This window comes from Tetrao urogallus, assembly GCF_951394365.1.
Source record: "Tetrao urogallus genome assembly, chromosome: 1".
NCBI lineage: Eukaryota > Metazoa > Chordata > Aves > Galliformes > Phasianidae > Tetrao > Tetrao urogallus.
In genome coordinates, this window is record NC_136813.1 from 6083661 (window position 1) to 6227839 (window position 144179).

General features: G+C 40.8%; 4 protein-coding genes across 4 annotated transcripts; 3 read left to right on the forward strand and 1 right to left on the reverse strand.

Annotated features, from left to right (window-relative positions):
- Positions 1-909: 909 nt before the first annotated feature.
- On the forward strand, positions 910-40433 carry SYTL2 (synaptotagmin like 2; the record flags this gene model as incomplete). The annotated part of the gene is made up of 20 exons (XM_079546722.1): positions 910-1010; positions 11207-11355; positions 14881-15019; positions 16177-16290; positions 20524-20596; positions 21176-21275; positions 22217-23104; positions 23884-23955; positions 28269-28370; positions 29321-29374; positions 30584-30631; positions 31924-32018; positions 34612-34731; positions 35664-35833; positions 36203-36305; positions 36647-36817; positions 37347-37425; positions 38423-38522; positions 39234-39439; positions 40288-40433. The coding sequence occupies 20 exons, from the start codon at positions 910-912 to the stop codon at positions 40431-40433; spliced, it is 3030 nt and encodes a 1009-aa protein (XP_079402848.1).
- A 4258-nt stretch (positions 40434-44691) lies between these two features.
- On the forward strand, positions 44692-46605 carry CCDC89 (coiled-coil domain containing 89; the record flags this gene model as incomplete). Its single annotated transcript, XM_079549108.1, has 2 exons — positions 44692-44735; positions 45549-46605. 2 exons carry the CDS (start codon positions 44692-44694, stop codon positions 46603-46605), a joined length of 1101 nt encoding a protein of 366 aa, XP_079405234.1.
- Positions 46606-48718: 2113 nt separating this feature from the next.
- On the forward strand, positions 48719-49582 carry CREBZF (CREB/ATF bZIP transcription factor; the record flags this gene model as incomplete). Its single annotated transcript, XM_079549268.1, has 1 exon — positions 48719-49582. One exon carries the CDS (start codon positions 48719-48721, stop codon positions 49580-49582), a length of 864 nt encoding a protein of 287 aa, XP_079405394.1.
- Positions 49583-55981: 6399 nt separating this feature from the next.
- LOC306957916 (transmembrane protein 126A-like) lies at positions 55982-58276 on the reverse strand. The gene is made up of 3 exons (XM_079549267.1): positions 58089-58276; positions 56759-56873; positions 55982-56190 (listed from the first exon to the last, which is right to left on the reverse strand). The coding sequence occupies exons 1-3, from the start codon at positions 58156-58158 to the stop codon at positions 55986-55988; spliced, it is 390 nt and encodes a 129-aa protein (XP_079405393.1). The 5' UTR covers positions 58159-58276; the 3' UTR covers positions 55982-55985.
- Between the last annotated feature and the right edge of the window lie 85903 nt (positions 58277-144179).

Consider the following 144179-nt stretch of genomic DNA (forward strand, 5'->3'; position numbering starts at 1 on the left):
GGGTTGTTATTTTATTTTTGTTTTTCTTTGTTACTTTTTCCCACTCAGCCTCTACACTCTGAATCAGGACTGCAAGCAGCAGTGAATTTTTCCTTAGAGATATCTGGCTCTTTCTGATCTGTGTATGATAACAATAGGCACAGGTTTTATGTGCCCTTGTACACAATGTCTGTGCTTGTGACTACATGCTTCTTTTACTTTAAATGGATATATGCTAGTGTTCTTGACTGTATTTTCTTCTCCTTCCTTCTCTTGCCCAAATTATTCTGCTGACTTTAAGAGCAACTTAAAATGCATTTATTTTTAAATTGTCATTTAAATGACGCTTGGTTCTGTGTTGCAGGGTGTGAGTCACTATATTCAAAAGCAGTATATTTTCCTGACCACCTTGTTCAAGAGGCCTGTAAAACAGGTTTGACTTGAAGTGACCACTTCGTAAAGTGGTTTAATCACACTGAAAAACTTGTTTATTTTAATTAAAAAAAAAAAAAAAAAAGCCTATGTGATCTACTTTTCTGATACCTAATGTTACAGCTTGTTCTTCCTTGTCTCTTTTTTAGGGAATGTTTTGGTTGCTCTTAAACACCGGATGTACTGGGTCAATGAACTGTTACTCCAAGAAGCAGAGCTGAGAGGACAAGCTGAGAAAACATCATTGCAATGGCAAGCAGCAATGCAGCACCTTCCCTAAAATCTCTAATCTAAGGAAACATGCACTTACTCAACTGCAACAAAGCAATCTTGGTGGTTTTTTAAATCAGTGATAGTGACGTGGTCCAGCTTTCTCAGTGCCTGCTAAAAAAGACTTCTGTTCTTTTATACCTTTAAGAGAGACCATAAGTCTGTCTTCCTCAGCAGGATTTAAGATCTTTCTGGACACTTCAGCCCTGCCCATACACACACGACAAGATGATTGACCTAAGCTTCCTAACAGAGGAGGAACAAGAGGCAATAATGAAGGTGCTGCAACGGGACGCAGAGCTTAAAAAAGCTGAAGAAGAGAGAGTCAGGTAAAAGAACATGGCACCCTGGGTTGGCCTGGGAAGACCTACACAACTGGCATACTGGCTTATATGGAGCATAGGAGTAGGAAAAAATAGTTGTGGTAGAGTGTGTGTGATTCAGAGACTTCTACTCTAGACTAGATTTAGTGTAGTTCCTGGATGAAATGCCCCTAACACACAAATGGTTCATTACTCTCCAGAAAGCTAATTGTTGATTGGGATGTTTATAACTCTGTATGGGCCAAGAACACTTGGTGTGCATCTGAACAGAATTTCTAAGTTGGTTTCCTTGGAAAGGAAAGGACTGCATGGGACCCTGGGCAGCCTGGTCTGGTATTAAATGTGGAGGTTGGTGGCCCTGCCTGTGGCATGGGGGTTGGAGATTCATGATCCTTGAGGTCCCTTCCAACCCTGGCCACTCTGTGAAAGAACTTAATTTGCCTACGTATCAACACTGAAACTGAACCGATGTATAATAAGCAGGAGTATTTGCTTCAAAAAATGCACAAGTGCCTCAAATAAACTAAAAAATCAATGTAGATGCAGTCAGCAACACGTCTGAGTGAGGAATTTACACCTCAAATACATGGAGCATTGGTGCTATAGTCCACAGGAGGTGCCAACATTATGCTCCATTGCAAAAAGAAGTCCTTGCAAGCCTACGGCTAAGGTAAAAAACTGCTCCATGTTTTCTTTGTGGTGTCACAGATGGAGCAATGGGTTGTTTGGAATGTTGTACTGTGGAATGTTTTGTGTGCTGGGAGGTTTCCCTATGGCCACCATTAGGGTAATCGCCGTGAATAAGGGATGTAAGTACTGAAAACAGCATTGCCTACATTACTTGACTTTGAGAAAGTCATTTACACCAGTACAAATAGCAGTGCAGTAGTGGTTTCAGCTAATGCAGACAGCTAACTGCTCAACAGTGGGAATATTTTTTTTTCAGTCAGACTCAGTAACCAAAATGAGAAGAGGCCCAATAGCAAAAGAAGCGTTAGATGCTGAAATGTCCAAGTGCTGTAATGCAAACTGATGTTCATAGCACTTTGCTGAGGCTGGAGTTTTTCCTCGTTGATTGAGGGATAAGAACAAAAACAAACAAAACCCAAACATCTGGGGAAAGGAATCTTCCTGGAAAAAACAAATCCAAAAAGCCACTCTTAGTAGTGGTCTGAAAAAATGCTGTCAACAAGTATTTTTGTCTGTATAAATTTGCTTTTGCCATTTGTAATTGTAGCTCAAGAGGGTGTGGTGGAAAATGCAAAGGACTGCAGGTTGAAGCAGCCTGTAATCAGCTTGTTCCTACAATAGAGTATCTCTTCTGGTTTCTGAATATTATAACTTCTGGAAGCTCACATCTGAAACTGATTTTTGGGCATAGATGTGGCATATGGAGCTTACTTTTTAATCCAGAGGGTGTTCTAGTATATAAAATATATAGATCTCCAGCCAAGGAGATGTAGTATTTTGAATTCTGCAGCATTCTTACACGCCTGGAAGATTCCAGGAGCTGGGATGGAATGTCATTATGCAAATATCATACCATGACAAAGAGTAGTTTGTAGGTATGCATAATGGAAGTCTTTTAATATGGTCTTTTTCCCTCTAGAAAGAAATTCTGAGGTTTGAAGGGTGTTACAATTTGTTCCCTCTGTGGTGTCTGTTTGCTGCCTTTCTGGAGTGCTAACAAGCTGGTAACATGACAGAATCCTCTTTAAGCACCTTGTTAGTGGAATTTTACAGATCACCTGATGGAATCCCTTCTCTGCTCACAGCCCCTGCTACTGTGTGTAGTAAAGCTGTGTCAATTAGACTTGTCCAACTAAGCATCCTCTTTAGGCTGTCTGCTTTAAATCCTGCTTTGTTGAGCGCGTAATGGATCCATCCTCCATCCTGCAGCTCCTTTTGTGTTGGTCTGAATCAAGCCAAAAGTTTCAGGAACAGCATGATTTTGGGAATAACATGCCTGCTTCCTCTCTGAGATCTCTTCTGAAGAAAAGAGAACACTGATGTTTTCTTCTCATGCGCAAAAGTCACTTTTTATACAGGCAGGTAGTGACAGGACAAGGGGAAATGGCTTTAAACTGGAAGAGGGTGGATTTTGACTAGATATGAGGAAGAAATTCCTGAAGTGAGGGTGGTGAGACACTGGAACAGGTTGTCCAGAGAGGTTGTGAATGCCTCGTCCCTGGAAGCATTCAAGGCCAGGCTGGATGAGCCTGTGAGTAACCTAGTCTAGAGGGAGATGTCCCTGACTATAGCAGGGGGTTGAAATTCAGTGATCTTAAAGGTCCCTTCCAACCCAAACCATTCTGCGATCCTGTGAAAAGGGTCATGAAGAAATCTCAGTTTACAAAAGGGTGTGATCCAGCAAAATCACTGGACAATTTATCCTCTTTCTTTCCCTTAGGACAAGAAGATCTCTCTCTTTGCTCCATTACCCCAAGAGTAGATGCTAGCCCCTGAATGGCACTGTTGCTGAGGAAGGCGGAAATGGCATAAAACAGAAAAGCTGAATGATGGTTGATTTATTTATTGTCAGTGTTCTTATTCCTAACCAGGAATTTCTGCTCCAGCTGAGTTTGGGTATTGAACAAACGAATGTACCAAGCACATAACTGGATTTCCTGGTGGTAGCTTCAGCCCAGCCCCTAATGAATTCTCCTTATAGCTGTGTAGTTTGGAGCTCTGACTGAAGACAGTAACGTGGAACAGAAATACGCCTGCCTGTGAAGTTTTGAACTGTGGTCGAGTGACTCTTCTGCGGCAGGATGGTGGGCCTCTGGCACCAGCGTGTCTGCAGCAGAAAGTTGTTGTGGCTGCCTTTGGGACACAGTCCTGCACAGCAGCTCTCAGCCCTTCCCTTCTCAGCAGAACTTCCTGGGAATGCTGCTGTGGGCTGTGCTTGGATCATTTGCTCCTTGTGTAAACAGAAGGAGACTCGTGATAGGGAAATGTTGGTGTGGAATTGTGTGCTGGATGGTGACAGCTGTGTGCCAAACCCTTTTAATACACACACTGGCGTGGCACTGAGTATCACTGAGGCAGCTTCAGGGGCCTAATTTGTGTGTAACATGCACTAATTTTTCTCATAACCATCAGTGGGTGTGGGTGGCTGTGGAACCCTTGTGCAAATAGGATTTTGATTCTGTTCTGCTTTAACAGACATTCATTCAGTCACTTTGCAAGAAGTGTTCCTTATATTGTGGACAGTCTGAAGGAAGAGTTCTTTTTCATTTACTTATGCCTATTAGAAGATGGATTTTCTGTTAGATATAAGAATTCTGAAAGCATGCTTAACAGAGGCAAAGATGTTTTGAATGTGGGTATCATTTCACGTTTAAAGGGCTGACTGAAGACTGAAGAGTCCAGAAATGCTGTCTTACAGCTGCTGTCAAAGCTCATCTTTTGTTTCCTGAAAACATATTCCAAATATTCCAGAAGAATATCTGAGGGCTCTTTTTAATGCTAAGTCTTTGCAAAAATGTCCACCTCACCACTTTTTTTCCCCTCTCTCTCTTTTTTTTTTTTCCTTATAACTTTCTTTACATGTATTTTATAGAAGTTTGCATATCTGTAAATTACTGGAAAAACAATATGTGGAAGAGGTGTGAGGTGTGTGGCTTACGGCTTACTCTACAGCACAGTGTATCTACATCCTCTCCATTTTGTTCTGATCAGTAAACAGACTGACACTTGGTATACTTGATTGAGGTTTCTTAGCCCATCATCCTTTTGATGCATAATGAAATTCTTGGAAAGCTTGCTTGGGTTCTGGATGAACACTGTCACCTATAAGTACCTCCAATTTCTCTAAGTTTGGACCCAAGGAACGGCTAGCAAAGAAGGGTAGATGGAATTTAATTGGTGTGGTAGAAGAACCTGCTTAGGGAAAGTAGTGGGCACTAATAGGGATCTTTAACCTCTGAACAAAGCGTTCCCTCCACAAGAATGAGTTTCCAACAGTACAAAAATTCTTAATCCCACTGCTCTTTGTGCTTATGCCTGGACCTGTGTAGGTTTACTGTGTGCCAAACTAAAGTCTTTGTCTTCAGAGTGGATAGTCTTGTTACTGTGTCTGGTCTGAAGTCTTAAAATGCAACCTATTCTTTAACACAGCATCAATTTCAATGATGTAGGTTCCTCTGCTCATTTACAGTAGCTGTGTATACCCTGTGGTCTGTCATTTGATCGGGGCTGCTTTTATGCTTTATAGATCTGTTTTTAGAGCCTGTAATGTGGGTTTTGGGCAGATCCTCTGAGAGAATGTGCGTGCTTTCTACCAGCCTCTCCTCTTGAGTTTGAATCATCTTGTACTGTTGTCTCAGGCTGACTATTACCAACAATGCACTGTCACAGGGTAGCTGCTCCTTTGTTGTGAAGAATGAGGTTTTTCCTCTATGGCCTTATTTGGGCTGTGTATGAAAAGGGAGGAGAGGCTATTTGGAGCTTCTGTGCAAACCCTTGAAACAAACAAGCAAGCCAAAGAGTGGAATGTTATAACAAATGAAAGAAGTGGAAGCTAACAGGATCTGTGAAGGCTGGCAGACCAATCTTGCTACGGCTGAATAAAGTTACATGAACTAAGAAATGCCCAAGCAAATTGACATTCTGTACATCTGCCTGGGGAGTATCTAATTACATGATTTATAACATGTAATGTGTTACATGTAACATGAAGCTTATTTTTAGCTTGACAGTGTGTGACCCTTCCAACCCAAGCCATTCTATGATTCTGTGATTCTATGCTCTTCCCTATGCAGAACATCCATATCCAGAGAGACCCCACAGGCAAGAATTAGAGGTGTTGCTGATGAGATATCATGATGACAGGGATGGGGAAAGGTTGTATAAACAAACAGGTTTGCTTTATTCTTTTTACTACAGCCCTCGACCAGCATAAAATTACATTGCACCTGTTACTTAAACCAATCACACAGTAATGGATTTTCGAAACTTGTGTATAGCCAATATGCACAAAGTAAAAAAAAACAAACGTATGCCTACTCAGGTCTGTCCATTTTAAATGTTTTGGGTGTAGTTCTCAAACAAATGCCAGGGCAGACTTTTTTTCTGCACCTTATTGAGGCATGAGCAGACTGAAGTGGCACACTCATGCAGAATGCAGTGTTTGCACAGTTTTCCTTTTGACTTGTAAATGTTTTATGGCTGTTTTGCAATCCTACAGAAGAAGAAAAAAGACTCACGGGTCTGACAAGTAAAGTGCCTTAATGCCTTATCTAATATCCTTTCATTCCTGTTCTTGCCTAAATGGATTTACAAAAAGCATAAAAACATATTCTTTGACTGATCCAGAGCTTAAATCCTTTTTTTTTTTTTTTTTAATTTTAATTTTTATTTTTTTAGCTGTGATCAGAGCAAATAGAAATGAGGACAAATTCCTGAGAAATCTCTCTTTCTCCTCCCCTCATGTGATATTTGCCTTGCAGGAGGAAGGCTTTTGAAGCGAGCTTATCGATAAGTTGGTGGTATCAGGCTCTAAAAAGTGTTTGTTTTGCCACAGTCAGTGGGTGCTTTTTTCACATCTTCAGAGCAGAGTGCACGAGACACTAACAATAATCAATAACATAGCTAAATAATAATTAAAACTAATAAAATCTTTCCTTGAGCCAAACACAAACTCTGATTTAAATGCTACCTACTTGGTCACAAGAAGTCTCCAACTCTCCTTCCAAAAAGCTCAGTTTAAGCTGTTGATTGAGGAATAAGGCAATAAAAAGTTATTAAGATGTCAGTTGTCCCTTCTTGCAAATTCTAGAATGCTTTGTAATTTGGGCTATGAGTCAGAGGGTAAGGGGAAGGAATAAAGAATGCTGAGAAGGTCTAGCTGTACAGTATTAGATACAGGTATACATTACTAGATATATATATATATACACAAAATAAAAAAAGAGACTGAAGTCATCATCACTTTGCTTTAGGATGCAGTGAGCTCTCACACCAGCCTACAAAGTGGAAAGATAAACTATTGTGATTTGCTGATAGAAAGGTTGACGTGGACTGATTATATCAGAGCAGATTTCCTGCCTTGAAGGGGAGGTTTAGCCCACTGACAGATGTTTCAGAGATAGAGACAAAAAACACATTTTTTAGGTGGTGTCTACACATCACCTTTGTACTTTGCAACTTTGACTGCCTGCAGAGTGCCCGAGAGTTGCTTTGCATGCAAGTTCAAGGTAATTCTGCATGTACTTAATACTCAGATTGGGGGGAAAATCTGTCTTTCCATCAAGGATATTTCATCTAGACCTAGCAGAAAAAGCCTATTAAGTGATGGGAGAAATCCAACCTCACTACTTCACCTCCAACCTCACAGGAGTTTAGGATGAATTCTTTTTGACTTATGTACCTTCACTTTCTCCATTTTAAAGTTACTATAGAAGAGAGGCACTAGCTTTAGTATAACTTCAGGATTTCTCACTGAAAACTGCAACACAGGGTAATTGGCATTTTAAGAGACCACTGAGGGACTTCAGAACAAACACGTATGTAGTAGAAAGTCATTACTGCATTTTTTCCTCGTTGCAAATTTGGCAAACTGAGTCTGCAATCGTAATCTGGATGCCAACTTGTTTTTTGATCACCAAGAGAAAAATAAGGTAATGACAACTCGGTTAGCCTTTCTGTTGAGTGGGAAGCTGGCTTAAAATCAGCTGTTTTAGTTCTGCTTTTAGTTCAGCTGTGGTGCTGGAAGTAAATGTAGCAGTGAAAACCACAGCTGCAGTCTGACATCTGCACAATTCCTTTCTAGGTAAAACACAACCTAAATCTAATAAATGGCAATGAAATGGACCCCCACAGTACAATCAGTTTGATTTTTATTTTTTAAAACGCAGAAGTTTGCTCATAGCAGAGCTTGAGAACTCGAGCAACATCGTGAAAAGAGTAATTTGTAATCTCAGTAGCGCGTTTTTGCAACAGGTCTATGATGTGTCGGTGAACACAACTTCTCAGAAACTTCTTCCTGCCAAGAGCTAAAGCTGCATGTTCTGATAATGCAAATCTGCCTCCTTATTTGTGGTAGATGAATAGATCTGATGTTTGTTGCTCTTAGTTTCTCAAGAGACTGGACTGATGATGATAGGAGGATTAAGTCAATCGAATAAAAGTCAAGTCCTTAAGCTATCAACTTGAGAAGACAAAACAAAGGAAGTAAATTCATAAGCTAGTTGTGATGAACTCCCATCAGCTTTTTCAGAATACAAGCTCCGTACACTGGACACACAATTTATGAAGAAGGTACTGAGACCATGCTTATATTTGGAAGGCCTCTTGAGTTTGTGGAATTGAAGTATGCTGACCCCCATCAACCAAACTAACATGGCATTGGCCACAGGTGACAAGTAATTAGAAGCTAACAAGCACATTCGTTGTGCAAACCAGCTACTTCTGTAGCTCTGTTGAGCTAACTTGTGAAGGTATCCTACTGCACCCTGGTTTCTGTGGCTGAATGCAAAGGAGAAAAGAGTAAGCAATGCCTGGGATAGAAAGGCTTAATCAGAGGGAAAGTACACTGAATGCTTCTCCTGTGACTCAGTACCTTCCCACTTGAGAACCTCCCTTGGCATGTGTTGTCAGACTGCCCTGAAGCACCAACTGGGGTCAGAGCTCTGCTGGCTTGCAGGCTAAGCAAACAGCTGAAAAGCCAGTCTCTAACCTGAAGGAGCATATGACTTGAGAAAGCAAATAATACATGGGAAAGAAGGTGAAAGGGAAAAGCGTTCATCTGTATGATAGCTCTTGCATGCCCTATTTCTGCTGCTCCTGCTGTCTTTGTTCATTAATGGGCTGAGCAATGAGGAGCTGGCTCATAACTGGGAGTGTGTTTGCTTGACGACAGAGGGAAGCTACAGCTGTGTTCCTGCTCCAGCATGGAAGATCTGCAGCTGATGGGAAGTAGGTATTTTGGCTCTGAGAAGCACAGAGTTGTAAGCAAGAGGGAGGGCCAAATTTTAAATTGTCTAGTAATGCTATGGACAGCTGAATCTTGGCATTCAAAAGGCCAGTGATGACCTTGGCTCCTGGCAACCTCAGCTGTATGTAGCTGATTCAAGATGAGAAGCAGTCTTACAGCTGTTCAGGAGGAACGATATAAACCTTATAATTTCCTGCCATACTAATATGAAGGAGGAGTAGAGCGATAGGTGAGGATGGTCTGTTTTAACATGAGGGTTGGAATTGGCTCATAGTATCCTTTTTCTATTGTGAATGATTATTCTTTGCAGTCAAATCTGCAACCTCTAATAAAAGGGCTGTGATTGTAGCTGCATGACTGGGCAAGAAGATTCTCCCAACTCACGAGCAGTATAAAATTGGCATTGACCTTGGCTGTTGGGCCAAGATGGAAGATGTCACCGTCCTATAGCAGTGTGTAACATCTTTAGCCTTAATGTCTCTGAGTAACGTATAGACTGCTTTGCTTTCTCTGGAGAAAAGGAGACTGAGGAAGACCTTATTGCTGTCTTTCAATATCTGAAAGGTGTTTACAGTGAGAGCAGGGTTGGTCTTTTCTCACTGGTGACAGGTGACAGGACGAGGGGAAATGGCCTCAAGTTGCACAGTGGTAAGTTTAGATTGGATATCAGGAAAAGCTTCTTTACAGAAAGGGTTGTTAAGCCCTGGTGTAGGCTCCCCAGGGAGGTGGTAGAGTCACCATCCCTGGATCTGTTTTAAAACCGCTTGGATGTTGTGCTCAGGGACATAATTTAGCAGAGGGCTGTTAGAGTTAGGGTAGTATGGTTAGGTCATGATACTAAGACTCATACTAGACGTGATGATCTTTAAGGTCTTTTTGAACCTGAGTGATTCTATGATTCTTTGATTCTCCCTTTGGCTGTGTTTTCAGGTTGTTTACAGAATCATGAATGGAGAAGGTAGATTAATTCTGATTTTTTTTTCTTTTCTTTTAAGTACTTTCTAAATCTGTGTGGTAACTTTCCTGGTCTGCAGTTAGTCTCCATGCCATGTGAAAGGCATGTGCTTAGTGTGTTATATGCCTAAGAAGGAAAGAAAACAATCTCAAATTGTTCACAACTCCTTATTCTGCTAAGGCATGACTCATGTAAGCAGGGTAACACTGCTGCCTTTCTCTGTAAGGAAGGCATTCCTAGCATTTGCATAAGGATTTATTGAAAAATGGTAGCGTGTGTCCAGTATAGTTTTGGAGAGTGTATAGAGGTAGTACCACATGAACAGCTTTCAAAGGCATCTTCTGAGCCTCAGAACAGCCCTGGACTTGATTTTGGCACAGATTTCCTGTGCTGCCCTGATAGCTTATCTCAGCCTTAACTTTGGGAAAACCAGCCTTTGGAGGCATGAAGTCAAGGTCTGCCATTACTGGGCATACTTGGCTTGCAAGATGATCAGAGCAAGACATCTTTTTGAAGCTACTTCTACTGATCCTCTGAGGGTAATAAGGATAAAGGTCATCTGCCTTAATAAAATAAGGGAAGTAACAGGTTAGAAGATGGAAATAGCACGCTGAGACAGCTTCTTCTGACACACTACAGCTCTAAGCACTTCCAGAGTAAAACACTCTGGAAAAACAAAAAAAAAAAAACCATCCAGGCTGTAAGAAATGTCAGCATTCAGAGGACAATAAAGCAAATTACAGAGTAGAAAAGAAGAAGGTACACACTTAGTGTAGCCATAAGAGCATTTGGTTTCATGTCTGCAAAGAAGCTGTATCTTGCTTGTCTTTATAGTTCAGATAAGTGTTCAAGTAGTTTCTGAAGTTAAATTTGTGTAAGAATAACACTCCGTGTTGCATTTATATATTATATATATTGCAGTGAAGTCTGCCTTTGTGGCAGATCACTGAGCATCCGTTACCAATACATTCAGGCTTTCCGTTTTCTTTGTGCTTTGGGGCATAATACATAATAAATGCTGTGGTTATATCTAAAGAATTTGATTATTATGCAGTTTGATTTCTGTAAGAGGTGTTTTGCTGTGTCTGTTAAACAACAGAAAGATAAAGCAGCAGAAAAAAATAGTAGCTTTTATTTCTTAGTACTTTCTGCCACATTCTTTGCTATACCTCTTGCCTTGCATTCAGTATTTGTGGGAACCTGTATGTTTACACCATATTTAGCATTTTACTTCACTTACTTTTATTCTGCCCATTGCAAGTAAGTAAAGTGTGACTTTCTCTCATTTATTTATTTATTTATTTCCCTCAGGCACTTACCAGAAAAAGTCAAAGATGATGTTCAGCTGAAGAATATGAGTGGGCAATGGTTTTATGAAGCAAAGTCAAAAAGGCATAGAGATAAGATCCACGGAGCAGATATTATTAGAGCTTCCATGAGAAGGAAGCCTGCTACTCTTGGTAAGCATTTAGCTCATGTTTTGTTTCGGAAAGGCTGGTATGGAGGCAATACTCTTACAGCAATGTCAGAAGTTAAGTAGGTGAAATGCAAGAAGAGTATGTTAGTCTTATGAACAGGAAATTATTCATAAGAAGGTTTTTATATGTAATTTAGAGTGTTGGTTTCCCTCTCTCCAAGAAGAGCCTGGCTTTGTTGTCTTTACACCCTCCCTTCAGGCATTTATAGATGTTGATAAGGTTCCCCCAAGCCATCTCTTCTCTAGGCTTAAAATGTCCCAGCTTTCTCAGTCTTTCCCAAGAGGAGGGATGTTCCAGTCCCTTAGTCATCTTCCTGGCTCCTATTGGAGTAGGACACAGTATGGACACTGTCTGTGTTAAGTGCTATCAGGAGGGACTGCCCTCTGCATTCCTGGACTGCATTCTTATTTCTTTTTTTGAGGCCCTGTAAGTAAATCCACAACATATGAAGTATCAAACTGAGGGTATTTCCTCTTCAGTACAACTTTTCTAGATTTCATGTGCTCTGTTTGAGATTTCTGAGACTTAATATTGTATTTTTAAAACTCTATTGGAGAGGAAAAAAAAAAGTGGGCATATAATATATTTAATATCGAAAGTAAATTTAGTGTATTGTTTGGAGAGAAGCAAAACAAAAAAGGAGAACATGAGAGCTGCTGTACTGGACCACATCAAAAGCTCATCTCCCCAGCATCTGGGTGCCAGGTAACATGCACAGGTCCTATGAACAGGACCAGACCGCAAACCATTTGCACCTAACCATTTTTGAATTAAAGGACAAATTCCTGGTTTTTGGCTGTGTCAATTTGTGTTTGTTTTCCTATTGATTTGTTCATTAAATTCCATAAGACTTTAAGGCTGTTGCTTTTAACTTTTACTATGCTTTGTCTCAAGGTTTTCCATACAGCAGGTGAGCACTTCCTTTTCTGGTTTTGAGCTGATTGCCTTTAACATTATCTCCAGGAAAGAAAGAGAGAGATCCATATTAATAGAAGCATATGTGAAATAGTATGCAAGATTTTATAGACCTGTTATAAATCTCTCCAGCATCTGGTTCTCTTATCTAAAGAGTACTGGTATATTTTTGTTATTCTTTGTACAGGAAGTGATTTATTTCTCAGAGGCCCATGTCCCCTCTTAACCTCCCATAGTTCTAAATCCTTTCGTCTTAAAAGGCAAGAGTTATATCACCCGCACTAAACTGCACTGAAATTTGTAATCTTCATTCCTTTTTTAAGCTCTGTTAAGGGATTTGTGTGTGTGTGTGCTAGTGAAGCAAGTGAGATGCTTATCATTGTTGATAGTAGATTACTGCTGCTGCATTCTATAATTTTTTAAACAACAATTTAGCATAATTTTCTTGTGATGAATTCCACTACATTACATCTTCTCAAATCTTATGCTCCCATAGATAAGTTTGGATAATGGCAGTTTAGTCATCTTTTGATTACTGTGGGGCAGGTTCTGGATTTTTGACTTAAGAAAAGGCCTGAAACAGAATGAAAAACAGGTGGTTAGTGAGGAGTGTTCTTTGGTTTTGGACTTCTGAAGGTTATGAAAATCAGCTGTAAAGCTCTAGCTGCAGTATATAGTAACTTACTTACAGGTTAAAGTACTTCAAGACATATCTTGAAAGAAACTTCAATTCAAAAATTATTTCCAATCCAATTACTTGAACAAAGGGGCATGCTGCTGCATTAAAAATTATGTGCAATTCCTTAGCTTCAGTGACTCATTTCTTATCAAGATAATTCTTGCTTGTGTGTGTGGATAACAAGAATGAAAATCTTGCTTTTTTTTGCATACAAATTTCTGAACTGTTGCAGAAGCACAAAAGATGTTAGAGGAAATAATGTAATATTTGATTCTAAAAGGAGTTATTGGAATTGTATTCTGTCTTGCTCCAAAAAGGAAGGTAGATGTATGAACCTTGCTAAATGAGGTGGAGATTTTGGTTTTTATATTTACCTTCTTCCCATGTTGTGATAGTTCTATCCACAAGGGACACCTACCTCTTTAAATGAAAATCATGGCCAATTTTCAATTTACTGCTGCAGAAACAGAGTATTTAACTTGATTTACTGAACTTCATTTTAAATTTTCTATGCCTTACTTTTGTTTGGTTCCTAGGGACGCAGGTTTTTTTTGGTTTTGTTTCTTTCCCAATGTACATCTAACAGTAAGAACGACAGGATCAGTCTTTACCAGAATTACTGTGGAAAGCTTAAAATCACAGAACTGTTTGAGTTGGAAGATGCCTTACAGATCATCTAGTTCCAGCCCCCTGCCACAAGCAGGGACACCTCCCAAAAGATCAAGTGGCTCAAGGTCTCATCCAACCTTCACGGATGGAGCGTGCACAGCTTCTTTGAGTAACATATTCCAATGCCTCACCACCCTTTGAGTAAAGAATTCCTCATCTCATCTCAGCCTTCTCTCTTGTAGTTTAAAGCCTGTTACCCCTTCTCCTATTGCTACACTCCCCAACTTTCCTGTAGGTTCCCTTTAGGTACTGTGGAAGGCCACTATAAGATCTCCCTGGCATCTTCTCTTCTCTGAGCTGAACAAGCCCAGCTCCTTCTACCTGTCTCTGTAGGAGAGGTGCTGCAGCCCTTTGATCATTCTTGCGGCCTCCTCTGGTCCTGCTCCACATCCTTCTTGTGCTGGGAGCCCAAGAGCTTAACACAGCACCACAGATGGAGGAGTCTCATGAGAGTGGAGTAGAAGGGAAGAATCACCTCCCTGATCTGCTGACTGTGCTGTTTTGACATAGCTCGGGATGAGGCTGGCTTTCTGGGCTGCAAGTGCACATTGCCAGATCATGTTGAGCTTTTTATCCAAGTCCTTTTCCTCAAGATTGCTCTCAACCCATCCTTCACTCAGCCTGTGTTTGTGCTTAGCATTGCCCTGATGTAGACGGAGGACCTTGCACTTGTCCTTGTTGAACTTCATGAGGCTTGCATGGCTCCATCTGTCAAGGTCCCTCTGGACAGCATCCCTTTCCTCTATAGTGTCAGCTGTACAACTCAGCCCAGTGCTGCCCTCAAACTTTCTGAGGATGCTCTGAATAATACTGTCCACACTGCCAGTAAAAATAATAAATACAGAACTGAAGGACACCACTTACTGCTGGTTTCCACCTGACCATTGAGGTACTTGCATCTTTTCATATGCCCATTCAACCAGTTCCTTATCCAGTGATGTCTCTTGCTATTCCTCTGTCTGCCAATGCCGTCGCTTTGTCATAGAAAACTCTGTGTAGGATTTCTTTAATTTGTAAAGCAGGTACTTTTAGAGTAGTAATGTTAATTCATTAGAAAAATATGTGAAGCAGTATCAAAATATAGTTATATTCTTTAGAAGGCACCAGATCTAATTCTGTACCTCATTCAAGTGCAGTGGGCTTTTGAAATAGCTGTAGGACTGAATGTAAATACTTCTGTTTACTTCTTGTGAAATTTTGTATGAACACATGGGAGTTAATAGTATCCCTCTTTCATGCCTTAGCTGAAGTGAGTCAGAGCAAATCAAACAAAGCAAAGGACAGCTGGGTGAGCAATGTTAACAAAGAAGTCTTTGCACCGCCAGAACTACATGGCATTGTGGAACATCAAGAAGAAGAAGAAGAACTGAAATCTAGTTCAAGGTAAGCTGTCTGCTCAGTCACAGTGAACAGAAGTATGTCAAAGTATGTCAGAACTGGTTAAACATGTGAGTTGTAAGTGCCTTTCGAGTATTCTCTTGTTTCAGAGATCATCAAACATTTCCCTGGAATGGCCCAAGGAATCATGTCATAAGAGGGGCTGACAATTCATAGTTATGCACTGTTAGTTGCTCTGTATTTGAATGCAGCTATGTTTGGTTTACATCTACAAGGAGAAAAATGCCAGCTGTGTGTGGGATGGTCCCACAGTCATATTCATGCCACCATTCTGTTTGGCTCCCAGAAGTGAGACCAGGACTTTGTGGTTTGAATAGCAGGCCATGATCTGTAAAGTCCCCTTGTAATATGGGGTCAATAACTGCCTCTCTTCATTCGATTGCTCAATGAGACAAGGCTATTGTTTCAGTCGGAGTTTTAAACTCGGATCATATAAAAATTGGAGATTGGGAAATTGTTTTAGGATACATTTTCCATGTTTTCAGTGCATTTGAGACCTCTCAGGCTTTTTTTTAAGAAGACCAAGTATACTTCACGTGGGAAAGAATCAGAAAGTCTGGATATCTGAGGAAAAAAAGATGTGATTCTATCAAGAAAAAGAAATCACTACGGAAGGTAAAGGCTTTGATTAAGAGCTGACGTTAACAGTCAGCTTGGGCATGACTGAATGGCTACACTTGTTGCAGGATGAAAAGTGTTTTTGTTTTTTTTTTAACTAAGGAGGATTTTTTTTTGTATTCTCTCTAGTTCAAGTTTGTAAATTTCAAACAAAGCATCTTGGTTTGAAACGTCCTGAATTGACTTCTGACAGAACTATCTTTTTCTCTAAAATACCTACGTTAGCAACTCATTTGCTGTGTTGAAAAGCTTTCAGAAAGGCTGCAGTTGAAAAGAATTGCTGAGGTGACAGCAAGTGGCAATTAATGTATGTCAACAGCCAGATTCTCAAAATCACTGAGGAAACAAGATCTAGGTTATAACAAACATATCTATTGTTTATGCTTTCAGTCAACAGAGTGAAGTAAAAACTGGAACTGCTTATAGGGTGACTTTTATTTCTGGTTGCACCACTGCTTCTGTGAACTTTCATCTTGTCTGTCTTCTATGTCCCTCTCTGTACGTCATCTATTTTTCCTTTGCAGCAAGGCTTTCTCCTACTATGCACTTGTACAATATCCAGTAGCAGTTCCCTCTTTCACTTTCCTGGTCTGCAAAATGGGTACAAACATTCACGATGAACAATACGAAAGATTGATGTAAGTCTTAACAACTCTGGCTTGCTTTATTGTTCTTTCTTAGCCTTTACCTTTTGCTGTCAGTGAACTCGGAGATGTGTCTGTCCTATCCACACCTGATACTGTACTGAAACTCAAACAAAGTTTATCTAAAAACTTCCCTAAAAATGAAGTTGTACAATAATAATGATTAAGTTTCCTTTGCATAAGAAAGAGCTTAGCTCCCCTCCCATGTTGGCTGATAACATTGAAAGTGTTCATTTTTACTGAATGTGGGTATTTTTTTGGTTGGCTTTTATCTTCTAGAGATTTTAGGATTATTTCTTAATGGACTGCAGAAGACATGCTGCTGTTTAATGCATCTGTTACAGTATTTTGATTGCTGCCTTTCACATAAGGGAAAGGAGATGATCCTTTAAAGTACAGCTTTATGCTGTTCTCACCATTACAGCTCCACAGATCTTTTGACTGATCTAAGAGTAATAAACTTGATAAACTTCTAGGGCAGTGTCTTTAAAAAATATCTAGCATAGTGAGGTTTAAGAGCATGTAGGCTATGTGCTTGGAATGTGAATAGCGTGATTGTAATCTTTAACTTGAAGTGATTTGATGATTTATTTCGGGTTGCACCCATGTGAAAAATGATAATTATTATCCAGGATCCTCTCCTGCCCTTTGCTCCAAATTGTTCCAGCCATTTGCCTGTACACTTTCGTTATGAGCGCTTGTACTCACCAGTAGCTGAAGATATTCCCTATAAAGCAAGCTCTCACAGTCCAGGATTCATGATACCGTTGGAAGCAGACCTTAGGAAGGAATCTGTAACACATGGGCTGGCCACTTAGTAGTTTGCTTTGCATAAATATTTGATTAGATATCTCAGATTATTGGTTACTAAAATGTGAAATGCTGAAGCAAGCAATTGCAGCAAGATCAAGTGCAATTCATTGCTTCTGATTTTGGTCAGGCTTATTTCACTGTAACTGAAGTTAATCTACACAATATCACAGGTGGGAAAGTGCAGAAGGTGCCACAAGTTTCTAAAATACTCCTTTCTGTTGTCTTGATGCTGGACTGATATGATATGGCTGCATGCCTTCCTGTAATGGCAGCAGCTAATAATTGAAACTCAGGGAGAGGAACAATCTTGGGAAATCAGTGGTCCTACCTGCTGGTGTGGCAAGAAGGGACATTTGATTCAGTCTTTAAGATAGCACAGCCACTGGGAATTAATTTCTGTTGTTTCATCCTCTTCCAATGCAACAGTCTCAAGATGGCTGGAAATAAGAGGAGGAAGTCAAATATCGTTCTGGTTCTTGGTATTCCATAAAGTGAGTTAGTGGTGTCCAAATGCTGCATTGAATTCAGGCACTTGGGCTTTTAATACATTTTTAAGTGCTATTAAGAGTAAGTTTGTGGGACTTCTGTTTTTTAGAGTTTGTTTGTTTGTTTGTTTCCCCTGTCCCCTTTCTTCCCCTAAGAGTGGACTTCAGATCATCACTGACTTGTAGACTTTGCTTAAGCTAAACAACTGCTAACCTCAGATTTGGGACCAGACCTGTGTTATTCTGGATCCTGTTAGTGAACCAAAGCATTTCTAACTGAATGTGGAGGAAGTTAGCTGAGTTCTGGTAGTTCTGTGAGCACAGAGGGTGAAGTAGAGTCCTGGGGCCAACTCAATTGCTCTTCTGTCAGAATGCTGCTACGTTAGCTGCAACAGAAATCAGTCCACAACTATTCTGTTAAAATTAGCATGATAATCTTCATTTCCACCCTAAATATCAAAATTCCATAATAAAGCTATGACATCCCACCTTTTTTGGGGGGAGGGCAGGGGGAGAGGTGCATTGTATCCCATATTGCTGTTCTTTCCTACCAGAGGCCAATTGTGTGAAGTGCCTCTGAAAGGATATCCTTGCACAGAATGAGTTTTGATGGTGTGACTCAGACTGTCAATATTACCTCCATTCAGCGATACCATCTGTCCATATGCTGATTATTGAACAAAGGAAGTGTTAAAGGAACTTAATCTTTCAAATTATGATTTGTAGGTTTACTTCTTCCCTCGGTCAGAAAACATTGAATAGGTGACAAGTTCCTGTCTGGTCCCACCAATGTCTACATGGAGTTTGGATCTGCGGTGTTTTTCAGCACTGGTTTGCTGAATTGCACTGTTTCAAGTCTGTAGACTGGCAGTATTTATTAATGTGGCTTCATGAACAGTCTTAGACTAGCCTTGCAAATGCAGCATAACTGGAAATAGTTTGTTCACCTTTCCCATCTGTATGTGCATAAACTCCTCTGTTCAGACCTTGTGCTGAGACGCGCAGTTACAGAATCTTGATTTTTTTGTTGTTGTTAACTTCCTCCTATTTTCCCCAGCCTTACACTTTATAGCATCATGTTCAGTACATAATGCCAAAATAACACTTCAATTATTCTGTGGTAAGTGTGAAGTAGCATTGCATTAAACTGTTGTGGAATGTGTGTGTGTTCAGTAATTTCAGTAATCATGTTAAAAATTATCTCCCTGCATGTAAGAAAGCAAACAAGCAAACAAACAAACAAAAAAAAAGAAACACCAAAGAGACAAAAAAAGGTCTCCTAAAAAAAAAAAACCCGAAAAAACAAAAACCACCAAAACCCCATAACTTGAAGGATGATGAGCAGGAGGGGGACAGACTTCTTACATGGTCTAATAGCGATTGGACAAGGGGAAATGGCTTTAAACTAAAAGAGGGGAAATTTAGGTTAGCTGTTAGGAAAAAATTCCATACTCAGAGGGTGGTAAGGCCCTGGCACTGCTGCCCAGAGAAGCTGTGCGTACCCCATCCCTGCAGGTGCCCAAGGCCAGGTTGGATGGGCCCTGAGCAGCTTGGGCTGGTGATTGGCAACCAGCCCATGGCAAGGGAGTTGGAACAAGGAGACCTTTAAGGTCCCTTCCAACCCAAGCCATTCTATGAACTTGTAAAACGGAAGGGAGAAGAACATCTTAAGTTTTTTTTACATCCAGAGTACATAAAAACAGTGTCCTTGTTTAAAATAAGGAAAGGGGTGAATCATGTTTGTCCTGTTGAGTAGCAGATGGTCAAGATGAGGCATAAAGTATGGGAGCGCACAGGTGCTCATAAAAACAAGAACCCAAACTCCACCTCAGGAAAACAAAGATTCTTTATATATGTCATCTCAGAACTTTATTTTCTAAGCTAAGGATACAAACTAAAGTGGAATGATATTTTTGAAAAGAAATTAAAATTTTCATCAAGATTGAGCTCTTTGAGAGCCATGCTTTTTTTCTTCTTGCTTAGGAACTGGGATGAATAAAAGTAAAGTAATATTTCCTACATGGAGAGTAGTTGTTTTTCTGCTTTAGATTGTTCTTGTACTCATCCCCCAAATTTCAAGCATGTGAGTTAATGCTGGGATTTTCTTCATAGATATACTTAAAGTGGTTATGAAATGAAGATATTTAAACCCACATCAACGTTCCACCTCAAAAATAAAACAAAACACATTTTTCATATCTGGGCTATTTAGATTAACTCAATATGTAAACAAAATTGGAGTGTTTTGTGGAAAAAAAAAACCTTGCATCCTTTTGCAATCAGTCAATATTTTTTTATATAACATTGGGGAGGTTTCTTAAATTTCTTCTTACTTGAGTTATGCTTAGTCAGGATCACAATAACTTCATGTAGCTATAAAATCTGTGATTTAATAAGATCTTAGTTGAAGGAATAGCTTGTAAGGTGTACCTCTGAGGGGATCTCCTGCTGTCTGTGGCATGTCGCACCTTTACTGTAGTGGTGTGGGAGTTACCCTGATTTTTTTTTTCTTGGACACTACAAAACTCTATTTTGATGAGATTTAACACTTCCCTCTATTTCAGTTTCAGTCCTAAAAGTAAACATATGGGACAAGGATGGATGTGGTAATACTGATGTTGTTTGGAGAGTGGCTACATTTACATAAAGCTTGCTCAGGAAATTCTAGAAGGTACCAAAAATGTAATTTTTGTACCGCCAAGGAGAAGTTGCATTGAATTCTTTAACAGGGAAAGAAATTTTTGCAAGATAACTGTTGCTGCTCTTCTCCTTGCTATGAAAAGAAGTTTTGCTTCTGAGAGTGATGAGAATACTGAATAGCAAAACTGTGTGCTGAGAAGTTTTATTTCAGTATGTACAACTGAATATCAGCTTTTTGAAGAAGTTTAAAGTGATGCCTGTTTGCTGAAGTTATGTTGTTTCTTTGCAGTTCTAACCCAGTGACCTCTTTGTTAGAAAATCCAGATAGAAGATCTGTGAAGGCAGCAACATCAACAATAAAAGTAAGACCGTATTGAACGTAGAAAATGTTATCTTTTTATCTTGTGTGTTTCTCTGCTTGAATGATAATGATAATTTGAGATTTGAGGAAGAAAAATAATGGGCTGGAAAAAAAAAAGAGTGCTTTTTGTTTGGGGGGAGATGATGGAAACTGCTAAAATTTCACTCCTAAAGTGCTGCCACAGCTATAATCAGTGTATGCCTGTGCTTGACATTGTTTCCAACTTTGTCAGGCACTGAAAATAAGTCTTGCTCTCTTCCAATACCTCTAAAGTACAGAAATAGATTTACTTTTTTATTTTTACCTTGCAAGAATTTGGAATTTTCAGCTGTCTTTAAGTGGTGTCTTATCTCTGCTTTGGTAATTTCAGAAAGAACAGGATTAGGCTGTTGCTGGCATTTCTTATAGTTCTGTGGTTCAGATTTATTAGATGTCTTGCTACGTATCCAATTTAAGAAGCGTGCTTTTAGACACTGCTGACAGAGCAGTGAGACAATCACTGAACTTCCATTTATTCTGCCAAGACTGTACTGACACAGTAACTTGACTCCAATTATAATGTTCGTGTCTTTTTTTTTAGCAAAGGAGAAATCCATTTAATTCCACATTATCAAGTGATAACTTGAACAGCGGAGAATCAGAAAGCAGACAAGCTATTCTACCTCAGCTATCAAATAAGGGTAAATATTAATATGACTGTGAATTTCTTAGTGGTGGATATGGAAATTAATTCTACTTCCATTGCTTCTTATTGTAGGATAAAACAGGTTTTCATACCTTAGCTATTCTTCTTAATTTATCAGCTAGTTCATTTCAAACATCATGTAAAACATGAGTATACTCAGGAAATAAATGTTTCACACATTCCTTTTGCAAGTGTTCTTGTCCTGAATCACTGGTAGAGAACACAGCAATCCCATATTCAAGGAAATTTCTATCATTATGACCTTTCAGTTACTGCTGCTATTAGCTCAAAGAAGAGTCAAACCTCTCTTTTTTTCTTGTGTTTCCTCAGTCCAACATATTTTAGAATTTCACATGTCCTGTAGAATTCTCTGCAAGCAAGTGGATAAGTGATGATTTATCACAATTCAGGCATCTGAAATTGTAATTAACAGGCTCATACACATCAATTACTCTTATGTATCTAATATGAAGCTTGCTAATAGAGAAGTGAAACGTGCTCAAACAGAATTCAAAAAATCTTCATATCCCTACTGGGAAGCCATTCTTGCTTTTTAACGTTTCTATGTGAAATTGAAAATACTTTCTTCTGTAGTCTGCTGTTTAACTTCTGCACCTGAAAATATGCTTGCATATTCAAAATCTGCCCCTTCCCTGTAAAGTTTAATCCTTGCATGAACTATGCTGATCAAAAATTTGATGTGCTCCCTATCTTTGAAATTATCATTTTTTCCCATTCTCAGTGTTAATTAGCTAGAAGATTTTCACCTGTTAAGGTTTCCTGTTATATACAAATAAAATCAGCATTTACATTGAATTTTCTTCTGTGTTTTGCTGCAAGTATTTTTAATCAATGTAATCATTCCAGATCTGCACTGCATCATACCCCTCTGTTTAGCTGAATTTTGTGTAAATTCATGATTTCTTCTCTGCACAGATATTGCAGAAATTTTGTTACCTTCAGAGGAGAGCCAACCTAAAGCAAACTTACTAAATGGTGGAATGGAGACATCTAAGAAACCTTCTGAAGAACCTGCTGAGGAATCACAGAAAGGACCGGTTGAGCGTCCCGTCCCCAAAGCTAGAAAATTAGTCCACAAAGTAACCAATCCTGTGCCACAGGGAGAAGACTTTTTTCCCAAACCAGCAAAACGGACCCAGGGGGTTAATGGCATTGGTGCACTGCCCAGGGGCATTCTGAAGCGCAGTTCAAGTTCCAGTTCCACTGACTCAGAAGCTCGGGCTAATCACATGTTCGATGTTCAGAGTAAGAACAGTATTCCTACCATATCTATTTTAGAAGGGGAAGCTGACAGGAATTCTCTTATGGAAGAAGCAGAAGATTCCACGCAAATTTCACTGGAAAAATTAAAACAAGTGAGGTTCTCTTCTAGCATAGGAAAAGAAGAACCTTTGCAAAGCCCACGGCTACATCATGGAAGAGAAACACGAGAGTCTGATTTGTTAAAATCCGGTGAAGTGAAGACTAGTGAAAATGATGCTAATAGATCAGATTCTTGTAAGAATAAACAAACTTACACTGGAAAGCCTCTGGAAACCTATTCATCATCTCTCCAAGTGAGAACAATAGATAGTTTACAAGAAGATACGTCGGCATCCAATCCTAATGGCAGTAATGAGTCAGCCTCCCTTGTTAATCAAACACTGCAGACAAAGACCATTAGTCCTAAGAAACTTGAAACTCCAGAGAAGGCCTCCACCAATATTCTGCCAAAGAACAAAAATGAACAGAATGTTGACCAAACATGTGAAAATAACTCCAAGTCTTTGAGCCATGAATCAAAGTCTCTCCAAAACTTTACTGGTAAGAGACTGATAGGAATAAGGAAGAGAATGCAATAGCACACAACCCATATATGTTGAAGTTCAAATTGCTAGTACCTAAAAATTAACAACTAAGAAACACAATATATAGCAGAAACACTCTGCTATATTTTGTAGAATTTCTAGGTCTAAATCTAATTCTCTAATGTGTTAAAATTTTTTAGAGTATCTTCTGTTGGCATTCTTAATAGATTGCTATCAGATGCCATCCAGAGCCTGGATGGTCAGGCATCTTTATTGTGGATGATGAAGGTGACGTAATGGTGCTTGGGTAAACTTCCTCTGTTAAAATTTGGTAGATGTGTCTGGGTGGGAACTGAAGAATTCCTGCTGTTCTGCTGTTGACTGTTTTTGGTAGTAAACCAATTGTAGCTTGAGGAACACAAATATGCAACTTCTCTTTCTCCACTAAAACCTTCCCCTTCATTAGAGCCATTTCCTTTAGAATATGGATAACCAATCTTGCATGCTACCACTGCCAAAATAATATGACTAATCTTCCAACAGGAAAAATCCTTTTCCAGTAGGAATTTTTTATCGCTGCATGTGGTGTGACTCTTTCAAAAACACATGGAGAGAGCTCTTTCATCTGCTAAAAGTTTAAATAAACAAGCAAAAAATCCTAAAACCAAAGAAAATGAAACAAACACCAAAACACCCCTGCCCAATAAGCAAAACAAAAAAATGAGGTTTTGAAGATTTAAAAATTTTTGGAGTCTTGTCTAATTCCTATCCCTGATAAGCTTGTTTATGTTGTAGATGAACATCTGCTTTCTGCTGAGACAAAAACACAAGAACTGTCAGATATAAATTCTGCAGGTCTTCAACAAGGTAAGCCTGAACTTGTTGAGGAACGAGATGCTAAAACCGCTTTCAAGCCTGACAAGCATGGTGCTGAAATTGTGGAAGTGGCTGATGACTCTGTATCAGAAGTCTTAGATTGGTTTGAAAGAAGTTCTGGTACTGAAGATAGGAAAACTGAATCAGCCAGATCCCGAGGTGGGGAACTCAAAGAAGTGAACTTTACAACCAGAACAGTTCTTCCCACAGAGCGCAGTGGAACTAGTGTGGATAGAAAAATGAAGGTTAGAGAAGAGTTACTGTATGGAAAGAATAAACAACTGAATGCTATTTCACCCACCACATTTATTTCAGAAGACATACAACTGATAAAAGAGAGGAGGAAACCTAAGCACAGTAAAGAGAACGAGGATCAAAATGAGAAATCCCTCAGTGAGCTTGACTACACAGGAATTGAAGCGAAAGAATCCGATGAAGAAATCAAGCAACAAAATAAAATAAATGTCTTGAAACGTCATGAACGTGTGTTACCAGCTCAGAAATGTGTATTGGAAAAGGCAATAAGAGCAAAAAGAAGAATTAGGGAGATTAGAGCATTTTGGGAAAGGCAGGAAACTATCCCCAGTCATGGAGAGAAAGAAGTTGGTATCCATATTAATACATCAGGTGGTGGTGCAATAGAAGGTCTCAAAGAAAGTGACAAAATAAAACCAACTGCAGTATACTTACCTTATGGATTAGATGATCAGAGCAAGAGTACATTAAGTGCTGAATTAAGATGTAAGGCTTCAAAAAACGGACATCAAAACTCTTCTGAGTTTGGATCAGGCCATGCTGTTAAAAAAACAGAAAGACCACTTCCATATGAGGATAAAGTTAATGAACATACAAAATTGACAAGAGACAGTGTCTTGCAGTCAGGAGTTGGTGTCACTTCAGCTTCCCCAAAAATCAAAGATAACAATGGGAAAGAAGCATTTAAAGGAAAAGTTGCTGCTTTTTCCCAACAGAAGTCCAGTTTTCAGGCTTTGTCTTTTGAAGAGAAGAGTAATGAGATGTCCAAGAATCAAATTTCAAGTCCTTCACAGTTTCAGAGTCTGAGAAACTTTTGGGATACTAGAGTTAAGTTACAAAATAGCATTGATAGGGAAGATGTTTCTTCTCCAAATAATGCTATTCGTAATAACATTTTTATAACCTATGGCAGAAATGCAGAGAAAGGTAAGGGCAGAGATAATGTGAGCAAACAAGAGTTAAGCCAACATCAAACACAAGCATCTGAGGAAGAAAAAACAGGGAAATCAGATTCTGTGGCATGCAAACCGCCTGTGGGATTTCTTACTTTTAGAAGTTTGAGTGTGACACCCACAGAAGGTAAAGACACTGTCCAGCTGGTCAAAAAGCCAATCATTTCTCAACCCCATGAAAATACAGGTCTTCAAAGGCAAGAAGTTAAAGAACACATAGATAAAAATATTGTTTCGTCAAAAGAACATCCTCCCAGAGGTTCTCAGAGGTACTCTGAGCAAAACCTTCCCAGAGAAATCATTGCATATCAACCTTCTGAATTAGGTGTAGGGATGAAAACGATTGATACTGTGAATAATACAGCACAAACTAATTGTAGTGTAGATTCAACATGCCACCAAGATACTGGTCTGTCTGAAGGTGTCATCGAGACAATGGAAAAGTCTCTTGCCCCCTCCAAGGTCAATGGCTTGAGCCTAGAAAACCTGGTAAGGGAGGTCTCTGAAACTCCATCTCCTAACCCAAGACATGCAGACAGTGCAGGACAGAGGACTGCTGAAATGCAAGCTAAAAACACCAAGTATGAGCAAGATGAAGAGTCACTGCAAGAAATCAGTGAGACTGTTGAGAAGTCTGTTGCTCCCTCTAAGGTCAGCAGCTTGAGTTCTTCTCTAGAGAAGCTGCTGAAGGAGGCTTCTGAAACACCGCCTCCTAAACCAAGACGTGTGGATGTGACAGTACAGAGGACTGCTGAGATGGAAGATAAAAACACTGCCTGTCAGCATGATGGAGAATCACTTCAAGAAATCATTGAGACTATAGAGAAATCTAATGCCCCTACTAAGGTCAGTGGCTTAAGTTCAGCTCTAGAAAAGCTGCTAAAGGAGGCCTCTGAAACACCACCTCCTAAACCAAGGCGTACAGTACTGAGGACTGCTGAAATGCAAGCTAAAAACACAAAGTATCAGCAAGATGAAGAGTCACTGCAAGAAATCAGTGAGACCGTACAGAAGTCTGTTGTTCCTTCCAAGCTCAGTAGCTTGAGTTCTTCTCTAGAGAAGCTGCTGAAGGAGGCTTCTGAAACACCACCTCCTAAACCAAGACGTGTGGACATGACAGTGCAGAGGACTGCTGAGAAGGAAGATAAAAACACTGCCTGTCAGCATGATGGAGAAACACTGCGAGAGATCAGTGAGACCATTGAAAAGTCTATTGCACCCTGTAGGGACAATGGCTTGAGTTCTTCTCTAGAAAAGCTGCTGAAGGAGGCTTCTGAAACACCACCTCCTAAACCAAGGCATATGGATGGCACAGTGCAGAGGACAGCTGATATGCAAGTGGGAAACATGTCCTGTCATCACAGTGGTGAGTTGCTGCAGGAAACATCTGCACTGTCTGAGGCTAAAAGTAAAGCACTGGATGTTAATTTCCAGAAGGTACTGAAAGATGTCTGTGAAACACCAGCTTCTATGCTGGAAAATATGGATAAGAAAATGCAAAGTAAAATACCAACTAGTCAAAGTATGTGTATGGCACGTCAAGAAGAAGGAGATCACCCTCAAGAAATACAAGAAACGATAGAAAAAACTACTGTTTCAAATAGTGAAAAATTCAAAGAATTCAGTAGCTCATTGGAAAAACTTCTTCAAGAAGCATCTGAAGCTTCATCTCCAATATCCAAAGCATTAAGTAAACAAGAGAAGTTTGGGAATAGGGTGTTTCCACCACAAACAAAGACTCTAGTCGTGACAGTGTCACAGCCTTATGATAATGCTGTATGTAGCTGTCATAAACAGAAGACAGCTATCAAGAGTGGAGTTCCAGAACAAAATGTAAAAGCTTCTGTAGATGATCTCGTAACTCCTGAAGTGTCTGAGCTCCTTAAAATAGATGAGGCTACTATTAAAAAAGAACAGAGAAACACACCTGCAATAGATCTTCCTTCCTTGCAAGGAGAGACCAATACAGTGATCAAGCCATTCAAGATAAATGAAGTAGGAAGGAAAGGTGAGAGCACATCCTTGGATGCTTCTGAAGATAATTCACAATTAAAAGAACTGTTGAAATTGAGAAGAACAAGCACACCTCTTAAAGATGAGAGCAGTTCTCCTCAGCTGGAAGGAGCTCAGTTCAGCTTGGCCTTTCAGCATGAAGATAATGATGAAGAAAATGGTGACAGCTTGAATTTTGGATCCCAGCTTTCAGATGAAAACTCTGATTATTATTCTGGAACCGGAAGTTCGACTCGTGAGCCATTTCTTTTCTAAAATTCATGGTGCTGGGTTCTTAAGCATAACTACAGTTTTTCTGGTAGTCCACTTGAAGTATATTATCTAAAAGTCTATGTGATACCTATTTCTTAATTGAATGCTTACGATATTTGCTTTGGAAGGATGAGAAGAACTAATTAAGTCCTTTAATTGGAGATCGTTTGACAAACAAGTAGTATGTTTGGGTAAGCCTTTGTGATCATAGGAATTCAGCAGCATGAGTCAGTCACATCAGTCTTCATGCTCTTACCCTTTCACTCCTCCCCTATGACATTTCTTTCAAATTAATAACACTGTAACACTCAGATTCTGGTATTTCTTCTAAATACCCTGGATTAAAAGAGGAAATAAAATCAGTGCCTGACTGAGATCATTCTTTAGTTTGGCCAGCTTGTCTTTGAAGGTAAAAACTGATGGAGTGGCTGAATATTAAGACAATGCCAGTACTTTATGCTGTTTAGCTTAGCATTGCATTGCTGCCTGTTACACAAGGAAACAAGCATATAAATGAAGCAAGCTATTTAGCAGAACTTGCATAACTTTAAGTTGGCAGCTCTAGTGTGATAGTTTAACCTTTTTATTCTGCTCCTGAGAGACTGGAAATGCTCTGCTTACTTACAGAGTCTGAGAAATTTTGAAGGTTCTAGAACATGCCATGTTTGGATTTATTATTTTCAGTGCATGCTCAATGTCTTTGCTGAAGGTCAAAACAGATTCCCAGAAGAAACTGGTGGTTGGCTTTTTTTTTTATTTTTTTTTTTTTAAGTGACTTGTTTAAAAGGCATGTCTGTGTGTGCAGTGTTCATGTGTTTTGTCTCATAACAGGTTCAGAAGAAGAGTTAAATCCTGTTTTGATGGCTTTGAAAAGGAGTGCAGATAGGAAAATGCCTTCCAAAAGTCTAGAGGACATTCCATCAGCTACCTCAAGTGAGCACAAAGCTTGTGTGTGTCTCCCATGACCTCTAGTTTGGCTTGAGCATGCTTATGCTGTTTTTCCGTACAACTTTGCCAAGCAGTATTTTTATCTTTTTTTGTTTGTCAGTAAGCAGTGTGAAGTTTGTATTGTAAAACCGATTTTTTTTTTCTCATATGGTTTAGTTTTCAGTTCTTAGTTTTTCTTTTGAAACACTGCTCTGTGAAGCAGACATCTTCCAAAAAATGCACCATGTTACACATGTTTTCTTTGATGGTTAGAAAGTTTTCAGTAGTGAAAATATTAACAACCACCCAAACCAGTAATGAGCTGCAACTGCAGTTCTGTCCTGGCTGCTTGCTTGGCTCAAACAAGTAGTCAGTGGAAGCATGAAAAAATTTAGTTTAGTAGGTTCACCTGTTCTAGCAGTTAATAAAACCAGGCTCATTTTAAGAGAATGGAATGAGACAAGACTGAACTTAGGAATCATTCCTGGGCTCTCTCTGTAGCCTCCTAAAACTATTATTATTGTTTACTGTTGTAATTTGTTTCTGCATTCACCCTGCTCCTTGGTATTTTTATGTTTATTTCATGTCTAATGGGGAAGATGTGAACTGAAGGGTGGAGGTGTAGATTTTGAAAGATGTTGGCTGTTGTTGGCAAATTAATCTTCTAACTCTATTTATGCTGTTGCTCACTTCTAACTAGTTCCAGGATGTAGGTATGCACTAACACTGTTGTAACAGCACGCTGATAGAAACTGTGTCAAGATGGTACTGCTTCTTGGATGCAGAATTGAAGTAAGCGTTCCAAGTAGAAAACATCTCTTGAATTAACCATTCCTGTGGCCCTGCTGTTTTTTCTCTTTTATTTTTCTCCGTAAATTTGTGATTTCTACTACAATCCATTTCACTGTAATGAACAGCAAGCTTTCTAACCACATGTTACCTTTTTTCCTGCACAGATAAAGAAAAAATAAATATTCCAAAGGAAGAATTAGCTCTTAGTGCTGAAGATGGTAAATATCTTGTGTGTCTGCATGGAAGTTTGTTTTCCAGTATTCTCTGCTACTGACAGTTTTTTGAAGACAAGAATTGTACTATTCTTTGAAATTAGACTAACTTCAGCATGACTTAAAAGCTTTTGTAGAATTTTCTTATTTTATTCTTGAGTCCTAGACTCAGGTTACATCATGTGATACATGTACAAACTTTGTGTCATCTATCAGTCTTATTTTGGCCTTTGGTCATTCAGCCTTGAAACAGTTTCTGTACTCATTTAGAGCTTTGAACACTAGCTTAGCTGAAAAACTGGGTCTAATTCCATATTGGATTTGTTCATCTGTCACATCATAGCATGTAAAATGACTTAAAAAAAAAAAAAAAAAAAGAAAAAAAGAAAGCCCTCCACAATACATTCATCGAAAATACATTCATCTTTGCTGTCTCAATCCACCAAAGTAGAATTAGTTTAAGCAAAATATGACACTGGATTGGCTACTGCAGATAACATTGATCTTTTAATGCATTACAGATGCCTTACTGTTAATTTTTTGTATGTTCCTTTAGAAATTTCAAATCTAAGCAAAACAAAAGCAAGCCTGCTCCAAGATCACGTCAAAATGAACACGCTGGAGAACCATTAAATAACACTGAATATTCTGGAATGTAACACAATTCTTTCTTACCCACTGCACTGTGGTTTTAAAAATAGCTGTGTAAAGCTGCATTTTTGTTAACTTCAAAGCATTTTCAATGTTAGTGGTCTGTAACAGAATAGAACCCATGCAATATCCAATATGTTAACAAGTCTTAAAAACTCTGTACTTAAGTACAGAATGCTGCCTTCAGATGGAAAGCCTTACTGAAAGCACATTATATATTCAATATGTAGGCACTTATCTGGAAAGGGTGGCTTTTTTTAGTTAAATGTGTTGTTAAATACCATGAGTGAAGTTTTGAGAAAATGATTAACTCAGCCAAACTAATAACTGTACAGATACAGGTAGAGCAAATTCTCTTGAAAATAATATTTTGTTTTGCTAAGCTTACACATTCATGTTCCCTCTATAGTGATTTAGCTCCTATAAAGAATGATGCAGAGCTTAAACATTCATGAGGATCTAGAAAAGTAAAGGCTTGTCACACACAAAATATGTTGATGTTATTTATAAAACTGTAAAGCTGTTTGTGCCACTATTGACTGTTGTCAATACTGCACTGAGCAGGTCTGAAACCTGATCAGCATCAAGTGAGGAATGAAAATGGAGCAGGAAGTGAGTAATAGGATTCTTCAAACTGACAATGGAGAAGTTTCTCCACTGATATTTAAACTAACACATTAAAGATCTTTTTTTTATCATTTAACAACTAACAAGTTGCACATCTGGACTAGAATATGACTGAATAAAGTAACTGCATCTAACTGCATACTGACAATAATTGATATCTTAACCACTGTTTGAGCTTCGTCATCAAATGCTTTGGAAGAAGCTTAACTCTTTAGAAACAATCCCAGCATGTGTGTGGTGTTAAAATGTGTACAACAGGTACATACATGGCTTTGTAGCTGGCTGTCCATTGCCAAAAAATTCTGTCATGGGATATTCAGTATTAGTATATTTCACCATGTGTATCTAGTGTAAAGACCTGTATTGAGCTTTAGTGTATCATTAAATATGTGTTTAGAGCATGAAAAATTCTAAGAGTGGAGAACTTACAGTGAAATTAGATCTTTGAAAGGCTAGTTTGTGCAAAGAAATAAATGAAGAGCACAAAAGTGAATTTCAGTAAAGGTGTAGCAAAGTTTGAGCATGGAACTGGCTCCTCAGGGGAGTGGTAACAGTACCAAGGCTACCAGAGTTCAAGCAGCATTTGTGCAGTGCTTTCAGACACAGGGTTTGAATTTTCGGTGGTCCTGTGTGGAGCCAGGAGTTGGACTTAGTGATCCATGTGGGTCCCTTCCAACTCAGGATATTCTAGGATTCTATGAAAGTTAAATAGATTGGCAGTAAGAAACTGCATCATTGAGATATGCTTTTAGAATTAACTAGGAATACTCCACGCTTGAGACCTTGTTCAAATGTAAACATTTCTTGATTCACCAAACATATTTTGCCATTAATTGGACTGAGAAATAAAAAAAAATACATAGTTTGGTATGTAGACCAACTTCTTAGCAAAAACATTATGATGACTCTGATGTCAACAATGGCAAGCTTGGTGCATGAGAACACTTATCCTTATTCTAAAAAGAAAATCTGGAAGGTAAATAGATCGTATTTTATCAGAATGAACTTTCAGCACTCAGAATTATCCATTGTCAAGCAACGCAAACATTTTGTCTTCTGACAAAGATTTGTGGCCAGAGTTACAGATGTCAATCTAGATCCTTCCTAATGGTAGCAGCTCTGAGTTCTAGAAGAAAGTTTACAACTTAGGTGTAAGGCTTTCTGTGCATGTGCATGTATTTCATCTGAGGTTGGTTGTTTTTAACCACGCCCTGCTATGGAATCACATTCTTTTGATGTCCGAGCTTTTTTTTGAAACTTGAATTGCTGCTCTTTAGTCTCCACAGTGCCTTCACAGCCTGATAAGCCATTTTCCAACCCTGAAAAAGTCAAAGGACTGAGCAAGTCAGTACCATCATTCCTACAGGAAGAGGTATGTTACATCTCTTGAAGAACTGTAATTAAAAATTTTGATTGCTGTGGGATTATGCATTTGCCAAATAGTATTTCCCAGGTTCTGCCAAGCCAGTTTACTACTTGCTACAGCATGTAACTGTTTGCAGTATAACAATCAGGATGATCACAAGCAACCTGTAGCTTATTAACCTTTCAGACACTTCAATAACTTTTATTCCTGCTGTACAGCTCTACATAAAGAGTATGTTCTATCTAGGAGATTGAAGCATAGTGAATATTAGCTGTTATTCCCAAAGGTAATTTCTAATCTTAAAATAACAGGTCTTTTACCTTCAGAACATGCATACATTAACGTATTTGTTTTGTTCAGAGCCTAAAATGTTTGAGTGAGTCTGTAAGACTATACGTAATGGCATCTTCTGGTGACTTTTCTCAGAGGTGTAGTAGTTTGGGATGGAGGTGCAGGTTCTAGGCTCTCTAAATCAATGCTCAGTATTTCCAGCAATGTCTTGGTAAATCATTTAAATTATTATTTAATGTAATTAACTCAGTATGATTTGTAAAAGTATGGCATGGGCCATGGAATAAACTCTGAGGGCATGTTCATAGCTCCTAAAATGACACCAAAGTTTGAAAAAGATAAGCTATTGGAACCTGGCCTGTGCCTTCCCAAACAGTGAGCAGAGAAAGGTATTGAGACTGTATATAAACCAAACACCAGTCTCCAAACATAAATGTCTAAAAGAGGTAGCTCTGTAGATAACAAAATAGAATCATAGAATTTTAGAATTTCCAAGGTTTGAAAAGACCTCCAGGATCATCTAGTTCAACCATCCACTTACCAACCATATTTCCCCACTATCCCATGTCCCTTAGTACAACATAGTTCAACTTAGTTCAACTCTTTGAAAGGGCAGATAACAGCAGGACAAGGGGAAATGGTTTTAAGTTGAAGGAGGAAAGATTTAGGTTGGATGTTGGGGGAAGTTCTTTACAGAAAGCGTGGTGAGGTGCTGGAACACCTCAGCTGCCCAGAGAGGCTGTGGATGCCCCGTTCCTGGAGGTGTTCAAGGCTAGGATGGATGGGGCCCTGGGCAGCCTGGACTGGTATTAAATGTGGAGGTTGGTGGCCCTGCATATGGCAGGGGGTTGGAGATTCATGATCCTTGAGGTCCCTTCCAACCCTGGCCATTCTGTGATTCTTTGGTAGCATCTAAACATTTCTTGAACACCCCCAGAGACGGTGATTCCACCAGCTCCCTGGGCAGCCTGTTCCAGTGCCTGACTACTCTATTGGAGAAGAAATTTTTCCTGCTCTCAAACCTGAACCTCCCCTAGCACAACTTGAAGCCATTCTCTCTCATCCAATTGCTACTTACAGGGGAGAAGAGGCCAATCCCCACCTCACCATAGCCTCCTTTCAGGGAGTTGCAGAGAGTTATAAGGTCTCCCCTGAGCCTCCTCTTCTCCAAATTAAGCAAATTCAGCGGCTCTCCTAAGACTTGTGCTCCAGACCCCTCACAGCTCTGTTGCCCTTCCCTGGTCATGCTCCACGGCCTCAGTTTCTTTCTTGTAGCGATGGGCCCAAAACTGAATGCAGTACTCAAGATGCAGCCTGGCCCCACCAGAGCTGGGCACAGAGGGACGATCCCCAGTCACCTCCCTTTGTCCTGCTGGCTGCATTCTTTCTGATACAAGCCAGGATGCCATTGGCCTTGGCGACCTGGGCACACTGCTGGCTCACGTTCAGCCAAGTGTTGACCAACACCCTCAGGTCCATTTCTTTCACAGAGTCTTCAGCCACTCTGCCTCAAGCCCGTAGTGTTGCCTGGAGTTGTGACCAAACTCAACTTATCTCTGCAGATATTCTTAATGTGTGTAGAAATTGTTGTTAGTTTGCATTTGTTAGTAGAATATCAATGACAGTGATTCATCTGCATAAATGAAGGGGGGCAGCCTTGCGCATTGTTGACAAATGGAACGCATCAGGGAGATAATGCTTTTTATAGCAAATTGCATAGGAAAGCTTATGTGGAAAGAAGCAAGTCTGTCCAGTGATGGCATGGAGATGTCATGAGTGGGTTGTAAGCATAGTGCCTGATGATGACCAAGTAACCCAAAACTGCAGTTTCTTGGTGTAAAAGCAGTTCCTTGCCTGCTGTCTTGCAAAATAAGCATTTTTTCAAAAGCCAATCACTTCATCCAGTGCTGTTTTACTGTGCATGTTACTTTGCAACTAACTTTGCCTTGAAGGAATGGGAGAATTGATGGCATTCTCTGTATAGCAGAAAGGGACTGGTGAAAGGCCTGAGCACTATCGCTTGCATAAGTTTATGCACAGCATAGTGAAGTAGAGCAGTTGAGTTTAATTGGCCCAATAAAATTAACTTTGTACTTTCCATTGCTATTTGAGATTTAAGAACAACCAAAACAAGCAGTTGCATTATTGCTTTAAAAATGTTTTAGCTTTCTGTTAGAAAATTTAAATTCTAGCTTTCTTTGAGTCCCAATTTGTGTTATTAAAATCGGTTTCTTTTTTTTTTTTTTTTAAATGTTCCTTGTAACAACAAAGAACCTACACAGACCTTCTTTCTGTGATGTTTTTGTAGAGTGATGAAAGAGAGACAGATACAGCATCAGAAAGCAGTTATTCCTTTGGCAGAATCAAGAAGAGTCCCAGCTCTCTAACCAATCTTAGCGGTTCTTCTGGCATGGCCTCCTTATCCTCTGTATGTACACAAAAGCCTTGTTTTAATGACACTTAATTTTTGCTAATCTCTTCAGAATTGTTTTGGCTTCCTTCTTTCTCTTCTATTTCTTTCCCTGGCATCTCTCTCCTTCCTTCCCTCTCCCTGCTCTTTCTGTTATGTGAACCTTTGCTTGGAATTGCCTTTAAAAATAGATAAAGATTATTTTTATTTTTTGTTTTCTAGCAGTATGCTGGAACTTGCTTGGTCCCATTCTACAGCATACTCTATGAACTCTACACAAAGAGGCTTTTACATTAACAGATTAAAGTTGTAGCAAAAGTGGGGAATAATTTATATAGGATAAACAGAAATGGATTAAGGGGTAAAGGAGAAAATAAGTGAAAGGACAATATTGCTATGTGGGGTGAACTAGATAATCAATTCTAAGAAAATAAAAAAAACAAACATATATTCTTCTCTTTCTACCTGTCCAGGGTTTAATTTTCAAGTATGTTTTCTTTTGGCACCTAATTCAGGCACATAAAGATTCTGTCAATTTCTCTGTTGGTGTTTTCAGAAGGTAGGTTGCCCTAAAGCTTTAGGCTCTGCCTTCTGCAAAGATAAGCTGAAGGGATACACACATAATATCTCGAGGACATGATCTCACACAATCTGTAATGTAGAGCATCCTATCACATTTTTATTCTTCCTCAATGCAATAAGTAAGTTTTGCTGTTGTTACTGTAGAAAACTTGGCCTGACACCTTTTAAGATTCACAAATAACATTCTTCCTTTTGCTAACCTGCTCACTAAGGAACTTGTATAATATATCTACTATATTTCATAACTACATCTGGAGGGCCATAGTTAATTTCTTTATTGTCTGAATCCTGAAGGTAACTTCTGCTCTCTCGAAGTATTTGGTAAAAATGCAAAGCTAGAAAATTTTTTTTCCTTGTGTGTGATACAGGTGAGTGGAAGCTTAATGAGTGTCTATAGTGGAGACTTCGGCAGTGTCGATGTGAAGGGGAACATTCAGTTCGCTATTGATTACGTAGAACAACTGAACGAACTCCACATTTTCATTTGCCAATGTAAAGACCTGGCAGTTGCAGATGTCAAGAGACAGCGGTCAGACCCGTAAGTAAAACAGAATATCTTCTTCCTAGTGTAATTTTTACTTTTAATGTGCAGATGAGAAGTGTATTTTCTTTCCAACAGATCTGTATGATTGAGTAAACAACCAAATAAGTGGAGGCTATAACATGCTTTACATGTTTTTCTACTCTCAACTGGATCTAGAATTGCTGTATAAATTTACATACATTAATGTGGGAACCTCAAACTTCTAAGAATGTGAAATTCTATTTTAAATTTTAACTTCCAAGATTAAGGGGAACTTAGTTAAGTGGATTTCTTTTACTTTGAAAGTAAATACTTGTGTATTTTGGAATAGGAAGTTGGAAGGGGTGTTTTCTTGCCCCCATTACCAATCTGTTTACATTTTAGGTATGTGAAGACCTACTTGCTTCCAGAGAAATATAAGCTGGGCAAACGGAAGACCTCGGTGAAAAAGAAAACTTTTAATCCAGTCTTCAATGAAATACTGCGGGTATACAACAAACACAGATTAGGCACGAAGTATAAGAAATTCTAACTTTCCAGATTCAGATGCTCTCAAAAGAGATATTTGTGTTAAGATGAATCGCTCCGCAGGTGTACCTATGTTTATCCATCGATAGTTTATAATATTCTCTAGATTGAGAACACTGACTGTTGTGAAATACTTGCAAACAAACTCAAGCTACTTAGGAACTTAAGATTTGAAATATTAAAATATGAGGAGTGTTTTGTCTTGAAATGAAGTGAGCAGTTATGTATGTTATAAACTCAGACACATTTTTCTCTAACTGTGTCATTTTTGTTTTCCCCTTCATTTCTCCCTTCTGGCAGTACAAAATTGAGAAAGATCTCCTAAAGAACCAAAGCCTTAATATCTCTGTCTGGCACAATGATACCTTTGGGAGGAATAGCTTCCTTGGTGAAGTGGAGCTGGATTTAGGAACTTGGGACTGGAATGATAAATCCAACAAGCAGATCAACTGGTTTCCACTCAAGCCTAGGGTATGTTATTAAGGATGGGTTAGCTGTTCTATATTTTCTGCTGTATGTGAAAGACCAAATCATTTTTTATTTAGGCCTGATCTGTGTCTTCTGTGTTTTTTTCAATGTGAAAAAGTGAGGTGAGTATGAAGAAGTAACACATACTTATGCCTTTTTGCAAGATAACTGCTGCTGAGGCTGATTTCCAGATAACTATTCCTACAGAAGTGAGTTTATGAAGTATAATTTCTGTTGCACAAAGAACAAGTTTCTTATGTACCACTTCTAAGTACACAACAATGGAAAAGAAGTGCTCTCAAGGGCTTTTGATCTCTCCTGGGTCTTGTCCATCATTTTAGTGGTAGAACTATGTATCTGAGGCACTGTCAAATAGCTCAGCTTGCCCTAAATCTGTGATGTGCTCTAAACTGAGGGAAGACTGAAGAAGAAAACAGGACAAAAAATTATCATGTACGAGTCAATCTTGTTACTGTGCGAAGTTTTGTGTGTGTGAACAGTAGTGTTTGAGATGTTTTGTCTTAAATTACAGACTTCAGCAATGGCTTTTGAACTAGAAAACAGAGGGGAGATGAAACTAGCCCTCCAGTATGTTCCACAACCTGTTGGAGGTATGCAGTGCTTCTTGGAGTTTGCCAGGGATTTGGAGTTTTAGCTGGGGGCAAGGGGTGGGTTGGGTGGTGTCCTGCTTTCAGCAGTATTCTATATAATAGCATCCTGTGGCAAGCTGTCTGATGCTTAAGCACAGTGCTGGGTGCACTTTCTGTGTGTTGTGCTTCTAGCAGACTCAGCTATTTCATGTGAGTTCTAGCTCTGGGAGACGTGATCTTCCAATTCTAGGTGAGGGGATGAGGGGGAGGAGCTCTCAGCTTTTCCAGGAGGCCAGCTGTGAAGGCCTGCCCATAAAGACTAGCACTGACTCTCTCCCTCTTCCCCTTTATTCCTGTATAGAAAATGGTGTAGTGAGCAGGACCAGGGAAGTCATCCTGCTCCTGGCACTGGTGAGGCCTCACCTCAAGTACTGCGTTCAGTTTTGGGCACCTCAGTACAGTAGGGACATGGAAGTGCTGGAGCAGGTCCAAAGAAGGACAACAAGGCTTGTGAAGGGCTTGGAGAATGTGCCATATGAGGAGAGACTGAAGGAACTGGGGCTGTTTAGCCCGGGGAAAAGGAGGCTGAGGGGAGACCTTATTCTCTTCCAGTATCTGAAAGGTGCTTACAGGGTGGGGTTGGTCTCTTCTCTGTTGTAGAATTAGATGTACAGTCCAGTTAATCTAGTCTGTACTTATGTTTTTTTTACTCTCTAACAGCTTTGGAGATTATGAAATCATCAGACAGTTGCTGTGATTTGTTACACAAACAATTACAATGCATTGTGTTCATGGAAGTAGCTGTATGATCTTTCAGGTTGTTCTTGCCTGTCAATTTATAACTGGCTGGCCTGACATTGAAGCTAGGTCAGGTCTTCAATCCAGCCACCCAATTGATAAGAATGAAATATATTAAGAGCACAGAGGAGTTTATTTGAAAGTATAAGCAATGGTAAAGGCTACACTAGGTATCTACAAAGATTAATCAGAGCCAGGATTTCTTATTGTCATTTTAAAGGAAAGAAGATTCCGTCCACTGGTGAGGTCCACATCTGGGTGAAGGAATGCCGTGATCTTCCTCTTCTGAGGGGCAACAGACTCAACTCTTTTATTAAGTGGTAAGAACTGTGGTTGAAGTCATCAAAAATGGTGGCACAGTAATGCCACTGTTATTTCTAATCTTACCTTCAATTTTCTATGTTTAAATCAAACCCAAAACTACAACTACTTAATTACTTTCTGATTTTTCTTTACTGTAATGCAAATTGTCCTGCAGGGCTTATAACTTCAAGATGCAAGTATTTACTACCAAGTAAGATGTACTGGGAAAACTTTCTTAGTAGCCACCACCCTTTCATTTCAAATGCTTAGCTTGTTGGTGGAAGGGCTACTTAGATTTAAGTGAAGTTTTGTGTCTGGTACAAGTTGTATTTAAATCAAGCAGGTTTGTGCAAGAGTATGCTTCAGTTTACTGAAGGGGAGAAGACAGAGGTGAGAGGCACAGCTGTATTTCTTCCTCTCTACAAACTGATTTAAAATGTAAAGAGGACAGCAAGATGGTTGGGATCTCTGGGAAATCAGTGAGAATCCAGCAAACAAACTCACTTGTGCCTCTTCCCTTCTGTCCTCTGAAGTACGAGAGTCTTCTTGGAAGGGTCTGAGAACACGACCTTTGAATTTTTCTCCAAGATGCTGAGCCATTTATCTTCAGCTGCTTTGCAACATGCAAAGGAGTGTTAATCAGTAGTTTTTGTTTATGTAATACATTTAATGCCAGTTACACCGTTAACTTGCAGTGCAAACTGACAGTGTTTCTTTTCTGTCTGAAGTACAATTCTTCCAGATACCAGCAGAAAAAGTCGCCAGAAAACAAGAACGGTGTCAAAAACTACAAACCCAGTATTCAACCATACCATGGTCTATGATGGCTTTAGACCAGAAGATTTGAAAGAAGCCTGCGTAGAACTCACAGTCTGGGATCACAACAAACTTGTCAACCATTTTCTGGGAGGTCTCAGGATAGGCCTTGGAACAGGTACTAGAAATGAAGAGATTAATCCTTAATTTACAGAATTGTCTTTCCTTTCTATCCTTTCCCTTTCCATCTCTTTTAAAAAAATAAAAAATAACAGCTTTCCAGCCATTTATTTGCTTAAGAGTTTCATTCAGTGAGTTATCTGTTCTTTGTCAGGGATCCTGCCTTGTCACTCGGCCCTAACACAACTTCCATTTACAATTTACAACAAGTGTAGTAGAAATAAACCTTTGTCCTTACATCGTACCTGGTATGAAATACAAGAATATGCTATTTCTGCACCCAGAATCTTGATGACATACCACAAACTTCTGCAAAAACTAGATAGGTGGTGTAGAATCAGTATTGGGTGGAGATAAAAGGATAGATTGGGAATGTTTGATAAGATTAGAACATTTTGGATGTGGAAACTTATAAATGCAAAGATGTTTATTTGCAGAAAGGCAGTGTGAGATACGCAGATAGAACTGCATGTTTTTCCCAGTTGTTATATATATATATATGTACACGTATGTCCCGTTCTATCCGAGGAGGGACGATGCATTTACAGTCTTTCAAAGCAAAAGCAAGAAAAAATGAATTCTCAGATGGTTCAGCAGAATAACTTAAAACACAAGTGAGGTCAGTAAACATCAAACTTAGTCTTAACAAGTGGAGAAAGGTAACGCAGTTTGTGTGCAGAATCGTCACTAATTGCATTTGATGGAATTGTTCAACCATAAAAGTTGAGTCAGATCTCGAAATCACTACCTGAGGAGGTGAAACTGCTTGAGAAGACAGGTAAATCTGATTGTCAGCTCTCAACTTTGCATAATATTAAGTGATTAATGTGTCTGGCATTTTTCTAGGCAAAAGTTATGGAACTACAGTGGACTGGATGGATTCTACTTCAGACGAATCTGCCCTGTGGGAGAAGATGATAAAGTCGCCCAACACATGGGTGGAAGATACACTACCTCTCAGGATGCTTATGGTTGCAAAACTGACAAAATAAGGGCTTTCTGATTGCTAGCAGCAAAAAGAATTCTTGGGAATGGAATCAAAAGGTGTGGTGGTGAAGCTTGGAAGAGGAGCACAGTAGCTCCTTTTATAGTCTGTGTTCTGTGGCTGTTCTGTTTCTCTGCTATCAAGTGTCACTTCATATTTCAAGTTACACTTCTGCCTGCAGATCTATGCAAATTTAAAGGGCTAGTTCTTCTTCACTGAAAATATACTCAAGTAAGAATGCACCTAGCAATTGAGAGGTAGAGGAGTCTTGTTTGTGAAGTGTTTTAATGACTCATTAGCAACAGGTGGCATTTTGTTCATGCTTCTCAGCATCCCTCTACAGCTGAATCCTCATTATGCTACATTGGATCTCTCCAGCAAGGACTGTGCAGGATGTTTTTTTTAAATAAGTCCCTTTACCTGTGGTTGTACTTTTATATGGTATGAAGTTGCTTCTATAACGGAAGAAGCACTACATGAAGTGGAACTGTTGACATCTTATTCTGCAAGGTGCAGAGGACTCTTAATTCCAGTTTACTAGGAAAAACTAAGTTTATAAAGTTTGCTTATACATTTGTTCATCACCTTGCTAATAAATCAACATTACTTTTAAATATTGAAGGCACTGGAGTCAAACTTGTTCATTCAAATGCTACTCTAAAGGATCTATACTTGCCAGTTTTAATGATGATTAAAGTATTGGGTATTTATTTTGTAAAGTGTATTCATTATCTGTACCTGCATCTGTTAGCTTGTTTTGCCAAAATCATTTCTCTGTTCTTCAGCGCCACCGTTAGGAGAACGCTGGGATTATGGCTGGTCCTGGTTTAAAGAGCTCTGTAGCACATGAAATGGGACAGGGATTTGTCACTTGTGGAAACGCATGCCACTAAGGGAAGATAAATGCATAAAACACAAAGGGTATTACTTAAAAAGTAATATCCCCTTAATAAGTAAGATCCCCTGGCGCGCCGCCCTCAAAGACAAAGATGTTGAGGAGAGCTGGCTGCTCTTCAAGGATGCCCTCCTGGAAGCACAAGAGGTCTCCATTCCTCTGAATAAGAAAGTGGGCAGGCGAGGTAGGAAACCGGCATGGCTCAGCAAGGACCTGCTGAGAGAACTGAGGGCGAAGAAAGGGGTGTACAAGCTCTGGAAACAAGGCTGTGTCACCTGGGAAGAGTACAGGGATGCTGTCCGGACTTGCAGACGTGGGATCAGGGAAGCCAAGGCGCAGGCAGAACTGAACTTGGCAAGGGATGTGAAAAACAATAAGAAAACCTTCTACAGGTACATTGGCCAGAAGAGACAGGCCAAAACGGGTGTACCTACTTTGGTAAATTTAAAAGGAGAACTGGCTTCAACAGATGAAGAAAAAGCTGAGGTGCTGAATGAATTCTTCACCTCGGTCTTCACTGGTGGCCAGGATTCTAGTCTTTTTCACGTCCCTGAGCCCTGCATCCCCAAACCTCTATGTGGGGACCAAGGAGGTAAATCCCTCCCCACTGTAAGGGCAGAGCAAGTCCGACAGTGCCTCCTTAGACTGAATGAATATAAGTCTATGGGGCCGGATGGCGTGCATCCCAGGGTCCTGAAGGAGCTGGCTGAGGTGGTTGCCGAGCCGCTCTCCATCATATTTGAGAAGTCGTGGCTGTCAGGTGAGGTCCCGGACGACTGGAGGAAGGGTCACGTCACTCCCATATACAAGAAGGGGAGCAGGGAGGACCCGGGGAACTACAGGCCGGTGAGTCTCACCTCCGTGCCTGGGAAAATCATGGAACAGATCCTCCTGGACAACATGCTCGATCACATAAAGAATGAGCATGTGATCCGAGACAGCCAGCACGGCTTCACCAAAGGAAGGTCATGCCTAACTAATCTTGTGGCCTTCTATGATGGAGTGACGGCATTGGTGGACGAAGGGAAGGCGACCGATGTCATTTTCCTGGACCTGAGCAAGGCCTTTGACATGGTCCCCCACCACATCCTCATCTCCAAATTGGAGGGAAGTGGATTTGATGGGTGGACGACCCGATGGATAAGCAATTGGTTGAAAGGCCGCAGACAGAGGGTGATGGTCAATGGCTCTATGTCCAGGTGGAGGCCGGTAACAAGTGGTGTCCCCCAAGGGTCTGTCTTGGGACCGGTGCTCTTTAACATCTTTATCAATGACATCGATGAGGGAATTGAGTGCACCCTCAGCAAGTTTGCTGACGACACCAAGCTGAGTGGTGCGGTTGATACGGTGGAAGGAAGGGATGCCATTCAGAGGGACCTCGACAGGCTGGAAAGCTGGGCTCGGGTGAACCTAATGAGGTTCAACACGGCAAAGTGCAAGGTTTTGCATTTGGGCCGGAAGAACCCCAGGCACCCGTACAAGCTGGGAGGAGTGGTCCTTGAGAGCAGCTCGGCAGAGAAGGACCTGGGGGTCCTGATGGACGAGAGACTCAACATGAGCCAGCAGTGTGCTCTGGCAGCTCGAAAGGCAAATGGGATCCTGGGCTCCATCAGGAGAGGGGTGGTCAGCAGGGACAGGGAAGTGATTGTCCCTCTCTACTCGGCTCTTGTGAGGCCCCATCTGGAGTACTGTGTCCAGGTGTGGAGCCCTCAGTACAAGAAAGACATGGAGATTTTGGAAAGGGTCCAGAGGAGGGCGACTAAGATGATCAGGGGGCTAGAGCACCTCCCCTATGAGGACAGGCTGAGGGAGTTGGGCTTGTTCAGCCTGGAGAAGAGAAGGCTGCGGGGCGACCTCATTGCAGCCTATCAATACCTGAAGGGAACCTACACCCAGGAGGGGAGTAAACTCTTCATAAGGGCTGACAATAGCAGGACTAGGGGAAATGGATCCAAGTTGAAGGAGGGAAGATTTAGGTTGGATGTTAGGGGGAAGTTCTTTACGAGGAGAGTGGTTAGGCCCTGGAACGGGCTGCCCAGGGAGGTTGTGGATGCCCCGTCCTTGGACGTGTTCAAGGCCAGGTTGGACGGGGTCCTGGGCAACCTGATCTAAATGTGTATGTTTGGTGGCCCTGCTAGGCAGGGGGGTTGGAACTACATGATCCTTGAGGTCCCTTCCAACCCGGGTGATTCTGTGATTCTGTGATAAAAAAATAATAATAAAAGCAGCCTTAAATGGAATTAAATCTAAATAAGAATTTGTTTATTAAAACTCAATGCTTTGTTAGCTAGTCAGTATGAATGTGCAATATAATGAAATAAATATAATAAATGCATGTTTATTTGCAGTAGCTGCAAGGATCCAGAGGCTGGAAAAATCCTGCATATAAGATTAGGGAGGAAAAAAATGGCTCTTCGCAGCTTCAGTTGCTTAATTTAATCATGAAAATGTAAATGCTCAGACTCTTTGGTTATTTGTTGTATGCCATGAATGGGGGGGGGAAAAAAAGGTGCTTTTCAACCTGCTGGGGAACAGCCATTCTTTCATCAGCTGGGCAGCCCGGAGATTGCAAAAAGAGCAATGAGTCTCCATCCCTTACTGCCTCAGCTGCTTTGGACGAGGTAAGTAGCTGGTACAGATTGCACTTTGCTCTTCCAGAATCACCACCCATTCAGGGGAGGCTAACTAAGAACACAAAAGCAAAGCAACTGGTGTACCACTTAAGTACAGATATGTTGTTCTGAGGCGTAGCATGCACACTGGCTCATAAAAGAACAATCATTTATGTCTGGGAGAAACCTCTATTTGTAATCACTAACTACAGGATTTCATTTTCACCTTAAAAAGTTGCTGAAAATATGACCAACAACTTAACAGGTATATAAATTTTTTGTTGTTTTGTTTCCTGTGAAGCCTAGACACATTACTGTGCCAAAATAGCTTGGGGAGCTCAGCTCATGGATGGGGTCTTGAGGCTTTAGATTTGTATGCAAGTGCTGTGTAATCTCCTGTGTTCTATACTGTACAACATCTCAGTAGTTAAAAACTTAATTGCTATCAAAATAAAAGTTCTGTCCATATATATATGGATTCCACAAAAACAGGAGCTTTTTTTTTAATGCCCTTGGAAGCGCCAGCAGCATTTGTTTGCTAAGAACTACTCCCAGCTACTTCCACGGCTTCTGGAAGGCAGGATTCTGGAGTGACCCATTCAGACCTGCATTGCCATGGACACAAGCCCCATGCTAGGAGTGTCAACAAACAGGCGAAGGAAGGAAAACACCTGGCAACAGAAAAGATTTGTGCTCCTACGCCCCTCTCTCTGTTTTTTTTCTGCTGGATAGCCTCAGCATTTTGGTCTTTCCCTGTTATGGCTGAATGTTTTGGCAGGAACCAAAGCAGCAGCAGTGGAAGGTGAGTAACCCAGAAGCAGCATCCCTGCTGTCACAGCTTGGCACCTGTCCAGACTTGGCAGGCTTGGGTTCATTTTTTTGCTGGATGTTGTTCTTCATCCTTCCTTTACTTCTCTCTCTAAGGAGTTTTCCCTATGCATAAACTTTACCTCCAGCCAAGGCACAGAAGTCTCAGAGCCTGATTATCAGCAGGCCATGTCATGCTGTGTCACTGAAGGTCTGCATCTGAAAGTTGTACTTCAGTTTTAAATAAACATTTTGTACATCTGGGTAGCACTCCAGATGATTATGCACTAATAATGCTGCTGCTGAAACACAAACACCTTCAGATGAGAAACCAGACTCAGCAAATCAGCACCAACACTCAAATAAGGAGCCTTCTCTCCAGGCGCTGCCTTTATTACTGTGCATTCACTAGTTATTGCCACTGAGTAGATGTGTTGGTTTTTTTTTTTTTAATTCATGAATCTCTAAGCACAGTGTAAGGCTATCATTATTTTTAATGAATAATATACTATCAAAACCGTAAAAATCAATTTGAGGATTGAACTGATTCTCTATGCTCTACTTAGATTTATAATTTGTAAATACCAAGCCTAGGGTTCTTTGCTTTTGCATCATGGAGTCTGGTATCCTTCTCTTCAGTCTGCTTGTCTTTGAACTGGGGTCTGCAGAGGCAGAGAGGGCTGCAGGGCTGCTCTTGGTTTTAGGATTCTCTGTCCACCAGCTTAGAGCAGTTCTGGGAACGCTTCAAACCTGCTGAATGTCACTAAGAGAAGTGGTGTCTGAAGTGTTTCGTCTTTGTGTGTGACAGTGTCTCCATGGCCCAAGAGGATGGAGAGGCAGTGATGGCCAACCACAGAAGTGATGAGGAGATGGGCAAAGATGCAGAAGATCCGACAAAAGGCATGCAGACACCCTGCGGGAGCCCTGAGGAGAAGAGAGAGAAGGCTCTGCTACGGGCACGCCTGGAAGAGCAGCACCGCCTTATCTGTATCCTGAAGAAAAAAACAGATGATGCACGCAAACGCTACAGGAGCCTGGAGCAGCTTAACGTGGAACTGGAGAAACTGAGGCTAGAGGATGCTGTGAAACTAAAAACCCAAACCCAGCGGATTCAGTACTTGGAGAATTTGGCCAATAACCTCGAAAAAACGATCTACTCCAAGGACGAGCACAAGAAACAGAACGCACAGCTGAAGGAGGAAAACCAGCACATGCAGAAGGAGAACGAAACCGCCCTCAGCCAAGCAGCGAAGGACAAGGAGGCTGAAATGCTCCAGCTTGCTGCCCAGGCCAGAGAGCTCTCGCAGCAGCTGGATGCTCTGCATGACAAATGTGCTTGTGAGAGATCCAGGGCCCAGCAGCTAGAAAAGGAGCTCCTGGAAGCGCAGAGCCAGCAAGCAAATGCCTGCATCTTGCAGGTTGACTCGTTAAGACAACAGCTGCAGCGCCTACAGGAGGAGCACCAACAAATGGTGGAACAGCTAGAGCATGGAGAAAGCCAGCAGAAGGCTCATGATGCTGAGCTGCAGGCCAAGCTGGAGAGGGCAAATGAGGAGAAAGAGCAGCTGCTGAACCTGGCCAGAGAAAGGGGCAAAGCTCTGCAAGAAAAGCAACAGGAAATTCTGCAACTGGGGAGGAAGCTGGAGATGGCAGAAAGAGCCAAATGGAGAGCAGAGAGGAACATTGTTAAAGAAGTGGCAGCAAACTATGATCTGAAGGTCCAAGAGCTCCAGCAAGAGCTGAAAAACAGCCAGCAGGCTTACAGCGAGCTCTCGCTGCAGTTTGATGCTTACAAAAAGCACAGTATGGATTTACTGTCCAAAGAAAAAGCACTGAATGTCAAACTTCGTCACTTTAAGGCATAAAACGTCAGCATTCTGCTCGGTTCTTAGCAGGTACCACTTCACTGATTTCTGTTCTTGTTTGTGCAGCCATCTTCTAGCAGATCTCTGTAATGTACTTACAAGCTTAAATCCTTCTGCAAGAACTGGTCTGGAGCCTTTAATTCTTTTTGTTACAGTTTTTCATAAGAGCTCCATGCCTTTAAATCCGAGCAGGAGTTGTCAGACTAGCCAAACCATGTCAGATCTGTAACGTGAAAGATTAGGGGGGAAAACTTCAAATGTGAATTTGATTTTATTTGGTCCTAGATTTTTTTTTTCCTAGAGACTTTTTTTTTGGTTTTTTTTTGTTTTTTATCAGAAGCACTTGTGGTCTCTTAACATTTGATTGTCCCTTGAAGTTCAAGAGATGGGGAATGCCTTAGAGGCATCTTTGGAGATCCAAGAGTGGAATCCAATCTTGCAATGTCTGTGGCATGAACAGTAACAATTCAGAAACTCACTGGGTCCAAACAGTAAAATCACTGAATCAATACCTGAGGATCAAGCAAGATATTACACGTAGTTGTTCTACAGCTGCCTACAGTTCTCTTATCTAATGCCAGTGTTGTTTATATCCCTGTTCAACTCAAAGTAAGAGATTCTTTGGGTGATTTCAGTTGTTTTCAAAGTAGGTTGAGGGTTTAAGTGGTACAAAACCTGAGGGCACAGGTCTGGCAATTTCTGGCCAAAACCTTTCTGTTTCTTGTCAGCACCGTGGGACAGTGAGGCTCCCCATCCTCTCCTGCCTTTCTCCCAGCTGAGGAGGTAGTTTTTGGCTGCTGAGTTTCAGCTCCTGAAGCCTCCAACACTCACCCCACAATATGCCAAATGGCATCCTGCAGCTGGGCTGCAGGCAGCTGCTAGAATTGCTCTCTAAGTTCTCATAACGTGAACATGTCTTAGAGACTGACTTTTTACACAGTCTGATGCACTGGGGCACATTAATAAGAGTGTGGCTGAGGGAGGTGGTCCTGCACCTGTGCTCTGCCCTGGAGAGGCCACAGCTGTGTCCAGTTCATAGAATCACAGAATCATAGAATGGCCTGGGTTGAAAAGGACCACAATGCTCATCCAGTTGCAACCCCCTGCTATGTGCAGGGTCGCCAACCACCAGACCAGGCTGCCCAGAGCCACATCCAGCCTGGCCTTGAATGCCTCCAGAGATGGGGCATCCACAGCTTCCTTGGGCAACCTGCTCCAGTTCTGGGTTCCCCAGTTCAAACAAGGTGGGGAACTACTGGAGAGAATGCAGTGGGTTGGACACAGAGATGATCAGGGATGATCAGAGATCATCATGCAGATGATCTCTGCATGAGGGAAGGCTGAGAGATGGGAGGCTGTTCAGCCTGGGGAAGACTGAGAGGGGATTTTATTAATGCTTACAAATATCTAATGGAAAGATGGAGCTAGGTTCTTTTCACTGTGCTCATTGACACAACAAGGGGCATAAAGTGGGAAAGTTCCCACGAGGAAAAACTTCTTTACTCTGAGTATGGCAGAGCACTGGAACAGGCTGCCAGAGGTGGGGAGTCTGCTTCTCTGGGGGTGTTCGACATCCACCTGGACGCCTGGACCTGCTGCAGGGAGCAGGCTTTAGCCTGGGGCTGGGCTCCATGTTCCCAGAGCTCCCTTCCAACCCCTACAATTCTGTGACAGTGACAGGACAAGGGGGAACGGTTTAAAATCAAACGAGAGATTTAGATTTAGGTTAGGAAGAAATTCTTTACTCAGAGGGCGGTGAGGCCCCTGGTGCTGCTCATAAAGCTGTGGTGCCCCATCCCTGGAGGTGCTCGAGGCCAGGTCGGATGGGCTCTGCGCAGCCGGAGCTGGTGTGGGGCACCCAGCCCGTTGCAGCGATGAGGAGCGGATGCGCTTTAAGGTCCGTCCCATCGCAGCCATTCAGGCACCGTTAAACTCTCTCACACGCGCTTTTCCCGCGCGCGGCCGCAGCCCTCAGCCATTCCTCCTCTCCCCCCCCCCCCATCCCCTCACGCCCGCTGCTTCCCGACATGCACCGCGGCATCGCCGCTCCGCGCCGCTCTTCCCGGGCCCCGCGGCCGCCGCCTTCTCCCCCCCTCCTCCCTCCGCCGCCGCCATGCGGCACAGCCTCACCCAACTGCTGGCGGCTTCCTCGGGCGGAGCGAGCCCTTCGGGAGCTGCGTGGCCTCTCGCCGGCGCTGGGCAGGCCTCGAGAGGGCGGGATGGCGGCGGGGAAGGGGATCCGGGAGCGGCGAGGCCCAAACAACAGCAACAGGAAAAGGAGGCGGTCGAAGGCCCGCCCGAGGTGTGGGAACAAGAGGACTGGTTCCCCGGGCTGGAGCTGGGAGACCTGCTGGAGGCGGCCAGGCCTGAATGGGACGCGGGAGCGGAGCCGAGCGGCTGTTTCTGCGGAGAAGCGGGGCGGGGCCGCAGGCGGCGGAGCGGCGGGGCCGGCAGCAGGCTGAAGGCGGCGGCGGCGGCGCGGCTGAACCGGCTGAAGAAGAAGCAGTACGTGCTGGGGCTGGAGAGCCGCCTGCAGGGCCTGGCCGCCGAGAACCGGCAGCTGCGGGACCGCAACCGCGGCCTCAACCGCCGCCTGCGGGAGTTGGAGCGGGAGAGCGGCTACCTGCGGGCCGTGCTGGCCAACCAGAGCGCGCTGGGGCAGCTCCTGAGCCGCTTGGCCGGGACGCGGGCCGGCGGGCTGCGCCTGGGCACCAGCCTCTTCAGGGACGGCCGCCGCCAGCACCAACAACAGCAGCAGCACCAACAGCAGCCCAGCCGGGCCGGCGGCGACAGCGGTGACCACGACTACGCGCTGCCCAACGCGCGGCCGCCCGGCCCCGAACAGCCGCCGGGCGCGGAGCCCGAGGAGCGTTGGGCGGCTCCCGGCGGGATCTGCCTGCACGTGGAGCGGGATCAGGTGTCGGTGGAGTTCTGCTCCATCTGCGCTCGGCGAGCGGCCGCCTCCTTCAAAACGTAGAGTCTGCTACCCGCCGCAAGTGCCTCCTCGCGGAGAAGGGGAAGCTGTCGCCTTCGGGTGACGGAATTCCGAACGACGGGTGAGCGCCTCGACCGAAGGCCGCGTCGAGCCGGCGGCGGTGCGAGCCGGGCGCGGTGGTGACGCGGAGCTGCGGGCGGGGAACGGACGGCGCCGACCTGAGGCTGGACGGCGTGCGGCTGTCGGTAGAGATAACGTTGACCTAGCCGGGTTTGTGTCAGCCCGTTTATCCCAGCTGAAAACGCTCGCTTAGAAAACCGAAACCTTCATTAAGACGTCGTCGTCGGACGGCAAGTAGTAACGATTGGAAAAAGAAAGCATGCGTATAAAATTGTGCTGCTTCTTGGTTATACGTTACTATTAAAACCTCTCTGACAGTTTCTCTTTTAGGTGCTTGCCCTGCCAGGCTCCGTTGTGTAGGGGTTAAAGAGCAGTCGTTTCCCACCTCGCAACCTGGTAAGGATCAATATATTCCCATAATGCGGTGTCAGACAGCTTGCTTTGCTTGTGCCGGTCTCGTTCATGCGGTGACTGGTCCAGGAGATGGTATCTCTGGTCCCTGCCTTGCTGTGATGTTTCTGATTCCTAACTCAGTTGTGGAAAACACCATTCTGAGTAGCTGCTTTCTGTTCTAAATCAATATGCGCGCAGTAGCCGGTCAGTGAGCTGCGTTTTGAATTAAAAGTAAATGCTTTCTGCCATTTGAAATAGGAATTTTCTGTTGAACCACGAGCTGGTGAGCTGCAAAAGGGAAAATATGCTAAAGATACAACATTTATAGTCTTTTGTCACAGTGGAAGTCCCAAAAGAACAAGTAAATTGCTTTTAAATGAAAAATGTGATCTATGGCTTAAAATGCAGTCCAGTGTTAAGGATGCATGGTCCCTTTAGGATTGTCCTTTCCTGCCTTTCTTGAATTCATGATGCAGAGTTTTTCTTATTGGAACAGAACCCAAACGCTGCTTACGTCTGTTCAGTGGAACCTTAATGTAGAGAAATCACTTTCTATATAGAACTCCCGTGAGAACTGTGGTTGGCATCATGCGGATTTGCAAATAACTGAGTACCTCTCACAAGTAATCTCTGTGCCTGTGCACACTGAAATTCCTTTGTTGTTTCAGAGTAGCTTTAAATTTTAAAGAAACTGCATGTATATGCATGTGCTTAATTTTACAGTAGAGATCATAGAATCATAAAATTGCTCAGGTTGGAAAAGACCTTAGAGGTCATTGTGTCCAACCACAACCTAACCATACTACCCTTAACTCTGACAACCCGCCACTAAATCACATCCCTGAGCACCACATCCAAAAGGTTTTTAAACACATCCAGGGATGGTGACTACCACCTCACTAGGGAGCCTATTCCAGTGCTTATCAACCATTTCTGTGAAGAAGCTTTTCCTGATATCCAACCTAAACTTACCCCGGAGCAACTTGAGGCCATTTCCCCTCGTCCTGTCACCAGTGAGAAGAGACCAGCCCTGCTCTTGCTGCAATCACCTTTCAGATATTGGAAGAGAGCATTAAGGGCTTCCCTGAGCCTCCTTTTCCCCAGGCTAAACAGCGCCAGTTCCTTTGGTCTCTCCTCATATGGCCCATTCTCCAAGCCCTCCACAAGCCTTTTGGCCCTTCTTTGGACCTGCTCCAGCACCTCAATGCTCTTTCTGTACTGAGGTGCCCAAAACTGAACACAGTACTCGAGGCGAGGCCTCACCAGTGCTGAGTACAGAGGCAGTATGACTTCCCTAGTCCTGCTCACGACACCACTCCTGATCAGGATGCCATAGATGTTAGTTTAGCTTACTCTTATAGTACCCAGAAATCCATAACTTCATTCAGTTCAGCAGAATATGGAGATGAGCATATATGTGATTAATTAATGGAGAAATTCTTCCTGATTAACTGAGATAGGAGGAAAAATGTTGATGAACAGCAGCGTGTGTTCTCTGGTAGTAGCATTTCTCCCCATCGCACAGAATGAGCAGGTAGTTGTGTCATGATGTTGAGGTGGTTTTTCTGTACGTCAGCTGGGGGAAGAAGGATTGTGAGAATGATAATACATGTAAAGTGAGGTTTCACAAAGAATAGATTTAAATCAGTCCCATGTATTAACTTTTAAGAAAATATTCTAATTAGTGTTTTGGAAGTCTTTTGTTTCTTACAGCCTTAAATCTGGTATTTAAGGCTAAGCAGAAGGGTTTTCTCTCAGCAATTGGAACTGTTGGCACTACACCTCATCAAGTGCTCCTCGGTACGAAGATGATTTTTCTTTGTGAAACATCACTGTGTGATGAAGTATACGTGTATTTAGCATCCTTGTTTTTCTTTATGCTAAAGTGGATTCAGCTGTGTTGGGGCAGAAGAGACGGGACCAGCTGCTGGCCACATTTCCTGCTTTATTTTAAAAGGTAGTATAAGAAATGAGAATAAAGAGGTAACAGGGCTTTTGCTGTCTTTGTTTAAACAAACGAAAAAAGGTTGAATGCTGGGATTCATTATCTGTCATCCGAGATGTTTTTTAGAAGACAGTATCCTATCAAGCAGTGTTTTCAGAATTCCATCTGTTCAGGATGCACTGCCAGCACAAGAGAGACTTAAGACATGCATTACTGCGGTGGCATTGGCAGGACTGTTCCGAGGTTCAGTCTTTAGCTGTGTGCTCTGCTCTAGGGTTATGCCAGGACCTTCTCCAGATGTGTGCTGACTGATACACAGAATGGAAATTAGTGAGTTAGATTGAGCCTAGGTTGAATCTGCCTGGCTCAGGCTTCACAACCACGCTTCAGTTTGAATTTTAGTGTGTGCATGAGAAGGGAAACACAAATGCAGCAAGTGTGGGATGTTACAGTGGCACTGCTACAGTCGCTTCAGTGCAGTTTATTTAAGTTAAATAAGCATTGTTTCATTTTGCATCACTGCAAAGCGGTAGGAGTCAGAGATCTCTGTTATGAAGCTGCACATCACTCCAGCCATGAAACCACCTGAGCTGTGTCTGATGTTGTGGTACACACAGTGACATAGACCTGTGCAAGAACAAGGTCATGTCCCAGAAAGTAAGTGGCTGCAGGCATATCTAGTGCCTACTGAATCATATTTAAACCAAATAGAGGGGAGGAGGTTATTTGAAACTAACCAACTGTACCATCTGTATGGTGTATTAATGTAGCTTTTTGAAGTGGAAGCCTTGAAATGACTTTAACTTAATACTTGAAAATATATTGTAAATGTTTCTTTGTAATGACATGCCATCCAGATGAGAATACGGTATCGTAATAAAGTCAGACCTGTTGATCTTGGGCTCAAATGTTTTCTTCATCTTTTTCTTCTCGCTGGTACCTTGCTTTAATTGAGTGCTTCATTACATGAAATGGGAATCAGGGAAATTCTGCTGCGTGGGTGAGCTGATGGAACACAAGATTAAATGGATCAGTGCATCCTGAAGGAAGGTTCTTGCTCACCTGTCTTTCAAGTTAGTTTGGGGTAAAGAAGAAATAAAGAAGAAACAAAGGCATTATTCCTTGAACCGAAGATAGGACTGTTCTTCAGCAATAACTACATTTTGTATTTCACAGCTGTTTCCCTTAATTAGTGTGAATATGTCTAATTAATAAGCCACAGAGGAGTGGAGTTTTTACATTCCATGGGCTGCTGTCTCCCTCTTTGCTATCCTTACTAGGTTCTGAAGTTTGATAAATAGTCAATAACGTGCTCTTAGCCATGATGTTCCATCACATTGTTGTTTCTGTGTTCAGCACTAGGGTGAGTGTATGAAGTGTTACAGGGTTCTGAAGGGGCAACATTTGTAAAGCTCCAGAGTGAGCCACATGCAGCTGTGGACTTTGATTTCTATTACTCTTAAATGCATTATTTGTAAAGAGCACATTAAAGAAATGTGCTGGCTTTCAGCGCTGAACTGCCAAACTATACTAAATTTTCCAGTATTTCTTCACCCCAAGGCCACCTGGAGCTATTTAGAGTGCAGTAAGAAGCAATTTCATTCTCGGCTCTCTTTTACAGACAGCACATTAACTTTTCTTCTGTTTTCTGAAGAGCTTCACAGCATCAGGAGGAACATCTACCTAACAACTGCCCACAGAACCTCTGTTCTCAAAAGCTAGCAAAGAGTTTCCCTGTGAGAATCAACAAGATTGTATTTGTAGCATTCTATTTGTAAATGTTTCAAGGATTTATTAGCTGTTGGGGATACTCAAATGGGTTGTGTTTAAAGAACGCCCTGTGTAAAACTGCACCTTGGCAGTGGTGGAGCCTGTGTTTTTTCATCCAACTGCTGTAGGATATAGAGAGCTGGAGAAATAACACTGCCTCTGCTCAATGGCAGGAAGATGCCTGGAGCAGGACTTGATGCGGGGGGATGTGGAGTAGATGTAACATTGAGATTTGCCATCTGAAATGAAAAACGTACAAGATAAACACTAGAAAAGTACTAATTTTATCTTCATTTTTTTCTATAGCCAGTCCCTTGGTGTCCTTTTGGTAGAGTTCAGACTTAAACTAATCACAAGTCTATCAGTACAGGCTATTTATCAGGCATGTGATGTGAAGTCTGACTGCCTCCTTGCAGCTATGAAGGTAGCAGAAGGCATACAGATCAGACCCCAAGGAGTGTTGTTTTGCTATTGTTGTACAGAATGCTCTCTACCTTCCGTCCTAAAATAAGAGTAGAGAACAGTTTGTCCTCACTGAACCCTTTAAAAACACAGCATGCATTTTGATTAGTTGGAGAATAATTACCACTTGAATTGACAGCAAAATAAAAACAGTGTATGGAATGGAAGGAGGTTTTGAATATCACCCATAGTGTGAGGGTCTGCTTTCCCTGTCAGCCAGATCTATGTAAACACTCAAGTAACCACCTCTGAACCATTCATTTTCTTAAAGACACCACTGCAAAGTAATAGGTAAAATATCATTGTTCTTTTTTTTGTCACAGGTAAGTGGTTCAGTGAGTTAAAGTCTGATGACACAACTCTTGGAAATACCATCGTTCACTGCCTAGTAAAATATTTGTGAGAATCACTAAAGTGGAGGATGATGAAGGTAAGGCTGGCCAAAGTGTCCCCTTAGATGCAGGTCAGTGTGAGAACATAGGAATACTTCAGGTTAAGCAAAACTAAACCAACAACCAACTTTGTCTAACAGCTGTTGCAGCTGCAGTGTCATTTTGCTGTTTTGCCTGTACAAATAAGGCCACTGCTCCTGGTTACAGAGAAATAATAGCATGGTAGTGAGACTTTCTCACTATGATTCCTACTATGATTGTCCTGCTATAACAAGGAAACTAAAATAAACATGAAACTGAAATACAACCTTCGTCAGTGTCCAACTTGGAATTTTTTAAGAAAGCCAGTTAGGGCTGAATTCTTAATATATAAATTACTGTTTGCATCTCTGGGGATAGTATAATTTAAATAAAATGTATGTAGCTGCTGCTCAGTAACGATGTAGGTTTTACAAAGAAGATCATGCAGCACACTGAGATTATTGCTTCTGTAGAAAATCCTATTGTCTTTACTCAAAAAGATGTTAACACTGCTCCCAGTACAGACTCTTTGAAGAGCACTGCTTGCTGCTGGTCTCCAGCTGGAAATCAAGCCTCTAGAACATAGAGCTGTCAGGGTGAATACAGGCCTGACTCACAAAGAAAGCACTCTGAACCACTAACTTCTAACTAGAGGATGCTGAGGTACCACAGCAACAGCCCTTTGAGGCCTCTCAATGTAGTTCATTGCTTCAGGAGAAGACCAATTTCAAGGCAAACTGGTTGGAGGACAGTTTGTTCCAGTTAGGCTTTTTTTGGTCCCAGTGTCAATGCATGTGCTGGGAATGCTCTGACATGAGTATCACTCCTGCCTGCTCTGTGATCGTGGTGCTCCCTGCAGCTTATAGCTGTACCCAGGTAACAGCCCAAACAAAATCTGTGACAGGAATTCTACTTCAGTGAAGTTCAGGGAGGAAAGTACTCAGATTTTCAGCAATCTCAAGAAAAAAAAAAAAATTGCATGATTTGTTTTTAAGTATCAGTGTTATCTGCATTATTGTAATATTATTAATTTTTTTTAATAAACTTACTTGCACATCAGTAAAATGCAGAATCACCACCAGCCAAACCGTAAGCACGCAATAAAAAAAATTACTTATTTTTCCCCATTTCCAAAGAAAAACACTTATTTTTTATGGAGATGTTATCAAGGTATATATTCTGTGCCAGGCACAATGAAGAACTTGACTTACACTCAAGTTGAGGGTTGAAAAGAATGTCAGCACACAGCCTTAACTTGTTTTCTATTAGAAGAAGGACAGCAAGCACCAACTTCTTTTTTATTACAATTTCTTATCCATGGGAACTGGAAAGTTGTTCAACTTCAGGCTTGTAACTCTTCAGGATCCCTGCCGGGCTTCATCTGCTCCAGTACTTTGACATACACTCCGTGATGTTTAGTGGCAAGAAAAGCTCCAGTCAGAACCTGTATAAGCACACCCAATCTCATCTTTCTAAAGACAGGCTGAGAAACTGAGAGCCAGAAGCGCAGTAAGTTCTCTTTCCCTGGCAAGGGAGATGAAGAGTACCTAAAAAAACATAAATAGTGGTAAGAACTTATTTTACTTTCCTCCATCCAATTTAAGCATCGGTATTTACAGTCAGTAAGAATACTTTGGGTAGATATTATTCTCTCCTTCCTCTCCTAAGTTCACCTGGTGGTACTGAAGTGCTGAGTTCTCCCTGTGGTTAAATGCTGTACAATCACGCCTGCCAGGGAGTTTGGGTACTGAGCACTTCAGAAACATTCAGCTACCCAGCCAAACACCACTAAGAATTGTTCACTGCTTTGAGGGATGGGAAGCCTCAATTTAAAATGCCCACATGTATCATGCATAGCGTGCAAGGTTCCAAGCTAAACTCAAATGTTTTACAGTACTCTGGTTCAGTTTTGTAGATCTTTTTTTCCTGTTTGGAGGGTTGTGAGCATACCTCTTAGCAGCTTTTCCCTGTAATTAGATGACTGGTACAAATCACCTTTCACGCAGTAAAAGCCTCCAGGAGGATACTGTGTGCACACACTAAAAATTCACACAGTTTAAACTGAGAGCTGGAAATATAACCAGATGTAACTCACTGCAGATTGATGAGACATACCTGGCTGCAAGGCTTCCGTTCACAGGGATAGCCATGAAAATAGGGTAGAGACCACCCACAACAGCACCTATTAATCCTCCTCTGACCATGGCACAGACTTGGCAGTCCAGCTCACCTGCAGGACAAGCAAAGCATTTCACTGTCAATATCCACATAGCTCTATCATATTGTAAGCTGCATGCAACACAGAAACGGGCACTATGCAGAAATGGCCAAGCTGTAAAGGCATTGATTTTAATTTTTATTTTTTTTCCCTTTTTTAAAAGCCCTCCTGTTGCTCCTCCTCTCGTTCCAGCTGTGATGGATAAACAACAGTGGGCACTAAGCACCAACAGCACTGCTCTGGCACTCCCCCTGCTCAGGACAGAGGGAGAAAATATAATGGAAAGAATGCTCTCAGAGTGATAAGGACAGGGAGTTCATTCATCATGTACCATCACAGGCACAACAGTCTCAGCATAAGGGAGATGAATGTAGCAGTGAGCAGTAAGGTAACAAACTAAGAGCACTGAGAACCAAAAGCAAACAAAACATGTCCCACAGGCAGCAGCTCCTGCCTGGGGCTGCTCCTCTGGGGGCTCTCCATAGGCTGTGCCTCCTTCAAGCTTATGCACTGCTGCACCATGGGCTCTTCCATGGCTGCACGAGGAGATCTGCTCTGCATGGTGCCCATGGGCTGCAGGGAACAGCCTGCTCAACGAGCAGCCTCTCCCAGGCTGCAGGGAACACCTTTTCCATGCCTGAAAAACCTCTACGCTGACTTTTGAGGCTGCAGGGCTGCTTCTCTCCTATTTCTGTCTCCTGTCTCCCAGCTGCTGTTGCACAGATTTCCCCTCCCTTCAATCTACTCTCCCAGAGGTGCACACAGTGTTGCTCATGGCTCAGCTCTGCCCAGCAGGGGGTCCCTGTGGGAGCTGCTCTGACACAGGGGCATTGCTGGGCTCTTGCAGCCCCCATTAACAAAACCTTGCCACATAAGTCCAGCACACTAACCTGCACAGAATTTATCACTCTAAAATTGACCTTTTAATGAAATGGTACAGATAGTGAAAACCAAACTGCTTTGTTGGAGTTCAAATGCCAATTTCACATGAGAGTAAAGTACTAAAAATCAGGGAGGTCTAACAGGAAAGAATTATGTACAAGTGAAAATACACATACCTCTCTCCCCCACTCACAACTTGAACAGCTCACTGCTGCCCAACATACTGCATCATGTTTTTGAAACCCTGCTTTACCAATCAAGGCTTTCAAGATTTGCAGAGAGGAACAGCTCATCCAGTGTTCAGTGTGCACAGGAGGCAAAGGCTTTTTGATAACAACGAATTACCTGAAAATAGAGGGCCACGCAGAAAAGCATCATAAACTGCCACTGTTGAAATAAATGGAATAACAGCCATTGGCAAAGCAGATATTATGGCAGCCTTTCTGACATTTAAGATCTTCCTGAAGTAATTATTTGCTGTTAAGCCACATAAGCTTGCATTTCCTGCAAGGAAGTATGATCCATGATTACAAAGGTTCCTGTAAGAAAATAATAAAAGAAGTCTATTTAGACAATGAGAAACATGAAATTGCTTTGTTTATCCAGTGCTACAGTTCATTTCTGAGTACTCTACAATAAGAAGTCCAACATGCTGCTTTTACAGAACCAGAGCTACTATTTTCCTCATCATGGCAGAGGGACTGGATTCTGCTATCATGTTTTTAACATACAGCTCAGAGCAGTGACTGATGGTGAAATGTATAATGTGGTGAGAGACAGTCTTCATTTAATAGCTTGACAAACACTTCCTGCTGCATTCATCACAGCAGGTAGTGAAAGGAGGAATGGAAACGTGCCAGTTTTACAGTCTGCAATTCATCCCACTTGCAGAGGGAAGTTGTGCATTCCTTATCATTACGCCTGTCACTGTCAGTTGATCAGTGAAAATAATGCTCTGTTTGGGTTTCCACAAACCTAAACATTCCAAGAGTAACAGTTATTGCTAGGCAAAGCAATTCATGGAAAGGCACCTCAGTTCTGAGGCTATGCCAATAATGTTATGTTAAAAGTGTATTTTTAAGTGTGCCATAAATTGCATATAATGCTGAAAGCCACAAAGATGATCAAATGCTTCACCAATCACATTATGTATGCTAGGGCAAATGTCATACCTATCTGCAAAGTTACTAGATGTAACAATCTCTAAAGATTTAGCAGCTAATATGTTATTTGAAAAATGCACCTACTTAAAACTCTTCCACATTAAAATGGTCCAGAGGAGGGCCACTAAGATGATCAGAGGGCTGGAGCACCTCTCCTGTAAAGAAAGGTTGAGGGAAACTGGGCTTATTTAGCTTGGAGAAGGCTCCAGGGAGACCTCATTGTGGCCTTCCAATACTTGAAGGGAGTGTGCATATCTACCTATCTATCTATATAAACAGGAGGGGGAACAGCTGTTTATGAGGGTGGATAGTGATAGGACAGGGGGAATAGTCTTAAACTGAGACAGGGGAGGTTTAGGTTAGATTTTAGGAGGAAGTTCTTCACTCAGAGGGTGGTGAGGCACTGGAACAGTTCGAACAATTAGGCTGTGGATGCCCCATCCCTGCAGGCATTCAAGGCCAGGCTGGATGTGGCTCTGGGCAGCCTGGTCTGGTGGTTGGTGACCCTGCACACAGCAGGGGGTTGCAACTGGATGAGCATTGTGGTCCTTTTCAACCCAGGCCATTCTATGATTCTATGACTAATGCTTAGAGTAACACTGAACACTCATAAACCATATAAAACATTAGCAGATTTAAGTGCTGATTCTGCAAAGCTTTAACAACAAAAGCATCTGACAATCAATGGCTCTGATTATTTCCATTTTGAACAGGACAGTACTTTCATTCCTGGTACATATCAGATTTTCAAACATGGACATATGCTACTCCCAATTCAGTTATGACGTTACACAGCACAGGAACCTACCTGGTCAAATATTGCTCCTGCTCTTATTTAGGAGTCATAGTGCATTTGTTTGTTTGCTTTAAGAGATGGACATATTTGCTATCCAAATCACCATTCTCACAGTTCTGGATATCATTTAAGGACTGTCTGCAGAGCACAGCTTCTGAAAACCAGCCATTTTATTGCTCCATTTACAACCACAGGTAGTGAAATGCACGTGTGCATATGCATACGTGCAGAGCACTGAGATTAAAATTTATCAGTGTATTTGAAAATCCAATTAGAGCATAACAGCATAACAGGAGGAGCAGAATCTCATCAGTCTTACTGATGTACAGAATAGCTGCCCAGCACAAAAGGAAAGAAAGGGAGGACTGAAAAGTTGTTTCTGTATGGTTCAATATCAGCTCTCTGTTGTTAAAAACACAATCTGTGTTGAATATGAACTATCAGTTTGACCGCAGCACACTTCCAGCTGTCAGTGATCCACCCAGTAGGGTATGCAAACTTCAAGGCCTGCTAAAGCAGCTTCAAATGAGGATAGAGGCCCCCACAACAGAACTGTGCCAGGGGAGGGTCAGGCTGGGTGTTAGGATAAGGCCCTACACCAGAGGGCACTGGGCATGGAACAGGCTGCCCAGGGCAGTGGACACAGCTTTGAGCTGTTGGAGCTCAAGGAGCATTTAGACAATGTGCTCAGGCATAGAGTTTGGGTTTTGAGTGGTCCTGTGTAGAACAAGGGCTTGGACTCAATGTGCCCCCTGTAACTCCTGCAATTGTTATGACAGCTATTTCTTTCCAAGGCCCAGCAATCTCTAGGTACTGCACTGTCTATCAAGAGTTACTTGCCTTCCACTTCCCAGTTCAGGGGAAGGAGACGTGTTTTAAGTTGTGTACAAGCACAGCAAATCCTACAGAGAGCTACAACACTGTAATATGAGGGATAAAGCCTTGGTGTTAGCTTCTCTCACCTGGGTGAGGAGACTCTCTGCTACTACCTGTAGTTTGCTTAGCCAGCAATTTAGTCCTATTAGTTTAAAAATAATAACAATTAAAAAAAGCTTTTTGTTACTTTGAATTATTCAGACAAGATCTATGCAAGATACCTATATGTCAACCTGCTCAGGTCCAATCTGACTTTGCAGTGAAATACATTATAAAACACCGGTGTCCGTGAAGCCCAGAGGCTATTCAGCTATTTGTGTGCTGCACAGTGCCCCTGCTGATGAGCCTGGCATATGGCTCTGGTCGATCTGTAAGCACCACCTGGCTTCCTCAGCCTCACCTTCCTGAAACAGGGAGCAGCACAGAAGGAAGTGCAGAAAGCAGCAGTGTGGTGCTCACTCCATTCTGGCCCTAGGCCAGCCCTGTTTAATGCATGACAGCTCCAGCAGAACCACACGGGTATCTGCTTTATGCTCTCCAGCATTTCAGTTTCCTAGAAAATGCATGGCTGCATGAAGGCTCAGAGTCAGTCGGGGCTAATCAGCCATCTCAGCACCTTAAGCACTGGGGAGCTCATGCCAGAAACCAACTGAGCAGGAACACTGAGACATAACCATATTTGAGGAATACAAAACAAGTTTTCTCGATAAGAAGAAGCTTCTCTGCAATTCAGTATTTTTGTAACTGTGAGGAAGGTTTGCAATACAAAAGAAAGAGGAGAGAGAACAGTCTCCAAAAGACTTTAAACGTTTGATACAGTTCATTCATTTCAGCAGCACTTACTGATCTGATTTAGGAAGCTCATTCAACAACTTGTGTATGATTTCCACCCGCTTCACTCTTTCCAAATATAGTCTCCGCTGTGGAGAATCTAGTTCAAGAAATTCTCTTCCTGTCATTTTGAAGTCCTGAATCATAAGGAACAAAGGAATGTAATCAAAGTTACACACCCCCAGTATGCACCAAACGAACATTTGCATTCCTTTGCACTATGCAATCAGAAATGCATTTCCTATTTTTTGTGATAGCTATCAGATATAAAACGTGCAATCCAGCTCCAGAAGTCTATGATATTTTCGACTGCATGAACTCTACTGAGCTGCTTTCTTTAGCAGGGGGTGTTGCAGATGGGGTTTGATGATGGTTTTGAGCCAACTTAAGTGCTCACTCTGATCACTCCCCAGACACCAGCTCCACAGCATCTTGCTGAACTCACACAGATGGAAACCACCTGGAGGCAATGAGGGATGATAGGGAATGGCCTTAAGTTGCACCAGGGGAGGTTGAGCTTGGATATTAGGAGAAGTTTCTTCTCAGAAAGAGTGGTGAGGAATCGGAAAAGACTGCTCAGGGAGGGGGTGGACTCACCACCCCTGGAGGTGTTCAGGAAACATGGAGATGTGGCATTGAGGGATGTAGTTACTGGGCATAGTGGGGATGGGTTGGATATATATATATCCATATATATATATGTTATATATATTATGTATATATATATATATACATAACCATACATACAATAACCATATTGTGTAAAGATTTAAAGTCATCATAATGATATCTACTCACTGCTCTTACATGCCATCACTAATGTTTTTTTTTTTTATTGGTGCTCCTAGTCAGAGACACCACATATCAAGTCAGAAAGCATAAAGTTTTTCATTAGGCATAGTATAGTAATTGAAAATCTTTTTTAAGGTATTTTTCTGCAATGGATGGAGAATTACCCAAACTGAAGTTGTCCAGTTGTAAGTGGCTTAAGTTTATTGTCTAATTTGAAATGTATTTCAACTACAAGACTGTATCTTATCAACGCTTATAAATACCTAAAGCACAGGAGTCAAGGGACGGGGCCAAGCTCTATTCAGCTGTGCCCAGCAAAAGGACAAAGAGCAACGGGTACAAACTGGAACACAGGAAGTTCCATATGAAGGTGAGGAAGAACTCTGTCACTGCGAGGGTGACAGAGTACTGGAACAGGCTGCCCAGAGAGGGTCAGGGCTAGGGTTTGTGTGGTAAACGGCACACGTGAGAGGAAACACTGCGTCACCGGCTAGTCAGGGCCCCCAAGCAGCGCCGCGCCGCACCGCCCGCTTCCCTCCATGGACTCCCAGCAGCCCACCCCCCCACTGCCTTCCTCTCTCCACACCTTGGGCGTCCTGAAATCCCCAGGGCTTGACACTCAGCCGCAGGGTCCCCAAAGTACCATCAAAACCCCACGACCACGCGTTGTCCCAGCCGCCCGCCCGACTCACCGCGCCGCCAGGCCCCGTCCTCACACCGCAGGCCCTCCCACCTCCCCTACCCCCCTATGGCCGCCACCATCTTGCCCGCGATCACGTGAGCGGCGGCTTCAAGACGCCGTCTCTGATTGGGCGTTCCCCGGGCGGCGCAGCACGGCGGCATCCGATTGGCTGCTTCGTGTGGCGGGCGGGGGGTCAGCGGCCGGCCCGGCGCGCGTTGCTAGGGGTGGCGGATGGCGGCGGCGGTTCCTCCATGGAGACGGGGCTGAACGGGACCCGGCAGCCGGCGGCCCGGACGCGGGGACTCCCCCTAGCGGAGCGCGGAGCCTTCCATGGGGGAGGTCCAGTTCTCGGGGTAACCCGCTGACCCCCCTACCCTCACCCGGCCTCTTGGCCTCAGGCCCCTCGCCCTCTTCCCGACCTCTCCTCAGCCCCCGCCCGCTCCCCTTCGCCTTCCTCCTCCGCTTCGTGCTGCGCTGCCCGTCCGACCCCGCCTGCATCCCTCCTCCATCCCTTCAGCCCTGTCCCCCTGCGATCTGAGGGAAATTGTCTTCTCCCCTATCCATCCCAGCCTTCACCGCTCCGAAAAGCACCAGGCAGCCCTTTTCAGAGCTGGAGAAGCGAGGGGTTGGGAAGGCGGGACAGGCGGATCTCTGGTGATGCTCATCCCCCTTCACGCGTTCAGTTTCCATCTCCTAAAGGAGACGATGCGAAGCCAAATCCCTGTGTGTGCATCCCGGCTCCCTGTGTGGGAAAGGAGAGCTCTCAGAGCCTGCTCACCTTTTCCATAGCTTTTTCCTAAGGAGATAGATGAGAAAAATCTATTCCTGTTCTGTGTCTCTCTTTTTGTTTTTCCAGAAAAAGGGGGGAGAGAAAGAGAGAGAGAGGCTCACGTCGATGCCAACCAGCTGCGCTTCTGAGTGGGAAACTCTGGACTGATCTAATGGCTGGCTCTTTCTTTCAGTGATCCTTCATTATCTCTGAAAATGAACCTTTTGTGAAGCTCTTCTCCTCATTCTCATTATCCCTCTTTGACGAGGCGGCTGCTGTGAGAAGGAAGAAATGGCACAAAGTAAATGACTCCGGTACAAAGCGATCGGCTTTGCCAGAGTGCCCAGTGAGCAGCACTGTCACTTTAATAATTCCAGGTCGAGGGATTGCTTTCCTCCTTTTCAATCCTCTCTTTTAATACATGGGAGGATCAGAGGGACGTTAAAGACCGTAAGGCTGGGTGGCTTGCAGATAATAAAAATGAAAGTGACTGGCCGGTGATTTCTATTGGGTAAGAGGGTGATATTGGAAGGCTGTTGTCTGGTGAGGAAAAAGGGACCTTTTCAGTCTGCTGTGTGATCGATGCATAGCTAGCAAAATCCGTTCAAGAAGTGAAAGAAGTTTAAAGAGTCGCTTTGGATTGCTTTTTGTCTTGCTCCTTATTTGGATTATTTGGGAGTTTTTGTCCTGCAAATAACGTGTTCTTGAACATGTACAGGTGGAGCATTTAAGACAGCTGCCTAGAGATGGACTGTGCCTTAATTGTATTACTTAAAATCTTTTAATTTTCAAACTTTGCTGCCGGAAGAGGAGTTGCAATAGGGTTTTTGTATTGTCAAGGAGCATTTTCTCTTGTATTTTTATAGAATCAAATATATTTTAAAGAAATTGAAAGCATCTCTTAAACATCCGAAAAGCTTTTTTTCCCCCTTTTTTTCTTATTTGTGGGAAACATCGGAAATCCAATACAAGAAAAAACAGCAAGTGTTGCTGGAAATGAAGACTGAAGTTGCATTTCCTAACTGAACTGTAAAAGTGTTTTGCACTAGATAGCCAGTTCCTGATCTCGCAGTGCTCCATCGTTAATACCTGTAAATAAGTGCTTGCAACCAGATTCAGAAGTAGGAAGAAGAATGCCAGTCAAGAAGAAAGGTGGGCTATGAAGCTTCCTATCTCATTTTGCATCTCCATTATGTTAGGTTGTTGATTTCTGCTACTTATAGTTTGAAATTAAAAGAGCTTTGCTGGGGGATTGAAATTGTTTCTCTTCAGCGCTGAAAATGGGAGGAAAATCTGTGCGCTGTACAGCAGGAATGTTTAAATGGCAAAGTTTTAAATGTGTGCAGTCAAATTTGGCCTTAAGTTTTTATTTTGTGAATATTGGCCCTCAGAGATCTTGAACAGGCACCAAGGGGAGAGCTTGGTGTTTGTTGTTGTGAGGAGCCTCTCTTACAAACACTGACTACTTTTCAGATCATGGCTTTAATCTGTTCTCTATTCTTTATGTGCTTGGCGAGTTAAAGATCAGCCGTCAGTAGCAGGGTAAGCAAATAACTAAACAAAATTTCAGTGCTATTTTTAAATAAAAGTTCCAATGTTGTGTTTTGAAGAAGATTTGAATGTGTTTTTTTTTTTTTTCTTTAATTAATTTTGGTTTGCATTTCTTAATCCATTATACAAGTGATGTATCTATGATTGTAGTATGTTCCAAAGTCTGTAATCAGAGCAAGTATAAAGCAGCTTTGGAAAATGTGCTTTCCAGTGTTCAGACAAGAACTGGGGCAAATTCATACTCTGAAAGCACTTGTAGACCTTGGGTTGTGTTTGGTTCCCTGCAAACGTGGTACCTGTTTAAAGTTTCAGAAGGTGCCAGTAGGATAAATGACATGTGAGCCTTTCCTATGCAGCCCAGCTCTCCAGCTGTCCTTGGAGTTGATATGTCCCTGGGTTTAACTCAAAACTGGGGGGGGGAGGAACAAAAAGTGAACATTTGACAACAGGAAAGGGGATATAATTAATGTGATTTCTCATTATTTTCCCTCTAGATAATACACCCTCAGTGTCAGTTATGAGTTAACATTTACCGTGTAAATAGTAATAAAAGCACATGATTGCTGGCAGTGTTTTCAAACTTATAACAATGAATGAGATGTTGTGATTCTGTTTTAATAGATGACGGTGCAGAAACAAATTTTCAAACCTGAACAAATTTTTCAAACCTGAATGGATCATCATCAATTCATGGAATTACTTAGAATTGTATGTAGTAATGATGGGAATGTATGTGGAGGAGTATCATTCTTAATTCATACTGCTGTGCTGCAGACACATCACCCTAACGTACTGTGAGGGCTTGCCTGCTATACATGTTCACAGATGGAGAAGTATGACTGCCTTCTTGGTTATTATGTTGACTTTGAAACAGATGATTGACACTGAGGATATCTCTGTGCCTGATGTTCTGCTGCATTTCAGTTTCAGAATAGTTGCTGCAGGATTCTGGGGGGTGAAATCATAGGGGCTCCATTATGCAGGAGATTAGATTGGTAATCTAATCTGGCCTTAAAAATCAGTGCATTTCTCGTTTGTTTCTAGACAAGTCTGTTTCAGTCTGAATGGACATCAAGGCTTTAATTTCCCCTTCTGTCACAGAATCACAGGATGGCTTGTGTTAGAAGGGACCTCAAAGACCATCTGGTTCCAATCCCCTGCCCAGTGAGAATACATGCTTTGACAGCTTCTAAATACAATCTCAAGAGACAGAAACGGCCACTGAAAGACTTTGTATTATTATATAGACTCATAGAATGATAGAATGGCCTGGGTTGAAAAGGACCACAATGCTCATCCAGTTGCAACCCCCTGCTATGTGCAGGGTCACCAACCACCAGACCAGGCTGCCCAGAGCCACATCCAGCCTGGCCTTGAATGCCTGCAGGGATGGGGCATCCACAGCCTCCTTGGGCAACCTGTTCCAGTGTGTCACCACCTTCTGTGTGAAAAACTTCCTCCTAAAATCTAACATAAACCTTCCCAGTCTTAGTTTAAAACCATTCCCCCTTGTCCTATCACTATTGGCATACTGAAGTTGCCAGTGTGAATGTATCTGAGTATTACAAATATATTTAAGCATGCAGGATTACAAATGTTGGTGAACCAGCAGCTTTACTGTTAGATTGTGCAACATAATTTATGGCATTTTTGGCAAAAATTAAGCCTAAGTCCGTGTAATAGACTTCCTAAATGTAATTAAATCTTTCTGACAACTTGAAAGACACTATCATTTGGGGGGGGGGGGAAACAAAAAAAACAACCAAAAACCAAACGAAAAACCCAACTATCTGCTTTTGTTACAAGTAATCCATACTATTCCTATGGCCAAAGGAGATTGAGATTTTCTATTCCCATTTGTTTGCTTTATGCTTTTGCCAGTACTTTATGTCCAACTTGTTTCCACCTTCTGCTGATGATTTATTTTCCCTTTCTGGTCATAAGTATTTGGGAGTTCACGTCTTCTGTCTCCCTCTCCCATGCCATCTGTAGACATCTCAGTGGGACACTGAGTGCTTCTAGGCTGTGCAAAATCATGCACTGCAATAGCAGCAATAGAATAGAGGGACCATCCCTCTGCATTTCAGAACTTCTCTAGGTGATGCTATTTTGAATTTGATCAAAATATTCTCCTAAAATTGGTAGTCCTGGCCTGTTTAGGCCAGAAAAATAGTTTAGTTGTAACAAAATTTATAATTTAGAGAAAGCACTGATTTCTTATGTACGTGGAGAAAAGGGCTTGCTGCTGATTCTGATTGTGTTTATGTCAATTTGTGATTGCCCTTGTCTGACGAGCTGGAGTGACATGATTTTCTCTTCTCAGCTTACTCTGGAGGGAAACAGGGCTTTCACAGATAAAGTAGTGTATGTTTAAGTACAACTGTTCATTAAATACTTAAGGAATTTCGTGAGGAAAGCTTTGCTTCAAAATGAAGTAGTACTGACACCCAGAAGAATCTTGTTAAGCCAGGATAGCTTCTCAGTTTTTACATTTCTCCTCCTCCTCCTTCCCAGAGTTACTTAGCCCTTTTGATTTTTGTTAACCCTAAGGCAATGTATTTAGACTTGCAAGTGCATGAGTGTTGGTTTCATGCACAAAATACGGAATATGGTAAAATGTTACTGCAACTCCATCACATCTTTCACAGTGACAGAAAGAGCAAAGTAGATCCATGCTTCTCTATGAAGGTGAGACCAGATTCCAGTCTTGAACCCTGCTTGCAATTGACGTGGAAGTGGCAGAGACCCCAGCATAGATTCATTAAGGTTGGAAAACACTTTTAAAATCACCGAGTCCAACCATCAACCCATCCCCACCATGGCCACAAACCATGTCCCGCAGTGCTATCAGAGAATTTTTTTCCTAACATCCAAGCTGAACCTCCCCTGGCTCAACTTCAGGCCATTACCTCTCCTCCTATCGCTGTTACCCAGGAGAAGAGGCCAGCCCCCACCTCACCACCACCTCCTGTCAGACATTTTAAGGTCTCCCCCGAGCCTCCTCTTCTCTGAACTAAACCTCTAGATGCTTGGCTGCACATAGAAAGGCATTCTGGTTCTTTTTGGCCTATGATAATTTATATTTCATCATACCTCTTGTATAAGGAAATGCTTTCAAGGACGTATTAAGGCAACCAACAGGAAGAATTAAAAAGCATTGATCTGATCCTCAGTGGACTATAGCTGCCATTTAGGAGAATCTGATAGATGTGCTTTAGGAAATGCTGAATATACAGTGATAATGCTAATTTTACGTGTCTGGTCTGTTGAAAGGAAGAGGTCTAAAAACAACTGAGCAGGAATTCTTAAAGCGAAATATATTATGGGCCAGGAAATTTAGCTTCTGTTAATGTACTGAAGTTCTTTGTGCACTATGTTTCTTTTTAAATAACAACATTTTAATTTAAAATTGTAACTTTGGGTGCTCAGAAGTGTTAATGGACACAGTTGCAGTCTCCTTACAGCCTACTAAGCAGGAAACCCAGTGATATTGAAGTAGGGGATTTTTGTTTCCCTTTTCCTCCTAGTAAGTGTTACAGGCTGTTTGTCATTTCAGCTGCTGAATAAATGTTCTCAAATAAGTACATGGCTAAAAAGCCACCTTTTTCATCTTAGTTATTACAGTGAATTGATGGGAAGCAGTGCAAAGATGAAGGCTAGCTTTACAGGCTGGGGAAAGAACAGTTTTCCAAGAGTGGGACATGAAGCAGAAAATTGCTCTCTAAGGTTTGTAGAGGGAGCACAGGGTAGCCCACTGACCGACGTGGCTCAGTAAGATGATGCTCAGCCTCTCCTTTAAATTTTAGTAGGAGGAAAAAAAATCTCATTTTCTGAAGTCCTCAAGACCTCTGACGTGTGTTCTGTGAGTGCTATAAATTAACAGCATTCATTATTTTTACGGTGAAAAGTGATATAAATTCTTGTACTGTTAGTCACTAGAATTGGAAGCGACCATACTGTTGATAGAAACAAGAGGCAGCTGTGCATCCTCTCCTCAGTTCCTGTTAAATGCATATTGCATTCAGTGGAAGCAATGTTGTCTTGCATGATAAGCACATTTTTTTTTTCCTTCCCAGCCTCCCTTCTTTCCTTCTGAATTTGTTCCAGATGGCAAAGTTAGATGGGAGAGGGTGACCATGGGGGGAAAAAGCTGAATTCGTACCTGGTTGCCAAATAAGGGAATTCATCCCAGAAATAACCAGGGCTGCCTTGGAAGCTATTGGAGAGGGTCCAGAGGAGAGCCACAAAGATGATCAGGGGGCTGGAGCACCTCCCCTACGAAGACAGGCTGAGGGAGCTGGGCTTGTTCAGCCTGGAGAAGTCTGCGGGTCATTGCAGCCTTTCAGTACCTAAAGGGAGCCTACAAACAAGAGGGGAGTCAACTCTTTGAAAGGGTTGATAACAGCAGGACAAGGGGAAATGGTTTGAAGTTGAGGGAGGGAAGATTTAGGTTGGATGTCATAGGGAAGTTCTTTACTCAGAGAGTGGTGAGGTGCTGGAACAGCTGCCCAGAGAGGCTGTGGATGCCCCGTCCCTGGAGGTGTTCAAGGTTGGATGGGGCCCTGGGCAGCCTGGTCTGGTATTAAATGTGGAGGTTGGTGGCCCTGAGTGTGGCAGGGGGGTTGGAGATTCATGATCTTTGAGGTCCCTTCCAACCCTGGCCATTCTATGATTCTATGACCTGAGGGGTGACAACAGTACTAACCAACATCACTGCAGCATCCTGGAGCAATTCCAGTCTCCTTCCAGCTGAGTTCTTGGTGTTGTGCACTACACTTCTGCACTTGCAGAGGGATGCATGCTAAGCTGTGCTTTAAAAAAATAAGTAAAAATCCCACCACAAGTAACCCAAACAGATTTACAGATGTAATTGCCAAACGTTCTGAACATAGTTTGCTGTTGTTGCCCAGAGGGGATGTGTTTTGTTCATCAGCTCAGAGTCTCTACTCTCATACAAAGGTTCTGGGTAAATGTGAGCTCATACTGTGTGTTTTAGTAATAAATAAAAGCACAATGTAATTCCATTCTGTTCCACTTTATGTCAGTGTTACTGGATTAGATCTGAATTTTGTTAATTCCACATTGTTTTCTTTCATGTGAAACAATAATTCTGTTGTATGAGTTTGGAAGTCCTTTATTCAGGAACAGACTCCTTTCTGTTTGCTTTCTGCCTCATTCCAGTTCTCACATTGATGTTAATTTTGATTTTGAATGTTCTTTTAAAGCAAAAACGTACACAGCAGCTGCATGGTGTAACTCCTGTTTTTCACTCTTACAACTATACATCAAGTTCCACTAGTCTTGTGTATGACATACAACTGCATTGTAAGCTCTGCAAGCAGGGCTCTTGAATTTTTTTTTCTGTGGCTGTTAAACTTTGTGAAGGTGCCTTTATTTTACTGCACAAATAAGAGGATTTCATTGGGTGTTACATCATTTTGGGGTGTGTGGCCTCATTTTCATTCTGTCTTCATATTTACATCACTGATTTTTACACTTAGATTCGAACACTGTGACACTTGAAAGGCAGACATGAGAAGCTCAGGTGAAGCTAATTACACTTGTTGGGTTTTTCTAATTCTAGAACAGTTTCAGGGCTCCAGAACCTGTTCATTTTAGAAGCTGAGACATTAACAGTCTGTGTAGCCAGGACAAGAAATGTGAGAAAACATCACCCACAAACAGGCCCCACATTACCTTCAATGTAGCTAGGAAAAAAAGAGCTCACTTGGAAATAGGACTGGCCCAAATGGAATCAGCAGCTGATAACAGCAGCTAAACCCTTCAGCTGCCCTATCAGCTGCTGAACCCTTCTGCAGTCCCTAAAAAGAAGTGACCTAGTAGACACCAGGTCCCAGAACGAGCCAACAGTGAGGAATAAGTGGACTCTTCCTTGTTATAAAGATAAAATGGTGATACAGAAAACAAACAGATTATGCACTAATTATTAAATTTTGGAGAGTTGATTGTAGTTTTACAGGAAGAGGTGAGTAAGGGAAGGGTGTCTGTGGAGTTGCAGGGTAAGCTATTCCCATCAGCTCAGATGGAGCTTGGGGCACTAGGGATGCAGCTCTGGTTGCAAGGTGCTTTTCCTTCAGCAGAAGTGCTGGAGAAAAATCTGGTTTTAAGGTGAGCCAGTCCCTACCTGATCTTTATATAGTTATCCTGTTCCTTATGTACATTTAATCAAGTTTAAAGGACTATATTTAAAACTTAAAAAAAACCAAAACAGAACAGATGTATGGTTATGTGTTGTAAAACCAAGTGTGAAGATACTCAGACAGCAAGCTTTCATTACAGCTAATCAGCACTGAAAACTGAATTTGTTCTTCAAGACCCATAAAGTCTGATTCTTAACGAACATGCTAAAAAAAAAAAAACAACAACAAAAGGATCTCAAGCATTCTTTTATTGCATTTATGTTCGTGCTGTGTTTCATAAAGCTGACAGTCCTGTTCAGCTTCGTCCACCACTCTGTGTTCTGTGGCACTACTCGGTCTTCAGTCAGGGTTTAGAAACTGTGCTTTAAGAGAAATTTAATTCCAGAAGAGAGAATAAAAGGCTTTGGAAATGTAAACCATGTACCAAATTTGCAAGGACTGGAACTGGTTAGCCTGGAAAGGAGAATAAGCAGGGGAAGGATGTGACAAGTCGCACTGCATAGAACAGGCTACAAAGGGAGCGATGGTTTGTTTGCTACATTGGCATCTGGAGGACAAGAAGTAAGTTGGCCTAAATTATAATAAAAAAGATGGAAATTATATAGCAAAAAATAAAAATGAATAAATATATATGTGTCAATTGCATTGTTAAGTGCTGAAATTAGCTGCTGTGGACATTGCAGGGGGTTAGCAGTGAAGTTAGGTCCTGCCCAGCAGGGAGGTAGATAGAAAAGCCCTAATGGGGCTCCTCCAGGCTCTGCGTATCTGCAATTTCCATTTCTCAGAGCATCCGGCTGACAGATCGCAGTGTAACTCCTGCCCTTCTCAGCAATCTCACTTGCAGGGCGTTTAGCCCTGTTCCTTGCATCATTTTCACAAATCAATATTCTGGGAGAAGAGGCTGCTGTGCAGTTTCTGCCATCTGATTGCTGCCTTTTGCTCTGACTGTTTGGTACACGGAGAGCTGCAGGAACACAACTGCATGTTAACACAGCTTGGTGCAGAGCTCCTGACCTCCTTCGAGTCCAATCTCGCTTGGTGTTTGGATGTTTTAGCATAGCTGTGTGTGCAGTGTTGCTCTGTTCTGTGCTGTTGTACTTGCACAGCAATTCTTGCTAAAAATCTGAGCCATATCTTGGCTGCTAAAAGCATCAAGGTCTGAAATGGTACCTCTTCACAACTAACCTGCTCCTAGATTTATGTTTTGCAGGAAGACAGAGAATTCACCAAGGCTAAGGTCAATTTCAGAAGGTTATGCTTCTTTATACATTTAATGGAGAGTGATTGGTTTCTCAGTAGGGTGACTCAGAGCAAAAACTTAACTTTACATCTCATTCCTTGAGAGAGAGTCTCTCTGCTGACTCACATTTAATCTTCATAGCCCTGTGGCAGCCGCCCCTGGCTGCTTCCTAGAAGCTGAAACCACTGCAATAAGCTTGTCTGGTAATGACTTGAGTAATTAACCCCCCTTTTTCTGTCCCCCTGGTTCCCTTAGTAGGACAGTAGATGGGTTTACTTGCCACGCACATTCCCAAGGACTGTCATTTTTAACCCCTTTACTTGTTTGTTGGGAGTGCTCAGCACATTGGTGATAGTATATTTCTCAGATACATCATATCTTATGTTTCCTTGAGGTTGCATAACCCATATGGTGAGGATTTATTAAAGCCCTGTTGCAGCTATGAAGGGACGGAGCTGCTGAGGGATCTCTAGTTTGTACAGAGCCATCTATTCCCCATCCACTGTCCCTCTGTGCAATCTGGTAGATTTTTTTGTGCATCTCGTTTGTGTAGGTATATGTATTAATATAATTATTGCCATTTCTATACTATTTCTCAAGGCTTTTGCAGCATTTTAACCTGCAATTTGAATTTGAAAATGCAGTCTCTTGTAGGAGTTCTGAAGCCCAGGCCTGTGCACAGAGCATGGTGTTCTAATAGGATTCATTCCTTTGTGCTTGCTGTTGTGTGTGGAAATGAAGAAAGGTATATGAGTGGCTGATGGCTGAGGCTTGGATCAGACCCAGGGATATCTGGAACTTAAAAGAAAATATTGCATGCCCTCCCTTTGATCTATGAGAACTCATTTAAAATTTTGAGGTCTCCAGAGCACAGGATCAAATTGAGATCTCAAAATGACAGAGGTAAGGGCTTGGTGTTTGCTCAGACCTCTTGGCTGTTCTGTCAGTGTTCATCTAAAGAAAGGTTTGGATTCCGAAGTAGAAGTAGTTTTGGAGACCCTTTTCATTTAAAGCTATTGAAGTTCACTGTGAATATTTCCTTGCACTCCTCAGTGCTCTGATTACATTTCTCACTTCTATTTTGGCTGCTGCCTTTTTCCTCCCCCATTTTTCATGCCTTTTCCAGCTTTACTGCCCTACATTTTCCCAATTCTGATTCCCCAAAAACTGGGAAGAGTCTCTTGAAATATGCGGGCATGTTTTTTGTTTTTTTAAAGTCACCTATGCTAAGGTGACTTTGCAATTCAGAAGTAATTAAAATACCTTTTTGGAAAGGTAGTGGAAACAATTAAAAATGAAAAATTGAAGTAAAAAACCCCTTTATTTTATCAACTCAACAAGAGTTAGATCTCAACTCGACTTCAACAGCTCTCACTGAGGAAATAATAATGTTTAATTATTTTAAGTCAACACTGTTTACCCCCAAAATCTTGTAGTTCATGGAGTCATAAAGTCACTGAATATTGCCAGGTGGTGGGGACCCAGGAGGAGGCCAACTACTGACTGCATGCAAGGCTGGCCAAAATTCAACTCTTTGAAAGCCTAGTTTCAAAGAGGGACAAAGGGAAATGGTTTTACGTTGAGGGAGGGAAGATTTAGGTTGGATGTCAGGGGGAAATCCTTTACTGTGAGAGTGCTGGAACAGCTGCACAGAGAGGCTGTGGATGCCCCGTCCCTGGAGGTGTTCAAGGCCAGGTCGGATGGGGCCCTGGGCAGCCTGGTCTGGTATTAAATGGGCAGATTGGTGACCCTGCGTGTGGCAGGGGGGTTGGAGATTCATGATCCTTGAAGTCCCTTCCAACCCTGACCATTCTATGTTTCAACCCATGTTTGATGCTAATAAGGGCAAAGAAATGCCCGAAGAAATGTGATACTAAACTTATTGAGAAACTATTTGAGGTTCTGAGCAAATCTGGTGCTCTCTGGGTGTCAGTGGTCACTTGACACTGCCTTGTGATGCAGAGTGTTTTTTCCATCTCACTGCAATCTCTTGCATGTACAAGGCTGAATTTTCCAGTTCCTAATAAGTTTGGCATCGTATTTGCTCTTACTTTCTCTCAATTTTTTTAAACTGTCTTGTTTCATAGCAGGAATTAGAAGCAGCAGCAGCTCCCAGGAGGTTTGTGGGTATTCAAAGCACTGCAGTTTTTCTAAAATAATGATTGGTGTTGGCTAGTATGCTGTTGTTATGGTTTTGTGGTGGCCAGGAGGACATGTAGGAGATTGAAAATAGGAGCATGACAACATTTCTTTGAATTCTGGGTGGATTCTGTCTTCTCTTTTTTAGGTCATCACTGTTCAGCATACGCTGGTTTGCATTTTGAGAGTGGAGCTTCTCAACAGCTGGTTCTGAATCAGTTTTCTCTTTCTCATGTAGCTTCAATTAATCATGTTAATCAAATATTTTCTGATTTAATTAGTGAAATTCATAGTTATTCCTAAATTAGCTTCAAAAAGAACTGGCGCTTTTCAGTCTGGGAGACCTGAGAGCAGCTTTTCTGTATCTGAAGAGGTAAAAGACTGTAAAAAAGAATGGGACAGACTGTATAAGGGTGTGTGGTGGTAGGACAAGAGGAAAAGGTTTGAAACTAAAAGAGAGAAGATTCAGACTCAACATAAGGAAGAGGGTTACTACAGTAAGGGTGGTGGTGAGGAACTGGAACATGTTGCACAGAGGGGTGGTGGATGCCCCATTCCCAGAGTCACTCAAGGTCAGGTTGGATGGAGCTCTGAGCACCTGATGGAGCTGTGGGTTCCCCTGTTCATTGCAAGGGAGCTGCGTCAGGGGAGGGGCAGGTGGGGGTCAGGGAAAGGTTCTGCCCTACAGGGCGATGGGCATGGAACAACTGCCCATGGCAGTGGGCACGGCCCCGAGCTGCCAGAGCTCAGGGAGCATTTGAACACCACTGTCAGACATTGGGTTTGGATTTAGGGTGGTCCTGTGCTGAGCTTGGGGTCCGACTCGATAGCCCTTGTGGGTCCCTTTCAACTGAGGGTGCTCCGTAATTCTGTGCCAGGCATTTCTAAACACACTGTAGAGCTTGTTCCTTTGTGGTGCTGCAGCTGTGGGGTTGGTCATACCAATATAAAGTACTTTTATAATAATGATTCTGATTTCACAGCATTTGTGTGCTTTTTTTGCTGAGCAGCTGTATGAGTGTCCTCACAAACACACTAGCAGTGTACCTGCACCATGCAAGCACATAACTCAGTACTGGTGTACAACATTCCATTAAGATTTCCAGTCCCCTATACACTAATTTATCCAAAAGTGGAGTGCCCACAAAAGTGGAGTGCCCACCTGTTACATTTTCAGTGAACAAACTGAAACTCAATTTTTTCAATATCTCCTTGCCTGTATGGACTTTCAGTGGTTCTAAAATCAAGCTGTAAATAGCAAAAACATGGCAAAGATCCTGAATCAAACCAGAAGATAAAGGAAATGTCTAATTCCAGGTAGTGATTAGCATTGTATGTGGCATGCAGATCTCAGATATGGACCCTGAGGCATAGCTAAGGTAGAATTGATTTTTACATCACTATATCAAAGTAAATGATAAAGAAAATTAATTACGGAATTTCCTTTCTTGCATTTAATTTTTGTAACTGTGACATTCAGTCTTTCATATTAGCTTACAATTTAAGAGCGGTGCTTTAAGAAACAGTTTTCAGTTGGTGAGAAGTTCATCTCCTGATGCATAATACACCTTGCTCTATACCTGTTTCCATGTAAGGCTTCATTTCTTGTTGGCAATATCCTTTGAAAACTTCTCTGTACATTACGCTGAAGCTACACTTCATTCATGTATTAACTTGGGTTGCATTGGGTTGAATGTGCAAGTCCAGAAGACAGGATAGGTCACACTGTTCTGAGTTCAGTGAAAAGTATGATGTCACTGAGGTTTTCGAAGCAAAAGTAGCTTAGCTTGTATTTAGAATTAATTCTGGGACATCCCAACCATACACCACTTGGACTAGAACTTTGTTTTGGGGCCATGCTTTTGATTTGGATAGTGCCTGACCAGTAGGTTGGTCTGGTTTGGCAGATTGTTAAAAAGCAGTTTTGCTTTCTGCTCCTTGCATTGGCTCTGCTTATGAATGGTTTTGTGTGTTACTTCCTCCACCCCAAAAGCTCCAGCCTGGCAAGGACTGTTTGCAGTGCAGCACCCTGGGGAGAAAGCAGTTGTGCACAAAGGCTTTTTCTAGCCTAGGGAGAATTGATCTCCTTTGTGTGTTGTAAACAGTAGGAAAAACAATTTTTGAGGGTGATTCATGGAGGGATCCAAGCCCAGATATTCTGAACTAGCCTTTAAAAGAGCTGATTTTTCTCTGTACATTGTAATTTGAAAATACCAAATTTTAAGCTCAATGGCTGCCTTAGGTCAAAGCCAGGCAGTTGCCAAACCCTTTCTTCCCTCGTGACAGCTCTTTGAAGAAGAAGTGGTCGCTCCAGGTGGATTGCAGCAGAGATCTTGAGCTCCTTGCAGTAGGAGTGTCTACACTGCTATAGAATGTTCCCTTATCAGACATATGGGATGCGTGCATATGTATTTATATACAACCATAATTAAATATATGTATTTAATTCCCATTGCTTTTTCTTCATTTTGTTTTTCTCTGATAAAATGCTTGTGATTAGACAGATTTCTATGAAGTGAAAGAAATTACATATTCCTAGACATTAATCATTCATTAAATATTTCCCCTTTTCCAACTGGAGAATGATATCAGCTCACAGAATAGAAGTTACGTCTCTTCCCATAATGTGAACTCATTCAATTATCACACCGCAAGGCCCACACTACAAGGATTCCATTCAAGATCCTTGGCAAAGAGGATCAATTTTTATGTACAGAAAAAGAAGTTTGCTTTCAGATATTTAGAAAAAAAAATTGATAAAAGCAATCTATTTTATGATAAGAAATTTCTACTGAGGCAGTCATTTCATTTCTTTAACTGCTTGGGAATCTTACTGCACACTTGGTAGCAATAGAATTACAAAAGTGTGTGCAAACATCTCAGTGTCACTTATAGGTATGTGGACATTTCTGCTTAGGATGAGTGAAGGAAAGGTGAAGACTAATTCTAAGTCTAATTTGTAGTACTTTATTGTATATATAAAATAATGATGTTTGGATTTCATACAATTTTGTGACACTCATGCTCTTGGCAAATGGCTATACAAAAACAGTAGCAGCAAGAAGAGAGCTCTGTTTTCCTGGGCTCCTACAGAAGGCAGGATTGCTACACTGGAGCCAACACATGAATGCAAGTCTGCTATCAAAGTCTCATTTTTAACCAAAGAGGTAGACAGCAATTATATGTATTGAGGGAACAAAAATAGCCCTCTTGGACACCTGCCTTTCAGATACGCATTTGCTATTCAGAGAACAAAGAAACTGAATGCTTCAGATGCCAAGCGAAGATTTTCGTGTCTTCTCTGAATATGTTTTAAGGCCAGTTTTCCTGAACAAATATCCATAATGGTTATTGCCTATAATTATGTAGCTTCTGCAACTTGCAATTTGGTTCAAAACCCATAACTTCCAGCTGGTTTTGGATAAATGAAAGTTAAACACTTGTAGACGTTATTCAAAAGATATGCAGTAATCTCCCTGTTTTAGTGTTGGGTTATTCTCTCCATTTTGCTTATGTTATAATGCTCATTGCATGCACCTCATGCAAAACTATTTGATGTTAATATTCCTTACATGTGTGAACAATGCCTTTAGAAATGGTGTCACTATCTGGGTGTTTAGATACTTCCCTGAGTGAATAAAAACTGTCTTTATACTTGTTCACTTTCAGACACTGACCGAGCTCTAGTGCTGCTGGAAGAATACTGTAAAAAACTGAGGAAGCCAGAAGAGCAACAACTGAAAAAAGCCATCAGGAAGGTGATGGGCATCTTTAAGAGCAGCTTGTTTCAGGCACTTCTAGGTAGGTACTGATATTTAGTGCTACATATGCGCTCCTGTAGGACAGACCTAGGTCAGACATAGTAACTTCCTTCTTAGCATACACTATTTAATTTGTCTTTATAAGGCAACGTTGAGATGAGATGATCCCCACCCAGAGAGGTGCTCTGTGAGGAAACTCACTGTCCTGATATTTCAGAAGTATCACCATATTAGTTGTAAAGGAATGTGCAGCAACAAATTGACGCATGATAGGGTGTTGAATGGTTATTCCTAAACCTTGCCACTTCCCTTTGTTTAAAGGAAATTATTGAAAAGGGTATAGCAGAATTGTTCATGCTAACTTGAATGTGTAGATGCATCTCCACACAGGTAAATGGATACAGTTCCATAGATTTTGCTGGTGCAGAATGTCATCTAAAATCTTTGTGTTTTTTGCATTATGTTTTTACAAGAAGTGTCAGCTAGAGAAGCTCAGAAATTAGTGAAGAAAATTGCTCAAGGACACAGTGAAGCTTTGACTGAATGTTCCCATCCATGACATTGTTCAAATAGACAAGTTTGGTGTATCACTCAGTTTTGTTCCATTTACTTGAGAGTCACAGAATCACAGAATGGCCAGGGTTGGAAGGGACCTCAAGGATCATGAATCTCCAGCCCCCTGCCCCATGCAAGGTCACTTACCTCCACGTTTAATACCAGACCAGGCTGCCCAGGGCCCCATCCAACCTTGAACACCTCCAGGGACGGGGCATCCACAACCTCTCTGGGCAGCTGTTCCATCACCTCACCACTCTCATAGTGCAGAACTTAAGAGTCCCTCTTTCACCTTGTAGATGACAACTAATGTTCAAATGGAGCACGTGGTGTGTTGGAGATTTATATAAAATGACTTCCTTGAGTTACAATATATAAAGTAATGCTTTCCTGGTCATGAACTTGCCCGTGTGGCTGTAGCCCCTATTGTCCTATCTCCATGAGTGCATGTGCTGCCAGTCCTGGCATGTGGTGAAAATAGTTGTGTCATCCTTGCTCTGCCTCTCTGTTCCCTGTTACTCACATTGCATTGTCTCCTCAGTTTTTCATTTCTTCACAAAAATGTGTAACTTTTGCGCAGATTTAGTGGAAGGGAGCATTTCTTATCACAAATTACAGCCGTTGAACCACGTATATCTTCAAGTTTTGGTTGTTTGAATCCAGAGTACCACCTGTGCATGTTGCAGAGCTACAAAGTGCAGCAGTTAGGGAAAAAATTGGTTATACACCATGAAAGTAGAAGCACATCAATATCATGCTGCATCTGTGAAGACGAAGGAGATCTGGGAAGAATTACATGAAGGTCGAATATAAAGACCAAACAAAATATTTTTATTGCCATTGTAACTAATTGAGGAATACAGTGGTATGGAAGTGAGACATAATTTTAATTGTAGGCCCTTGGATGTCTTTTCGTTGTCCTCCAATGCTTGTTTGTATAAAAGAGATTTGAGAATTGCAAAACATGTTCAATGTTTCTCATGATTACATTTGGTTTGCTATTTGGTTGGTCTAGATTATGGAATAACATGAAAGAATGACCTCTCAATATTTTAAGTGTGGACGATGACCATTATTGCACAATCAGTAACGATGTTGTTGCATAATTTTTCTTTAAAAAAACCACACAACATTTCCATTACATCTATTTTAACTTCCTGTCAGTTTCTTCCATTCATCTCTGAATGTGACAATATAAAGATATACTGAGAGCAAATCTCTTGGTCTCATTTTAATTTCTCTGTGACTAAAGTACATTTGCTTTTATATTTACAGAATGTCTTGACAGCGTCCATTTTTGAGTTTCTAATCATAATTAGATGTAATTTTCAGAATTTGATTTTTCAACACTTTCCAAAATTTGATCTCGTCTATATAATGGTCAAATATCTGATTTTACTGGGAATTCATTTTGATTATTTAGGCTGTAATAGTTACCAAAAAACCCCATATTATTATTTTACAGAAATTTTATCTTGGATGCATAAGATTAACTTGAATGCCCAATCCTACCAGCCATGAAGTCAGTATTATTTCAAGTTCTAAATTCAATTCTTGTAGCTCTTGCAGCTTCAGTAGAATTTGATTCCTTTACAAACAAATTCAGCTACTGTAACCATCCCTGCCCTTTACACCTGTGTTCAAATCTGGTTTGTGTCTGAAATTCTTTAAAAATCTGTAGGATATCTTCGACTATTACAGGAACCAATAAAGAGGAATAAATAGAGCTAAAGGTACTTTTCAATTCTGAGCACCTATGTTGGTGTATTGTCTGCTTCCTTTTGTTCTGAGATTTATGCCCGTGTGATTTGATTCTACCAGCCATGTTTGAGCTTGGGGTCTTGTTGTGCATCTGATTTTTTTTTTTTTGTTTGAGTAACACGAGAAAAGTAAGGACTCAATATTTTTTTCTGAACACATTCGACACATGGATGAAGTGACAGCAAAGATGGAAATAAAATGTCCGTAAGTGTTTTACAAGAGGATTATTGATGGACTGTCCTTTTGCATTTTAATTTGGGTTCAAAGCATCTCCTTCTCCCTTAAGGCTGTTCTTGTTGCTGGACTTCTTGTTAGCGTCGCTGTGTGGAGTTACAGCTGAATTCGTTGCCAAGAGGCACATTTTCAAAGCAGCATGTGCAGCTGCAGTCTCTGGAGCCCTGTTATACTCAAGTGGCCCCAACACAATTCTTTGAAAATCCGGTCAATCCAAATTGTTTTTACCAAAAAGATTGTACTAATCCTTCTAGGCATGGCAAGAAGAGGAGTTAAAGTACTGTGGCTACTCTGAGCTCATAAGGATTTTGGCTTTCTAGCTACAAAGCGTCGGATTCCCCGGATCCTCTCAAGTTGTAGCATGTTTTGCTGTGATGGGAACATTTATTTTTTCAGAAGTAACCCTCTAAGGAAAAGGAAATGAAACCTGCAGAAATCCAAATGTTTCATTTGTTAGGATTGTCTCTTAATGGGGCATCTTGAAGCCCCCAAGAGATAAGAGAGAGGAAAACCGGGGAAGAGAGTAATAACGAACATCTGGACGTGTCAAAAGTACAAAAGGTTTTTTTTCAGTTCTGTTCTTCATGAAGAAAACCTGGTTTAGTGTAATGCATTTCTAAAATCCTCTGCTATATGTATGCCTAGTCTTCATTTCATTAAGAAAAGTGCATCATTTGATAGCTTAGAGGGCTGTTCTGTGAAATGGGAATGGATGAAAGAGGGTTATGTCAGAGTTGGGTTTTTGGGGGCTTGGTTTGTTTTGTTGTGTTTTGTTATGTGTTTTTTGTTTGTTTGTTTGTTTGTTTGTTGTTTTTTTTTTCTGGATACATCCCTATAAAACATCATTTTGTTTCTAGCAGGAATTAAAGTGCCACAAATAGCTGTAATCATCTTAGGCAGTATTAGGTACAATCTAATCTCGATAGGTTTTTCTAAAATTCGGATAAACCCAATCTGTAGAGGATGACGTACTTCCTGAGGACTTTTAAACCAAGTCTTAGTGTTTGTTTGATTTTTTTTCTCATGCTTGTATAACTTCACCAGAATTTTAAATTGGCAAATTTTCAAATGCAATCTACATCATCCTTTTTTTTTTTTTTTTTTTTAGTAGTATTTTTACATTTCTGCAAATTAATATGAATGTTATAAAACTGCCTGTGTTAGAAGTTGCTGTAGTAAACACTACTGAAAGGATTACGTAATTCACTGATCATCTGTGACACAGCCTGTGTTTAGGGACTTAGGATATAATTTCATAGTTTTAGTAAGCAGGTTTTTTTAGACTCTTTATCCATGCAGCTCACCTTTAAATAAGCCTTGTTATAATGACCTGTATTAAAAAAGACATTTTTTGTGTATATTTAGTGGCAGTATAACTTAGAAATCATTGGTATCCAGACTTCCATGAATCTGCATCTTGTGATCCTCTGCATTACAAACAAGATATATGTAGGGGGACATAAAATATAGATATGTTACTTTTAAGAGATCCTAAGCAAGTGCCAGTTTGTTTTAATTATTTCAGGATGTTTTAAACTAGTAAGATACGTATCAATTAAAAATTACAATAGCCACTGATGAAGACAAATATTAGGACAGAGAAGAAGACAGAACGTGGTTTCCAATGCCTTTGCTTTACTTAGATTGACTTCAGTATTGAAGAAGCTGTGTGTTGGCTGGAACTCACTTAGGACATTTACTGAAGCTGTCTTCTCTGTAGGTTACCCATTAAGTGCCCTCTCTAGGGAAGCATTAAGACAACCCATTCTGTTGACTGGGATAACTCTTTTCATGCTTAATGTAAAAACTCTACCAGTCTTTCTCAATCTGCAGAAAGAACCATTTCTCAGCTGTGTTGGTGTTTAGGGGCATACAAGGTGTTACATGAACTGTTATACCGGGAGAGTATCTGGTCCTACCTGCCAAGCTTGCTCTCAGTAGATATTTTTACCCTGCTTATGTGTTCAGCATGTTTAGATACTTACACTGCTCTTGAATGTAAGGTCACTGATCCCATATGTCATTGTTCTTGAGACTTAATCCCAGCAAGCTGGTTTGGGGTCATGTCAAGCCATATCACCTCGTGTAATGACTCTGAATTCATAAGGAGTTAATCCAGCCCAGCCAAACCTGCATCTGGCTCAGGGACATCAGGCAATTCTCTTTCCAAGGGCCTGAATCCAGCATTCACTAAGGCAGTAGAAAAACTCCCACTGACTTTGCCTGCCTTGGATCACGCTTTGGAGCGTTTCCTCCAGAGATTTATATTCAGACCTTTCCTGATTGAGAAATAAAGATTCTTCTGTAGCTGTATCTAAAAATAATGTAACCCTCTCAGACTATTACAAACATTGAGGAACACAAAATCGTGCACAAACCCTTCACTCTGTCACATTTGAGAAGCACTCAAATGACATCTTTGACAATGGGGAAGCCTGTTATTACTCCTCACAGAGTCCTACTTTTCCCAAACTGGCATCTTTCTTTGTTGCAGCATGAATTAGAACAGAACAGAAATTTAAATTCAAGAGCAGCTTTTGTTTTGCCTGAAGACAGCTGCAGCTGCTTTTATTCTTGAAATCCAGTTCTCTTAGTAAGCAAATTTCTTCTCTCTCTCTGAAGGGCTAAAGGTAGCAGCACTAGATCTTCAGGTTGATTTGAAGCCTTGTGATCTTTTTCTTATGAGCGGGGGATGACCTTAGCCAGCTAATGGGACCAACTGTTGTGGTTCTCCAGCAAAAATCTGGTAACACATGTGAATTATTTATTCCAAAAAATGGCAGATCTAATGTACCCAGTTTCCTATGTGTTCTGTCCCAATGCTATTTCTCATCCCATAGCAGTGAAATTTCCTCTATGGAAGTATCTTCATTTCTTTCCTGGTTCTCCCCACCCTTGCTGAGTATTCTGTGGAGTTGAGGCTTCACTTCCACCAAATGGCAGTGGCACTGAGAAGAGAGTTTGAAGTCAGTACGTGAGAACTGGCAGACAGACATCACGTTGCTTCAGGGAAATCAGACTAAAGATATCCAGAGATCAGAGTTTTACTTGAGGCCTGAAATGTTGTTCATAGAATCATTAAGGTTGGAAAGACCAATAAGATTGTCTAGTCTGGCCATTAGCCCATGCCTGTGGCAGTTCTAGACCATGTCACTCAGTGCGACATCTACCCTTTGCCTGAACAGGGTTGGTGACTCCATCACCTCCCTGGTCAGCCTGTGCCGACAACTTTCCACTCTTTCTGAGAACAAATTTTCCCTAAAATCGAACCTGAAGCTTTACAAGTTGTGAAGAAGGAGCTGATACTCGAGGAGGATGCTGCATGGTTTCTCCTCGGCTTCCTTTGCCACAAAGGTTGGGCCTGTTGATTTTTCAAGGTCCCTTCTGACTGAGTTGTTCTATGATTCTATAAATATTTACATATTTATAGAATGTTTTAATTTTTTTATTTTTTTGTTTTTCCCTGTGGGACTTGCAGGGTGTTACTGATAGAGATGGGGAGAAATCAGAGCCAAGGCACGGTGCTTGCTGTTCTTGCTAGCCAACATAGAGATAGGAATAGCCCAGAGAGAATCTTCCCCAACAACAAGTCCTTAATACTGAAGTAATTGTGTGTGAATATGCATTTGGGAAGATGTGGGAATTCTGTATGGATACCTCAAATCGATTTTTTGCTTGACAGACTCTAAGTATTAAAAGATTGTGAATTACTGTGCAAGACCTGAACTCAAAGGTGAAGTTCTGATACCTCTTGTGGGAATCTTGACTGGAATCTCATCCCTGCTGCTGACTTTTTCTTTAAAGAACTGAACAAAAACTTTGGATTTAAATGCTGATGTACTCCAAAAAATTCAGCATCCCTGCCCAAGTCTGTATTTTGACTCTCAGCCTATCTGTGTCCAGAAAGAAACTGATTACAGCATTGATACAACCTAGGTAATACATAATCACTTGTAATCCTAATGCAGCCCTCTGCTCATGTTTTGCTGCCTTTTAACCAAAGAATGATAGCATTTACGTCTCAGCCAAGGAATTCAGGAGCTTTGTGGACTTTTATCATTTGAAATGCAAAACCATTTGTAAGATGAGTCTTTAATATGAGCAATGTGGTAATTACTGAGCTTGTTAGTTTTCAATATCCGGCAAGAAATAAAAGCTGTTTTTGTTCCTGTAGTGCTTTTTTAAATTTTTTTCTATTTTTAAATGTGTCCTGGCTATATGGATTGCATGTGTACTTAGAATTAATAAAATGCAGCTGCAGCAGCTGTTGCTGCATGGCTGCTGTCCCAGTGTGGAGCTTGTCTTTTTCTTTGCAATAAGTAGGAATTGCCATTTACTATTGGTTTGTGGCACAAACGAGAGAGAAATTATTAAAGATGCATTTAGATAATCTGGTTTTATTATGAATAATTTATTCTTTCTTTCAAGCTGTAGGAATATGAAGGGATAATGAGAGAGACGATTTTTTCTTGCGTTAAATAAAGAGTGGATTTTTATCTTACTAATGTAGTTCGTTCATCTACTAATAAAATGGAAGGCAATAATCTGGAGCAGGCTGTTCCATCTATAATCCTGGTGTTTACTTTTGTCAGTAGAGCTCCTCTCTAATGTTTTGGTCTCTGGAGTAATTTAAGGCTAGACCATGGTGTCGTTTTTATTAGTTTTTATTATATACAACTTTTTAAGAAGCTGCAAGGTAATTTTAGAATCATAGAGACATTTTAGCCTTGAAGAGTGGTGTACCTCACTTAGTCATTAAAGTTGTCTTAAGCGAGCCAAGTTTGTTGGCCAGTGCCAGTGCTGCGACTTACAGAATTCCAAGACTGGTTTTCCTAACCTTGTCTGTGAGGAGCTTCCAGTGTCATGGAAGTCAATGAAAAGCTCTCATTTAAGTGAATTAAGGTATTTAAGTGCAGTTGAGATGAGGCACTGAGTAGTAAGATGCATTAACTTAGTATAAGTTTGCATACATATATTCTTATATATACATACATAAAGGTACATATAAGATATATGTATATACATATATAGAGACACGTACTACACACATATGCAGTAACTGATACCTGTGGATATCGTATCTCTCTGAAACTTCTACTCCAGTTTGCTCAGGTATGATTCCATACTTTGGGGATTTGGGGAATATTAAAATGTGTTTTGACAAGAAGTACTGCGAAGTGTGTTCTTCATTCCCATTGGTGGGAGGTGAATGGTTGGATTAGATGATCTCAGAGGTCTTTTCCAACCTTAATGATTCTATGAAAGATAGCATCTGTTATCCTGGTTCAGTCTCTCTATATACAGTGTGATACTTTTTTTTTTTTCCACTCTTATTTTTTTCCTTCAAAAGTTCAGCTTTGTTTAGTGCACAGACGAGGTAGCGCTCAGCTTTTGAGCCAGCATTTAATTCATTGCTTTCACATCATTATTTGCTGTCCTGTGTAGATGATGGTACTGAAACCCTGAGAAAAAGAAAGAAAACATTTACTTATCTTAGAAGCATGAGTGGAGATGTTCAGTATGTTTATACAATGCTTCATACGTTTGGCCCCAGCTTCACCTGAAAGGAGTATCATTATTCCAGCCGTACCGTTCTGGTGTCTCAGTTTGGGCACTTTAAACAGGGTGGTTGTTATGGAAAAAACATAGAATGTGTGACTTCCCTATCATCACCTAGACACTGCAACAGTCAGAGGTAGAATCTAATTCTCCGGGGTAGCATTTAATGCTCTTAAGCAAAAGAACCTTCAAGAAATCTTCTTATCCTTCTCAGCCTTTCAGCCCCTGTGACAAATGGTGCTAAGGATGATCAGACAGAATCCCCAAGGCAGGGCTATTTGGTATATTGAATGGGTATATTGAATTTATGTCGTGGTTTGAGAACAAACGGAAAAACAGGATGAGATCAGATGCTTAAATTTTGTTTGTAACATTTTCTTACTTTGGAGAGTTACCTCCACAACCATATCAGTGTTTGAAGCTACTTCACGTTCTAATTTCCTAGACTTTAAGATTGTAAATACTTCACAGATTCCATCGTGGCTTTATCAATAACACAAACCTGCTTTATAGAGTTATTTTCACTCTCTGCTGTTGAACTGTTAAAACTGCAACTTCATACTCACTCTTCTTTAACCTCTATCTAAAACACAAGACTGCTCTGTTTTTATTTTTATTCTCCTCATTGATTCATACCCAACCAGCCTTCAGAGGATTTATTTTCTAATGAGTTTTGGTATGGTAGACTGTGATTCTCATGTCTGCTTTGGCTTTTTTTTTTACCTTGTAAGCAAATTGTGTTTTAAATTTTGTGAACACAATTTTGAAAGAAATGAATACACTTGGAAAAAAGCAAATTTTCTCACTTTAGAAAATAGTCAAAACCTTTATCTAAAGTTTAGAGTGACATCTTGTGGTAACACTGATTTCAAATGTACATATCTGTTGGTATTATTTTGTCCACGGAAAGTTTTTTCCTTTCAAAATGTTACTTAACAGACAACTGTAATAACTTTTGAGTATCACCAGGCCTCCTGTGAGATCAGAGAAAACATAGTTGAAAGGTGTAAGGGATCTTACATGTATGCTTTTCAATAATGTTTATCCCATGAATAATCCCATGAGTTCCCACTGGCATGAACTACAATTAAAGATTTTTTATACTGCTCTTCTGACTTTTTGGAATTGCTCAAAAAAGTTTCAACTAAAACACACAGAGGAGAGTAAGATCTTTTAGCAACATCTCTTTGTGTTAGTTCAGTAGCTATCCAAGTAGCAACGTCCTCCTAATACTGATCTTTCTAATTCCAAGGCAATAGGAAATGTGTAGAAGAGCAAATACTGATAAAGATAAGCAAGCCTTTACTGCTGAATTAGAAAATTTGCTTAGTTTTAGGCCAACATAAATATTCCAGGAAATTAGCATGGAGAATTTGCTAATGGAGAAACAAAATAATCCATTTTAAGATCTGTTCTGCAGACCGATGTATCAGGTGCTGTAAAAAACATAATTACAGTATTGTGGGGGTTGGAAGGTATCTCTGGGAATCACTGAGCTCAACCTCATGTTAAAGCAAGTTTCCTACAGCAGGTTACACCAGAAAGTGTCCAGGAGGGTTTTGAATATCTCCAGAGAAGGCCGCTCTCTGGGCAGCCTGTTCCAGTGCTCTGTCACCCTCACAGTAAAGGGTCCTCATGTTTGTATAGAACTTCCTGTGTTCCATTTTGTGCCCATTAGCCCTTGTTCTATCGCTGGGCACCACCAAAATGGCCTGGTCCCATCCTCTTGACATCCAACCTTTAGATATTTGTAAGTGTCTATAAGATCCCCTTCAGTCTTCTACAGGCTGAACAGTCCCCGGTCTCTAAGCTTTTTGGGCACCTCAATATAGAAAGAGCATTGAGGTGCTGGAGCAGGTCCAAAGAGGGGCCAAAAGGCTTGTGAAGGGCTTGGAGAATGGGCCATATGAGGAGAGAATGAAGGAACTGGGGCTGTTTAGCCTGGGGAAAAGGAGGCTGAGGGGAGACCTTATTGCTCTCTTTCAATATCTGAAAGGTGCTTACAGCAGAGCGGGGTTGGTCTCTTCTCACTGGTGACAGGACGAGGGGAAATGGCCTCAAGTTGCGCCAGGGTAAGTTTAGGTTGTATATCAGGAAAAACTTCTTCACAGAAAGGGTTGTTAAGCCCTGGAATAGGCTCCCCAGGAAGGTGGTTGAGTCACCATCCCTGGATGTGTTTAAAACTGTTTGGTAGTGGTGTCCAGGGACATGATTTATCAGGGGGTTGTTAGAGTTAGGATGGTATGGTTAGGTTGTAATTGGACTTGATGATCTTTAAGATCTATTCCAACCTGACCAATTCTATGATTCTATGATCATCTTCGTGGCCCTGAGCTGGACTCTTTCCAGCAGAGTCCTGTCGTTCTTGAACAGAGGAGTCCAGATCTAGACACAATACTCCAGATGTGGCCTCACCAGAACAGAGGCTAAGGATCACCTCCCTCAACTTGTTGGCCACACTGTTTCACACATTCCAGGTACCATTGTCCTTCTTGGCCACAAAGACACACTGCTGGCTCATGGACAATCTGTTGTACACCAGAACATCCAGATCCTTCTCTGAAAAGCTCCTCTCCAGCAGCTTAGCCCCTAACCTGATACTGATGCATGTGGTTATTACTCCCCAGGTTTAGGATTCTGCACTTGCCCTTGTTGAACCTCATCACGCTCCTCCGTTCCCACCTCTCCAGTCTGTCCAGTTCTTGTTGAATGGCAGCACAGCCTTCTGGTGTGTCAGGTACTCCTCCCAGCTTTGTGTCATTAGCAAACTTGCTGTGGGTGGACTCTACCCCCTCATCCAGGTAATTGATGAAGATGTTGAACAAGAGTGGACTTAGTACTGATCACTGGGGAACACCACTACTTACAGGACTCCAACTAGGCTCTGTGCTGCTGATCACAACCCTCTGAGCTCTGCCAGTCAGCCAGTTCTCAATACATCTCACTACCAACTCATCCATCCCTCACTCCCTAAGCTTCTTCTTGGCCATTCATTAATGTAAAGTGGAAAACCCCTTTACTCCATTGCACATATCTAATAACGTGGTCCCAGTTCTGCCATCAAAGGCTGTGAGTATGGGAGGCTTGCTTCAGAAGAGGATTCTGTGTTTGTGTAGTTCAGTGTTTTTGGAGGCATTTTGATCACAGGAGACTGCCAGTGCTGGGCAAAGGATTCATATGATGTGCTGGCTAAATTAAAGATTTTTAGCTTTATGGTAAAGCAGACAAGGAACATTAGGCCTAGGAAGTTCAAACCTATGGCCATCTGGTGACCTAATTTATTAATTTGATGGAAAAATAAAGGCACAGTGTTTTCAATTAAGATGAATGTTTGGTTTGCCAGCCAGAATTGTTTCTGATTAATAACTAAGCACAAGTTAAGCTGTTAATATAATCCTGATACTGAAATTGGAAGCACTGATATAGATTTGGTGTAAAACTAAGCAAATAATCTGGATAGCCTGTCAGAATAGACCAGCTGGTAAATTCCTAAAATATAGTTTGCTAAGATCTTAGAGAAATTGTATGTGAAGTAGACAAAGTGCATAAAGGACGTGCTTATTAGAATGATTCTCTGGAGATATTGGGCAAAAATACCTATTGCATTTCGTTATCTATTCCAAAAAAGAGCATTGAAAGAGTGAAGAAATTTGGAGGTAAACTTAGCTACTAAAGTTATGCTTATCTTGTTTGAATGCCATCTCTTTTTATCACAAAAACATGTGATTTGTATTGTTTCATGATAAAGGAAAGTTGTGTCCTCTTTCTGATTTCTGCTGCATAGACAGCAATGTTCCTACCATAGTTTTTGAGTGGCTGCTTGGTGAATTTTGCCCTGTTACTAATCTTAATCATCTCTAATAGTTTTTATCTGTCAAAATGAGAACTTCTGCTTCATGCTGCAACAGTTATATATTAAGTAGAGGATGATCAGTAAGACTGTAAAGAGTTCTTCCCAAAATGCAGGCCATGAGCTGTGATGAAGCTGTGTTTTTTCCCAAAGTGATGCCTCCCAGGCTGTGAACACCAACTGGAGTTCAAGAGGCATTTGAACATTGCTCTCAGATGTATGATTTGGTTTTAGGGTGGTTTTGAGTCGCGTATATGGCTATCCACCTGTCCACCTTTGATATAACCACCAAGAGAAACGGGACAGAAACCCTGAGCTAGACGGTGATCGCTGCTCTTGAGTGCAGTACCCTATACTGTGTGAGATGTGTTGAGAAAAAGGTATTAACAGTTTGACAGTGTTTGGCTGAGAGGAAGGAAGAGCTTGTTTATTGAATCCTCTGGACTTGAACCAGACATTTGTGGAATCACACAATCACAGACTGGTTTGGGTTAGAAGGGACCTTAAAGCCCATCCACTTACAACCCCCTGCTGTGGGCTGGTTGCTTCCCACCAGATCAAGCTTCTCAGAGCCACATCCAACCTGGTCTTGAGCACCTCTAAGATCTTGAGCACCTCCAAGGGGCACCCACAGCTCCTCTGGACAGCTGTGCCAGGGCCTCACCACACTCCAAGTAAAGAATTTCTTCTTTATATCTTATCTAGAACTACTCTCTTTTAGCATAAAGCCATTACCCCATTCATATCCTTGTTCAGCAATACAAAGCCAAAATCTTATATTGCTGTGATCACTTAAGTCCCCTCACTCATTTTGTCAGAATAAAAGCAAGATTCTGCCAATTCTGGCCTGGATTTTGTTCTCAAATTGCTCTCTGCAGCTCAGAGGTGACAAGCTGGCTGCAAAATCCTCCTGTCTTATTAAAAGCCATAGCAAATTTAAATTTAAAGGAGAAGAGGCTGAAGGAGAACTAAGTCTTCCACAAAGTTTGGGGGCTGTTGCTTTAAGTAATCACTTTCTACCTTTCTAAATCCCTCTTGGGTTTCTTTTGGATTAACTTTTCCTTACTTCTTCTCTAAACCCCTTGTTTAATATTCATGTGTGTTGTTAAACAGCTGCTGCATCCCACTCAAAAACGGAAAGAGGGAATGCATTCCAGCAGCAAATGGAGATTCTTAAATATATCCCTTTCCTACTTCAAAGCAGCGGTATGGGAGTTAATTAATATTTATCAAATGCAGTGAAATCCTTGGATAAGAGGTACTGTTGTTGTGCATAGCATTATTTGTTTATTTAAAGCTCTTTTTCCTGGCCATTTTGACCGGTTATTAAATGCAAGTGAGGGGAATCACAAAGAACTTCTTATAGCACTGTCTTGATTTCTCTTGTCATCTTTGAATAATCAGGGCAGGCTTTCCAAAAGTATAATAGCTGCAGGTGTAGGTGCTCTACTTAACCTGAGAAAAACACTCTTCACCTAATTAATTGCATGCACTGCATTTTGCAATAGTTGACAGTATGAAAAAGTGGGATTACCACAATGCAATATGGAGAAACTGTTAGATTTTATTACATTTTATGTTCAGTATTAAATTATTATTAGAAAGTCTACATCTTTTGCTTGTCATGTAATCATAGCAAGATGTTAATGAATGGGAACTCCAGCTGCTTTTCTGTTTGGAATGTAATTAGATGAGGAATTAAAAGGTCCTTTTATACTGCTCATTTTTTCCCCATACCACAGAATATATCAACCATTCTAAAATATAGAATACGTTCTATTAGGTCAATGTGAGAGATGTAGAAGATCTCCAGAGGAGTGCCTCTCTATCTTGTAGAGTACAGCTTCACAGCCCAAAGATACTTCTATCCCCATTTCATCAAAAAGAGGCTTTAGGTGTCTTTGTGGATCATGGTCCCTAACCCAGAATCTGGCTATATTTCAGTGCCTCCATTTTTACCACTAAGTAACTTCTAGTACATGTGTTTGGAAAAAATGAGACAACTAATGTCCATGCCTAAACAGCACAGCAGCCCCTAGGGAGTTCTATGTGTATGTCATGTCCTTTAGCATTGCTGGGACTTTCTGTTTACAGATTGCTAAACCCAGCTGGTCTGAACAAAGGCTTTAGTGACTGACTGAAGATCTCACAGGAGCTTTTGACTGAAAGAGAAGTGCAACTGAGGAATCCAAACCTTACATCATATCATGACATCACCCAGTGCTAGGCTATCAGGCTCAAGTGAAAATGGAAAGCTTTGTCTCCGTTCATTCTGTTGAAGAGATTCAGAGGCAGTTATGGTCTTATTCTTTTCAAGTTTTGCTATCTACACTGTGATGAGTGGGATAGGATGTTTACCTAGAGCAGGAGTAGGAAAGAGAAAATGGAGGCTGGCAATTAGAAATTGGAAGATAAGAAATTAGGTGAAAAGGATAAGCTGTTATTAGTGTAGAAATCTTTAATAAATATGTAGTCCTGTATTTTTACACTGTTATAAATTGCTCTTTTTACAAACCTGGTGATTATTCTCGTACAGTTTGGACAAATGTACATCTGTCTATGAGTGGAGCTGCCACCTATGTGACTTTTTATTGTCAGTCTTGCTTTGGGTGATACTTATAATATGAAATGTGAGTGATTGTGATTGAATAAAACAGCTTCATGGACTCTGAGACAACAGAATAAATAGACAGCAACACAATATTTTAATGGGAATACAAAATAAAAAACTGATACGCTACTGAAAGTCTACAGAACTTGCTACTATCCTAATCATCTTTGAGTGAGATGATTTTGTTTAATTACATATTCTCTGAGCTAGCCTATGAGCAAAGCTCAGATGAATCGTACCAGTTGTATATTATTCACAGACTGAAAGATTCAGTCAGAAAAAATTCACAGCTACTCTACTCCAAGCCTGTAGCGTTGCCTGTGGTTGTTGCGGCTAAAGTGCAGGACTTGACACTTGGTCTTGTTGAACTTTATCCCATTGGCCTCAGCCAATGTCCAACCTTCCCAGATGCCTCTGTAGGGTCTTCCTACCCCCAGGCAGATGAGCACTTCCTCCCAGCTTGGTGTCACCTGCAAACTTACTGGGGGTGCACTCAATCCCCATGTCCAGCTTATCAACAAAGATATTGAACAAGACAGGTCCCAATTCTGACCCCTGGGAACACCACTTGTGATCAGTCACCAGCTGGATGTGACATTTACCACCACTCTCTGGGCCTAGCCATCCAGCCTTTTCTTTGCCCAGCAAAGAATCTACCTTTCAAATCCAGTTGTGCAATTGATCTTTTGCACAGATTTCAATACCGTTCACTTAAGGTGTCTGAATCAGTGACATACCAAGCATCAAGCCAAGAAAACCTGTCCTGTCTGTGGTGTGAAGCTTGTGTATCAGTAAAAAGGACAAATCCTCTCAAAAGGTTTGCCAGTGATCCTGGGGATTAAGTAAAGTGTCTTGGTGCTAACATAAGAATGCGAATTGATACTCCATCCAAATTAAATCGTATGCATCTCTAACTGATGACTTGTCTGGAGCTATAACAACTGTTAGAGTAACCTAAGAAGAGGACTGAAAATATTGGTTAAGAACATCCAGTACTTTAATTGGATAAACTCCTACCTCTGAGGAAGGTAAGGAACAAGGGCTGTCTGTTTAGCTTTGCTGTGTGTTTTGGTTATTGTGTGAGACTGGGCTTGGCACTAACTGTCAAACACCAATTTCCCATTGGGGTGCATTTCTGTTATATCTTATGTCACTCATGACCTTTTCTTTAAAGATTGCTTCTTCCTTTTAGAATTTCAGTTGAAGGAGAAATTCAGTAGGATCAGTTAGTAAAAATAAAAAAAGATCGTGAATTAAGTATCTTCACTACATTTCACCTTTGTTCTTTGCAGCTTAAGCAGAAAGATGGAATTTGTGCCTCTTTAGGGGAACTCCTTTCACATATTACTCTCCAGCCCCAGGATGACACCAGACTACTAAACTACCAGAGTGCTGTTGGTTTGCTTGCCTCCAAAATGCGAGCTTCCCTGGTGTAGCATTAGGATTACTTGTGAAAATAGCCCCTGTAACAAGGCCATGCAGCTAGAAAGCTACTGGATTTCTCTCTTTGTACGTTTCTTGCAGGTTGGCTTTACTCAAGAAAGGTCCAAGAAGTGAATTTCAGTGACCTTTTTTTGAAAGCCAGATTTGTGTTCATGCTTGTAGCTTTGTATACTGACTATCATGTGATGAGGAGGCATGGCACTGCAGAAATAAGGATGGAGTTGTGGGGCATGATGTAGTAATAGTGCTGCGATGATGAGGCATGCTATGCCAGATACATTTTGTATTTAAATGAGGAATTGGCATTAAATCAAGACTACCCTAAGGCAGTGGCAAACATCTGAGTACACAAAAAGGCCCACTCCTGAACTTTTGATAAACAGTGTGGATGGTAAAGGGGTTAGAGATGAAGGCAGAGGGACAGTAGGACTCAAAGGAATAAGCCCATTTTCAAACTGGATTGTAAATTAAAGACTTATATTTAAATAACTTGCATTATGCGTTGTGTTGTGTGGTCACATCAAGTGTGTGAGAAAATTTGTGTTTGAAAGCGCTCTCATCCAACAACAATTTTAAGGATGAAGAAATACAAGAACTGCCAAAGCTTCTGATTTGGAAATCATATTCTGCAAGCTTTGCACTTAAATAAATTTGACATGAAGGTTTCTGGAAGAACTTTTCTTTGAAACAGGACTTTTACGATCATAGAAGGCTAATACATGCTGTGCCCTGCCAGAGGATGGAAGATACGGATATTTCTGCATAGAAATATTTTATTCACAATTCTCTAATGCATTTTTTAAGATTGTCACTCACTCAAATTGTCAGCTTTCTCCAGCTTCTGTGCCAGTTCTCATCATTTCATTGAAAAATAATAGTACAAAATTAGTCATGATGAAAAGGAAAATGTTATATCTATGCCAGAACCTCTTCCTTTTGCTGCAGAAGAGCCTTGGAAAATATTGCAATTTTTCTTCATTGCTTTCCCTGAAAATCTCTTGACATGAGAGACACAGCAGTCATCTATCTCAGACCCATTGCTCATTATGTGTTGATACAGTACCTCTACTGTCAAACTATTACTGTGTCACAAGCAATTATGTTTTTTCCCAAACCAGATACAATTTGAGAAATTTTGGGCAAAAAGCAAGATCTCAGGGAGGCTTTCACTAATCAATAGGTTTAGAATAATTCTTGGCTAAAACACAGTATTTTGCTTTGAAGTACAATTTTCTTAGTGCACTAAAAAGTCAAGAGATGTGTAGATCGGTACCAATTATGGGTTATATACTTAATGGCTCTTAGCATTGCCATGAGTCCAAAACCCTGGATTCATGGTCTGTGGACCATGGACTGTGCTGGTGATTGCACAGGATGATGAAGGATATCTGGTAATTTTGAAATAAATAATGGTCTTGTGAGATAGAGTCCCATAAAATGGTGCCAATCTCATGTAGAATCATAGAATGTTTTGAGATGGAAGAGACCATTAAAGGTCTAGTCCAATTCCTCTGCAATGAACAAGGACATCTACCCCTCCCTCCATCAGGTACTCAGAGCCCTGCCCAGCCTGACCTCGACTGTCTCCAGGAATCGGGTATCCATCACATCTCTGGGCAACCTGTTCCAGTGCCTCATCACCCTTATTGTAAAAAACTTCTTTTTTATATCCAATCTAAATCTCTCCTCTTTTAGTTGGAAACATTTGCCCTTGTCCTATTACAACACACCCTGCTAAAGAGTCTAACTCCCTCTTTCTTATAGCTGCCCTATAGATACATAAAGGCAGCTCTCAGGTCTCCCTGGCTGCAGCCTTCTCATCTCCAGGCTCAACAACCCCAGCTCTCTCAGCTATCAAAGTCTTTACTGAAGTCCAGAGAGGTGACATCAGTAGCTCTTCCCTTGTCCACTGAAGCAGTTATGCCATCAAAAAAAGAAACAGGGTTGGTCAGACAGGATCTGCCCTTGGTGAAGCCATGCTGGTTATCACATATTGCCATATATGTAATCACAGGTACAAGCAATATACACAAGTGCTAGGACTGAACAGATGGCTCACAAATTGTAGAATCATAGAATCACAGAATTGCTCAGGTTGGAAAAGAACTTCAAGATCATCAAGTCCAACCACAATCTAACCGTACTACCCTAATTAACAACCCTCTGCTAAATCATGTCCCTGAGCACCACATCCAGTTTTTAAACACATTCTGGGATGGTGACTCAACCACCTCCCTGGGGAGCCTATTCCAGTGCTTCACAACCCTTTCAGAAAAGAACTTTTTCCTGATATCCAACCTAAATCTTCCTTTATCTAACCTAAACCTCCCCTAAGCAAAAGAAGAATTCAGAAGAAGCCGCAGTCAACAAATTGTCAGTAGTTTGCTTCAAGTATGATTGCATGATAGTGTCACTGCAAAGCAAGCAGGAGTGTAAATTAACAAGTAACTGTCCGTGTGCCCACTGTCCAACAAACCACTCTTGGAGATTATACTGATGGCTGAACTGTATTTGGAAATGTTGTTATTAGTGTATTAAAATAGAAATGGGAATGTCTCCATGTAATCGTCTACACTGTAAAATTGCTGGAGTGGTTTTGGACAAACTTTTGGCTCTTCTGACTTGCATTCTCCCAAAAAATTCGCGATCCAAACATCATCTCCATAAATTGGTGGATGTGACTGCTCTATTCTAAAGGTTCAGAAAGTTTTAGAGAATGAATCCAAGCTCAGTGCCAAAAGATGGTCCCAAGCATGTTTCATTTACATGGCATAGCTTGTGTGTTGATGGTGTTACAAGAGATCTCATAACAGGGTATGTATTTTCAGAATGCACCTTCATACACTCATTCAGAAGTTGCAAATTGTCCTCACTGATGTCATTTGAGTTTATAATTGTTAAAAAATCTAAATTCTTATACAGAATTTAACATTAGTGGATCCAAGTGGATCCAAGCGGCCGCTGGCTTGTTAGCCCTATGGACTCAGATTGTGTCATTTGTGAAGAATGTGAAATGAGGCTCATGTACTGTCAGTACTGTAGGAAAACCAAAGTACTCAGAGAGATAAAATTAATCTTTTAAAAGTAATGGGGTGTGGTGAGCAGAATGTTCATAGTCTAACCATAGTCTAACCATGAACTTTGATGTGAATATTGGACACATTCACCAATGTTAAACACGTTCACCATGAGCATTCTCTCTGGATTTCTCTGGTTTCCTTTGCTTATCCTAGGCACACCTCTCCTTTACTCTTTTCAGATGAGAGGAGATGATAGTGAATGGCATATCTTTAGAAATAAAACCTGATCTTAACTAAAACTTCTTTTATAGCTCCCTTGGGATATTGTAAAAATCCTAATTTTGTCTAAAAATCACATTTTTTTCTGATTGCTTTATCTCCAATTCATTGATCCAAGAACACAAATATTTTCAGTAGAGATTTTCAACATGCCATGCAAAAGTTTACCATTTAAATATGCAGCATTTTGCAGATAATGTTAGTGCTCTATAGCATTTTGTTGATCTTTCCCTTGCTCATTTGCTGTGTTGGGAACAAACATGAAAACTGGCTTTTTCACAGCACCTGCACCCTTAGAAAACTTGAACTATTTTAAGGAATGAACAACATCCCACCCCAGACGGCAGTAAAAGTCCACTTTGTCACAGCAATATCACAGTGATGAATGTTCAAGGGCAAAGCTTTGATTAATGACAGCTGCAGTTTGGATTTCACTGATGGTGATTTTATACCTCCTTCCAGACAGCTGCACACTTATGGCAAGTATCTAACTAGACATATTTATTATGCTAGTTTAGTTAAATGCTCATATAAATTAAGCATATGCATACGTGCATAATTTGCATAGGCAGCACATATTGTGTTGTATGAATTAGGCTTCTAAGAGAATGTCCATAATGCAGCCGAGATATTCCCAGTTTGTTAAATTAAGGAGGTCTGTGCTTAGGCTTCATAGAAGGGAAATCCCAGCCTGAAAAGGGTCTTGGTGGTGAAAGAAAGGGGCAGTTTTCTTCTGTTCAGGAACACAATGCATCATTAATACAGATTAGCTGCCCAGTGTTCTCATGTGCCCTTTCAAAATGCGGAACACAGATTTTGGAAAAACAAGAAGCCCGTGGGTAGAACATTCTCATACAGCTGCTGTGTCCCAGTTCCTCACCTCTTCTTTCTTAGATCAGTGACCAATGGGGATTATCTTTAGACGACCACTGTCATGTTAGTATATGTTAAAATTAATGTACGTTTTACATTCACTACATTACGTAGCTAAGATACTGCTAAATTGCATTAGAATAGAGCTTAAATCTTCACTGCCTAATTTTCATAAATTACTTTTGTTCTACTTGACATTTTGGGTCAGTGTGGAAAATCATAAGGCAAGTATGCGGTCTCTAAGTCAGCATTTTGTTATTAAATATTCCCATTTAAAAAATCAAATTCTGCATATGAAAAATGATCAGTATGATCTGTAGCACAAATCCTGGCTATTTTGTTGCACAATGATTATGATAACTTTAAGTTGGGCAGCAAGGTGTTCTATCCATCTTTCTCCACTTCATGCCCAGTCATCTCCAAAATACAGGTTTAATAATTAATAATTTCCATTATTCTCCTTTGCCCATCTCTTTAACTGTTGGCATTTTGATGGGACAAAGGGAAATGATTTCTAACTAAAAAAGAGGAGATTTAGATTGGATGTAAGGAAGAATTTTTTTACAGTAAAGGCGGTGAGGCACTGGCACAGGTTGCCTGGACATGTGATGGATGCCCCATCCCTGGAGATATTCAAGGTCAGGCTGGATGGGGCTCTGAGCACCTGATGGAGCTGTGGGTGTCCCTGTTCATTGCAGGGGAGCTGGACTAGATGGCCTTTAATGGTCCCTTCCAATTCAAACGATCATATGATTCTACAATTCTATTTTTAAAACTACCCATACTCTTGAAGGGAAAATTTATAGCACACGAATTTATTTTGACTTTCTCAATGAGATATTGGGAACAGTGGGTAAGGCTTGTCACCAGGTGGCACCATTAAGCTAAGTTATATTCCAGCTAGTGCATGCAATGAGATCTGTATTCAAAAGGACTTTAAAAGAAAGATTGCTCTCTTCACCTTGCTTCAGATCCTAATTCAATGCACGAGACAGGTAGAGCAAATTCTTCTGTCCAATGGCACATTTTGAATTATTCCAGTGTTATAATCTGATGTATTTTCCACACTTTGTGTGTGGTGAATAAACAGCACTGTTATATTACTCCACAAAACACCTTCCTGCTGACATATTTTGCAACCTGCTTCCCCACATGATGCATAAAAATGCAACGTTTTCCCCTTTAATTTTAGTTATCCTCAACGGAGCTGGGAGATTCACACATGGAATCGTGTGTCCAAGTGTTTTCATTTTTCAGGTATATCCTATGAATGCAAGCAATAAGAAATCAGTTTTTTTGCTTAGTAGTGAGTGACACCATACACTGAGCAATAAGCTGGGCACATTGGAGCACAGGTGCTGCTTCCCGTTTCTACTTGCTATTCAGCAGCAGTGGTGGTGGCCCCTCTGTGTCAGAAATGCGGCAGCCTGATTTTTGGCATGCGTGGGATGGTACAGCTGTCCTCTGAAGCAGGGAACAAAAGTCTTCCAGTGAAAGGCACTTAGACAGCTTGAGTCAAAAAGTGGAGAGGATCAGACTCCTCTCTAAATAGTATTGGTATATTGTATCAAACTGTAGTGTAGCAGTGTCATATTTTCCAACAAATCCTGGTGTGTGTTGTGTTGGAAAGGACTTCAAAGATCATCTTGCTCCAACCCCCTTGCTACAGACAATGCTGCCACTAGATCAGTCACTAGATTGGGCTGCCCAGGGCCCCATCCAACCTGGTTTTGAGCACCTCCAGGGATAGGGCACCCACAGCCTCCCTGGGCAACTTGTTCCAGTACCTCACCACCCTCTGAGTGAAGGATTTCCCCCTAACATGTAGTCTAGATCTCCCCTCTTTTAGTTTAAAACTGTTCCCCCTTATCCTATCAATATCTATCTGTGTAAGAAGTTGATTTCCCTCCTGTTGATAAGTTCTACAACAAACAACGCTATTAACCCAATGAGAGGATTCTAGGGTGACTCTTGGGAAACAGCAAATTCTTGTTCTTCTTTTGAGCAGGTATTAAAGAAATACAAACCAGCGTCTAGTTCCTTCTCAATGTGCTGGAATATTCAGTCAGCAGTGATGCTATTAGCCACCTTTGGGATTCTTGTAAGCATGGTTGCAGCCTTTAGTTCCTACTTAGATAATGAAAGGGAGAAAGAAAACAGATTTATACTTAAAAAAGTCTTCATTAACTTTTTTTTTTTAATTTAATATAAAAACTATTTAATGAGTACTGCTCATGTACATTGTGAATCGTAAGGTCAAATTAGTCCAGTAGGCTAATTATGTTCAAATGTGTTCTCTGATTTCTTGGCAATTTCTGGAGTCTTGCTAGATAAGATTGTATTCTACTAAGTTGCAAATGCTGTAATTTAAGCCATAAATTTTGCATGTAATTTCTTGTCTTTGCTTGCTTCTCTGGTCAGCCGTGAAAGTCAATGATTTTGCAGTCTTTGTGTCAGCCTCAAGTTGTGTGAATCTGAGTCCTTGGAGATACTCAAAATGTGGCTGGGAATGGCCCTCTCGTTAACCCCACTTGAACTGGTTGGAGTAGAGGGTCCTTTGAGGTCCTCTCCAATCTCAATTACTCGATGATTATGTCATTCTCTATCAGAAAAAAAAAAAAAAAAGGTCTTGGCAGACAGAAGTTATGAATTTCTCGAGATAAGCCTGTGAAACTCCCAGTGTGGAAACTGCAGAATTGCTCTCAGGTAGTCTCCCTGCTCATAAAGATAAGGGCAGTATTCAGAGTATTTGGAAAGAACAATTGGCTCTATAGAGATTTGTGCGACCATGCAGTTTTTTACTGACATCTGCTCATTAAAACACAACTGATAATGTAAATGCATATTTATCTTCATTTCTTAATGAAGTAGAAAATGTTCATTCTTATATAGCAAATACAAAATGGAAAGGTTATGTGATGCAGTATCTTAAGGAAAGAAGTGCCATTGAGTATTTTGCAAAAATATTGCCAGCTATAAAAAATCCCGTGTGCACATATATATCTTTCTTATTTACAGTGTGGTGGCTCAATGGGCATTTTGAATAGCAGCAATAATGGTTTTATTATAGTGAAGTTGTAAGGGTGAAGCTGAGGCAGGTTTTGTAAGTGAGAACAAGATCAGGCAAGTCTTTTATGGGAGTTAGGGAGTGCATTGCCTAAAACAATCCCTCTTGTACTGATTTATGTAAAAAAGGCAGTCACAGACTGCAACATCATCAAATGCATCTTTGGTCCAAATAATGCTATATTGTTTTTCACCATCTAAAGGATCCAAATGATGTATCAGGTAACAGAAATATCACTCCTGAGTCATGGTAGTGTATTTACGCTTTTCCAATTTCTCTCACTTAAATGGAGACATGGACAGGGTAGCAAAAGGGAAATAGATCTGATGTGTAGATAAAAATATTTATATTAGATGTAGCCTTTGGCACTAAATTCATTGGCACCAAAACTGGTCGTAATGCTGGAACCCATTTCTTTTCACCATGATTTTTTTTTTTTCCATTTAATTGGGTGTGGTTTTCTTGTTTCTGTTTTTCATTTCTTGCAGTCAGTAGCAGGTCATTGATTTTGTATGGGGCATTGTCTGGAATTCCAGGAAGTACCCAAATATCTTCTTGCTGGGGATGCTGTAGGCAGCTGCCTCTGCTTACAGCTGATTGTGGTTTTCTTCCCTGCAGATCTTCACTGAAACTGGAATTCTTGCACAAGCCCTGGTACGTTAGCAAAAGAAACATCAACTCTGAAAGCACAAGTGTTTTCCCATTTTAAGATGAGACAAAGCAGCGAATTAAGCAGAATACAAATCTTTGCTTGTTTTCTCATAAAAACAGAGCTCGTGAATCTTACTGGCAGGGCATATGCTGATCTATTTCCCCTTCCTTTTTCATACCATTCATGTATTTTTATATGACGGACCAATTTTAACTATTTTACACACACAAAAAAGCACTCTGAAGTCTCTTGAAAGAGTACTGCCATTGGCCTCATTTTACAAATAGAGTCATAGAACAGTATGGGTTGAAATGGACCTTAAGACCCCTCCAGTTCCAACTTCCTGCCATGGGCTGATTGCCCCCCACCAGGTCAGGCTGCCCAGGATCCAGCCAACCTGGTCTTGAGCACCTCCAGGGATGGGGCACCACAGCGCTCTGGGCAGCACCAGGGTGTCACTGCCCTCTGAATAAATAATTCCTTCCTAATATCTAATCTAAATCTCCTCTCTTTTAGTTTAAAAGTTTTCTCTTGTCCTATCACCATGGCACCTGACAAAGCGTGCCTCCCCAGCTCCCCTGTATGCCCCTTTAAGTACTGGAAGGTCACAATCAGGTCTCTCTGTAGCCTCCTTTTCTCCAAGCTGAACAAACCCAGCTCCCTCATCTGTTCTTCATAGGAGAGGTGCTTCAGCCCTCATCTTAGTGGCCCTCCTCTGGTCTTGATCCAACAGCTCCACATCCTTCCTGTGCTAGGGGCACCAGAGCTGGACACAATACTCCAGATGGAGCCTCAAAAGGGCAGAATAGAGGTGGAAAATCCCCTCCATCTCCCTGCTACCACCCTCTGTTGATGCAGCCCAGGATGATGTTGGCCTTCCAGGCTGCAAGCGCACTTTGCTGGCTCATATCCATCTTGACCATCAGGACCCCTAAGTCCTCCTCCACAGGGCTGCTCTCAATCCATATCAATCAACTAGGCCTTTCTGGCTCATACTGTCTGTTTTTTTCTCTTCTCCTTCATCCATCTTCTCATGGTCATTCCGTTGGGTGACATCAATTAACCTCCCCAACAGTATTCCCTGATCTACTGGTTGGCAACCCTGTCCATGGCAGGGTGTTGGAGCTCAGTGATCTTTAAGGCACTTTCCAACCTATGTCATTCTGTGACTGTATGATTCTATTGCTCAGTATTTCAGTCCGGCTTCTGTCTGTGTCAATGTGCCAACCAGGGAAGCTTTTTATATGCACTTTTATTTCATACTGTATGCTAGAGAGCAGCATGTTGGAAGGTTGATGTAACACCGAATGAAAGGGAGCCCTGAAAAGATTTTAGATTTTTTCAAACTCATGGGAATACATAAAGGGATTTTATATATTGCTGAGCTAAGCAGTAGCTGGCAAATAGTTTCCTGTTTGAGGGAACGGAGATACCTACTTTCTTTCAGTGTGTATTACTCACTGAGCTACATAGGGAATAGCACAAGTTTTCCATTCTGCCTCAGTTTTGAAATTGCAATTTTTGGTAATCTCTTTTAAGCTATGTTAATTTACCCAAGTTCACTGACTTTGATCCACTACTCCACACTATTTCCAGATAAGATAAAATGTAAGTGCTTCTCATTATGTTTGTTTGCAAAATTGGTGATACTGATGTACAGTATGCATTTTGCTGTGAATTTATCTGCTTTATTTTACCTGCTTCACATCAGAAATAGCTAAGAACATTCTGGAAGACCAAACTCCTTAAATTTACTCTGATGTCTCTGTGACTCCAGTGCCCTTGCATCATCAGCTTGCTCTGATTCTTAATTTATTAAGAGCCAAAGCAAATTATAAAAGTATACTGATCACCCAACTGCCCACGATAGCAAATTTCCATGGTGGTAGCTAAAGGAGCTTACAATAAACACAAGCAATGACAGACAGTCCAGCAGAGGTGAGCTCTGAAGATGTAGAAGATGGTGGGCACAGTGATGTTTGACTAATCCAGGTAAATCTGTGCATATAAATATCTCAAAGATTTCTGTTATCCTCAAGGAAATTGACCGCTGTTTTTGAGTGCTGGGAAATGAAATTCCAAGCCATGTATGACTCTACAGCACTGTTTTCCATGTGATTACAGAGCCATGCACTGAGATAAAAGCAGCAAAGCAAAGTTGGTCTCCATCCTTCGCTGTTTCCTGAACCCCTGAAAGCTGTGCCCTGGCCTCCTGTCCATGGCTCTCCTGTACTATTTGATGTCATTCTGACCAAGATAAATGTTCTGCCATCCTTCAACTGTTAGCTTGTGAGGTGGAATAGCCATCTATTTGTTTGTTGAGTCAGTTTCTTTACTGCCAGAGGTTGTTTTCTTACCTCTCAGGCAGGATGCCTGCTTCTCATCTGGTCTCTACTCCATTTGATTTGTTTTACTTGTAGCCTTACCATGAATTAAAACCTCCCTGGGTTTAGTTCTGAATCACTTGAATGCACAAATCTTTCTGGGGGTAGTTCACAGGGAAGGCCAACACCATAATTGAAAATTAATTAAATGGGCATAGGTGTCTTGCTGTGTGTGAGCAGGAATGAGGGGAAGGTAAGCGTTTCTAATGGAATAGGTTCTTCTCCATATTGGATTCATTAGCATAATCATAACTGTGATGGTTTGCTTGTCATGCAGATAGCAAGTGAATGATTCCATAGAAACATGGTAATAATGATCAGCTCTGTACACCTAAGTTTTCTGTGCACTGTATTTATTTCATTGCTTTCTTTCTCAGACTACTCTTCCCCCAGTACATCGGTACTCAAGACATTTTATTCAGCCAATTTGGTCAACACAAACATATAAATGACAGATTTTTCTATGTGATTGATTGATTCTAATATTCAGAAGTCTTATTAAAGGAAATATGTCACATACAGATCTCTGATTTTAAACATGTTTTTAGCTGAAACACTCGTGATATTTCATGGAAAACCTAGAAGATGAACTTAAATAAACAAAGTAGATAAATCCTAAGAGGTAGTATTGCTCTTCTTTTCACTCTTGTTGTCTACTTCTGGACATTGACTATATTAGTATTTAAGTAAGAGTAAAAGACAGGAGATCAGGAAGAAAATCAAAGACATCCCAAATCCACTCTTACATTAACAGAATATTCTGAAAGGACGATCATGCCAATAGCTGCATCTGTGCTTTTTGCGAGATAGTGATTAAAAAAGAAAGCAAAAGAAATCTCTTCATTTTCAAGATAGCTTCACAAAGAAAGCAACCAGACACGGAACCATCTCCCACACTTCACTGCCAGCGGCTGTTGCATTGCGATGTCCTTGGATGCCCAAAAGATTAGGCAGTATGATCCACCTGGCCCAAGTAACAGGGACCAAAGGCATTTCTCCGTCTACAAAGTTAAGCTCCTGGTAAGTGGCTCCTTTTACTAAGTCACACAATATTTTCATAATGAGTAATATTAGAGCCTTTTTCTTTTCTTTTTTCTTTTTTGTAACTACACTGAAGTACAATGTTTATATCTGCCAGTTGTTATGAACCTGGTAAATAGAGGAAAGGTTGTAACACGGCATAAGTAAGGTACACTGATGAAGACTATGTATCATGAGAAGTTGATATTCCTTTCTTTTCTTTTTCAGCTCTATGAAAATGAAGAAGAAAAACTGAATGTTTTGCTCTGCACAAATTAATAGGGACCTCTGGCTCTTGAGGGGACAAAATTGTGGATGAGTCCTCTCATGTGGCAATGCATTGAGCAACAAAAAAGGTATCATTTTACAATTACTTCGTGTTCTCATTATGAACAGAGAGTATACACAATAAGAACTTTACATCCAGATTTTATTTTCATAAATCAGAACTCTGATAAAACAAATAAACAAATCAACAACAACAAAAACAACAAAAGAAAACAACACCAAAAAAGCAGGTTTAATTTTGGAGTGACGATCTCAATTTTTTCACCAATCTAGAATTTTTTTCTACAGCATTTTTATTCATTTAATCAAATGGTAGTCTTTGTACTGCAAAAATATTTTGCTTCTCTCTTGAGGGAAAACCACCTCTTCTCCCAATTACTGAATCTCAGTTACAGTTTGTTTGCAGCAGAAAGTCAGAAATTAGATGGAAGTTTCAGCATCTCAGTGGTCAGTCAAGACCAGAATGGGTAGGGAATAAGGTCGTGTTCTGACAGCTGAAAAGGCAGCTAATTGTCAGTCTCAGCATGTGAAATATCAACTCAAAAGCCTGAAACCAAACAAGGATTTTGCACTTCACTGGAGTGAAATTTGTGTTCATGCTTTGGTCTGGTTCCACAGGCATTATAGGCAAGTCTAGATTTGTAGTGGCACATAGTCAAAATCTCTTGGCCAGCTGGATGCCACATGCCTTTCTTGAATTCAAAGTATTATTACACTGGATCATTAAACTAATTTAATGCTCATTATACCTGAAGAAAGTGTTTGCCTCTCTTGGTGATATGTCTTTTTCTGTTTTTCTTAAAGCAGAATTAATAACTGCCAAGTCTTATCTCCCATTAAGAAAAAGCTTTTTCTTTTGCAGTGAAAAACTGTCATCCTTCATACATTGTCACCAGCGTTGAAGGTTAAATTTGATTACATTTTGATTCCAAATTACTAACGGTATTTCATATCACAGAATCATAGAATGGCCTGGGTTGAAAAGGACCATAATGATCATCTAGTGTCAATCCCCTGCAGGCTGCCAACCACCAGACTGAAAGGTTTCCTCTAGAGACCAGAGGAGATAGAATAGTCTCTGTTGGACTTTTGTTGCTGAGTTCTCACAGTATTTCTATTCTTTACAGTCAGGGAACTGTGTTCCATGAAGTGCCTGTGCTGATATTTATGTGAAAGCTTTTAGCAGGGTACAGCAGCTGCTTTTTAAGTTCTTCTACATCCTTTCTGAAGTGTAAACCTGTTATTTTTGTGTGTGTGTATCTCTGTGCGGGCACGTTTGTACCTTTGTAACTGACTCAGTTAAATTTCAGTTCAAACTGAGTTGATATAAGTGGACATGGAGCATGCACCTTTTAGATAGCTTCTGATAATCTTGCTTACTATTAGATGTGGAATTTTGTCACTTTGAAGGATTTCATTGCTCTGTGCAGAGGAATTAGCCTGTGCAAGAAAGGGTTTGAATTCTCAGTAGTAAAAAAAGAGGCACGTGTGTAGTGGGAAGAACAGCATTCAGAAGATCTCGAGTATGGCTAGAAAGTCGTGGAAGGCTGAGATGAATCTGAAAATAGGACTGGGATGCGTGGATATTGGATAAGATATGTGGTGCAAAGAAGTTCTAGGGACGCTCTTACAAAGCTGATGTAGATCTCTTCTGGTTTAGTTGTGCTCCGTAGTGTCTTCTTACATGTCAGGCAGCTTTTGTGCTACCATATCATGATGAGATACTTGTTTCCTTCCTGAAGCACTTATACCCTGGGAAAAGAATAAAACTGGTCACTTAAGACCAAGTGGATTGTGTAGAAATAAATATTGCTCCAGACATAAGTGAAGAAATAAAGAACAATCTTACTTTTCTTACCCATAATTAAATCAGAAAGGTCTCTGTCTCCCCTTGCAAACTTGCTCTAAATGGTTACTTGATGCATACCTTTTAAGGAATTATTTTCTCTATGCTTGTCCTACATTTCAGGTTGCATGCATCAAAGGGAACCTACCCTTGGCAAAATGCATTAGCCTAACAGTTGTTCTTTTGCAAGTCTCTCAAAGAATCTAGGTGGGTTTAATATTTATCCTCAAAATGTGTACTTCTTTTCCCTTCATAGAATCATAGAACCATAAAATGGTTTGGGTTGGAAGGAGCCTTTCAGACTATCTAGTTTCAACCCCCTCTGCTATAGACAGGGACACCTCCCACTAGACTAGGTTGCTCAGAGCCCCATCCAGGCTGGCCTTGAGTGCCTCCAGGGAATGGACAATATTCATACCTAATATATTTTCAGTTACTTAGCAAAGAATAAGGTTTCCTAATCATGTTAGACCAAGTACCATCTCCTGAAATGCAGTAACTCTTCAATTTAATGAAGATTGCCTTCTCTTTGATTCAGCATCTCTATCCGTGGAAGTTCATGTTTTGTATTTGATTATGTTGTGTTTTAAAACTGTGCAGCATGATAAAAAATATGCTTAGTATAAACATCTAAATTGCACAGAGCATGTGGTTACTGAGAACAGCTGGGATAGTAATTGACCAGTGTAGATGGAATCACAAGCCTTACTAAGTTGCTTCTTCTGTAATAGCAATAACAGGCAGGGGTAGGATTGGTTTTATGACGAAATGCTTCTGTCAGTCTTAGTGAAGGGTATCAAGAAGTAGAGAATAAAGAGGAAGAACTTAGAAAATAAAGCATTGTGAAAAGGTAGAGGAAATGACCTGAAGGAACTGAATTCAAAATAAGACAACTGAGGAGAGGAAAATATGCTGTTCCAAGAAAGGAAAGGGAAAGGGAAAGGGGAAAAGGAAATGGAAAGAAAAGGGAAAGGGAAAGGGAAAGGGGAAAAGGAAATGGAAAGAAAAGGGAAATGGAAAGGGAAAGGGAAAGAAAGGGAAGTAAAAGATTATAGAGAATAAAGGAGAAAAAAGGTGACAAGGTTAAATCTTGAAGAAGACAATCAAAGAAAAGAAAAGGAGATCTATAAGTGGAAGGAGGGCATGAGGATGAATGTACAGAAGATCTCAATTTAGATAATTAAAATTATACAGATTTTTTCCCATTTTGGTCCGAAATGAAGCAGAATTTAACAAAGTGAACCTTGAGAGTGAAGAGAGACTCTATGTGTGTGCATGCATACATGTCCTCTTTTATATATCTGGAGACATATTTGTGTGCTTAAATGGTCTAACTACCTTTGAATGGAATTAATAATGGTGGACAGTGAAGACAAAGATGATCTTCCTACCGCAATATGAGATTTACTGGTGACTGATGGATTTTGAAGTCACAATTATTTAGTGGTCATTCCAGAATTTGGAAGTCTGCAGTGACTTCTGAGATAGTTGTCTGAAAAACATTTTATCATATGTGGAAAGAAATAACCTCTTTAAAGTTGTGAATTCTCTAACCTCCTCCATCCTCACGCTGAGTTGAGTCCTGTCACAGAAGTGTGTATTCCTCTCCATTGGGTAGAAATTTTATCCAAGCCACTAACTCAGTGATAGACTGCTACACTGTAGAACTCTTTCCTTAAGGGGACATGAGTCTTGTTTGAAAGACATACCATAAATACAAATTCTATTTAACCAGTTGCACAAGAATATGCAGCTTTTTCACTACAACAGTTACTTATTGACAATGTTAAAAGGAAATATTGTCTTCTTCTACTATGAGGTGCTGTTCTTGACTTCCCTCCTGCCTTTCTTTTAGCATGGAAGACCTATTAGAGATTTCCAGCTCAATTTAAAGGAGAACTGCTACAGGAAAACTACTGGAGATGTCTAGAATAATATTATTCCCTTGGTGGGTAATTCTGGGAGATATTAGATATGCCCATCTGCTTGATTGCAGCTGCTTTCAAAGCCAGTGATGCAAGTCCCATAAGCCCTTAAATTAAGAAGGAGTGCTTCTTGCTCAGGGGAAGAAAAAATATTAAAAATACAGGAATATTATAATGGCTAGTTATCTTGAGGATCTCCATAGCTTTGTATGCTTGAATGATAATTTGCCTTAGGTATTGCCAGAAGCTGACTAAGACATTTGAGTTTCCCCAAAGAGTCTGAATGAGAAATGTCTCCTGGGAATCTGACATCCTGAGACAGTCTTTGAGGGGATTGGCCTCTTCTGCCAGGTAACCAGTGAGCAGATGAGACCTAAAGGCCATGTGCTGTGCCAGGGGAGGTTCAGGTTGTATATTTGGAAAAGTTTCTTCTCAGAAAGAGTGGTGAGGCATTGGCACAGGCTGCCCATGCAGTTGGTGGAGTCACTGTCCCTGAAGGTGTTCAAGAATTGTGGAGATGTGGCACTGAGGGACGTGGTTTGTGGGCATGGTGGGGATGGATCGATGTTCAGACTGGATGATCTTAGTGGTCTTTTCCAATCTTAATGATTCTATAATTCTACTGTGACTGAGCTGCCGGATTTCTAGGAAGGTCAGTGACAGAAAGAAAAAGTTGCAGGGGTACAGATTAATTCCCCAAACACTAGAATAGGCAAAAGTATGAATTATGCATTACGTGTTCTTATTATTTCTGCTACAGATCCTAACATTCAACTCATCAGCAACAAATGTGTTAACTAGGTAGAAAACTAAAGGAAAGCCAAAGCTCTGCATTTGCTTGTGATGAGTTCTGTGTGTAAATCCTGCTATTCTGTACTTTTACTTACCTATAATGCATTACTTCAGCGATGTTACTCTTTGTGGTAGATAAAATACATTCTGGAGATAAGCAGTTTAAAAAACATCTACAAACATCAGCAGGAGGAATCAATGTAGCTCCCTCACAAGATTTCTCAAAGCCAGTGTTATTATTTATCATTCATACTGAGTAATTCTAGCATTCACAGTCAAGGGAATGAACCAGGATATCCCCTTCTCCCTCATTAACATCAATATCATACAGAATTGGATAACTGCTGTAAGTTTGTAGATTCTTGTTTACACATTTCCCTATTTGTCATAGTGGACTTTGCCATAAACCTTCAGAGAAGAAAATCCTTGAAATGCAAGCCTCAGTTTCCCTAATTGCAAAATAGAAACTGTGATACATGTCCACCACAGGCAGCATTCTGAGGGTTGGCCACTTACCTGTCTGTACTTTTTATCCATATTGACATTTTAGAGAACTTTTTTTGTGCTATAAGGTTGCTTTTTGGAGAAGCCATTGTGTGAGACAGTGATAGCTTATGCTGCTGGAGATTCTACGGACCTGTGAAAAAGTATTGTAGAAATGAAGTACTGAATTGGAAAAACCCATTTTGTGAACAAGTGAATAACTTCAGAACTGTTTCTCAGTTTGAAGCAATAAAAAAAGCATGAGCATTCAAAAGAATAATTTCCAAGGTGTTAACATGATTTTTTTTCATATTCATGAGGACAAAATAAAATGTTTTGTGTAATAATTGTGAAATCATTCTGTTTTATTTGATATGTTTTACGTAAATGGATGGAAAAGATAAAAAAAATTGCAGTGTATTCAGGAATCCTTCAAGGAGGACAAGGGAAGAGAAAGCAGACAGGATTCTGAACAAGTTTGTGTGTCTTGAAATGTACCTGGAAATCTAGAATCATAGATGCGTAGAATCATAGAAAGGTTTGGGTTGGAAGGGACCCTTAAGATCATGTAGTTCCAACTCCCCTGCTATAGGCAGGGACACCTCCCACTAGACCAGGTTACTCACAGCCTCATCCAACGTGACCTTGAACACCTCCAGAGAGGGGCCATCCATTGCTTCTCTGGGCAACCTGTTCCAGTGTCTCACCACCCTCACAGTGAAGAACGTCTGCTTTATATCCAGTCTAAATCTACCCTCTTCCAGTTTATAGACACTGTCCCTCATCCTATCATTGCACACCCTCGTAAAAAGTCCCTCCCCAGCTTTCCTGTAGGCCTCCTTGAGGTACAGGCAGGCTGCTATAGGTAGCCCCAAAGCCTTCTCTTCTCCAGGCTGACAACCCCCAGCTCTCTCAGCTTGTCCTCATATGGGAGGTTCTCCAGCCCTCTGGTCATCTTCATGGCCCTCCTCTGGACTGCACCAACAACTCAACATCTTTCTTACGTTGCGGGTCCCAGAACTGAATGCAGTATCCAGGTGGGGTCTCACAAGAGCCAAACAGAGGGAAAGAATCACCTCTCTCAGTCCTTCTACAGAATTTGAAAAACTGGAGAACAAAATCTAAAAGATAGCCAATTCTGTTTTGAATCACACGGCAAAATTTCAATGACGTTTTCACCACAGTATGTGGATTTTCACAATATTGCAGTTTGAATTTCATCTGTTTTATCAGTCCTATTACAAACTGCACATCCACTCAGGTTTCAAGCTAGTTGTTAGCATTGATTGCCTTTGTTGTTGTTGTTGTTGTTTTTAGTTGATTATACGTTTTCCCTGATCCAATCATAGTTAAATGTACTGTTTGGGTTTAGAGAATGGGTGCCATGTATGGAGGCAGAATTCTGGAGGAATTCTTCTTCACTGCTAACTAAGCAGGCAGTTCTTCTTGGATTGGAATCCTTCAACCCAAATCCTGCAGTTTCTCATGTGCTTTTTTGACTATGTTGGTAACTTGATTTGATCATAAGCTCCCACTGAACTTACACCTTGGATCTCTGCTTACTTCCTGTGGACACAACCATCACTGAGACATGTGACTCACTTATAAACAGAAAAAAGCTGCCAGCTGAAGCCCCCGATTTCTGTAAAGGCTTTCTGTAACTTTGGTTAAGCATAACCTTGATGGTTTTGGGTGGCACCTACTTGATATGGTTGAAACGGCTCATATGACTCTATTGGTGGGAGTCATCTCTAAGTCAACCCTACAGGTCAATATAGTGAGAGTTCATCTCTGCCTTTCTGTGCATGTCTAGGCCATGGATATATACTTATTTTCAGTGCAAGCATCTTTGAGCTGATGTTTTCACTCTCTGTTGCTGGAAATAGTGGAACAAATTCTTTGCTCCTGTTACTGCGATATGAATGTAGAGCAACTTAACCAACCACACTATTTCTAATTATAAATAACTCTGCAATCTGCAATAGAGTTATTTTGTAGTTGTGACTCATTCACATGGTATGCACTACTCTCTTCTCAGCAAATACTCAACATCTTGAAGGATCAGAGCTTTCGTGACTTCTTTTCCTTTTGTGTATGTATGTCATAGAATCATCATAGAATGGTTTGAGTTGGAAGGAACATATGAAGATCAACTAGCCCAACTCCTCTGCAGCAAACATGGACATCTACAGTTCAATCAAGTTGCTTAGTGCCCCATCCAGCCTGACCTGTCTCCAAGGATGGGGTGTCCACCACCTCTCTGAGCAACCTATTTCAGTGCTTCACTACCCTTATTCAATCTGTTTGTTGCTGTAAGCTCCAAATAGATGAGATCTCGACTTTTTTTTTTTTTTTTTGGTCATTTGGAGGACAGTAAAAATCTGAAAATGCTTTCCTTATATTATTAGGGATAATTAAACACCTTCTGATTACAGAAATTCTGCTCACACATGCACAAACCATAGAAAGAGGCAAAGCTCCTTCCAGTTGCCGTATTTTGTTCTGCTATTGAATTTTGCTTTCTATGATCACTTTTTCTTCCCTTCACCCATCCCTCATCTTTAGTAGACTTATACTACAATTCTGAATGTATCCTTCTGTACATCATAAGTCAAAGCAGTACAAGTAGCTGAGTGGCCATGTTCTCACTCTTCAAATGTCCTTCAGTAATATTGTGCTTGCCTTCTGCTTGTGCTATTCACTGCATTCACAGCAAAATGAAAGAACTACAATGGAGCCTGTGATTGTGCCAGCATCTTCCTCGAGAGAACTTGTAACTCAGTGATAAAATTTGTGTGCGTTGATATAATTTACCCCTTCATTTTTTTCTGAAAGCAATTGAAAACACTATTAACCACTATTTAAAATATCAGTATTTCCCATACCTACCACGCAATAGCAACTTGAACTGCTATAGTTTTCCCCTGTATCCAGTATTTACAGTATGTTGATTGAGTAAAGATGCTACTATTTAACAAATGTTTGCTTTTGAACACTTCCTACCTTATCTGCCCTGATCCAGTGCTGATCATCACTGCCTACCGGTGCCTTATTTTGGGTTGCATTGAATGGATTTTCCCTTTTGTACCTTGTAATTGGGAATGTTTTTCATTTCACACCCTTGTCAGAGCATATGGTTTTGCCCCCGAACCTGTTAAAATCCAGACACTGTGTTGAGTCAACAGCTTTCAAAGTTGCAATCAGGTTAACCAAACAGAAACTTGGTGACAAAGATTTCCAGCCACATCGTTTACATCTGGGATGGTTTATTCTTTCTGATGCAGTCTTTCATGAGTGCTAATGATTCTCGAGTTAGTAGCAAAAATATTAGTAGGCACATTCTTGAAGCTTTCTGCAATCATGTGTTATTTCAAGGCGTCCTTCAAGGTCACATTTTAACATAAGATTTATATGTCCCAGCATCTTCTAGTAAAGCACTGGAACAGGTTGCTCAGAGAGGAGATGCAGCAGACAAAGATAGGGAAGGCTGTTTGCTTATGGAACTCTGGAGTGAGCCGACAGCAAAGATGAGAGCTCAGAAATTGGCATAAGACCTCCAGCTTGCCCATCAAAAGTCTACAGAAAGCAGATGATAGCATTCCCATATTAAATATTCTGGAATAGCTTCAGTAACTTGGGTGAGGCGGAGAGATGAATTCTGCGTGAAGTTCACTTTAGGCCAAACAAATGGATCAGCTTTTTGTACTTCAGCTCACTTGAAAAGAGTCACCTCTGATTGCGAAGTGCTCTCTCAGGGAGCTGCTTACTCGTTAATCAGCTAAAAAGGATCTCATCACTCCTGGAGCATCTGGAAGTAGTGATGATGTGACTATACAGCCTAGTTCAGACTGGATTCCATGAAGGATCCCAGATAGAACAGGTCAACTATGAACTTGGTTATAAGCTGAACTACCTGATTCTTTATACCTGTCTGAAAAAAAAACATGTAAGCCAGCTTTGCACATTTGCTGATGCTTTGCTCTTCCTTTTTTTTGTTGTGATGAAGAACTTTGGTGCAAAATAGGAGTTTTAGGCCAGATGAATAAAAATGCAGAGGTCCCTAGGTGCCACTGATTTCAGTTCAACTCAAATGGATGTGTGAACCAAAGTCTTGACATCTTACATATTTGTAGCTTCCAGGCGCCTTTGCTTTGTAAGAAATTATGGTGTATGTGTTGATTCACAGCAACCTCATGGAACTTGGTGCGGACTGACAAAAGTGTTTAGGTGCTTGAATCTGCAGGAGAGCACTTACTAGGATTTATAAAATATCTTTGCACATACTGACTGCTGGGGGAAGTTGAATTCCTAAAGTTTACAAATGCTTTGGTAAATCCCACTAGCCACATCACTTCCATATTTATGTGACTTTGAAAATGTGGCCCTAGGATTTTTTGTGTAGTAGGGGTTATAAATCTCTTCATACTGAGATTTCCACATGTTTCTATTATAGCAAATAGCATGGAGCCCTCCACTTTGTTCCAAGCAGCTATCAGACCCAGTTCTGCCTTGTGGTTTGGATCATCACTTACATCAGTACAAAGCAGGCCAGATTTAGCTATTTAAAATCCCTAACAAAGAAAATCAGCTCTAAATGTGGTTTAATTTGCCAGTTAAGGTAAGTTAACTGGCTGATTTGTGTTTTTGGAAGTTCAAAAGAGCTGCTGGAACATTATCTGCTGTAATCATGTGGGTACAAAGCAGGTGAAAAATGCTGCTTCTGGGACAAGTAGGTGAGAGTACTGATTTAACAGTTTTTGCCACTCACTGCATGGGACAACCAGTCAGAGGTCTGGCTGGGTAACAACAGTGAAGGCAGAATAATTCTCTTTGATTAAAAGTGGTTCCACTGGTCAGAAGAATTTCCTAAGCAACAAAAGCAATTCTCTTAAGCATTCTAATGGAGTTGGAAGAATATTCCTAGGGAAACTTATCCCGTGTTTTCATTTATCATACATTCTCCCTAGATTTCCTGCATGGGGGTGATCAGTCTTCTGAAGGTGATGTTCAGCCAGGCTCCATTTAATCCTTTTTTTCAGCAACTGCTTGCTATTAGCAACTGTGGCAAACATTTCTTCTCACGGATTTTCATTATTATCAAATCCTTGCAGAATTACAGCTTTGCATATGTTCACAGAATCACAGAATTGAAGGGATTTGTAGGGACCTCTAGAGATCATCAAGTCCCTGCTAAAGCAAGTTCCCTTGAGTAGGTTGTACAGGAAAGCATCCAGGAAGGTTTCAAATATCTCCAGAGAAGAAAACAACCTCTCTGGGCAGCCTGTTCCAGTGCTCTGTCACCCTCACAGTAACAAAGATTTTCTGATATTCATATGGAACTTCCTGTGTTCCATTTTGTGCATGTTGCTCTTTGTCCTACTGCTGGGCAGTGCTGAATAGAGCCTGGCCCCATCCCTTGACACCCACCTTTTAGACATTTACAAGCATTGATGGGATCCCCTATCAATCTTTCCATTAAATTACTTTCACAAATTTTTAGAGTAGAGTAGAGTAGAGTAGAGTAGAGTAGAGTAGAGTAGAATAGAATAGAATAGAATAGAATAGAATAGAATAGAATAGAATAGAATAGAATAGAATAGAATAGAATAGAATAGAATAGAATAGAATAGAACGGAATAGGAGTAGTTCAGTTCAGTTGGAGCGGACCTTTGAATATCATCTAATTCAACTGCTTGACTTCTTCAGGTCTAACCAAACACTAAAGCATATTCTGGAGGTCATTATCCAAATGCCTCCTGAACACTGACAGATATGGGGCATCAATCACCCTGCTAGGAATTCCTGTTTGAACCACTCTCACTGCCGATAAGTTTTTCCTAGTGTGCAGTCTGAGCTTCCCCTGCTGCAGCTCTGTGCCATCCCCACATGTCACACAGAATAACTGAATCACAGAATTGCAGGGGTTGGAAGGGACCTCAAGAGATCATCAAGTCCAGCCTCCCTGCTAAAACAGGTACCCTACACAGGTAGGCATCCAAATGGGTCTTGAATATTTCTATCGGAGGAGACTCCACAACCTCTCTGGGCAACCTGTTCCAGTGCTTGGTTCCTAGTGAGAAGAAACCAGTGCCTTTCTCATATCAGTGTTTTTGCAGTACTGCATGTTATTTGTGAAGAATCATTCCCATATTCTAGTTCACTGTGTACTACTTGATGGGTATTGTTATTCTATGAATATTGTTGGCTGTATTCGTTCTTCTCCAGCTGATTCCAAAGCTTTAGTCTAAGTTTAGACATTGTGTGGAGCCTGTTCTGTGCATAAATCAGTAAGCCAATATAACTGTTCCCATTGTTGTGAGGCCTGCACCACACTGCACTTTCAGAGTTATTATTTCAGCAGTATGGAAAACCCGTGTGTGTGTGCACATGTGTGTGTGTGTGCTTTGTGTTTCTGTGTCAACCAATGGCCTTGATCTATTGCAAGGCAGACTTGGGGTAAAAAGGAAGTGAATAATAGCAGGCTTTATTTTTCATTTAAAAATAAATAAATAAATATAGTTAAATGTTAGCTTTTTATAGAATCATCTTCTGCCATCATATGCTCAAGCAAAGTATTCAGGAAGCCTAAACAGAGTTGTGCACCTGTATTTTCAGAGCACATCAGGCCCATCTTCTCCCTTTGTTCTTGCTCACTGGCAGCCTCTCTTCATTTGGTGACTTCTAAAATTTCAATTAAGGTACCAGCGACTTCTCGTTCATCTGTGAAAAAATATTATGTCCCTAGGGACACCTGAGTTCATTCACATAGCTGCACTATTTTTATATTCTTTTGTACAGAGCTTCTCAATTTTGTGCTAGATCATCTAGTGACCCTTTGGTCCAAGTCTATGGGTACCTATATACTTGTTGCAAGTCCTTCCAATTATTCTATACATTTTCTCTGCTGAAATGTCAAGTTTAAAATACACCCACTGCCTTCCTACCCTCTGCCTTGGAAATCTGGCTCAAAAAAGCAGCATCTGTCAGTAGATTCATCTGGAGGTGAAGTGCCAAGAACTTGGAAAGTCTACTGTTGCACAGCAGAGTGCGCACATCATGCAGTCCTGGACAGGGCTCCTGTGCTCCATACTGAGCTTTAAGGAGGCTCAGTCTGGACCAGTAATGTGCAGATATGGTTTTGTCCTTTTACTTAATTACATTCATGTTTTGAAGGCTGTAGTGAATATGAGCCTGACTGGCAGCAGTAATCAGAGAGCTGAAAACCCCTCATTTGTGTCTCCATCCACAAAGCTGCACCTGCAAAGGCATCTATACAGCACTTCCTTCTGTTTCAGCACTGCATGAAAGGAGCAAACCCATTTTCAAAAAATAAGCTTTAAAAGATGTTTCTCTTGTGTAAATTGAGGTTTCAAAGAAACATCTATTTAATAGAGCTATTGTGAAGATTAAGTAGTTAAATATTTAAGGATCTTTGAAAGCATCTGTAATTATGTTCACTGAGGGCAGCTGAAATGGTTTTCTTATACAAACAGGAAGCAGAAAATCAAAGCAGTAGTTACCTTCTTACAAAGCCTTCACTGTTCCTGCTGTATTATAGAGATACACATTTCTGGCCTTTCCCAGTTTCCTTTTATTACTTTTGAACTACACAGAATAATTTCTGTTACATATCTCTTAGCTGCTGTCCATTAGACTTACCAATTTGGCAGTGATTAATCTGAAAGATATTTTATTTTAGTGAATAGTATACTTCTCTATATAAATTTACACTCCAGCTCACACTCCAGCTCTGCATTAGTGTCTGCTTTTCCTCCTTGCTTAAGCAAAATTGTTTACTTGAACTTTCTGGAGCAATGATTATCAATATGCACATGGATTAGGTGGCTTTTGATGTGCTCTCTGGAGGTACAGTTGCAATTGAAGTCTATTCACACACCAGAAATCTCAAGCTTTGAATTTCATGCTTTCCTTTTGCACTCTTGCAACTTGTAATTTTTCCTTTCTTCCTATCTTAAAGCAGAGTGAAAACATACATTTTTTTTTTTACCTCAGACCATCAGAATGTCCTTATTAATGTATGCCCCATCTTTTTTTTCTTGTCTTTCCTAAACAGATTGCAGATACAGTTCAGTGCGAGATTTTCAGCTGAGATTCTCTTGTAACTTTATCTGACCATAGTTCTTTCAGCATCTTTCATCACGTAAAGCCTTGTGGTTATTTCCTTCCTATATTTCAGTTTGCTTTTTCTTTCCTTTTACATTTCCTGATAGCAGCTGCACACTGTACTCCTTACTTTGGACTGTACTGACTTTGAATTCCACCTTCCAGGTGTTTGTCTTCTACATTTGTTCAGTAAAAGCTTTTACCTCTGGGTCTTCTTTCTCCCTCTCTCTATATGAAATCAACAAATTATTATTTTTTTTTCTTTCTTTCTTTTTTTTTTTTTTTTTTAATTCAAATGCAGCTTTGTAAAATGAAGTGGTACATCTCACCTTCATTACATCCTATTCACTCCTTTAGAAAGGACTGCATGCAAAATGTTCATCTTCACAGAAATAGGGCAACCTGTTCCAGGAAGCATTAGTCACTTTGCTTTCATTTTTCACTTATTATTTACTTACTTCTCTGGCTTTGTGCTACACTTCTTGAAAACTTACTGAAATAGTAATAGGGATTAAAAGACTGCCAAATGTAAGTCTCTCTATTGCACTGATTAGAAAATAAAAGGTAAGAAACATATTCCTTTAGGGTTGTTCTGTAAAATCTCTGAAATTATCATGAATGCATGACCACTAGTCAAAGACGTTGCCATATGATGGCTTTCCAGTGACTGACTTGTAATTTTTAATTGTTTGATGTCCACGCCGCTGAATCAAAATGGGCAGTAATTGGGAACTCTTTTAGAAAATGCAGACAGAGGAGAAACCAAATATGAAATTGTCTTATAAATTGGTCTACTTTTCCTGATCTTTTTCTTTTAATCAACATTAATGGATATCAGTAAGGCAGAATAGGAAAACCTAATATGTTCTGTGGCAAAACAAGATTAATAGAATTTGTTCTGGATTTTTAGAATTCTGAGAAAGTAAGTACATTTTTATCATGGGATAAGAACAGCAGGGTAACAAGAAATGGACTGAGAAGGGAACAAATGAGATGGAGAGTTTTAGGCTTCTTACTACCATGTGGAAGAGATGAAATGAAATGAAAAAGCATTCTTGAAAAAAAAAATCTTTTTTGTTACTTGTCAGTGCCTGATTTTAGGCAGAGCTGTTACTCAGGGAAGACTTGATGTTCAGTTTAATGTGATTTTGCTTTATCTCATTGGTTTGATTAGCTTTTAAACCTTGAATTCAGTTCTTGTAGTTCTTAGGTGACTGATAAGTGGAAAAAAAGTATAATTGCTAAATCTTCACCTGTAACATGATCAGCATCAGTTTGGCACTTAAATTTTACTTCTGATGCTGTCTTATTAGGCTGGGGTCAACGTAGAGTCTGAGCATGCTTGATGCTACTTAATTTACCAGTAATTAGATGTTAATTGATAAATTCTTTTTGATGCTAATCAAAAAGCTTGGATTCTTTTCAAGTCCTCAGGAACAAGATGAGTCTTTGCTCTTCTTACGATACTCTGATTGCTCTGCTTATAAGAGTTGATATGGAAGAAGCCAGTTGGATTTGTTGTATATGTTACTGTAATTATAGAAAGGAATTGCTTTCATACAGGTTGGCTTGACAGTTTCTACAAAAGGCAGTCATACTGAGGTCATCCAGTCTTCTTCTTGTTAAGATTTATCAGGTTCTCAAAGCAAGTGTTGAGTTTGCAAATCGAGAATGCTACAGATGTGTGGCAGAACACTGCATCTAGACTTTTGTCCATCTTTAGTCAAAGTTACTCTTGGAGCCTGCTTAAACTCTGAGAAGCTCAGAGAAACAGATCGCGTTCTCTCCTTCATCAACGGAGTTGCCTTATTTAAAACAGGAGCAGCCCTTTTCCATGACACGCATGGGTGACATTCAGACACCTCTATCCTGTGATATATAAAGGCAAGCTCCAGTTTAGGAGGCAGAGAAAAGACTAAGTAATAATCCTTCTCCACTGTTAAACAGGTGCAGGTAAACTGAAGAAAAGCAATGGCCCTGCAGTCCTCTTCTTTTCCAGCATACAGGATTTTTCCAGCACACAGCACCATTCCTGAGGTTGCTTGCTTGTGAATGGTGCTTTAGCATGGCACTGAGCAGAGAGAGAGAAGGATCTTCTTATAAGAGCTGCTATGAAATAATGTCCTTTATCAACTTATGAGCATTACTCTTTTATTTAAATACAAAAGCATTTCCCTCAGTCAAGTTTCTTATTTTTAATGAGTAGCTTTGGATATGGTCAGCATGCAAGGATGGATAACTGGTTCAGTAGTCTCTAAAGTTGTCTTTGAAGAAAACTTAGAACTTTTTTCCATCCAGTTTTTGAACTGTTATGTTACCAAGTCTCATTCCCATTCTCATGCACTGTGCTGCCATAGTTTTGCCCCAAATAGGGGTTCACCATAATACTAGTCAAGAGGAATTTAGTGTGTAGTTGCCGTTAGTATGCACAGACTATGCAACATTTTGAAAAGGTTTTGTGTTTAACATCTTTTATACATTCAATTCCTAAAGAATGGCTTTTATTTACTTAATAGAATAAAATGTTGTAGTTAATCTTGAATGTACTTACCATATTCATTCCTTGACACGTTCTCTCTGGTGTTTTCCACAGTTCAACTTCAGCTATCAGCCTGCACCACAGGACTGTTCTCAGCCACCCGGGTTTGCTGCATCACTTGCACAGTGGCACTTCTCAACACACAGGAAAGCTCAATACTTCTGCTATGAAGAATGTGGACATAAATACTAACCTTTATATTGTGTCCCTGAATTGCTTCCACTTGAGGAAAAGGCTATCTATTATTGAATAATGTCCTGAAACATAATTCAGAAGCAGAAGCAGCAGGAAAAAAAATCCTGAAGTGGGAGAGAGACTTCTTGAACATTACTCATTGGAATTGTGGCACAATGTAGAAGCTGCTATTGACATGACATAGCTGATGTGATGGAGTACCAAGTGGACATTCTTCAACAATTCAGCTCCATCTACCCCTGAAGTCATTACTTTTCTCTTACTAGGCCACATTTTCAGGGAATTACTCAGGAGGTGCCTGAGCTTTCCCAGACCTAAATTCATTTCAGCTGCATAATTCTTCTGGAGTAAAAGCCAAAGACAGTGTAGTCCATGAGTTGCTGTGAAGGTGTTACAACAACACTCCACTTTTAAGGGACTCATTGTGGTATGCAAGAATCTAATTAATTTCCTACCATTTATGATTTTCCACTTTATTGTGAACATTGTTCTGTTTGTGTGTAAGTATACAAATTTGCTGTCTTGAATTTACAGTGTTGCAAACCACAAAGTCATTTTATCTACCAGCTGTTGTTTTAAACGAGGAAATGTTTTATATAATTAATATCAAAAGATTATGAGAAATATGTCTTCTTGACTTAAAATGTACTTGAAAAATGTTCAACACTTTTTAATAAATTATTGAAAAAACAACAGAATAGAAGAGTGTCAGCCTGTGAATTAATTCTTTTCTCACAAACATCAAGGAGGAACTTGGTATGGTGTTTCTCTTGATGCAGACATTGAATCAGAAGTCTTAGGAGCTGACTTGCCCAGTAGATGGAAGGATGCTTAGAGCCTGTCTGCACTCATCTAACTTCTTCCAAGTTGAATGCCCAGTGTGACATGAAGGAAATTCTATATGTGACTATTACACAGCTGCCTACATGCTGACATTAGAAGCAAAACTGGTCTGCTGTTATCTCTGTGGCCACACCACAGCACTGAATCCTTCATGTGTTCTTGTTCCCAGTGCTGCAGGCACTGGAGCAGGAGCCTGTAACTCCTAGTTTCAGTTCTCTGTTTCCCTCCTGACTTAAAGAGACCTGAGCAAGGCAGGTAACTGCTGTGTGCTATTTTCCATCAGCCATAAGATGTGGATAGCATCTATTTCATTAGTGCACTGTGGGAATTCATCCAGTGATGCTTGCACACTACTTTGCAATTTTCTTGCTGAAGGCACCAGTGGTATTTCTTCCAATATCAAATTCACCTGTGCTGCAGGTAAGTAGGAGCTTCTTAAGATCACAATTACATCCTGACAGTGGCTATTTATCTCCTGCCTGAGAGTTAGATTTCTGTGAAGGTGTTGTCTTAATAACATACATGCCCAGAAGAATCACTCTTGCGTCTATGCCAGAAAGCAGAAGAGTGTATGCATTCCATGTATTTCTATTTGGATTTTCATAGGATAAGTTAAAGCTTAGAGATGAAACTTGCTTTATTTTCACTTAGATATGAAAGAAAGACCTGTCATGAGCCGCTGCACATGGTGAGATGGGCTGTCCTCCTGTGTCTAAAGAAACGGAGCTGCTTGGTTTCATCTTGTGCAGTAGCAACTGTTTTGTTTATTGCTTTGAAGGAGGGAAAAAACTTAGAAACTACCCAACATGAAAGGATACTGGGAAAGTAAGAATGCCATGATTTCTATCCATTTTAGCAACAAGAGGGTTAGTGCTATAACATCTGAATAAGACCTTGACCTTAAGATTTGTATATTAGCTACTTGGAATAACAGCTGTGGGAATCTGACATGATACATTGCTTTGTTCCTTACAGAGATGTTCCATTACATCTTCCCAGTCAAGGGTGTGAAGGGACTTTGCCTTTAGGTATAAAATTCATAAGATGGTAAATCATAATCTGTTTGCAAAGGCCATTTATTACTGAGCATTAAAGTTGAAATAGTTGATTTGATTAATCTCTCCAGTCTTACTTCTACTCCTAAGAATAGTAAGATACCTTAAGCAACCCTGTCCACCTCATACATAGGCTCAGTTCTCTGCTGCGTGAGGAAGGTTTTAGATTCCCAACATGTGCTTTCTCCAAAGAAGTGGATGGAGGGCAGCAATCACTGTTATTTGAACTACTGTGCTCAAAATCTTGTTCACGGGCAAGAAGAAAGCACACATATGCAGGTAAAAGTGAAGAGTTTATTGCTACTATAACTGAAATCTGAAGAGCACTACTAGCCTAGATTTTTTTCCCAGAAAAAAAACCAAAAACAAACTACAGCCAAACAAAGTTAAAATAGTTATGCATAAAGTTCTTACAACTACCCCCTTTCCTGGTGTAACACTCTTCCACTGTTTGTTTGGGTTCTAGGGTTGGAATTTGGGTTCTGGTGGTGCATGTGCACAGTCTTATGGCAAATCATCCAGCATCTGCAGTTTTTTGCTGGGAGGAATATGATGCTTCTGTTGGTGGCTTCTTCTTCCTCCCTCCAGGATCCTCTTCGGGCTATTTTTATTTATTTGCTGGCATACTTTCATACCTTTACTCTTTCTTCACTGGTTTGCAGCTCCAAGTTATTTCTAAATTATTCGGTACCTTTTATGTATATTAAATTTTATTTCTTTGTTGTCTTTGTTTCTCCTAGAAGTGCGTTTGTCCAGCTTCAGGTCTGCATTTCCTTTAATTGTCCATCAATGACTCGTTTATAACAATGAGATCTCCAGTGCCAGCCTGTAAGCCACAGTTCTTATCACCCCCAGCCTGTGTTACTTCTGTATTTCCACTTTTGAGACCTTAGCTGTTGTGCCAGGCTTATACATTGCTATACCACATTATTGTGTCATAAATATCCCATTATACACAGAATAAATGCTTGTTTTTTCTGTCTATACAAAGCTATAGTTGTACCATACAAAGATAAACATAAGTGAAAGAAGGATGCCACAGACACCTGAGCAATTAATGAAAATGCTGTGATAGCAAAAACGAATTTAAACAAATTGGCTAGCAAGTAGACCAAAGTTCAGTAACAGCTAATGACAAGGCTCAATCCTGAAGCCTTGAAAACTCAGTACAGAGCTAATGGCCTATTACTAGCAATAGCAGTACCACAGTGTTAGATAATTATGGGTAAACCAAGATGCTGGTATAAATCCATCCTATTCTTTCTTAGAGAACAGAAGCCAGGAGTTTTGTCACAAAGGGAACTTCTCTCCCACTGACCTTTTTTTTTCCAGATCTGATCAAAGTGTTGACCTGTCAAAGATGCCTACATACTGAAGTTTGGTAGTTGAATAGAGACGAGAGATCAAAATAATGCATTCGTATCTACAGTGTCTTTCCCTGCTAGCAGTTCAGGGGTCTGGCAGAGAGCAAGCATTACTGCCAGAGAAAAAGTGGTGACAATATGAGATAGAAGTTGGAATTGCTGGTTTTGGTGTTGCCTCTCTATAGGAGATTAGAATGCTGCACTAGATGCCTCCTTCAGTACTACCACTCATTTTTGAGCCACACAGAGGCTGCATTTCATTCACTGCAAGATGATCTCCCATCTCCGCGTTTGCTTTTCTTTTCCATGATCCACATCAGTCTTTATTTTTCTATATCCAGGTTGGATCTATGGTCCACTCTGCTGAAACCATCAACTTTTCTTTACCAGATGGACATACACCTATTTTGTATATATCAGTGTCGAGGGCACAGCAGAAACTATGGAAACATGCAGGAGATCAGTTGTAGAGCTGCCACATATTCTTGACACTTTGAGAGGTGCACGAGCACAGAGAAAACACAGTTGGCATTTTGTACACCAAATAGTAACATTATTTGACACAGGTGTGATGATATCACAGCAGAACTCTAAACACGGGACTTGGATTCCACATTCGATTAAAGAATCTCTTTCCTTGTTAAAGACCATGTATGGTTAGAATTTGCACAGTTGCCCAGGCCTGTGGGCTGTTTCTTTAAGCCCGTGGCATTTTAAGCTCTATGAGAAAATTAAAGTTTATAAGAGAATTCATTCTGAGAGCTGGCATTAAAGGAAATGTTAGGACATTTAAAAATATATGTATTTTACAGGAAGGGTAATTGACAGGTCAGCTATGCAGATCCTCTACCTGACAGCTATTTCCCTTTGATTAGTTTAAGCTTTCCGAATAAAATGTCCTGTAACACAAGATGAGGCATGTCAAATTTCAGGTTGTTTAGTTTTAGTAGAAATGGGACAGAGAATGGAAAGTGGGTTTAAATTTGGGAAAGACAGAGCTTGTGGAATTATTAATATACTTCTTGTTATTTCTCAACAGGCCATTGCAGTGATCTCTGTTTCCATGGACAACTGCCACTGAATCTAAATCCTCTAAATGCTAATAGAGAAACAAGTTTCTAAATACTTGTAGCTTCAAGAACTAATAAATGCTTTTTCTCCCCTTTCAGTCTCCTCATCTACATTTATAAAAGCCTTTTCCTTTCGTGATTTGTGGCAAGTTCTACCCATACAATGGGATTTTTGCCAACAACTCCAAAAGGAACATGATTAAGTCCATGGGAACTGTTTATACAAATTCCATCACAGTTGTTCCTTCTGGCCCTCTGTTCTATAAATTCCCAATTTGAGTTAATAGATTTATAAAACAGAAGGCCACAAGGGACCATTAGCTCATCTGGTCTGATGGCCCATACATCACAAGAAATTGCATTTTATGCAGTACCCTTTACCAAGTCCAGAAGTGTTTATGTATGGATAAAGCTATTTGCCAAAAAGTCATTCAGTCTTGGCCTCAATACATTAAGGTAGAGAATCAGCAACTTCTACAGTATTCTGCATCATCGCTTTCTTCGTTAATGTCTTTCCTGGTTAAATGCATGTCTTATTTCTGATTTGAAGTTGCTGACGTTACACATTCCACATTGCTTCTTGTTATGCTTTTCTCTGGTAAATCAAAACTCATGAAAACCCAGGTTACTGTCACTGTGTACCTTGCCAAGGAAAAGTAGAGGGCTAAGGGAGACAAGCACAGAAAAGTAGACATTTAAATGGAAAAATCTGTGCAAGTGCCTCTCAGTGATGCATTTCTCAGGTTGCTTTCCCCTCATTCAGTGATTGCATCAGCAAACCTGGATAAGCTGCCCTACCTGTGCAAGTTAGATCAATCCACCCATATCTTCTCCTTGGCCAGTGGAGTATCCAGCAAGGCATAACACTTTCAGGTACTTTCAGTCACACAGAGGTTCATTTGCAGAAAAATACCCAAAAATCTACTATTTTCCTTACTCCTCTGACTTGCATGGTTTTACAGATCATGTCAGTTTCCTTTGTTCAACCTCACAGATCAGTTTTTTAACAGGTTTTTTTTTTACTTCTACAAAGACAAGGCAGAGGACTTGCTGAGGATCGGATAATGACTTAGCATTTAGTCCCTCCAGACTATATGATCTTCTGCTTGTCTTTGCTCTCCTGCTTAAAAGTCACTGTCCCAGTTCATCAGTTTTTGCTTTGAGTTGTCTTGAGCTTATCTGCAGGTAATATTTGTTAATGTGTGTGGGAGGTAGCACTAAATTATCACATCATTTTCTTCCCAGGAGGAGATACATTAAAATCAGTGCAACAGTGTGGGTTCAAGCTACTCAGGTATCTTGAACAGGATCATGTTAGCCTTTGTAGTCCTTGCTCCCACTGTTTCTAGAACAAATAGCTTTCACATATGAAGTAACTTAGAATTCTTCAGAAGAACTGAACTACTTGTCTTATAGTATTACAAATAAAGAAAAAAATTGTTTATTGTCTGAAAAAAGAGAAATCACTGATGTGTGGAAAATTTATGGCTGACATACCGTCACTTATTTCAGTTCTTGAAATAAGTGAAGAAAAATAAATGCGGAAAGTAAAACCATTTACACAGATTTATAGAAGTGGGAAGACAACTGCAGAGGAAAGAAAAACAAATAGGAAATCGGGAGAGGAACATAACTATCTATAAGAAATTAATTGAGCTATTTAGACATTCCTTTCAATATCAGATGAATGAATAAGGAATTTTTAAAAGAATTACCTAATTTGGTTTTGTATAATTTTGCTTTATTCTGTACTCATGCATTGGGTGGAAGAGTGACGAGAGTGATGACATCATTCACAAGACTGCAGTATGATAATGCTGTTCTTCAGTGTGAACATGGATTGCTGAGTAAACCTGATCTTGGAAACTGACACATATCATTCTGATCTGTAGAAGATGTACTTCTGTTAGGAACTTTATTTGTCTTATTGGCAGTGTTATCTCGTATAAGAACTCAGAATCTGCTGAATCAATGCAGTGTCCTATGCAGTTCAGTCCTGTGCTTAAAAATTAAACAAATAACATTCAGAAAGATTTGATTAAAAATAAAACAATCTGCTTTGTTTTACTGAACAAAGATTTTGGTCTTAAATGTATGCTGTGACAGTGAGTTCCATAATCCAATTCTGCTCCATGTAGAATCTTTTTTCCTCAGTTTTGGAAATACCCACTTTCATTGCATTGAGTGTACCTCCGATAGGTTCATATGAGTCACAAGAATCTGAGAAAAGATCTATTCTGCCAGCAAAAGAATATGTTTGTAAATTTTGTTAGGTTTCCAGAGGAACAGAGGAACTTGAAAAAGACTTGAACCTGTGGTGCTGATATGATCTTTGAAGATTTTTTCCCTCGGTGCAACTTCTCTTTGCAGAACAACGTTGGTAGAGGGTTTCCTTCCCTGTAACTGTGAAATTAGATTATTGACTCTTCTCTGGGATATTCCTCTTTCTGGAGTCAAACAGAAGGTTCTGTTTATGCACAGCCTGCTAGCAGAAGGGTGAAGATGTTCTCAATTCTGGTTCTTTTTTGAGAACCAACCACTTAGGAGATTTTACATTGGCTGAAAGCCCTGGCTCATTGCTGGAGAAACTGGAATGGAATGACTCAGCCAGCCTTAACACATGCTGCACTGGGCTGGGAGGTCTGCAGAAACCCAACCTGTCTTCCCATCCCCTCCCTTCTGCTATCACTCGGACCTGGGTAACTCAAGCAGGTGGTTTGGTTGCCAGTCCAGAGGAAAGCTAATCAGAGAAGAGAAGAAGGAAAGAGAAAGGGAAGGGAAAGAGCGAGGAAGAAGAAAGTGAATTAGAATGGGAATGGGGAAAGGAGTCACTACAGGTTGGATCCACTTGTGCAGCCCTCAAACATGTTTGCTCAACAATAATCCCATACTTACATGAATTAAGGTGAAGAGAGTGATCTCATTTGTGTTTTCCATTTGTTTTTATTTATTATCCACTGCTTTATGTATTTTTTTTCCATGCATCTCGTTTCTTCCCCTCCAGAGATGCACAGCCCAAACATTTTCATCCTCTTCTCCCATCAGCCTTGCTGCCTTCTCTGAATCTTTTCTCTCTAGTTCTGCTATGTTGCTCTGGAGACCAAGTGATCAGAGTTGCATACAGTGTTCCAGAGGAGAGAGAAACAGCAATTTATGTAAGGACACTATGACACCTGTGGTAGTGTTCGGAGTGTGTAACATATGCACCCAAAGGATTGTGTCCCCAAGATGTTCTCAGGACTTAATGGTGCTATTGATACATTGCCTGCTTAAATGTGCTGTAGCTCACAGCTGAAAAACGGCACTTATATGAGTATTACCTCTTCCCTTCTTTTCACTTTCTTGTAGCTATCATGAGTATGGGGATGAGAAAAGCTTGATTCTCTCTCATCGCTGCCAGCTCCTTGCCATGGTCCACTGGCCCTGCCCCATAGCTGTCACAGGATAGTCCCTCTTCAACTAGACCAAAACGATCAAGGGGCAAATTCCTGTCTTCATTTGCCATCCTCTGCACATCATAGAATTAAATGGGCTTTATGCTCATTCTAACTGTAGCCCATATCCAAAGGATCTCTTTTTATTGTTATGTAGAACGACGATTTTTCAAGGTGAGAGCCACCCTCCGTATTTCAGATATGCACAGAGATATGGCTGGAGAATGGCAGGAGTCATGCCTTTGAAGTGCCTCTCTTGGATACATCCATACTTTAGATGTCCACATTGGATAAGACGAATCCTGTCCTGACTCACAGCCTCCATCTGAGTTCGTACGATTCTCTCCTCTTTTCAGGGTGTGAAATCTTTTATTTCTACCCAGCTCCAATGTCAAAGCGCATTGATTTTCATTGGGCATATAAAACATAACTCAGCTACAAATAAATGATTAAATATGACCTCACACACTTTGCTTCTACCTTCTGTTAACAATTACATCAGGAAGAAGAGAAAAATGGCCACTGCTTTCTCCCCTTACATCCACCTTCCAAGTGGTATTTGCAGATTGCATCAACTTTTCCCTTTTACATCTCTCTTTTTGGTTTTATAAAAGCAGATCATTAAAGTAGCGTCTGATATTTTTTATACATATATGTATATACAACTCGCTCCATGCTACTGTTATGAGAAAGGGAATATTTGGGATTTTTTTTTTTTTCCTTAGGGCATTAATATCAGACTTCTTATCCTCAAATGTCTGAAATGTCTGATACCTGGGGGTTTTGCTGGTAATTTGCTTTTTCTCTTTATCCCCAGATGTAGGGAAAGCAGCTCCAAGGACCTGATCAGCTAGATGAATTCATTCATCACATTTGGCTATGATACAGAAATAACTGACTATAGCTCCCCTCTGCCTACTTTGCTCCAGGCCAAACATACCAAGGAACCTCAGCTGCTCCTCCCCATCTTCATGGCCCTCCTCTAGGTGCACTCTAATAGGTTTATGTCCATACATTGTGGCACCCAGAACTGCTCACGGTACTCAAGGTGAGGCTGCACCAACACAGAGCAGAACAGGAGCCCTTCCCTTGACCAACCTGCTGTTCTGGATCTGATGCACCTCAGGGTATGGTTGGCTTTTTGTGCTTCCAGGACACTCTGTTGACTCAGATGCAACTTGCTTTCAACCAGAAGCTCCAGATTCCTTGGGACTGCTTCCATCCACTAGTCCCCAAGCCCACATCTATACCCAGGATTGCCCCATCCCAGGTGCGGAGTCTGGCCCTTGCTCTTGCTAAGCTTCATGCAGCTGGCCATTTCCCAGCCTTACAGTTTGTCAAGATCTCTCTGCAAGCCTCTCTGCCCTTGAGAGAGCCAACAGTTCCTATCAAATCAGTGTTGTCTACAAACTTACTTAGCATATATTCAAGTCTTGTACTCAAGACATTTGTGGAAACATGGAAGAGAGCTGGCCCAAAATGGAGTTCTGTGGAACTCCCATAGGCTGCCAGCCTGTTGTAACCCATTTACTATAACCCTCTGTACCCAACCCATCAACCACTTTTTCACTCGTCATGTTATGTATTTCTCTAGCTGTATGCTGGACATTTGCCTTGGAAGGATATTCTGAGAAACATCACTGAAAGCTTTGCTGAAATCTGTAAAGATTACTTTTCTTGGTTTGCCTTAGCCCTCTCAGAACACAAGTCCTCCCCAGCACAAGAAGGATGAGGAGCTGTTAGAGTGGGTCCAGAGGAGGAACATGAAGACAGATGACTGGAGGGCTGAAGCACCTCTCCTGTGATGAAAGGTTGAGGGAACTGGGTTTGTTTAGCTTGGAGAAGGTTCCAGGGAGACCTCACTGTGGCCTTGCAATACTTGTATAAACAGGAGGGAGACAAACTTTTTACACATTGTGATTGTGGCAGGAAAAGGAGAATGGTTTTAAACTAAAAGAGAGAAGATTTAGATTAGACATTAGGTGTAAATTTTACCACTCAGAGGGTGGTGAGGCACTGTTACAGGCTGACCACAGAAGATGTGGATACCCCATCCCTGGAGGCGTTGGATGAGGAACATGGGCAGAGTGATTTAATGTTGGTAACCGTATGGCAGGGGGGTTGGAACTTCAGAATCTGACTTTTTGTACCAAAATCAAGAGAAATTACTAGAAAATTTAATCACTAATCTTTCTGTGAGAAATCCAGATATACTCCTGACAGCTTAATGAAGACAGCAGAACTCAGTGGGAAGCTTTGACATTACCTGTTATTCTAGCATAGGGATGGCTGGCTGCTTCTACACTAGGATGAAGTGAGATTTCAGAAAAAATAAATGAAAGTTTAATACCTGGTGCTTGAAATTAATATTGCACTTTGAGGATTTCAATTTTATTACTTTTCTGGTCTGTATTTTTATTTATGTTACTCTGAATACAATGCAGTCTGGTCCATCCTGAAAGCAACTGTGTTCTCTAGCTAGAGAAGACACTGAGCAAGACTGAAAAAAATATGAATTGCACTTGAAATTGGTACATCCAGACTGTCTATCTAAGCACAGAAAGTGATGGGAATTAGATGGTAACATGAAGACCAGAAAATACCTGTACCCTCATTGACTCTTGGGGGAGGTTTCTTCAAAATACTGAATCATTCTGGATTAAAAAGAAAAACTCACAAAAGAGAGTTTTTGATTAAATTGCAAAACCTAGAAAGAAATGTTTTACTCAGAGGGAAGTGAGGCCCTGGCACAGCTGCCCAAAGAAGCTGTGGGTGCCCCATCCTTGGAGGCATTCAGACCAGGTTGGTTGGGTCTTGGGCAGCCTGAGCTGGTGGGGGGCAATCAGTCCATAGCAGGGGGTTGGAATGAAATGATGTTTAAGGACCCCTCCAACATAGGCCATTCTATGATTCTGTGAAAAGTAAATTCAGGTGTTCTTTTTGGCTCCATGCAGACTATATGAAAGAGTACCTGTAGTTGGGAGGAGGAGGATCAGCTGCCACGGGGCAACTCTGCTTCCCCAGCACAGGTGGGCTAGCATCAAGGAGAGGGGGAGTGAGAGGTACCCTCTGCTTTAGTTCTCTGCTTCCCTACAGCATGCCTACAGGAAACAAGCAGCAAGTACGGAGGGTAAAATAATTTGCCATTTGTATATACGTGCTAATAGATGCCTCTCACATAGGAACAAATTTTCAGCTTCAAGTCTCAGTGTGTTCTTCAGTTTGCTTTTTGCTTGGGGTATGCTGCATCCCTAAATGATGCTGCCTTGCAAGGAGCTGGGAAGATTAACAAGAGTGAAAGCGGCAGAAGGGGAGGTAAAGGTTAGAAATAGGGAATAATATTAACAGAAAAGATCCAACTTGGAAAATGCAATCTCATCCATCTGGGGAAAAATAATTTGAGACTCAGCTGTTCTGCAAGAGAAAGATACTTAGAGAACACTAGAAATGAAAAAAAAAAAAAGCCCCTAGAGATAGCAGTGGGAAACCAATTAGATGTGGGCTTGTACTGGCAGTAAAGAGTGTAATTTGGGGGCTACACACAGAGGCAAAAACATTATCTTCCAGGGAGATGATGATCCAACTGTAGATGGCACAGGTGGAGTAGTGTTTCTGGCTTGGATTTATCAAGGGCAGACTGACATGGATGAATTGGAGAGATTTCAGAGGAAAGTGCCATCAAAATGGAAAGGATTGGAAAGATTTCTTTTTAATAGAAAGAAAGATTAAAAATGTATTTTGTATGGTTTGGTGGTGCCTCTAGGGGGAAAGAATAACATTCTAGAAAAAACTGAAGGCAGCAAATAGCAGAAAGGAAAAATATTTTGGGTATAGGAGACTATAGATATAGGAGTAAAGGTAAAAAGGGTAAAAATGACCAATGAGATCACAGACGAAGAGGAGTTCTCTACTTGATGGAGAAATATTCTCAGGGGGGAGGTAGGAGATGCCCCTGGTGGGCATGGATCTGTCCTCCTGGGAGATCTGCTCTTAGACATTTTCCTTGTCTTACTGGATTGTGCATTCTTGCTTCCTTGTACAAAAATGGGTCTACCTCTCTTCTTCAGTGTCTTCCAGAGGAAGCCTGACTTATGAGAGGGTATAGAGAACAAGGCTGTTGTCCTCATTCCTCTTCTTCTTGCTCCTGGGTCAGACTCAGATGCTTTTATGATTTGGGTATGCCATGTCAACTCTTCTCCTGCTGAAGAGAGCAATCCTTGCCCTTTGCGCTCTCTCTCCTGGTCATGCTGAACCCCACAAAAGTCCCCTTGTTCTCCTGTCGTGAAGCTAGCTGCATCCTTTTAGAAAGATCAAGCAGAAAAACTGCCCTTGTCTCCCAAAGTCTTTGCCCTCAGAAGAGCAGTGCCTCTTCCCCTCCCACATCCTTCAAACAAGGGTAAGGATCTGATTTCTCTAGGCAGGGCTCCTTCCCCCGCCCCCCCCCACCTCAATGCTGAGTGCCTGTAATATTTGTTATGTATCTATGGAGATTTTCTAGTTGTTTCTATGGAGACTGCGATGTCTTCTTTGATTACAACTTTTATAGAGGGATTAATAAGAGCATGTGGCCTTTTCCTGTAGCTCAGTGGTTCAGCTCTAGCACAGTGTAGTAAGTTGGGGTCATTAACATCTGATAGCTGCACAGGGACCTTCGTACAATTCAGTAATTAGTATTCTTCACTGGTACCAAAAACACAGAGAACAGTATAGTAGCACTAGAGGGAAGAGTAAATTACTACCACACTCAAGTCAATGTGCTGTGTGTCAGTGAATGGCAACCCACCCGTCTCTGCTGTGACACACTCGTTTGGCTCTGCTTCTCCTCTTTTCTTTTATGTGTTATTTTATAAACAAAAAATAACAATGCCCCACCCAAGCTAGGATTTAACGACGTGGCTGTGGTCTTGTGGGGGTTCTGAGCTAAAGCTGTTTGTGGCAATATGCAGATTTCTCAGAAATATGGGCTGGCATTGGGGTTTCAGTACCAGCAGTTAAATCCAGCCCCATTTAGAAAGAAATTGATAGGACTGCACTCTAAATGAGAATGCAGCACTGCAAAGCACAATGTGTTCAGCAGCAGCAGTCAGGAAGTTCATAAGAAAAGTATGATATAGGAAATGGTCAGAAGACAGTTCTCAGGAGAAAAGCAAAAAAAGACACCACTGGGGTATATGTAGTGGTTGGTTGTTTTTTTTTTTTTTTCAGAAGCTGTTGCCAAGCCACTGCCTAACAGACCATTTCACTCACCAAATCTGCAAGGTGGAATTATCTCTCAAATTTTGGCCATGTGACACAACCCATGAGGCCCAAATGAGCCACACAATTATTCTGAAGCATTAAACGTTGAAAATCAGAGAGTCACCTCCAGGGATGGGGCATCCACAGACTCTCAGGGCAGCCTGTGTCACTGCCTCACCTCCCTCACAATCAATAATTTCTTCTTTATGTCAAATCTACTCATGGCTGTTCTTGCTGATGTCTTTAATCTCCAATTTAGGGTTTGCAGTTCAGTCATTTTCTGCTGCATGTTGGGAACAGGCTGTGGAGAGCAGGTGGAAGGCATGTTCTTAAGTTTTCTTGGCAAAATTGCAGCACAGTAGGTCCTTACTCATGTATTGACATGGTGTAGATCTTCTTTGGTCAACTTTGTTGAATGTGATTCATTGCAGATTGATTACCCTTCCCTTCCCTTCCCTTCCCTTCCCTTCCCTGACAAAATCACATACCACCAGTGGTACCACAATGGGAGAGCAGTGTGATTTAGGAAGCAGGGGAGGAGGAGGACCTGCTGCAGACCAAAATCTCTCCAGAGCATAAGCAGAGACCCTCAGCTGCAGGAGATGCTGCCTGTTCCCTGTTTCAGGCTGCCAATAGCAACCATCTCCTCAGGGGAAGTGCATGCAGCCTGTTTTCTGCTTGTAAGTGCAGCATCTAATAACTGATGAATGAAGAGAAGGGAAAGGAAACGTGATTGGAGTTGGTTATACTCTGGAAAATCCTACCCAGACTTTTGGATCTCTAAAACTGATGTGTCTTAAGTAATTTAAAAGTTTCCAGTCTTGGATCTGTAATGACAGGTAATAAACTTTGGTTAAATCAACATGCAACCTTAGCATTGCAACAGCAAATGCATACTTTCTTAGGAACATGATTTTTTTGTAACATGAAGTGTATTTCTGGTACTCCTAGATTAGGATGATTGTAGTGACAGGCAGCTTAGCAGCCTTTTCATTTGGCTTGCAACGTAGCCTGGGGCAGCTGAACCATGCCCTATTTCTTGCTTCAAAATTCCTGTCGCTGTGTTCCTGTTTTGAAAACATATAAAAAAGGATAGGCAGTAATTTAATAAATAGACACTGTAAAGCAGAGTTAACAGAAGGAATTACTTAAAAGCTATTATTAGTGGCATCTCTGTGTTCAAAGCAGCAGAAGGGTGCAATAAGAATTACAGCTGTCAAAGCAATGGGCAGGATGGGCCTGACTTTCTATGGTCTTTATAGGCAAAGATTGTGAGTTCTCAGCTTCTTCCTACATTCTTTTCCCCATCTTCCCTTGGAATCCATGAGAATTTCATATGATCACAGAATCATGGAGTATCCCAAGTTGGAAGGGACCCACAAGGATCTTTGAGTCCAACCCTAGGCTCCACACAGGACCACCCAGAAACCAAACCCTATGTCTGAGATTGGTGTCCAGATGCTCCTTGAACCACAGCAGCTCAAGGCTGTGCCCACTGCCCTGGGCAGCCTGTTCCACACCCACTTACCATCTCACACCCCACATACCCCTCTGGTGAAGAACCTTTCCTTAACCCATCCCTGGAGGCATTCAAGGCCAGGCTGGATGTGGCTCTGGGCAGCCTGGTCTAGTGGTTGGTGATCCTGCCCCTAGCAGGGTGGTTAAAACTCAATGATCATTGTGGTCCTTTTCAACCCAGGCCATTCTATGATTCTATTACATGATTCTAAATGAACACCCCAGGTTAGAGTCCTTCAGAGACTTCAACTCCATGAGGACAAATGCCTTGATGGTGCTTGTGCAGTGCTGACACACTTACATTTCTGTTAGGATTGGTTTTATGAAGTAATACTAAAGGTTGACATAACATATAGCACAGGGTATGAATTATTTTGGTTTAAATTCCACCCACAGCTTTGTGTAACAAGGTCTTTAAGTCTTTGGATGACCCTGAGTTCTGTAACTTCTGGAGAATCTGGGAATTGTACCGGAACCAAAATTTGCAGCTGCCTGATTTCTAATATCTGAGTGCACAAATAGTACTGTATCCAGTATTGGATCTCTTCTGTGGTTCTGATAAAATTTTGGAGGAGTTATTTAAATATTTAATGATTGCTTATATAAAAATCAATGGCAGCAGTGTCAAATTGGGCCAAATGTACTTAAAATCAGTTAATATGGATTTGGAACTTTCTTCAGGCTCTAGTTTGAAAATGTTGATCAGTAATAAAAGAGAATAATAACACCTTTTATCTCAGATTCCAATAACGCCTGGGTACGCAGTTATCAAGTAAATGGAGTTCTTCTTCCCATTATCTTCATCTGAAATAGGATTGAACTATTAAACCAACGTAAATAATACAGAAAAGCTTAACACTCCCCATGAAAGTGTTTGCAGCTGTGTTCTTCTACCACATGTACCACGAGGATTTCATTACAATAAATTGGAGCTGTTAGTGTCACAATATTGCCATCATTACATGTTAAAGAAATGAGTCAGATCCCCAAAACTCTTTGATGCTCTAATATCATAAATGTGTGAAGAGTTTTAGTCTCAATTCTTATTTCTAAGCCTTTAGAGAGGAAAATGCCTGTCCCAGTAGCATATGAATTTTTAGATGCCAATCCAGTCTGCGGTAGTGATGGAGTCGTACTCCTCCTTTCCTTTGGCCTCTCATAGGCACCCCATTTGCCTTCTCATACCAGGGTTTAGAGTTTTAATGAGAAATGGTGGTCTTTTTGAGTGAGGATCAGCAAAGGGATTGACAGCCTTGAACTGATAGCCTTTCATAATGGTTTGTGGTGGCACACATTAGAAAATCACAGCAGTGCTGTGATAACATCCAGGGCAGGGGACAGATTTAATGCTTCCTTTTTTAAAAGTCTTGACAATTGGGACTTTCAGGAAAACTATTATTATGTTTTAGTGGATGCTTTTACCTCTCCACCTGATTCCAACTGCCTATTGTAGCTGTTTTCTGTCGTTGCTTCCTCTGATGGATTATTTAATTAGTGCTCCCTTTTATCTCACCAAAAATAGATCTTTTTGTTTGCCTGTTCAAGGGATTTCCGTGTCATTTCCTAATCCATACAAATGTATGCACTGTATAAGATTACATATTTTACTTAAGAATTAAAGTCTTTTTCTTCCAAATGTCTTTTACGATGATGTTCCAGTGTATATGAGTTTTATATCAGAATCAGCCCCTGGATCCATATGGCATCACCATATCTGTTTCCCAGATTTGCTCTGAAGATGGTGGGAAGATTTTCACTAATAAGACTGCAACATGGAAGTATTATAGCATGAAAGCTATTATGCAAGGAACGCTGAGGCTGAGAGGACAGTTGCAGAACTGACTACAGTTAGGGCCAGAGGACCAGAGGAGAAGAGAGAGGAGCAGTGAGCTTGTGCTCACGCATACAGGAAGTCAGACATGTTTGTACAGACATCTCACCATCCACTTCCAGCCCTTTTATCCTACTTGAGAAAGAAAAGGATAGAAAACAATGGAAGGGGATATTGGGACTGCTACTAGGATTAAATCAGAGTGTCTGCAAACATTATTAATGCTATTTTGAAGATTTTCCATTTCACCATTACTAACATTTGAGAAATTATCTCCTGGTTACCCCTCTGACCACTCCCATAAACTGGGGTACAGATGGGATTTGTCTCCCTGGACTGTGGTAATAATACTTAGTTTTTTATAAAGTACATTAAACTTTCAAAGACCTTAGAAATGTTTTGGAACTAAGATTCATTATTCAGCTGGCTCATTTTCTTTTCTCAGTGAAATCTCTTAGCTCTCTGATAGAAATTCCACAGTCACTTTACGTTTCTTTTATGGCTTTTTTTTTGTGACAGGGTTGTCTAAATTAAGGGCTTGCCAGATTTAAGAAATGACTTTTAATTGACTCTTTTTTTCTTACAATATTTTTTCCTTTAATATTCCTTGGGTGTGGTTTTTTTTTTTCTATCTCAGAAATAGAATTGTTGGTTTAAGAGTGTAGTCAGCTAAATGCTTTTTTCTATGAACCATTAAATTGTCATTATGGGAAAGTGATTGCAGGATTGCATTGCATTCTCTGCTGGATCAGAGCAGTTCCAGGGGCTCTGATTCACAGTCCCCTCAGGTGTGGTATCATTCCTACCTCCAGGTTGCAGATGCTGTAGAAATGGCTCAATGGGGGAAATGGCTGAATGGGATAGACATAGGAATGGAGTATGCAAACTGCAGATACTCAGAGTTTCTGGACATAGAATCACAGAATCACACAATCATTAAGATTGGAAAAGACCTTGCTATCTGTCAACTCATCACCACCATGCCCACTAACCTGTGCGTGTCACATTTCTTGAACGCCTCCAGGGACAGTAACTCCACCACCTCCCTGGGCAGCCTGTGTCAATACCTCACCACCCCTTCTGAGGAGAAATTTTTTCCAATGTCCAACCTGAACCTCTAGTGGAGCAACTTAAAACCATTACCTCTTGTCCTATTTCTAATCACCTGGGAGAAGAGGCCAACTCCAGCTTGCTTCTCCTTTCAAGGAGTTGTAGAGAGTGATAAGGTCTCCCCTGAGCATCCTCTTCTCTACAACAAATAATTGCATCTCTGCTACAGGTGCATTAACCTATGGAAGAAGGATAGACCTGTCCTCCCTTTAGCTACTTCATCCCTATTTGCCTATGACTATGAGCAAAAGCCCTTACAGTTTTCATCTTTAGCCTTTTTTATCAATGAGGTGCTCTATCACTGTACCAAACGCTTGCTACAATCACATCTACTTTGGATCTAAGCTTTCCTAATGTTATCATTCTCCCTAGCAGCATCTCACAAACCAGCTAACTCTTGCACAATCATAGTTGGGCCTTGGTGTGTATAAGCATGGCTAATGTGTTACAGAAGGACTCTCTCTGCTTTTTTGTCATTTTTACATGTACATTTACCAGTGACTTCCTTGGTTCTGCTCTAAATTTTACATCATTGCCAGCAGCATGCATACCATTGCAAACTGTATGGATTATTAATGGCATACTAGCTAAAAAAAAAATTTCAATAAATTGGAAGACAAATCTCTACTTTGTCAAGATTTCAAAGATGTGATATTTAAAAGGAGTACTGACTGTAGGTAAGAATCCAATCTCTGGTAAATTACATCCGTGAAATTTTGTAATAACTTCAAATGAGTACCAGATTTACACTGTGAGAGCTAGAGCAGGATCTGACCTCATCTGAGTAAGGGGTGATGCACATCAAAGGTGTTCACATAAAGGCAATTTAAAGAGTGGTTGGAAAATAACATGAATTATTGTTAAAAATAAGTTTCTGAACTGCAAAGGTCAAAGCAAGACTGAAATGTCAGATGTATTATGTCTACAGTCCAGGACTGTTTTGTATGATAATACGAAGCTACAAATCATAGAATCATAGAATGGCTTCGGTTGCAGGAGACCTTACAGATCATCTAGTTCCAACCACCCTGTCATGGGTGGGGTTGCCAATCATTAGATTAGGCTGCCCAAGGTCCCATCAACCAAATACTTACATCATAATATTTACAAAAGTTACGTAGCTCTCCACTACTCTCTTTTTTCCTCAACTTATAAATGCGTTAGTTTGAGGAAATATTGGACACAATGCTAATGCCTAAAAAATAAGCTGTAAATTAAAGATACTTGGAAAACTTTGACCAAACTGTCATAGATGTTTATATTTGGTTTTCAACATTGACCTAAAGAGGAACATTCTCTAAATAGATGTCAGTATTTTTGATAACTCTATGTAGCTCCTGTAGTAGCTATTGGAGTATGTTTTCTCATGCACATTTTAAGCAAGAAAGGATGTACATCCAAGCCCAGGACAAGATTTAGATCAAGGTTTAATTACCATCATCACTGATTTTACTTTTTTGAATCCAATATACGAGAATGTGTTAATTTAGAGGAAGAAGAGATTGAGAATAGAGCCAGCTTTGGTATGCAGAAGGCTTTTTTTGTTCTGTAGATTAACTGATTGTTGTGTTAAGGAATTTGTTTTTCTAACACAGTTACTGAACATCCTGTTGTGTCTTAATCTGCTTCTGAAGCATATAAAGCAGCTGTGCTTCATTAGCTTCAAGTTATTATGAATATGAATACAGTCTTGTTTTGTGAGTGGGAATACTGAATGCTCAACAAAATATGATACCTTTAATTTGTTTTTTTCTTCTTTTCTATTTTTTCTCTTTCCATGTAAAGTGATATTCCCATTTTCATTCTACTTCTAGGTCTTGCAGAGAAAAGTAATTCACAAAGCACGTAAAAGTTGCTTTGCTCTCAAATGGACAGCTACGATCTGATAGCTGACTGCACTTCCTCTGCATATGAGCGCTGGAAATGTTGAGCTTCCCTAAAAATAGAGTCTTTGTGTCCTAAAGTAAGGGATGATATTAAGGAGGTGATATTTTAAATAAAATCCAACTTATAGGCTGAATTTCCAGTGCAACAGAGTGGGAATCAGTTAATGGAAGTCAGTGGAAAGAACCCATGATGTCACTGCACTGAGTGGTCTGAGCCACCAATTAAAGCCATGCAATGTGTATAACAGTGCTGTGACTTTCAAACTCCTTTGGAAATACTTTGTGGTGGTGTAGTGCTAGAGACCTTCTCATGTACTAATTCCATCTATAAAATAAATGCATTCATCCTGCACTCCTGCAGTAGAAACATGACCAAGACAGGAGCAACCTTGCTCTAAGGTAACTCAGCACAGTAACTACTGCCCTGCATAATCTGCAATGCCAATGACAGTTGCACTTTCTAGTGTTGCCAACTACTCTGACCTTATTTATGAAGTATATTTTAGGTTCTAAAGGACCTGAGCTGTGGCATTGCATGACTCTTTCAATTTTCAGTTTAAAAAAAAATAATTAAAGATTTCATGGATAAAAGATGGAAACTGTGAGTTACAGTAATCATCACAAGTAGGTGAATAAAAGGGCTCTATTTATGCTGTAAAAAATATCGTGCCTTTAAGACGAATGCCTTGAGATCTGATGTAAAATCATTTTGGAAAATCTCTAGTGGTTTTCACAGATCACAGAATAATTCATCTGAAGATTGAATTGATGTCTCCAGTTCATATTTGACTCTCCAAGGCAGAATATTTCCCAGCCACTCCAGTTTCTTGTTCCAGCATTTTGACAGTGCTCATGGTAATTTGTTTCCCCTTATACCAAGCCTTGCTGCAACTGTTGCTTTTCCTGTTTCCTCTCATCCTGTTCCTTTACACCTCTGTCAAGAGTCTGTCTATTGTCTTTTTTACACCCTTTAATGGCAGGCTGTAATAAATAGCAGAGAGATCTTTCTTCTACCTTTTCCTCTTAAGACCAAATAAACACAGATCCCTCAATGTCTTCTTGTATATCATGTGTCCTGACAATCTTTCTTGTACTCCCTCCAGTACATCAATGTTTTCTGTTCTGGGGAGCCTGAAACTGGATAGACTAACCCAAGTGAAAGTCTGGAGCTAGACAAGACTCAATTTCCAATTATATCAGCTGAGATTCTTCTCTTGGATCTTTAAGACTGTTACCTACATCCAAATGGGTCACTGTGTTATTTAGAGAGAACTGGGTCCTTCCAGGCTATTTCCCTTTCTCTTTTAGGTGTCTGCTATAGGTTTAGATGCTTTGTATTCCAGTGGGACATTTCTCTACACTGCCTATGAACACAACAAACTCAACGGTTTCTATGTATACTGTACATCTCTAAGGTTAGGTGAGATAATTGCCAGACTGAGTCTTTGTGGGCAAGATATGACAACTGATATAAGTTATAATGGCATAGCTAATGGCCACAGTCTTAAACACGAGCAAAATGCATGACCAATAGGTCATTCTTGGCTGCACAAACATTGCCTTTGGGGGTTACTGATTTCTGACACTTTGCAGGCACAGTAAGATAAATAGTTGCAAAGTTCATGCCCTAACAATGTTCAGTGTCTCTTGTTTTAATGCAGGAACTCTCATTTAGTCAGGAATTCTGCACATTTTATTAGGTATGCTCTGAGCACTCAAGCACTGTCTTTCATGTGAGTGTCAGACAGATATGCAAGGGGATGGCAGAGGGCAAGTAATTGCATCTGGGCTGAGGATGTGATGTGGGTGAGCTGGGAGTGATGCTAGAGAAGGAGTATACTAATCCTGACATCTCTGCTATGGGACATTTTTATGTCCACCATACATCATGATACATCACTATTACTTGCACAAAATTGCAATACCAATCAAACATTTGGAATTAAATTGTAATTAATCTAAGCAGGCACCACACACTGAATCATGAGCCATGATATGAATCCCTGAAAACACCTATATCAGCATTCCTACTGGTGACTTAATATTTCCTTGCCGTAAGATGCTAGTTTAATCAAATATATGGGACCTGTAAGCAGCAGCTTTTACCAGCCTGCAGTGGCCAGGATATTTCCCCCTTCCTCCCACAGGTTATTCAAAGCTGTCTTTCACTACAGGCTGTAGGATAATCTGTATCTGTGTTGGTACCCTTTCAGAAGAAAATATTGCATTCATTCAGGCTGGCAATATTACAGGGAATAACGGTTTATTGTACCTGATACATATTTGTTGGCCTGAGTGCAAGGACGAGATGGTGAAATATAATGGCCTGTGATATACAGCAGGTGAGGATAAATGACCTAATGGTCTCTCCTGAATACATGAACTGCTGGGCTATGTGCCAGAAGCCAGGCAGGCTCCTGGTGTTCCCACAAGTCGCTATATTCATCTGCCCCTACCCTCTTGAACTCTACTGAAACTCCCATTTGCACCCTTTAGAGCAGGATATTGATGTGGGTAGTTAGCATTAAGATGAAAAGTACAGCAGTTTATTGGGAACCTCTGAAATGCCAAGTAATTTAGGCAAAGCTAAGGCAAAAGAGGCTCAAATCCTGACAAACCAGGTAGTTTGGTCTAAAGAACTTAGACTACATGGCTTTGGTGGCCTCAGTTCTTGCCACTCAGTGCCAACTCCAGGCAAGTCCTTGGCAACAGGCTTCCAGCTCTATTTTATGCTCTGTGGGGCATCTGGCTTACTGCTGAGGAGTGTCGTGCTGCTGTTTGACACTGAGCACTATTTGCATCACAAGTTGACGTTCCAAGTTGTCA

Excerpts from the sequence above, each read along its gene's own strand:
- LOC306957916 (XM_079549267.1), bottom strand. The coding sequence starts at position 58,158 with ATGGCTGTTATTCCATTTATTTCAACAGTGGCAGTTTATGATGCTTTT. Across the intron at positions 56,874-58,088 it reads GCGTGGCCCTCTATTTTCAG|GTGAGCTGGACTGCCAAGTC; the intron begins GTAATTCGTTGT and ends CTTGTCCTGCAG. Across the intron at positions 56,191-56,758 it reads AACGGAAGCCTTGCAGCCAG|GTACTCTTCATCTCCCTTGC; the intron begins GTATGTCTCATC and ends ATGTTTTTTTAG.